Source organism: Acomys minous, assembly GCF_964271855.1.
Source record: "Acomys minous genome assembly, chromosome: 7".
NCBI classification, from domain to species: Eukaryota; Metazoa; Chordata; class Mammalia; order Rodentia; family Muridae; genus Acomys; species Acomys minous.
This window is the reverse complement of record NC_140488.1, coordinates 68,089,452-68,233,630: the sequence shown is the minus strand read 5'-3', so window position 1 is coordinate 68,233,630 and position 144,179 is coordinate 68,089,452. Positions and strand designations below refer to the sequence as shown.

At 36.6% G+C, this 144,179-nt stretch overlaps 1 protein-coding gene across 1 annotated transcript; it reads right to left on the bottom strand.

Moving 5' to 3' along the window:
- Nucleotides 1-36,363: 36,363 nt before the first annotated feature.
- On the bottom strand, nucleotides 36,364-136,920 carry BRWD3 (bromodomain and WD repeat domain containing 3). Its single transcript, XM_084790969.1, has 41 exons — nucleotides 136,655-136,920; nucleotides 136,464-136,522; nucleotides 136,232-136,261; nucleotides 135,768-135,827; nucleotides 126,159-126,309; nucleotides 125,434-125,532; nucleotides 106,622-106,782; nucleotides 105,186-105,407; nucleotides 100,621-100,721; nucleotides 100,096-100,166; nucleotides 98,816-98,916; nucleotides 96,532-96,572; nucleotides 92,991-93,095; nucleotides 91,490-91,643; nucleotides 88,480-88,614; nucleotides 87,001-87,129; nucleotides 83,936-84,161; nucleotides 82,121-82,288; nucleotides 71,452-71,635; nucleotides 70,078-70,171; nucleotides 66,827-66,976; nucleotides 65,892-65,968; nucleotides 64,999-65,167; nucleotides 63,439-63,552; nucleotides 62,050-62,157; nucleotides 58,402-58,526; nucleotides 57,396-57,478; nucleotides 56,529-56,640; nucleotides 56,106-56,167; nucleotides 55,843-55,998; nucleotides 55,107-55,227; nucleotides 54,003-54,128; nucleotides 53,835-53,913; nucleotides 52,115-52,171; nucleotides 51,156-51,296; nucleotides 50,116-50,187; nucleotides 48,758-48,910; nucleotides 45,928-46,091; nucleotides 45,460-45,557; nucleotides 44,405-44,563; nucleotides 36,364-40,306 (listed from the first exon to the last, which is right to left on the bottom strand). The coding sequence occupies exons 1-41, from the start codon at nucleotides 136,683-136,685 to the stop codon at nucleotides 39,549-39,551; spliced, it is 5,406 nt and encodes a 1,801-aa protein (XP_084647095.1). The 5' UTR covers nucleotides 136,686-136,920; the 3' UTR covers nucleotides 36,364-39,548.
- Nucleotides 136,921-144,179: the final 7,259 nt, after the last annotated feature.

Here is a 144,179-nt window from a genome sequence, read left to right as displayed (position 1 = left end):
ATTTAAAGTAATTTGTGAGTATTATGAAATATTAAGCTAGTCATTTGGGAACAGAGCATAGTCCTATAGAGGATGAAGTGGGAAAAATATGTCACTACTGCAAATTCATCATAAGCATACTAGATTCCTTTCTAAATATACTTGGTCTCTAACTCAAGTCTAAAAAAATGTGAATCCCATTCCTAGTTTTTAAGGTCAAGTGGGTAAAATCTAAGACCACCTAATAAGAGAAAATACGTGATAAGTTGACTTAAAGTCATGTTAGCCAAATTAAGACATTTGTTTTCATCTCTACTCAGTAAAAAACTTACCTCTTCTTATTTTTAGGGTTATAGTGTTCACCTATTTTAATCTACAGTGTAAATAAGGCCAGATACATGGTTTACCACAGAAAGACATAAAAACCAGAATAAGTTTGCAGCCCTCCCCTTGCGAATCTTGCAAATAGGATCATAGTATGCTAAAAAGAATGAATCCAGTCAGCTGTCATGTCAAGGACAGCTTGCTCTTTTCATTCCTCACCCTAAGTGCTTTCCCTCCAGCAAACAAAGGGAGTGTTCCTTTTTAGTCTCTCTGTTAGCCTGCAAGCAAGTCATTATTAAGGTCCCTTGAATGTCTGAGTATGTGTTCTCAAAAGTCCTCTCTGAAAATGACTCACAGCCTTTGTATTAAAAAAAAGATGTTGAAAACTCACAACAATCTGCCTGCTTGTGTTTCTCAGTTATTTCTCTACAATGCTATGGAATATAATTTATGGGTTTGCTTCTGAAAAAGTACATCTGTAGAGCTCAGCTGTTCATAGCCATGTGAAATCAAACATAGCAAGAGAGAAAAAAATGATGAAATGGGAGGTGGGTTCCCTGGATGGTCAGTTTTAACTGTCAACTTGACACAATTTAAGTCACCTGGAAGAAGAGTCTCAATGGGGCATTGTCTAGATTGGTTGGCCAGTGGGGAATTGTCTTGATTGTGTTTGTCAGTGTGAGAAGATCCAATTCCCTATGGATTTGGAGCCTGGACTCTATAAGAATAGAAAAGCAAGCTGAGTGCTAAGCATGCCCAAGTATGTGGTACTGAAGTCCCCACCACCTTGAGTTCCCTGGTATGATGGACTAAAACCAAGAAGCGTGAGTTAAATAAAGCCTCTCTCCCCTAAGATGTTTGTTTGTAATATTTTTTGACATAGCAACTAGAAATGAAACTAAGACTGCTGACAAGTCCCCACCAGCAAAACAAACAAACAAACAAACTAGTAATCAACCAGGCATGGTGGTGTGCACCTTAAATCTCAGCACTCCAGATCTGGTCTACGTACTAAGCTCACTGACAGCAAGAGCTACATAGAAAGACATTGTCTTAAAAAAAATTCTCTCTCCTCTTTAAACCTACATGTCAAAATTCTGAAGAAACTAAAGTGATAGTTTATAGGAAAAGGACTCAGTCAGCTTCTAACTGGCCAGGTAGTTGTCATAGTGCCATAAGGTGCTACAGAGGGTCCTGTGGGAGAAAAGGCACCAGTTGTCTTACTCAGCTATGAACCCTATAAACTATGATGTCTGCCAGACATACCACCCTCTGACTGAATGTAAGGCACACTCCATGGAAATGAATCCATACTGGGTACTGGAAACCTGCTGAAGAACCTATATCTGGATTGGGGTCATTGGCCCTAGCAGATAACTTAAGTAGTCTATTGTTCAATTAAACTGACATAGCAGTTTACAAATTCTAAATATGTGTGTTTATACCCGTACATAATTGGAAATCTCAGTCTTAATTAGAAAAGGAACTACAGTAAGCATAGAGAGTTATGGCTTTATAAGGTTCTAAGAATAAGATATAGCTTAGTGTTCAACCCTAAAACAAAAATACATTCATGGCATCCCCACCAAAGTTTGAGTAATATTGTAGACAACAAAGCAAAAAGAAAGAGCCAGAAGATAAAAGACAGAACTCAGGGTTTCAAAATGCTATCTTAGGGCAAAACATATTCAAGGCAATCAAGAATTTTCAACAACTGTGGATGAGTGCATTGGGTCTATAGAATATGTGCCTATCAACAATCAGTCCAGGATGGAGAGGGCCTAACAGGGTCCTATACTGCATTAATGAACTATTTCCCACAGATAGATTCAAGAAAATGCAAGAATTATTGCTTTCAGCTGAATGTCCACTGGCAGCCTCACCAGGCTCCATAGATAGTTGCAATCCAATAGACAGATGGTCCCAGTTAAACTCAGTGGGTCACCTGATAAAACCAAAAGTCTTTAATTATAGAAAGAGACTGGGAGGAGAAAGGATGTCTGGTTGAGGTGGGAGGAAGTGAAGAGATAGTAGAGGAAGAATAACCAGAATGCATTGTATACAACTGTCAAAGAATTAAGTTAAAAGAAGTTCGTTTTTCAAGCATTCCAACATTTCAGATTAACCCTTATGTATGGAAACATATATTCGTTCCTTACCTAAAGATAAAATTTTAATAACAGAGGACATTCAGCAGAAAGGTTAGTTGAGTTTCAAGTTAAATTAAACTTGTATAAAGAGTTCAGGTATACACTACAATAGTGTGACATTTTGAGGCCTTAGAGAAAAGGTAGTAAAGAGAAAAGAAGTGTAAAATAAGGAAACTCCATTTAAAAAAAACCACAGCGCTGAAAGGAGGTGGTTAGGATAGAGAACTCTTTGCTGACTCCAAATACTTGGTGGGGGAAAGTGGGCTAATAACAACTCAGAACATACTCTTAAAATGACTTGAAGCAAATTAACTTTTCTGTTATCAATTGCATTATTTTTATAATGTAAATAAACCCTTCTATACCAATGGTGCTTCAGAGAACAAGGTAGACAAATATACATGTTTTTAACACAGTGCCTAACATATTAGTATTCAATACATGCTAGCTATGATTATTTTGACTATTGTTTAAAGAATATTACCTACACCTTGTAAACAACACCAAAAATGCTGTCATCTTTCCAAATAATATTACAGTATTCTTAACTAGTTATTAATGCAACTTAGCATTCTTTTTTTTTTTTTTTTTTTTTTTTTTTTTTTTTTTTTTGGTTTTTCGAGACAGGGTCTCTCTGTGTAGCCTTGGCCGTCCTGCACTCACTTTGTAGACCAGGCTGGCCTCGAACTCACAGCGATCCGCCTACCTCTGCCTCCCGTGTGCTGAGATTAAAGGCGTGCGCCACCACGCCCGGCTCAACTTATTCTTATACCAACATTCTATTTTCTATGTATTATGTGAAATTTACTTTATATATGAGTTTCATTTGTCCTCAGCTGAAGCTTTTTTGTCATCCTGTTAATTTGTTAAGAAGCTAAATAAACCTTTGATAGATATTACATATTTTTAAGTGAACCATGGTTTTACTTTTTGAAAAACAGGCTTGTATCGTTTTCCATCCATCTCGATGCCACCACTCTCCAATTCATAACCTTTGCTGTCTCATTGCTGATTCCAAAACTCTGTTAATGACCACTCGATTCTAACATAATGTTCTAGACATGACGGCTGGCTCTAATCTCAGACAACACTACTTAGTGATTCTCTCACATACCATATCTTTTCACCCTTTTGTGCTTCTGCTGCTTCTGCTATCTGGAGTGTTTAGTCTTCAGTTTATCTCCAGTTTATCACTTTAGACAAAGCTTAAAACATACAGTCTTAATTCTATTGAACAAGAGTATCTCTTTCCTTTACAGTCTCTTTCTCTTGCAGAGTCATTGCTTATGCATTTGAAGAGACATTGACGTCAGTCGGCCTTATGTTAAGATAGTTTACGTGACTCTTTTCCCTTCACTTTATCTAAAGCTCCTTCTCAGGGATGGTATGTTGGCTAATTTTAAAGGCATGTAATGCTTAGTACATTGGCTTTCTCAGAGAAGATAATGAAGGCTTGATGAATTCAAACGAAAGGCGTACTGATAGTGTGATGTTTAATATTTACCATCTGCTTGTCAAGATTTGAATTCACAAAGATACAAACTTTAGAACATGTCTGTGAGAGATTATCTAGATTAGTAAACTGCTGGCTCCACCAGACTACGTGCTTTGGTCTTCAACTCTACAAAAGAAAATAAAAAAGAAAGCTGGATATCATTATTCATGGCTCTCCATTTCCTGAGTATGGATGCTATGTGACCAGAAGCATCATAATCCTGTGGCTATACTTTCCTTTCTTAAATTATTTTGTTAGGTATTTTGTCATATCAATGAGACAAGTGACTGTTTAAAACCAAAAGTGTTTATATTTATTTTAATCCCAAATAAACAATGGTGCTTTCATAGAAGGATGACCCTTAGCCTAGATCAGATTAGTAGTCAGCTAAGAAATTACCTAAACTTTATGTTGGGATCTAAGTTTATTTTGAGTCTAGGTATGGCATAAATCTCTAAAGATGGTGTTTAACTTATTTGAAATTTTCCTTAGAATATTAGTGTTAAAACAAAAAAAAGTGAGATTTTTTAAAGTATTCTTGAACAATAGCTGTAAAATGTGCACTGTAAGAAGAACAAGCAGCCTATTAGTAACAGTTAAAATACAGCAGCAAAAGTCCAGCAAGATGGCTCAGCGGGTAAAGAAACTAGATTCACAAGCATGGTGATGAATTCAAACTCCAAGAACCATGGAACGGGGAAAAAGAGTATCAACTGCATAAAGTTGTCCTCTGACTTCTCATGGAAGTGCCATTTTAGGCCTTCCCTGACATGCACATGCACACATACAAATTCACACACAGACAATAATAATAATAAAATATAATAATAATAATAATAATAATAATAATAATAATAAAAGGAAAAAGAAAATATCACATCCAAAGCAAAATATGAGTTGTGAAAAAATGAATGTCAATATCTAAATCATTGATTTTGCTTTATGGCTAATATGAACTACTTCTTTATTCTGTAATTCAAAAATACATAAGGCAGGCATAGGCAAATTCTGTATAGTCCCTAGACATACCTGTGCACTTCAACAGATTCAACAAACCAATATGACAAATGGACAGTTCAGTAATATACAGCATACACTGTCTATATGCACATTCAAGTTAAATGAACAGGTTTATAATTTGCAAGAAATCACAATACATGAAATGCCATGGGGAAAAAGCTATGGTGTTTGCCAGTTTCCATGTGGCCATTTTGATCACAAACTCAACAAGATGCAAAGCATTCCTGTGACTGGAGATTTCAATTGGAGGCATAAGATGTTTAGTTGGAAGTACTGCCTTCCATGTTATCTGGTGGGTGAGTGTAGAGGTGGATGAGTGGGCATGGGTAATTGCATACACTACACACTCTTAGAAAGGTCAGAGGACAACCTACCGCAGACAGCTGGATCTTTCCTTCCACAGTATGGGTCCCGGGGATTGAATTCAAGTCATCAGGCTTGGCAACAGATACTTTACATGTTGAGCTATATCTCTGATCCAAAAAAGGTTATTCTTAACCATATACTAAAATACACTAAAGCTTGTTTCATTAAATTTGACCCGAGTTTTTACATTGGTATGGAAGAGAGACAACTATAGAACATAGATCTTTTAACCTTTGCTTGAATTTTTCATAAGGTGTCTCAAATTATAAATAAAAATATTTATTTATTGTGGTTAAACGCACTGAAAAATGAAATTATTGCTCAATTTTGAGCATAAATTTGGGATTAAGTTCATTATCAACATAATATAACTATCATCATTCAAACAACCACTTTGTAAAACTTTTTTAATCATTTGAGATTACATCCCAATTGTTATCCCCTTGCTTGTATCTTCCTGTCCTTCCCCCTTCTGCCCTATTTCCTTCCCCTAGACCTCTGACAGAAGGGTCCTCCTCCCTCACCATATGATCAGAGTCTATCAGGTCTCATCCAGACAGCCTGCATCCCCTTCCTTTGTGTGCTACATGGCCTTCCCACAAAGAGGAATGGGAATTTTGTAAAACTTAAGCCACCGTCTTTCATTCCCTCCTCTGTTGCCCCTAGTAACTTTTATTGAACTTTTGTCTTTATGAATTTCTGTGTACTTCATAGAAATGGGGTCATACAGCACATATCCTTTGCATCTAGTTTATTTCATGTATCGTAACTTTTTCATTAATTCTTTCTTCATTGTATCAAATTATACATTAGAACTTACTACTTTAACCAATTTTAAGCCTATAATTCAAAGATATTGAGTATATTCACAGTGTTGTACAACCATAAATATTATCCATTTTTCATACTTTTCTTATCATTCTCAAACGGAAACTTTGTACCCATTTAGCAGTAAATCCTCATTTTATCCCCTGAAGCCTCAGGTAACCTCTACTGAACTTTCTTTCTTCAATAATTTACATATTATACAAATGCCACATAAGCAGAATGATACATAATATTTATCCTCTTGTGTTTATTTCACTTAATATTGTTTTTTTATGTTGGGAAAATCATTGCTTTATTTGTGTCTGTCTAGATATATAAGCATCCCCCCATTACTAATTGTAGCATGTATTCTACACTACAGCTACCATTTACCATTTTATCCCTGTTGTTGCATATACGGAATCTAAATACATTTAGTGCATGTGTGCATGTTAGTCTGTGTGTTCTGAAGATTGGAGGCAGTTGTCAGATTTTGCCATGACAGGGTGGTCTTTTATGGCTAGTTGTTTAGTACACAAAAGGGTTCGGGGATTTCTCAACCGTCTCTGGTTTTTGACAGTACAGGGCTCATATAGAGTTCAAAACTGTTATATGCCCTTGTCTCCTCCTGTTCCCCCATCCCCCCTCTTTCACCCTATTCCCCTCCCCTAGGTCTGTAACAGAAGGGGACCTCCTCCCCCACCATATGTTCACATACTATTAGGTCTAATCCTGGTAGCCTGCTTATTCTTTCTCTGAGTGCCACCAGGCCTCCCCACCAAGAGGAGATGGTCAAATATGGGGCACCAGAGTTCATATCAGAGTCAGTCCCTGCTCTCCACACAAATTAATAATGAAAAAAAGACACTGGGCCACTCTAACTTATTGAGGAAATAATAAATTGGTGCTAAAAGTGTAACATCTAACCATTTCGATTGTATAGGAAAACAATTTCAAGGTCTGGGGAGATGGGTTGTTGGGTAAAAGTGTTTCTATAGAAGAAAGGGAGATTAATCCAAATCTGTGGATCAGGATCTCCACAAAAATCCAGGCACAGCTGTGTGGGCCGATAACCCTAGCACTGGGGTCAGAGACATGCTTATCCCAGAAGCTCACTGGCCAGGGAACCCAGCGAATGGCAAGTCTCATTTAGTGAGAGAGCCTATCTTAAGGCAATAAGGCAGGGATTGATAGAGAAGGATACAGCTAGCATCTATCCATGGTCTCTGCATTGTGTGTACTCCTCAGAGACACAACATTTTAAAACTACAAACCAGGTACTTGAAGTGTGTGTGTGCCTGCACATGCATGGAAACAATTCAATTATATTCTTTTCTATCTATTTTATGGTTAAAAATCAGATAGTCTAATGTAATGTTTATTGTAGATTTTTTTGAAAGTGAATTTTGCTCTGCTGTCCATTATAAATTAAAATTTCTATTTAAAAAAAAAACTGTTACGTGATACACCATGCTTTTTAGGGGTTGGATAAGGAGGCTAAATTCTCCAAATCATTATTAAAGAGACTCCATGATAAACTACATAGAAAAAGAGATGAAACTAATTCTAAGTTTTTAGTGTATTATTTATCTTTCTTTTTCCAGTAACTTCCCAAATTGCATGTTAACCTGGAGTCAGTGTAAATGTAGTAACAAATGAAACTTGACAATTATTTATTCACCCTTGCCTCCTCCTCTTCGTGGGAGTCCACTGGTAATTTGATCATATAAACATCACCATTGCATTTCTTTTAAATGCAGTTAAACTTAAATATGTTCCAAACATGCACTACTTCATACAACCTGAAATAATATGATTTGATCCAAAGAAAAGCGAAACTATTTTACACTGTGATAAATTGTCAGTCACACCTTTTAGCTCTGTTCACATGTTCCTGCTCTCTTCTTATTATCAATTGTGTTAATTCAATCCCTTATATTGTCCAAATATCTGTAGGGTAATTACATTTGTTAAAACAAAATACTAAAAACTTAAACATTTTCCTCTGTCTGGAAGAGTTCCCAGACTTTATGACAGGAGAATGTGGACACAAAAGAAATCAAACAGATGTAATAATCACTCTGGCTTTAAATCTTTTACTTTTTAAGGAAAAAAAAACCACTTATTTTAGTTGCAGTTTTGAAACATCACAAAAGCAGATCCTGAATGAATGGAAAGCATCCACTCGTGTGATGGCATGTCTAGAAGAAAGTTTTTGTGGTTTTTAGTAAAGACAAAATGTTAGAAGGATGGAGAAGGGAGCTTTCAAAAAGTACCATTCTCTAAACAAAGCCATATGTAGTCTTCAAAGCATATCAAACTCTAAGCTCATTCTATTTCTATCTTGAAAAGACTATAACAATATACATACTCTTATGTCTTAACTTTTCTTCTCAGATGTGACATTACCTTCTATCAACTTGAGATATCCTATGTGAAACTGCTTCAGATCTAATTCAGATGGAGAGCCAAATCTAGACTTGGAAGCTCAGAAAGTCTTAACATGCTCAGATTGATGCTCTGTCCAACCAGCTGTATAGTGGTGCATGCTTATAGTGCCAGCTACTGCAGAGACTGAGTCAGGAGTTCAAGGTCAGGAGTTAGGGGACAGCCAGGGCAATGTAGAACAATCTAAATTTCAAAAATCCGTATCCTTATCTATGATTGGCTACCTGCTGACTCTGAGGTAGATTTAGAAGCAAACATCTTAGACATAGCAGGCATTTTATTGTTTAGATGGTTATTTTGAGAAAATGTATTGAATGACAGAGGCTGAATTGTTGAAGAAAGTGGTATATGTTAGCCCACGAACATCATTGTGATATTCATTATGAATAATCATTTTGAATAACTGGTTTTCTTACACCATAAAAATATAAATCAGTATAAATAATGCAATATTGGACTGGCTGACACAGAGAAAGACATTTATTGTTATTTTAAACAGACTCATGACATTGCTCAATGATGGAATAAGAGAGAATTCATATCTAGTGTGAATCCTGTTGGAGTTCAGAAAACAATATACCAAAGTGAAAGGCATAAAAGAAGCATAAGTAAAAATTCTTACTGACATCCTGTTCTATTCCTATGACATCTATTCAACTGTACTTCCCCATAAGCATTAGGATTTTCTTCTCTAAGTCAGGTTATATAAACTAGATCCCTTTTCCCTAAAAGAAAGTCTTAAACCCTCATAACTGTGATTCTAATGTTCTCTTATGCTGCTTTTGTCATACAGATGGCCATACAGATGTTCTCTGACCAATTTTGGTGGGGTTTTTTTTTGTTTTGTTTTGTTTATTTATTTATTTATTTATATTTTTTTCCTTTTTAAATTAATTTATTCTTGTTACATCTCAATGGTTATCCCATCCCCTGTATCCTCCCATTCTTCCCTCCCTCCCAATTTCCCCTTATTCCCCTCCCCTATGACTGTGACTGAGGGGGACCTCCTCCCCCTGTATATGATCATAGGGTATCAAGTCTCTTCTTGATAACCTGCTATCCTTCCTCTGAGTGCCACCAGGTCTCCCCCCACAGGGGACATGTCTCTGACCAATTTTGAATAATGGTATTTAGACCCCTATTTCAGAAGGTCCTGCCACATACTTTGGAAGAAGAAATATTACATGCAGAGGCTGTTAAAAAATCTAGACAGGCCTTGCTGTCTCAACCTGTTTCTAGAAAAGCTTACTTTTGTCTGATCATACCTACAGGGCTACTCAAAATGGATCAAACTCGAGCATAAAAATGGATAGGTCACATTAGGATTTTCATAGCCTTTTCAGTCTGAAGGATCACATTTGCATAAAACTGAGGCCAAGTAAATTTGTTACGTTTTTCTCTGTATTGTCTTTTGTTATAGGAACGTCAAACATCACTATTTTAGATGGTCATAAAAGGGCTCTTGCACACATTCCTTTTTTGTGCTTCTAAATTTTTGATTAGGCAGGTATACTGCTAACCCAAGAAGGAAGAATAAGTAGAATATTCTTGTCATCAGCATTTCTCTCTGGTTTTGCTCCCCATGTCCCAAGTTCAGAAAAAGAGCTGGGAAGATGGATCAGTTGGTAAAAGAGTGTGCAAATATGAGAGCCCAAGTTTGGATCCTCAATACATACATAAATACTGGATGAACTAGCATGCTTCCGTAATTTGTGCACTGAGGGAGAAGGAGGCAAAGACCGAGGACCCTGGAGCATTCTCACCAACTACTCTAGTCAAGCAGTGCACTCAGAGAAGACTTTGTCTCATAAATAATGTGAGGAGAAGATATCTGACATGTTTCCACGTAGAGTAGAGGGGGGCATTCAGACAAGGGACATAAAATGTAATGTACAAGACAGGCAGAATTTATTACAGAGTAAAATGTGTCTCTAATAATGAGTGGAAGTGGATCAAGGCCAAAGAGACCATTATGTTGATTTATATTTTAAACAAGTTTTCTGCTATTTCTGAAATTTCCAAAACAGATGGCCTTCATGGGAAGCATTTTCTTGCCCAGGTGGTTGTCAGGCCCATTTGGATCAATTGTTCCATAAGGGGTCAGTTTATGTTCTTGCTCATTATCAGAAAGTCTTCTGCTATCTTAAGGTTCAGGAATCCTGGAATCAGGTTTAATGTCAACTAATGACCTTCTGGGAAGTTCAGGATGTCACATCTCCTCCCAGGATGGAAACTATGACTCAGGAGCCATTCCTTTAACTAGCAATTAGAGTCCTACATTTCCAATACTTGTTTTTAGCTGATGTTGATTATGAGGGAGGGGTCCAGACCTGATGTCCTCTAATTCTGCTAATATCTAACTAGCTGCATAACAGCTTGACTCCAGCTCACTCTCATTTCTATTCCATCTTGATCAAAGAGATCCAAGAACACAAAGAGAAGCTCAAGCAGGAGAGGTATTCATGTTAGAAAGAGCAACAGAGCAAGCGAACAAAGATCAGTGCTGGTTACTGATTAATGAGGAAAGCAGGCAACAGGATTTTTCAGAAGATAGCAGAAGATATCTAAGGAAACAAATGCCAGCGGAAACCAACCAATTGGAAAACATGTTCAAAAGGAATTCTGAGAACTTCCGAAATGTGAGGAAAGTCTGCAAACCCTCTAAGCACCCTAACACAATCACCAAACAACGTGACATCCAGGGCCACATAAAAGAGCTTAAGAGGATCTAAGGAAATGAAAAGTTTCAGCCTGGATCGTACAGTCATTGTTCTCTTAATTTCACAAGCTTGGATTCCCATCAGATCTGTAGCAAGGAAGAACTGGAAACACATTTTAAAATCCCACTCACTATCTTTATAGTCCTTACCTCTTAATTAGAACACGTCAACCTTAGTTAGAAAATAATGCATGTAACTGTCACGCAAGAGAACTTTAAGGTGTCCATGGAATTATTTGATCATTTACTTAAAGTCCCAAGTTTAAGAAATCCTTCAGGAATTTTTATATAAGGCATCTGGGATAGATGTCCCTTGCCTTTTTGTATCAGGTTAAACCAGATGGTATTCAAACAGGACCAAAGCAATTAACTCTGACATATCTTTCAAGTTAGGCTAATTTCTTGCCATCAGTTGTACTCCAGGTTATCCCGATTCTTTTCTTTGTACAGTAAGCATGCAACTTATAAATTTTCATATTGTATGTTTTTTTAAATCTCCCTTTCTACTCAAAACCTGCTTTTGGAAAGCAGTAGTACTTTAATAATGTAGTACATACACTTACTGCAAGTGAAGAATGCTCTCTTTCTAGGCATATGCTTCCCGCACAAATGGATATGCACAGATGCCACTGTTGCCCCGGAACCCACACTTATTTTCATCTCACTAGTCAATCCATTCCACCTCTGGCAATCCCTTATGCATCTGTGTGCATAGGTCCCATTTTAGCCACCTAGCACAGCGCTTGTCACAAAACTGAAGCTTAGTGTCTCTCCATTTTCTTTTTTTTAACATTTCCTAATTTTTGAACTTAAAATATTTCCCACTTCCATCAGCTGCCAGAGGCTGGGGAAGACCAGGCAGCATGCGGGGGAGGGGGAGGGAGGTGGAGAGGGGGCAGGGGACTGGATTTTTCAGCATTTTCAGTCAGTCTTGGGTTCAGTTGGCTTTCTGCTTAGCATCTGCGCATAACAATGGAGAGTACATAGAATCAGAAATCTAAGGATAAAGATACAGGAAATAATGCTCTAGACTTTAGAGGAATGGAAAGGAGATGAGCACTAATTAGCAAGAAAGGGCTTTGAATAAGAGTGTTAACCAGGAGAACACATTTTCAAAATTAACTAACCAGGCTCATAGGGGCTCACAGAGACTGAAATGGTAATTGTGGAGCTGGCATGGGTCTCACCTAAGTCCTCTGCATTTATGTTGTAGTTATTGTTTTGGTGTTCTTGTGGGACTCCTGGCAGTGGGAGTGGGGGTGTCTCTGACTTTTTTGCCTACTTTTGGGACCCCTTTTCTCTTAACCCAGCCTTGTGTGAGGATTTGTGCCTGGTCTTGCTGTATCTTATTGTGCTGTGTTCCTTTGGTGTCCTGTGGAAGCCTTCTTTTTTTCTAGAGAGAGACTCGGTTGGTGGTGGATATGGGGGGGAAAGGAAGATGGGGGACCACTAGGAGGAGTGGAGGAAGGGGAAACAGCAGTCAGGATGTATTGTATGAGAAGAAAATTTAAAAAATTAAAGTTTTCTCTTTCCCTGTCCTCCCCCTAGTCTAGCATAATCAACTTATTATCAGGGACTATATTCTTAGAAGAGCAATCTGCCCCTTCCTTTGATTGCAATTAATAATTGCCACTAGCCTCTAAACTAGAGGTAGAACTTCATGCCCAAATCTTTTTATTCTTGAATTTGGTCTGGCTTGGGCTCACACAGGTATTGTCTACGCTGTCACAACCTCTGTGACTTCATATGTACAGCTATTCTGCTGTGTCCAAAAGACACAGTCTCCTTGTAGTCATTGGTCACTTCTAGTGCTTTCAGCCCCCTCTTCCTCAGTGACCCCTGAGCCTAGGGAGGATGGATTAGAGTGTATTGTTCCACTTAGGACAGAACGTCCTGCAGAGTCTTGTTCTCTGCATCTTGATCAGTTGTGGGTCTCAGACACTTCTCTGATGAGGGTTGAGGGATGCATTAATCTACAAGTATAATGAGAAATAATCATGAGCTGGTTTAGTACTGTGTCTATTTAGCAGTGTAATTGTAGTAGGTTCTCCCCCGGCCCATCTGACTTTTCTATTCATAGGTTACTGATCCAGTATTGGTGCCAGGTATGGGGCTGATCTTGTGGAGGGGGCCTTAAACCCAATCACACTGTTGTTAGTTACTCTCACAATATTCACTGCTGGTGGAGTGAAGCCTAGTGCAGCTGTTATGGGAATCAGTGTGGAGGCTTTTCAAAACACTGAGAATAGGTTTACCACATGTACTGGTTACCTTTCTATTGCTGTGATAAAGCTCCTTAAACAAGCCTGTCCCGAAGAACTTAATTTCTTCAGCAAGGCCACACCTCATAAGCCTTGTCAAACAGCTTACCAACTTGAGAACAAGTATGCAAATGCCAAAACTGTGGAGGATATGTCACGTCACTCAAATCACAGCACACATAGTCTATCTCTTTTTCACATATTGCTGGGAATTGTGTTAAGAAAGCCTTTTCTTTTTCTCTTTTTATTGTTCCACTCAGAGGTTGTGTAAAATACAGAATCAGTTATTATATCATAAGAGCATTCATATATACAGAAAGTACATGTCAAAGTAAAATTAAGCATCATGTTCAATTCTAAGCTACATGAATGTGTTCACAGAGACATTTACTGAACCTAAACAATGGCATTTCAGGCTTCACTCATTTTCTCTAATTAAATTTCGTTTTCTTCAAGCACCAATGTTCAAAGCAAAGAAATACTCTTTTTGTGTAAGGGGGCTATCCTGTTTCATGTCATCTATCTACTGATTGAAGTTCTATTCTAGTCACTTCTTAAAAGTCCCTTTTTATGGTGGGAACTTTTTCTATTCATTCTACTATAAAACCGTATCCAAAACTTGAGAGCAAGATAAGCATGTATAATACATGTCTTTCTTTCATTGTCTTTAAAAAGGAAGGGCCACTCAAAGATCATTTAGAAGCAGGAACCTTCTTCAGCTTCCTCTTTGGTATTGATCAGAAGCTCCAGACTTAATAAAGCTACACACAGAAGTAAACATATTTGTGTAGTGGCAATGCGGATAGTTTTTGCTGTTGGATGGTTGATACTAAAGATTATTTACACTTGGTGACTATATCAAATCTTATCGATTTCAACCATCCTTTGAAAATCTCTGATCTATAAATAGTTTTTGTTTGTTTGTTTGTTCGTTTTTGGATTTTTCGAGACAGGGTCTGTCTGTGTAACTTTGGCTGTCCTGGAATCGCTTTGTAGACCAGGCTGGCCTTGAACTCACAGTGATCCGCCTGCCTCTGCCTCCCGAGTGCTGGGATTAAAGGCATGTGCCACCACACCTGGCTATAAATAGTTTCTTTAAAAAAAAAAAAAAGGTTTTCAGTATCTTAGGTGAAACTATTTTGGTATCCTTACCAAAGTCTTAAGCATTCAAAAGTGCTTTATCTTATTCCTAGGTATATGTTGAATGAATCTTATCCCTAGGTGACCTATTGATACTTTTTTCCTGACAAATCCTTAGCAATTAATTTCCTTTAGAAGTTGTTGCTTCTTGGCCTATTTTCTTCTGCATATTCAGATTGATAATCAGCTAAACAATAAGGGCATTTGATCTCTACAGTTTCAGTTCTCAAGAACCTGGCTTTCTGTGCTCACATTCTATCTGGAACTTCACTACCAAGAGTACCTAAGAGTTTCATAATTCTGAATTGAGCATTTCAGTTCTTTTCCACATTTGACCATTTATCCACACTTTACTATCCTTAGTTTCCCTTAAAAGCTCTTATTTCAAGCCAGGCAGTGGTGGCGCACGCCTTTAATCCCAGCACTCTGGAGATAGAGGCAGAGGTGAATCTCTGTGAGTTTGAGGCTACCCTGGTCTACAAAGTGAGTTCTAGGACAGCCAGGGCTACACCTGTCTCAAAAAACTAGCAAACAAGTTCTTATTTCACATATCCCTTAAAAGCCAATGTTCCTTGGATCTTCACTTTAAAAAATCTTTCCTTTTACTTCCAAACTTTCCAATTACCAATATTATTCATCCTTGTTCTTGCAGCTCACATCTGTCAATACTGAGTGCCTTCCCGGATTTTGGTCTCTAGGCTCAATTTTCTTAACAAATATATTTTATTACGAACTTATTAACCGAGAGTACGTCACTTATAACCCGACTAACTGAAACAATAGAAAAAGAGGATTAAAGAATACAATAATGAAACCATAAGGATATCAGTTACAAGGAACGATTCTCCTGGCATACTCAGCAGGATTTCTTCTGCTGGAACCTGGAGTAACCAGAACCTGGAACCTCAGCAGGAGCCCGGAGCCCCAAATTCATCCCTTGAGTGGTTCTCTCTAGGAGGTCTCGAAGTGGAGTGATGAACAACCAAAACTATCACAAGTCTACAAATGCCTCTCTTGTTTCTGGCTCACTTATATGTCTCCTCCCAGAATCTGTTCATGGATCTTTTCAGCTGTTCTCTCACAAGACCATTCCCCATCCACACTTGGGATCATAACAAAAACAGATTTATCTCTCCTTCACTGATCTCTTCAATTATCTACTCTCTATGAATGCTCCATAGTTGCCCTATAGTCAGAAAACTCTAACATTTAATTTATCTTAATCTCATGGTTTTAGTTACTTCCTTTCTGTGTCTTTTGTTTATCTTATATTGGGATTGATCTTTGGCCCTTGCACATACTAGGTAAGTTTTATCAAGCTACAGCCTCAGTTCTCTTTTGTGCTGAATCCAAGTAGCACAGGCCAGAAAACAGACTATTATTCAGAATGATTCCTTGTTTAAGACATTCAACAAAGCACTACATTTCACTGTGTATACAATTTCTGATTCTTCTGCTTTTTTCAGCCTCAACAATATTACTCGAATACAGAAAAGTCATGTTCATCTTTTACCTCCAGTATATTGATACCCTCTTATCTACTTTCACTGTCAGTTTTTTTCATTTTTTGATCTTTCTAAAACCTGTATTTATTCTTCCACTATCTATAACTCCTTTACTACATTACTACTACTACTACTATTTATTCAGATCACATCTCAATTGTTATCCCTTCACTTGTATCTTCCCATTCCCACCCTCCCTCCCTCTTTCTCCCTAGTCCTTCTCCCCTCGATCTCTGACAGGAGGGGACTTCTGTCAAATTGGGGGCACCAGAGTTCATGTCAGAGGCAATCCCTGCTCTGCCCACAGCCATGGATTACAAGCTGCCTATTGGCTAGATCTGAACAGGGGTGGGTCTAGATTTACTCCATGCATTGTCCTTGGTTGGTACAGTAGTTTGTGCAGACCCTCCAGGTCCAGATCCGACAACCTTGATGTTCTTTACATCTTAGTTTGGTGAATTGCTTGTTAACACCCTGGATTTACCCTTAGCAAATACTATAAGTATCTTTGCTTCCATAAGTATGCATGCCTTGAGGACTGCTTATGTACTTTTTTTATAACATCTAGACATTGAACAAATGCTAAGAAGCATATGAAACAAAGCTAGCCAGCAACCTGAACTTTTTTTGAAATAATACTATTGCAACCTATACAAGAAAAAGAAAAATGATTGTGCAAGCATATGAAATCCCTCTAGTCAACTACTAATTCTCATTCCAACTCATGCATGTATTGCTGTGGTATACATGAATCTCAGCATACCACTGCTTTACTATCAACTATAGAGAATTAATTTCATCTTTAAATATAAATATGGAGATTTGAATCTTATCAAGATGTTATCAATAGTGGGAAAATAGCAAAATTTCAGCAACTATTCTTCTTATTAATTCTGGAGCTAACTAGATATCTTTTGCCTCTAAGTAAATTTCTAGTGCCAGAAATGAGCTATATCTAATTGAGTTGTTGGCCAGTGGGACCCCATGAAGTACCATAAACAACCCAGACTTTTGCCAAAACTATTGTTTGCTCTCCACAAAGTGATGGCAAGGCCCTATTAATGAAAACAACATCTACACAACTCATGGAACATGGAGAAGTTGAGCTGGGATCTATGTAGAGGTTTCACTTCTACTGAATAGTGTTTATGGTACTGAAAAGTACTTTGCATGCTACTAAAGGAGATAGGTAAACACCAACTCAACCAAATTTTTTGATTTACAATGATTACCTTCAATAGTTGCTTGTGGGAGTAACCAAACGCTATTTGATTGGACTTATGGCCAACTTAATGAGATGGAACCTGTCTTAGTTAAGATTTTATTGCTATGAAGAAACACCAGGACAACTCTTACAAAGGAAACATTTAATTAGGACTAGCTTACAGTTCAGAGAGAGGGCTAGTCCATTATCATCATGGCAAGAAGCATGGCTGCACACAGGCAGAGATAATGCTGGAGGGGTAGGTGAGAGTTCTACATCCATTTCCATAGACATCAGGAACAGAGAGTGACACATTTGGGCCTCGTTTGAGCTTCTGAAACTGCAAAGCCCACCCATAGTGATGCACTTCCTCCAATAAGGCCACACCTACTATAAGAAGGCCACATGTATTAATTCTTTCAAACAGTGCCATTCACTCTGAACCTATGAGGGCCATTTTCATTCAAACCACCACAAAGCTCATGCCTGACACTGCTCAGGTAGTCAAGAACTTGAGACTATGTAGGCCGAGGTGCTAGAGGAAAGCCAAATACTATTTGTTCGGCAAAAGGAACACAGCAATAAAATGAGTTCAATGACATTTAGTATACTCATATATTTCTCAGAAGTTTCTTCCTGCAGCCTATGGGATCCAATTAAAAGAACCACAGCTGGACAACGTGCAAAGAGTGAGAGGATTTGGAACACTCAATCCTAAATGGGATGTCACCATTAAGTACCTCTCCTCAGGCATCAGTGAACTCTGTGGAAAAGGAAGCAGAAAGATTATAAGAGCCAGTGAGAATGGAAGACACCAAGGAAATAGTGTCTTCTTGACATAGGACTTATGCACATATGAACTTATAGAGGTGGTGGCAGCATACACAAGGCATGCACAAGTTCAAGCCTGATTGGGTTGAACTAAGTGGGTTAAATGGACACAAGCCCCCTTCTCTAACTAAGAAGCTATCTGTAATTGATTCCCACTCTCACTGGGTATGCAAACTATTCTTAACAGCAAACCTCATACCCACTAGTAGAGGGCCACCCCAAAACTAACTCAATGGCATTTTTGGAGATGTTTTTGTCTCATTCTGTTCTGCTTGGACTTTTTAATGTTATTGGTCTTTATATATATTACAGCCTTTGAATTTATGTTTTTAATGGATTTTGCTTTTGTGTTTGTACATATATGATTTTTTGTCATTGTTTTTTCTTTCTGTTTTCTAAAGAGAGAATGAAAGTAGATGTGTAGTTGGACAGTTGGGAAGGTTGGAAGGATCTAGGATGAGATGGGGAGGGAAACCATGATCAGAATATGTTGTATGAATTTTCAATAAAAAAAAAGAATTCTAGAGCTGTATTTCAGTTTCTACTTTCATTTGTTTCTTCTAATTATAAGATAGGGAGGGGTCATTAGCACCTCCTAAGTAAGATCTTTTTCAGATCACAAAATTAAACTAATGAATCTTCTAATAATGAAAGAAAGAAAAATGGTGGACAAAAATACCTGGCCCTCTTGCTTCTGGTTTTTAATCTGTTTCTACTGCTGCCATCTAGTGTTTTGTCTGTCTTGTTTACTTTGGGGATTAACTTGCGTGACATTGTTATCTCTGAATGCCATTCAAGGAAGGAACTTGGATATTTTCATTTTCCTGTTCAATGTCTTCCTCTTTCACTATTTTTAGGATATGCAACTCCCAGTTGTAAAAATCTTTGTAGTTTGTTAACTACTTCTAAACATTTGCCACTCCCAAAGATCACGACTGACAGCAATGATTCTGTGTCTAAAATTTTCTAAGTAAAAGAATCACAGAATATGAGCATCAGAAAGATTATTAAAGCACATATAACAAACCACCACAGATGAATGGATAGAGATGGAAACATTCATTCTGATTGGTTTATGAATATGAGCTTTGTATCTTCAGATATATGTATTTAATTTGGAATTGGGAATATCATAGAGTTGAGAAGATTAGTAAGGCACTAGTGAAGTGACTTTCAAGTAAGGGGAAATAGATTGCAATGATATACTGCAATAAAAGAGGAAAAATGGAATTGGGAACAATGGAATAGGAAACAATGGAACAGGAAGGGTTGACTCAGACAGGGATGGGGGTTGGGGTGTGGGAGGATAAGAAGACAGGGTAGAAGAGAGAATGTTAAGAGGGATAACTCACACTAAAGATCTTTCAAAACTCTCTTTTGGAAACCTACTAATGTAGAAGCTTTCTAAAATACACATATAAAATTAATTTCAATTATATTAACCCATAATGGGGCAGCAATGCCTCTAGTAGGTTCCACAGGCTAACAAATAAAAAACCCAGATCTAGAAATAGAGGAAGCAATTATTAATTATTCCATTCTTAGGGACTCATCACAATTGTGAAAGTGTGCACAAGACCTGTGCAAGCTCAAGCCAGACATAATCCCAGCATACATGGGGTCCCTGCCTAGTGGATGAACTATGGAAAATTAATAGCTACTGGGAGGGAGGGAGGGAAGGAGAGAGAGAGAGAGAGAGAGAGAGAGAGAGAGAGAGAGAGAGAGAGAGAGAGAGAGAGAATTTTCTTTTTTCTTTTTTTTTTTTTAAAGATTTATTTATTTATTATGTATACAGTGCTCTGCCTACATGCATGCCAGCACACCAGAAGAGGGCATAAGATCCCATTATAGATGGTTGTGAGCCACCATGTGGTTGCTGGGAATTGAACTCAGAACCTTTGGAAGAACAAACAGTGCTCTTAACCTCTGAGCCATGAGAATTTTCTTTAAGAATGTGGTCCCTGGTAAGTTGGCCAGGCTTCAGTAGGAGGCTACACATCCAAGGTTATATTGGCACCACAAATTGGACATGCTTTTTTAGAAAGAGGACACAAAATGTTGGGTGCTAGAACCACACAGGAGCTTTAGCTTATTTTTAGCAGAACCCTCATGACTACCTCTGGAATGGCATGACAAAAGCCCTTTCCATATACATGCACCTTCTTCCATTTCCCTGTGTTCCTGTTCTTGGTGCAAAGCTCTCTCTGAGCCTTGCAAAAAGGCACTAGATTCTGGAGCTTCTTAATCTCATGGGGGAGCAAGGAAGAAAATGACAGGAGTGCTGGCTGGAGGGCTGTTGGTGGTGCTCAGTGGAAGGGTTGCCTGAACACATAAGGTCCTGGGTTCCATCCCCAGAGCTACAACAACAGCCATTGAGAAAATAATAAAGAAGACACTCAGCCTCAGCATCATCCTTTTCCAGATGCCAGGCAAGCTACTTCCAGTAACAGTTAGAAGAAAAGAGCAATCAGCCTGTCTAGGTGGGTGGGTAAACCTGGCAGTTCTTCTGAATCTTAATGCCAGGTAATAATACCTATTCTTTCTGCCTGGCATCGCTCTACTTTTTCCTGCCTTTAGGTCAGCTTTTGTTTCTCCCTCATCACATCTTGAGAACCCCATACTTTTGTTTTCACTTTCCAGTTGCTGAAACAAAAAAAATATATAGGTTAAGGAAAAAGAACATTCCATGTTCTCTAGACTATGGGCACAAGAGGCAAATTATTCATCTGGGGTGCTTGTTGTGCTTGCTAATGGGTTATAAATTTGAGAGTAAAAGGTCAAAGGGCATGCTTTCTCCAGGTTTCTTTAAGTGGTGGATCTTGCAGTTGCAAGATAAGATCAGGAGTTCATTACGGTCACAAAGTATTAAAGGATTAAATTGGTAAGAGTAAATACTCCAAACAGATTCTCTCTTCTTTAACGTCCCTATCAGGAACTAGAGGATACAGGTACCCATATCTATGTTGGTAAACAAGCACCTAAGTCTCCAGAGGAAGCTCTGGAGAGAGAGACAAAGATGATCTAGATGACGTTCCAATATATCTTCTCTTGTCTTACAAATTGGTAGTTCTCAGCAAAGGCTCCCTTAAACTGTCCTTACCAAGTGGGATTTCTCTGATACAAGAAAGGAAGGCCTGACATACAACAAGACTTGAACAAAATCAAGCCACACAAAATTCTAATATGAAGGGAGTGGTAGTCAGGGAGTCCCAATTCCAGCTAGGGAGCTATTTGGAATAGATGACTACTAGGAAGAGGGAGCACCAGTTTTCCACAGAGAGTGCAGCCCATGAGATGCTATTCATACGTCAATAAGTCATAGTCATATATCTATGCACAGTAACATGGGCAGTCATAAGTAGACTGTGTGTTTGGAAAAATACAAAAACACATGAAATTTGGAGGGCATGATTAAAATGAGAAGAGAGGAAGTGGTGGAGGGAAGAGATTTGGGGGATGACTTGGTTGAAATATATTATATATATGTATATATGTGAGATTCTCAATTAATAATTTTTAAAAGAGCAATGTTGGACACAGTAGTATATATGGAGGATAATACCTGCATCTAGTCCTCTATAATCTACAATCCCCTTTACCTAACCAATCCCATTTCTTCACCCTGGCTACTGTGTTCTTGAGACTATACTGCATTTTATCAGCCCCAATGCTGGGGCTAGCTTGCCTTGCTCAGCGATGAATAGTTCCAAAAGATACTAGAACTATATTCTAGGCTGCTGTGCTTAGATCTGGAGCCGGATCCCTGGTTCCACCAGGACCCCATGCAGTACTGTGGCTGTTGTCTTTCCATCTACCACACCTGGCCTCTGAAATGACCCTATACAGGGCAGAGACTCTCTATTCCCAGGATAAGGTCCTTCAAGTGAAATGTGCACATTGAATACTCTGGGGGAATATTGCTCACCCATATACAGGCTTTTTAAAACATTTCATTTGCACTGCCTTATCATTTATATATTTTGTGAACTGTTGGTCAGACTTCTAAGTTTTACACAATATTATTAGTACAGCATTTGGATATTGATTTTTTTCTGCTAGGAACCAAGATATTGGAATGATTCTTGCTACATTTATCTTTGAGTGATGCTGATATTTATTGCTTCTTGATAATGTTATACTTTATGAACCAAATTTACATGCTGATCTAAGCCAGTTAGATCCACAAAATCATCTCCTAAATCATAAAGATGCCAACCAACCGTGGGGTTCAGCAAAGTGAGGAAAGCCCAACACTAGTCCTGAGGCTCATACCAAATTAGCTTCTTATCTGTTTTGTGACCAGAACTTTATGTGACCCAGTAACCTGAGCTTCAAAGCCGGCTTATGATCCCATCACACAAATACATCAGCAATTACAACATGTTCTTCAGTCCAATAGCCATTTGGAGACATCTCCATATTTGCATGACAGCCTCCATTTATCACATTACCATACCTTGAGGAATAGGACCACCCTGAGATTTCCTTGAATGACATTGCACTTTAAGATGGCTTGGCCTTGTTTGCATATGTTATCATTCATTACCAACACCCCTCCAGAAGATTATACCAGCAATAACAAGTGGTGAGGAAACAGGAATCTCCAGTCAACTGAGCAGCATGCAATTTATGCAAGGAGGGGTAGTTGTATGGCCCCTGCCATGGGTGATGAGACTGGAAACTAATTCTGACTTGTGAGAGAGTAGTGTCTCTAGGGACAATCCTGATATGGCTATCTTTCCCTAGGTGGTAGGAGATGTTATGCCTCCCTGCTGTAGTGACAGTTGATGTTCCCTGTGATGAATGATAAAACATACAACCACTCCTCCTCTATTCATCGTTGGCATTCTTGGTCCCTGTTCATGTGCTAAACTTAGTGTGACTTTTCTCAGAGATATGTGAACAAATGTGTATGCATCCTAGATAGCATGCCAACAGGCTAAAGAAGCATCTTAACTCAAGTGTAGCTTAGTGCCCAGTGTTTCATTGAAGTTACTAACCAAAGCATGAATGACTCAAATGTACATACATCACTGAAAAGCTCACCCCAGCATAAATGATGGCTAATGAAAGCTGCATCCCCAGAGATCCTTGCACAACTGGCAGGCAGCTCAGCTGATTGGAGAGTCTTGTCTCCTCATCAATTGTTACTGTTGACATAATCTTCTGGACGGGTGTTGCTAATCAAGGGTCAGCAGTACCCTGAGCCTTATTTCTTTACTTCCTGCTACTAATAAACCTTCTTTCTCTCTCCAGGAAGGAAGGTTTCAATTAAGAGGAAAGGGCTATACAACAAAGAACACACAGTTACATAGAGATGCTTTTTCTTCTTTCCACATTGATATCTTTTTCTTTTTTCAAAACTAATTTTTCATGTTAAAAATCTCTAGAACAAGGCTTAATAGAAATAGTGAGGTTGTAAATCTACTTTAGGGATTCCCTGCTTGTAAAACACTTAACATTTCAAAACTAAGTATGATGCTAGTTATGAGGTTTTCATGTGCCAGCTATCAGCTTAAGGTATTTTCCTTCTAACAGACATTTGCTGCAAGCTTTTATTGTACATGGCATTGCATTTTGTCATATGCTTTTCTTGAATCTAATGGCAGGAACATGTCATTTTCATTTCATTTTGTTAATATTTTATATTGATTTTGAGACTTACACCAACCTACTTTTGATGACACTTGAGGACATCTGTCAGGCAGTTAGATCTCCCTAAGCAGCAGCTCTGTTTCTCGTCTTTGACAAGCAGTTCTAATCTGGCCTGAAGTGTCATTGGTCCTGTGTGCAGTTCTGCCCTGGCCAACAGCCAGAAGTGCAGCTGTTAGATGTACTTGCTTTTCCTTCCTTAGCATAGCAACCTAATGAGCCTGGAAGCTATTTGTGAGCAAACACTTCACTGGTCCTCAGAGGTGTGCATCAGAACCCTTACTACTGTCACTTGGATGGAGAGGTTAGTGGATACTTCATGGAGCTCGGTAGTTGGACCAGCTGGACTAGCCAGCTCACCTCTCCTTATTCCAGCTTAGTCATTTGAAATACCAAGTTATTTTCTGAATAAAAAGCCTTCTGATCCCCAGACAAAGCCCCTCAGATGCAGCCCTCTCTTGGGAAGCCTCTCATACAGTAGCCTGCCTGAAATTCTCTCTGCAATTAATCCTTCCTTTAAAAGCCTTTGCACTACAGCAAAACTCCCTTTAAAACTCCTGTCAAATAATTCATTTCTCAAGTTCACAAAACAAAAGATTCAGAGTCCCTCACTCACTGGCAGTTTTGATGACCATGGACATCTGGTGCTTTAGTCCGAGTTTCAGACACCCGAGATGAGAAAGTCTCTATTGTTCTCAAAGACAACCACTTAGCCCACATAGCTCTGAGGACAAGGCTTACTTGTGTATACCTTTTTATGCTATTAGATTTGGTTTGGGTTTGTCAGGCACTCTAGGTGATTTTTTTGTATCTATATATAAAAAGGATTTTTTTTGTAATTTTCTTAGGATAGTTCATCAGACTCAGTTATCAGTGTAGTTATCAGTATAATAAGGCTTCACAGAGTTAGTTGGATTTTTCAAATTTCTGCAATAGTTTACCAAAGACTAGCATTGATTTTCCTCTAAATATTCAATAAAATTTACCAGTAAGGACATATTGTAATGAGATTTTGGGGGGGGGGGAATAAAGTGCTTTCAATCTTTTTTACTTGCATCATTCTATCCAGTTTTTCTATTTTTAGTTTCAGCAGTTGATGACTTCCTATGAACATGTCCTTCATGAGTGTCATTTACTCTAACTGCATGCTGGTCACTTTAGACTGAATTTTGTCCTCCCCTAAATTCAACCTCAATGTCTAGCTTCTATTTTCCTATCTGTACCAGAAGCTGTAGCCCTTAGGATGTACAACTTAAGTGATATCGAAAGGGTAGGTGATTGGTATTGGTGTCCTTACAAGCGACATTGTCTCAGTCTTTGTGTCTCTCTCCAACTAGATACACACACACACACACACACACACACACACACACACATACACACACACACACGCCGTGAGCCCTCTCACGACAAGATTTAGAAGAAAGCAATGTAGTCAGCATTATAATCTTTGACATCTACTGTGTGGACAGTGAGAAAACGTACTTCAATTGTTCAAGCTACTCAGTCTGTTCATAGTATTCCCGAACATTCCTTTTTATTTCTGTGAGGGAGGTTATGGTATTTTATTTTACATTCTTGATTTTTTAGTGATTTCAGTTTTTTCTCTTATTTTTCTCACAGATGTAGTGAACATTCACTTAATTTTGCTGATGTTTGCAAAGACTTTTTAAAATTCAATGTATTCTTGGCGGTTTTCTAGACTTCATTTTAGCTGGTTTGCTTACTGTTCCTTTCCCTTGACTTGCTTTAAGTTTTATCTTCTAATTTTTAGAAATTTAGTTTTAGAGATCTTTAATAATAGTTTTCTTCTTAAAGAGTACTTTTGCTTATCTCACTGTATCCTTTTCTCCTTTGGTTGCTGTTTGCATTCTCTTGTCATTTTTTTGTATCTTCAAATTAAAATTTATCACATGTACATAGCGTATAATTGATTTAAGTATCTTTTAAGATTTAGTTTATGTATATGAACAAATATAGATTTATTTTATGTATATTGTTTTCATGGTATATATTATACCACATGAATGTCTGATGCCCTTGGTAATCAGAAGTGGGGATCAGATCTCAGAACTGTGATCCCATCATGTGGGTCCTGGGAACCAAGCGTGGGTCCCCTGAAAGAGCAGCAAGTGCTCTTAACTGCCCATATTTTGTTTTTTCTAAGAATTTTTTAAAATTTGTTTATTATTATTGATTATATAATTCTATAATTCATTATATTATATATTAAGAATATATTTATTATTGATGTTATGACTTATATGGATTAATTTCCATCTGCCATATTTGTTTTCATTTGCATAACTTCATTTGCATATCTATTTTGTTGGAAGGTGGCTGGCCTTTTAGATAATTAGCAACTCTAGACAGGGACACCCCTTCCTATCCCCAAGGCTAGACATTTGATACAGCTATTTGCCTGGTTATATCTTTTGTAACTTGATGGATTATTTTATTAAAATTTTTTCTCTCCCAGTTGTTAAGAGCCTCAGTTTCTTCCTGAACATAGTTCAGCCTGTGGTATGCCCACAGTCACATGGCAAATCAGTCTTTGGGTAGAGGTCTGTTTTACCTCTGGCTATACCTTAAAATCCATTCATTACAGGAATAAATTACACTTAAAATGAATCCAATAAAAAAGGTTGTCTTCTCTGCCCTCCCTCTCCATGCCTACAAATCTATTCACCTTTCTCCACAATCTCTTTGTTTTGTTACACCATATATAGACCAACCCTTTATCACAGGACCTAAATACAGTCATAGGCCTGAGGTTTCACTGCCCTTAAGATCACTTTTAGACTCCATGGAAATACTTACTGTCTCTAGGATGAGATTAGAGTCTTTTACTGAGAGTTCCTCTGGTTTCTCCTCAACCCAGGCAAAATCTGTGAGTCAAGGCTCTGGAATGTCAAACTTCTGGCTTAAAGTCGCCCCCACCCCCACTTTCTGGGAGCTGAGCATTTAACAAGGGTAGAGCAGTAACAGAGGCTTTTCGCATGGTATGTAAATATTTCATGAGCTGGGGCAAAGGTTATCAGGGACTGGCATCTGAGGCTGCAGCAGGAAGAAGGAAGACAGAATTTCAGTTTATGCACTGAGCATTGCACAAGGCCCAGAGTTCTTGATATATCCTCCAACCAGGAAGAAAGTACATGTGAGGGGGCACGTAAATACCAGATTTTTCACCCATCTTAATGAATTGTCACAGGTTTTCTTGAATAGTTTTGTCTCCTTGCTGTTTGCCCTTTGGACCTTTCCCGGCAACTTTTAGTGATTTCAAAAATATTTTCCACAAGTTTTACTGAGAAGAAAGTAATTAGACAATTACTGTACATTGCTGAATTTGATAAGCTTTCTGAAGTCTCTCAAATACTTTAGAGGAGATTTGCCTTGAAATAAGTTATTTTAACCCAGATATGGGGCTTACTAGGCTTCTGAGACTGAAGAGCCTCCAATAGCAGTTCCCTTTAGATTAAGAAGATCCAAAAAGAACAAGTATCAAAGTTCAAAGATAGAACAAGAAGCTCCATAGAAGTTAAGGCTCAATTCCAACTTTTCACAGATGACAATGGAACCAAGGATAACAAGAGACTTGATGAAAGAGACTCAAAATTTCTGACTAAACAAGCCCACTGCCTTTGGTAAGATCCAAGTGGCCATCTTACTATATATTACCAGTCAAAACTGGCAACTTTGTTTTCCCATGCTAGTTTGTCATCTGTAAATGGAGCTAATGGTAATGACTTCCTAATAATGCTTGGCACTTCAGGGAGCTTGTAAGTAACACAACGATTCTGACCTTAAAATCCTACAGATCACCACTAATCGATTCACATTCATTCCACAGCAAATCACTCCGTTCATATCCATTCCATGGCAAAAATGTAAAACCATACCTCAGCTTCTCTGCTACCTCTAGAAACTTGGATGTGAAGCTGCTGTTTGGAACAAATTCTATTCAAACTCTGAACACTTAAGTTTTTCATTCTCTATTAGCCTCTCTTTTCTGAGATGAATCTTAGAGAGACCTTCAAGGTGTCTTCTTATTTCCTCCCTTCCCCCTTACCTCTCCTAAGGCCAGGGTCATTAAAAATTAGAATTTCCCCTGCTGGGGATGAGGAGAGTTCTCCCGTTGGAACCCAGAAAGGAACTTGTTACCTAGCCAAATCTACTTATTCTTATATGCTAGCTTCACCTTAGCTCTATCACTAAGGGCAAGGCAGAAGGAAATGAGGATGTCTTTTTGCCCAGTTCTGGCAAAACTGATAAAAATAACTACCTGTTCCCTGTTGCAGTTATTTTACCAGTATGGCCCAAGAATGTTTATTATTAGGCCTATAATTATTATTATGACAGTATTTTCTAACTCGCTAGTAATCAAGAAAGACACAGAAACCTGTTATATTTTAAAATAGCCTTAGTTAACCTGGGGCAGGGCAGATATTCATTCCCTAAACTACTTCCCATGCCATCTGCTTCTATTAATTTCTATCAAACTACCTCCCATCCATAATCCCAAATACTTGCTAATTATCATCATCAGGGCCAAGTCTCCATCCACACTAGCCACGTGCTTCTCCTCTACCTAACCCATGATGGCGCAACCTTCTTCTTTTCTCCTCTCCTCCAGTCTCTCTCCTCCCAAGATTCTTCCTGTCTTCCCAAGCCCTGGAACCTTAGCCACGCCTATCCCATTTGTCCTGCCCAGGTGTGATGGCCTTTATTGGTCAAACAGGTTAGGCTCTTAGGCAAGGTACAGGTGGGTCAGAGAGACTGCAAGTACTAATTAGCATCAAAATACATCAGACCAACCTCCAACAGTCCCCACCAATTTTCATCTCTTAATCATTGACAGAAATGTGAGCAACCACCTTCAAAGTTAATAATGTGGCCACTTTCATCTAAAGACCTGTGAAACATACAGGGCAGGGCACAGAATGGTGTCTAAGTAAAGCACCAATCACAGAAGATTTCTAAGTTATATTCTATTAATGCAAGCAAAGATAAGCAGTAGAAGGGAAACAGTGGCACCATGAAATAAGATATAACCAAATGCAACTGAAACCGTCCCGGAGGTCTTAAAATATCTATTGCAAAGCTGGGCTGGTGTCCCATGTCTTTAATCTCAGCAGTGGGGAGGAAGAAGCAAGAGGATGTCTTGTCAGTTTGAGGAAAGCCTGGTTTACACAGCAAGTTTGTGGCCAGAACTGTTATGAAATTTGGGGGTTCAATTTACTTTTGTTTTTTTAATGTTGAATGCTCTGTCTACATGTACACTTACCTACCAGAATAGAGCATCGGATCTCTTTATAGATTGTCTTGAGCCACTGAGCGGTATTAAACTCAAGACCTCTGGAAGAACAGCCAGGGCCTTAACCCTGAGCCATCTCAAAACCCTAGGTTCAATTTACTTTATCTAAAAGCCTAATCAAACTCTTACCAATCACCACCACTGGCCAGTGTTAAATAGGAAAAAGCCATTGTAAGGATTCCAAAGAATCTTATATAAAAAGAGAAAAGGTAATCTTTTCTTAATGACAATCATTTGTCTTGGACAGTTTGGATTTGGGGGGCAAATTTTTACATATGAGGTTATAAGAACTGGGGGGAAATTAAATACTGAGAAAAAAATCTGAGATAGCACAAGAGGGAAAAATCGTTAAGTCCAGGGAATCTTTGCATTTTCTAGAAACTTTTATCTGAAAAGCATGCAACAGAGTCCTTGTCAGAGACAGCCCAGGCTCCTCTTACTAGGGGACCCACATGAGGACTAAGCTGCCCATCGGGTACGTATGTGTAGTAGGCGTAGGTCCAGTCCATACACAGTCCTTGGTTGGTGCTTCAGTTTCTGCAAGCCCCTTCAGCCCAGGTTAGTTGGCTCTGTTTGGTCTTCTTGTGGAGCTCCTGTTCCCTCCAGGTCCTTCTATTCCCCTGCCCCCACTTCCATAAGGCTGCCCATGCACCACCCAATGTTTTGCTATGAGTCTCAGCATGTCCCAATCCATTGCTGTGTGGAACCTCTTTCTGTTGGCTTCTTTTTGATCATTGCTGAGAAAGAGGATTTGCTCAGTCCTGATGTGACTTGATGTGCTGGGGTGGGTTGGTGTACGTGGGGCTTCCCTTTTCTGAGTGGTAGGGGGAAAGGGGAGGGAGGGAAGAGCCCAGAGAAGAGAGGGAGCTACGACTGGGATGTAAAGTGAATAAGTAAATGAATTAATTTTTAAACTCACATAACCTATTAGATGAAAAAAAAGGTTCAGATTTGCATTGGCAAAAGTACATACAGTATGGAGGGAAACAAGAACTGGTACTTAGTGTATATAGTGTAAAGCACACTTGTATACACAATCTTAATAATTTAAGTAATTTCTCTACAAAACCTACACTTTCTTGAGTATTTATTTGTGCACACATTTGTATTCATACAGACTTTAAAACTTTACTGATTTTCAAAAATTAAACTTAGTATCCTTAAAATAAATGGACTAGTAAAAATGGAAATGTTTTTCATGATCGTTACTTATTTAGAGGTAAATTTCTCATAATAGAGAAGTTTAAAAAATACTTTGGTGTGAAAGTCAGACCTCACTTTCCACTCAATTGTGGAGAATGTCCCTTCCATTGGGTAGATCACACAAACTCTGGTGCCCCATATTTGACCACATCTCCTGGATGGGGAGGCCTGGTGGCACTCAGATGAAGGATAGCAGGCTACCAAGAAGAGACTTGATACCCTATGAGCATATACAGGGGGAGGTAATCCCCCTCAGTCACAGTCATAGGGGAGGGGAATAAGGGGAAAATGGGAGGGAGAGAAAAATGGGAGGATACAAGGGATGGGATAACAATTGAGATGTAATATGAATAAATTAATAAAATATATTAAAAATACTTTGGCCTCTGATGTAGTCAGTGAGACAGGACTGCAATAATAAAAAAATATTAATAGCCCCATTGTTAAAGTTTAAGACAGGAAAGCTATCTACAGTAAACTGTAGTCCCACTAATGTACATGAAGTTAATCTTGGGTACAGAGAAGTGCTGTTACAAGCACTTAGGTTACAAAGTGTTAGGATCTAATTTCCAAGTTAATTCTTTATGGTATCAAACTCTAAGGCAATGGTTCTCAACCTGTGCCTAGCGACCCCTTTGTGGGTCTCATAGCAAATATCCTGCATATCACATATTTATGATTTGTAAACAGTAGCAAAGTTAGTTATAAAGTGGCAACAAAAATAATTACATGGTTGGGGAGTCACCACAACATGAGGAACTTTATTAAAGGGTCCCAGTATTAGGAAGGCTAAGAACCAACTAAGCAGGGCCCAGAGGGGCTTGCTGAGACAGAAGCACCAAGGACCATGCACGGACTGAACCTAGGCCCCTGCTCAGATGTAGCCAATGGGCAACTTGGTCCTCATGTGGGTCCTTTGATTTCATGCTCTCTCTTCCAACACTAGTCCATTACTAAACTATGAGTGTGCACTAATACTTATTACAACCTGGCTTTTAGAGCCCAATGTCTTTTTCACATTTCCTCTACTGTTCTTCCTCTCCCTGAGCACACAACTTCTCTGAATTTAGTATCCATATTTACCACAGCTCCAAATAAGTCAGCTTTACCTACCCAGATTTTCTCATTTTATAGAGAAAAGAACATTCAACCTGAACCCATGTGGCTTATTACTCCTTTTCTGCTAACCCTGCCATCCCATTTTATAGCACGATGAAATGACACTACCTAGGTATACTCCCTCTAGTTAACAAGGAGTGGAGAAAAGACAACTATACAGTAGTATGTCATAATGGAAGAATCACTCCAGGCATAGCTCTCAACAGCTTAATAACAGTGTGGACACAACAGCATCCGAAGTATGGGTAACAATCTCATGACTCACTTTATACATGGTGTCAGATCCTAAAATCACCTCACCATGTCCGCACAGGAGAAAGAGGCTTGAAGACACAGCTCAGTGAACATCTTATTAAAACTATGAACCATATGCTCTCTTTGGCAGCTCATACACTAAAATTTGGGGGGGGGGGAATGAGACAGAAGCAGAGAAGTTCTCTTTAGGTTACACTTACACGCATAAGCTAGGAGCCTATTTCATAGTTAGGAAGCCAACGGAACTTAAAAACAAACAAAAAATCTAGATATAGGTTTCCTAGATGAATCGCGTTTATTTGCTTGCTTGCTTGATTTCTTTCTTCTTCCTTCTTCTTCTTCTTCTTCTTCTTCTTCTTCTTCTTCTTCTTTTTGGTTTTTCATCCTGGAACTCTGGAGATCCCCCTCTACCCAAGCCTAGTGAGTGTTGCCTGCATGCACCACCACTGCCTGACAGGATGAATCAAAGGTTTTTGATCTACTTAATGGCTACATACCCCTAGGCAAATTACTTGATTTTACTGAAATTCATTTTTCTCACTTGAAAAAAAAGTGGGAGTCGACAGATAGTCCTTCTGGTGATTAAGACTATATTTGAGGAATAAATTTTGTAAACTCTAAATCTCTTGAAAAAAATACAGTGTTAAAAACACAAAAAGTACAGATGAACAACCCTAGGGAGGAACACATGCCTGCTAGCAAATATTATATAGGAAGAAAACCATCATACAACTCTAGAGAAAGAATGTCATTAGTCCCTGACAATTCTGAGTAGAAGAATTGGAATATGTGATAAAAGATTTAGTAACTAAAACTGTCAAGGGCAAGAATTCTTAAGAGGTCAGACTAGATCAAATAACAGTTATGCTTTCTGTATACAAGGCTAGCTCTAGTTTATAAATTAAAACTTAACATATGGAAACAATCCAGAAGTATCAGCATGTAATTATTGCCATTTTAAATGAACAACACCCAAGGGTAACAAAATATCCTGTTAAGATGTCTATTACAAAATTTGGGAGGCATATTTCTCTCAAAATGACATTTTGTAAAATGACAAACTAGAAACACCTTATAAATAACCTTTCTTGAAGTACTTAACGGAGTACACAAAATTCCTAGTACAAATTATATGCTATTATACAAATTCTAGTTAGAATTTCAAAAAGACAAAAATGAACCACAAAACGCCGCTACGAATGAATAAAATACATTATCAATTAATATTAGTAGCCTGTGTTAAGTGATTTGAAATGTTTTTATTTCTTAAAATGTTTGCAAGAAACTTTATAACGTGGGAAACTCTAGGGCACTGAAGAGGCATGTTATTAAGCAGAATTGTACAAATTAATGAAAGCATGTTAGCATCACAGAGTTTTGAAAGTCCTCAGTATATGTTGAAAGATTAGTATGCTAACAATTTTTCTAAAATTAGCTACTAGATATTTATATTCTGGTGAGAAGTAACTTTACTAAGTCAGTTACTACAGATGGCAAAGGAAATGTTAAGAAAAAGTTACAAAACAAGAAAAGAAAAATGTTATTCCAAATTTCAGGGGAAATAACACCATATAAAATTTATTTTACTCAATGTTATATTTGGTCTACCAGCATTATGCATCATAAAAATGCCTTAAGTACTTATATAAAAAAATTGAGACAGTGAACGAAGTAAATGAGCTTAAATATAGCACCAAAAATCCCATTTAACAATTAACCCACAAGCTCAATGTATTAGTTTCAGATGCTTTTGTGCATTTTTGGAAAGTAGCTTTAAGAAGAGGGCAAAGGGCACCTTTTTTCTTGATTTTCTCAATGAGACAAACAATCTTCTGAATAATTTAATAAAGTTGTTATGAAAATTTAAGAAATCTAGGGGTAAAATAAAAAGCAAAAAAACCAAAACAAAACAAAACAAAACAAAAACAAAAAAACAAAGCCTGCTAACAAAGAACTTTTAATGTAACATATTTACATCATAAAAGGGGGTATTTTAAAGCAATCAAACAGCTAAACAAAAATAATAAATCTCCCCAGACATCAATCTGGGAATTGTGAAAATTAGGCTGCCAGTAAATGGATCCAACGCCAGAAATGAGGTGACCTATTCGAAGAGTCTTGATTTAATTCTAAAAGCACAAAACAGACAACCTCCATACAAAAGATGCAGACCAGTCTTTAGCCAGCTTATTTATCTTGAACTCAGTGGAATTCTTGACACTGGGAGAAAACTTGTGGGTATAGATTTAAGGCCAAGTATGAGTGTTCTTGGTAAAAACATTCAGATCCTGTCTCACTTCATCTCTCTCCCTCCTACATTTACATCAAACGATAGCACCATTTACTTTAAATTCAAAGTCGACGGGCAATTTAAGGCCAAATAAGAAATACCAGGTATTCATAGCTCAGCTGTTAAAAAATTTAACAATAAATAAATTAGAAATCTATCCATCTCAAAAGGCTCTGTAGAACAAAGAGCCAATGAGTGCTTGGAGAAAGGGGGACTGCCACTTAAGGCACCAAGCAGCCCACATTTTAAAGTGTTGACATCATATTGATTACCTAAATGTGATCCAAACAATATTAGAAAGAATAGAAAACGTCTTTTTCCATAGGAAGTAACTCAGTTTCCGAGATTAAAAAAAATGATAGTAATAAAATCTCTTATGACAAAGAAGACCCAGGGATTACACAATACAATCTATAAAGCTGGATAGTAGAAAGGTTAATCATATTTCTATAATTCTTTCATCTTGTTAATTTACTCTAGTATGGATTAAGGCATAAAGCAGCAAGAGTGCAACTGATTCCAAACAACTTGGAATTTTATTGTAAACATCCCATAAAGAATGGCAACAAATTGTCCAGTATTTTTTTTGTCTTTGAAGGTAATTGCTTATAATGACCAACAACTGCCAAACAAAACATCTTTTGTAAACCAAGCCAACTTTGTTTACTTTTTCCCCCACTGAATTTTAGTTTAATGGACATTCTGTCCATATACAACATCACATCAACTATTAACTGAATGTTTTTCCATCTTAAAATTTATGGACACTAAGAACAAATGTAAAGTACAGTTTTGTTAATACTGTGTAAAGGATTACAAAAGACAGGGATGATAAGTTACAGAACAAAGAAATAAATTACTGATTGCCATCACCACAGTATTGTTTAAAGAATTAACATTTGTAGTACTGTCTAATGTATATTTGGTGACATATGCAAAAACACGTTTTCCAACTGGGTTTCTATATATTTCAATATGGGATTTAAAAAGTAAACTACAAATGGCGATCTCAATATGTATCAATAACTTTTTTTTTAGAAAATTACCATGCTTTTATATGTCTAAGTCCCATATTCTAGATTTAATTAAGATAGGTATAAGAATAAGAAATGGGCATACATATAAATAAACACAACTTAATTCTAAACTGCAGGACCTTTCTATTTTATTTCTCTCAAAAACGAATCAGAAATTTGCAGTCTGGTTGAAGTATGCTATGTGAAGTGCAGCCTTCACTGCAAAAGAGAAGTGGAGATAAAACAGCAAGCATGAGAGGAAAGACAAAAAAGAAAAGACAGACTCAAGGATCAGAGGACTATATGAATGAATAAATATCAAGAAACCTGAGTGCTATCCATGTTCCACAAAATACAGCACCATGAAAACATTTAATTTTATATTGGATTTTAACCCAAACTTTGTAAATGTGGTAAATTAACACTTGGTGAAGAAACTTTGCTAAGAGATGTAAAGTAAAAACACCATGCAAAGATTTCACTGTGAATTTTAAAAACAAGATTCAAAAATGATCTTAGGATATTCTCAGTAACATTTGTAAAGCCTTGCATGCCACAAAGATGTTGGGGAATGTGGTTAGCATTTAAAATAAAGAACTTTAAATATCAAAAGTCCTACTCCTTCCCCCAGAACTATTAATTTCAGATTTTCAAATGTTATTGTAATTGCTTAAAAGCTTAGGCATCAAAGTGTAATGAAAATCACGTTTTAAGACTCCTTTTTTAAGGGCATGAAAATTCAGCCTTAAAGATAAGTACCAATTGGTAAATGTGCATAAAATGATTCCATATATATTAAGGTGTGTATCATTACCACAAACTTACAAATTTTGAAAAATGTTCAAAAAAGTCGTATTAAAAAGTCAGAAGTGGTATTCACCTCATTCTCTTTTAATCACCATATTGTCTGATGACAATCTACATGATTAAAACAAAAACAAAACATAAATCACTCTACTTTTAAAAATCTGAAAGCTAATTTAGGTGTATGAGAACTCACTTGTGTAGGAGACAGGAATTTTACTCAGTTGCTTTGCATCTGGGTGAAACAAAGCACTATATGAAAGAATTCTAGAAGAAGCCTGATTTCTGGGGAGGGAAGAAAAATAAACAAATAAGAGGCCAAATTAAATTAAAAGACTAGAGAGACACAGTTATATGACAAAACCAGAATTGGCTATCTAGAAGACATAATGATATGGATGATTAAGCATTAATAAATGCACAGGCTGAGCTCTAAAGAGGCAAATAATTGGTAGACAGTGTCCGCCATATAAAATATTCTCTTTTTTAATGTCTGGGATAAGGTATGTCAAACTGAAAAAAGCTACATACATACAAGTACACAAAACTCATACAAAAACAAATTTAGTTATTAGGCTAGTAGGTTTGTAAATGTTTTGGAGAGCATCCTATTGCTAGATGAAACACATACAGCAAGCCAGAGAAGAAACACATGATTCAATTTTATAAACATATACACATGCTAAGATCATAAAGCTTGGAATCAGAACATTAGCATTCATGAGAAATACTATAGCTTACTGACTATTCAGATATAGCATAGGATTAAATTTATCCATGTGTATGCTCTCATGGGCCTAAATAGAACAATGGTCTTCATTTGCAGAATTCTTAACTTATTTCCTACTTTCTTTGCTATGGCTGAACCCAGATCTTATTTAGGTTTAAAAATCTCTACAAAACTGAAATGCTAAAGTATTCAATATGATACAAGTTATGACACATTTTCAGGGAGTGGTGTTAAAAAAAACTAAAATATAAATTGGGGAAAGGGGGAAGTCCAGATTTAAAAAAGTAAAAATATTATTTCCCAGACTTTTATTTTCATACTTATGAAAATAATTTGCATGCAAACAGAAAATTATCTGTTTGTTTTATAATAAATGATAACTATGTTCACCTAACATACTCTGGTGACTAACTCTTTAAATTCTAATAACTGAAATCAATGTCACAGCAAAATGCTGTTCACTAGTATTTCACAGTATTTCACTACATATAAAATATGTTTAAAAATGTCTTTAGCCTTATTCTAATTATGTAAGCCTAGAAAATCTTGACATTTGGGGAATAAATGTGGCATTTTTATTTTTCAAAATAAATTATAAATAAATCTCCAGACAGCTAACACCACACAAATGGCAATTCTTCTACCTTTCGAGAGGTCAGCTCTTCATAGAAGAATGTCAACCAAAATTTCACACTAAAATGGTACACATGATACATAGTTGGGTATATCCAGGAATTTAAGCAACTATATTATGTTGATTGTGGTAGGACAAAATGTTATTGACTCCAGGAAAACACAGGCACAATTTAGTTAAAATGCCCAAGAGATGAATAACTGAAATAGTATATTTTAGTGAAAATCAAATATAGACTCTCAAATGGGAACATGTTGAATCTATAACTATGGTTAAAATGGCAGCTGAGTTATAACCAGAAATCGTTTTGGTATAGTGAAGAAAATCATCATCAACAACAACAACAACAAAAGTATCAGCTTGGTCTGCTCTCCAGCAACAGACATTAGTGCCATTAACAGTTCATTATACTTTCTTAAAGCCTGAACATCATTTCTACTGCAAGTGAAAATTGCTTGAGGGTATTAGTTCACGAATAAATCCCCAACCCCACCAAAAAGCAAAGTTATGTGTGTACTCCTTCCTCTGCACGTAACAGATTTTCAGATGCATGAAATGATTGAAAGCATGAGACAAACACGTCAGCTTAAGAAATACCCTGGACCACCAGGCATATATTAAGAAAATGCTTTATCGCACACGTCTGATCTAAGTGCAACAAGACTGCTGTTACAAAAACAGAGATCAATTGTTATTCCCCCTCCACTTCAAGGATGTATGTAACAAAGTAGTAAATCTGCTATCTCAAATGTGAGGAATAAAATTGATCTTGGAACTGAAGCTCACTTATGGAACCACGTGCACTCTATTGCTGTAAACAAGACCATAAATGATTTTAAAGAGTTTTTCAACTATAAAATAATGATTCAAAATATCTGTTTGCAGTGCAATGAGGCCCTTTTCTGGAAGTCTAGAACAGAAGAACCCTTTGGAATGAGACTAGAAGAACCCATTAAAGTTGATTCCAAGTATTAGCTAGCCAAAATATTCCCACTCAAGTTAGGTGCGTTGATACCTTTTAAGATTCAAATGAAAACCAGTAACTCACAGCTGTTAAATAGTTAAGTGGTAGCAGATATATATATATATATAAGCAGTAGACCACATCTACTTACACAAATATGTTCTACAAAGGCCTAGAGCATATAATACTTAGGAAATCTTGTAAATTACAACTATTAATTTGAGAGCCAATGATTATTGAAAAGTCTCAGCTTATAACTTAGGAATATTCATCCCTACCAAGCTTGTTCTAGTTCTCCTTAGTAATGAGTAACAGCATCTATCTTCCTTAGCATTTCCAGTAGTTGTAGTTAATAGAGGTAGCTGAGCTACTGTTCAAAGAAGTTATTCTTTGTGGATGAGGATTTGTTTTTCAAATGTTTAAGTTACTTTTAAGCTACACAAGTTCTATTAATGCAATAAAATATAACAGAAAAAGAAAAATGGATGCAAGAAACTTTTGCATTTGGCACCTTGTCTAGATTGATACCTCAAGTATTCTCTTTTAATAAAGTTAATGCACACATCAGGACACACCACAAAGATTTGCTACATATTTACAAGGCACCAACCCTTTCTCACCTTAAACGTGAATTAAGCAAATCAATGAAAAGCATATCAAGATACCCCCCACCCCACCCCAAAACTGCAGTATAAATATATACTTCAGTTCAGTACAGTTCATGAAAGTTTGGCCTGGGAAGAGTAAAATAATCCAGATCGTTCTTACAATATAGAAACTGTAAACATTTAATAGCTGCCTTTAGGATTGGTGTATTGTGCAAAAGTTATTATTACTGGGTATAGGAATCAAAATGGCAAAAACAAACTATATAAAACTCTGTAAGAAGGTGCTATACTTCTGTGATACAAAAGCAAAGAGGGATATCTTATTGAGATAAAAATGTCATGCTACGCTTAAGAAGCTGAACGCTCCTTTCATGTAGTAAATCTGTAGTGTGTCTGTGGTGTGTGTGTGTGTGTGTGTTTGTGTGTTTGTGTGTGTGTGCATGTGTACGCGTGCATGTGTTTGTGCACACATGTATATGTGTGGGCGCAATTTGTTTTAATTTAAGGCCTAATGAGTAAGGCTTGTTTGAACAAATGAAGTGTGGAGATTAAAAGTCTTGAAACAAATGTATACTGGCATAATGGAAAAGCACCAATGTGAAAGGAAGCAGAAGTCCCCACACAACTTGCTTTGTAGATTTTCTGGTAAATTCCCTGCAGTAGAAGGCCATTGATTTTATTTTTAAAAATTACTCTAAATTCTTTAACTGTTAATAATTCCATCCCATGAGATGGCTAACCCTGGCTTTTTCTGTCATTTTACGTACTCTGCCTGATCTGGATGTTCCAAGATTCAGAGGATCCTCAGTGGACACAAAATTGTCATTATCTGAATCATCATTATATAAAACAGTCCTCCTGCCTTGGTTTCTTGTTTTAATTCGAGGAAGTCTACTGAAACGTCCTGAAAACATCGTATCAAATTCATCATCTGCAACACGTGCTCGTTTGGATCTGGTGGCTCCTCTAGAGGCACCTCTTCCTCCTCTCCCTCGTCCTCTCCCTCTCCCCCCAGCTCCACCTCTTCCTCGACCTCCTCCTCGTCCCCTGCCACCTCTTCCTCTGCCTCCTCTACTCCATCTACCCCATCTTCCCCATCTGCCTCTTCCTCCTGTGCCTCTCATCTTCCAGTTTCTTTTTCCATTGGTGTGTTGTTTTCTGAGTTTTCGTTTAGGTCTGGTTTGTATGAATTTGCTATAGTCATGATCTCCATCTACATAATCTTGATCTGTTCTGGAAGTAGATTCAGAGTCAGAGTCAGAGCCACAGGTACTTTCTGAACTTAAACTGGATCCTAACTCTCCACTCTCTGAGGAGGATAAATGTGCTTTTTCTTTTGTTTCTTTCATCTCTTTTTCTTCTCCTCCCATGCTTTCGTCTTCTTCTGATGCACTGAGCAGTTTTCTTTTGGTCCCTGTTCGGGGTTCTCTGCCATCACCATTTGCAAGAGGCCCATCAAGGGAGTGATCTAAAATGAAATGGATGATTTTTAAAAATTAGGTCTTGACATTGTAAGATAGTCATTGAGATTCAAAATCAAAATAATCTATTAAAAATATCTAGTGCTCCAAATTGGTTGGACAGAATCATTGAAGGTACTGGAATAGATACTTAGATCTATTTTAAATGAAAGATAATAAAGTTGTGATTCTTTTCCTACTGCTTCTTCTGGAGTAAAAAAAGATACTGAAGGATTATAGCTTATCTGGGCAGAAATTTTTGCATTAAACTTAAGAAGAATTATAGGGAGATATAAATTACAATTTTCATTCATTCACTTAAGAAATACTTAGCAATGAACTAGCATGGCACAGATATTAGGGAGAATTTTGAGCGTGGTGATGAAGCAGACAAAGTCCTTGCTATCAAAATCCATACTACTGAGGACAAAGTCAATAAATAATGAATGCAAATTTAAGTAGAGCTGAATGCTAAAGAATGAAAATAAGAGCAAAAATAGTTGACTATGTTTGGGGGTGCTATTTAGCTCAAGGAGATGTTTCTTAGGATGTAACATTTAAATAAGGAATTAATGAAGTGATTTCTGGGGAAAAATTTTGAGCTGTAGAAATAGAACTAAGGGAATGCAATTTAGCCAGGATAAAATGATAGATGACTAGAGAAAGACAACATCTGTTTAACATTTTTAAAATGTTCCTGCTGTTAATACAGAGAACAGACTGTTGAAGGTGGTTAAATAGAAGTGAAAATCAACTTTAAAAAAACCCTTTGCAGTCAGTAGTCTAGGTAAAACATCATGAGGTGTCAACAAGTGATATCTAATCTATTAGAACATTCCCTCCTAGAAAGCTAACCAGAATAAATCTTTTATTTCAAAGGTGGAACCAATGGGACCTGCTGAGGGGGGCTGATGTCAAATACTAACAACAAAACAGTCTATCTCCTCGGTTTTATAGCCTAAGAAACTGGGTAATAGGTAAAAATATTTGCTAAGTTGGGAAACACTAAAGATTGAAAAAGTTTGGGCAGTGTGCTGAGAAAAGTAAAGTTTTCTAGTTTTAGGTGTCAGTAGAAATCTAAAAAAGAAAAAAAAGAGATGAAAAAATAATCAGGGGTCAAGAGTATAGCTCAAGGGTAAGATATGGTTAGCATGCGTGAGACCCTGGGTTCAGCTCCCGATATACATTTGCATATGTACATACATAAGCATACCCGAAAGAAAACATCATGTAGGTATACAAGCTGAACCTCATAAGATTATGGAGCTAGAGATAGAATTCTGTAAACTTGCAGTCCAGAGAGAGCAAATAAAGAGAAAGAAAATGGATGAGGAAAGCAAGCTATGTTATCTTAACATTCCAAGATTAGGGAAGCACCAATAGTAATAGGGAAGAAATAGCCAACAAGACAGGAAGAAAACAGTAGAGTAAAACAGAAGTCTGGGGTTTTGTGGTGATTAGGATTACAACATTAATTTAGTAAGTTATTTGGACTGAATGACGTGCCTTCAAAATTCTTATGTTGAGGCCCTATCTCCCAAAGTGACTTCATTTGGAGACTGGAGCCTTGTAAAAAGTAATGAAAGTTAATTGAGGTCTTAAGTATTAGAAGAAACTTGGAAGTTTCTAAGTTTCTATCTCTCCATCCTACACACACACACACACACACACACACACACACACACACACACACACGTATACATAATATATCTCTGATACACTATGTAATATAGATACATAGTGTATCACTCCAAGGTGTAGGGGCAGAGACAGACAGACAGACAGACAGACAGACAGACAGACACACACACACACACACACACACACACACACAGAGAGAGAGAGAGAGAGAGAGAGAGAGAGAGAGAGAGAGAGAGAGAGAGACAGACAGACACACAAACAGAGAGAGAGAGAGAGAGAGAGACAGAGAGAGACAGAGAGAGACAGAGAGAGACAGAGAGAGACAGAGAAATAGAGAGACAGACAGAGACAGAGACACAGACAAATGGCCATGAGGGACACAACTTAAATGTGGTATTCTATAACCCTGAGGAAAATAAAGTTCTAGGCAGATAGTAATCTCTGTGTACTTGATTCCTTGGACTTAGAACCTCCAAAACTCTGGGTAAATAAAAGTCTTGTTTAATGAGCTCACTCTGTTATCTCATTATGGCTGTCAGAGTGACTAATACACTTAGCTACAGACTAAGTCGCTATCACAAAAAAGCAGGTGATATGATATTTCAGCAGGATTGAAGAGTTAGAGAGGGACTAGAGAGATGGTGAAGAGGACTTCCTGTTCTTGTAGAGTTCAGCTCCCAACACCCACATGGGCAGCTCAAAACTGCCTGTATCTCCAGCTCCAGGGAATTCAACGCTGTCTTTTGGACTTTGTAGGCACTGCATTTACATGCACAATCCTACAGACAGACCCAAAGATCTATAAACACTCACAAATGAAAATTTAAAACGATTTCTAGAACTAACAAGACTTTACAACTCTGTGGATATGAGAGGTAAATGGAGAGTAAGAATTACTGAGTGGTAATTTACACAGTGGTATGTGCTTCCAACTTCAGTATTCCGGAGGCTAAGTCAGGAAGATAAAGAACCTGAGGTGAACTTAGAGGACACAATGAAATCACACATTTAAAGAGACTTAAGTTGAATGAAAACAATGAGTTTGAGACACAAAGATAAATTTGTTTTTAGGGAGCAACTGGAAATGAGACTGGTGAAATGAAGAGATGCACGGGCTGATGCATTAGGAAGAATGGTTTAGATGAGGAATGGTAGCACATGCCTTTAATCCCAGCATTCAGGAGGCAGAGACTGTCAGATCTCTGGCTGGTGGATAACCTGGTCTACATAGTAAGTTCTAGGCCAACTAAGAACTACATAGTGAGGCTCTGCCTTATAAAAAACATGACGGCTAGTTTACTCAACAGACTTCATTTGCAGGAGCCGAAAAAAATCAAGTGGGCTAAAAATAATAGAAAACTCTGAAAATAAAACTCAGAACAAGCAAATTGAAGAAAAAGCAGTGTATAGGAGTATCAGTAGAATCTATAAGCCAGTAAAGAGCTAGTACAGAAGGAAGTAAACACTGTCCATTGACACTGAGGTCAAGAAGTTAGGTACTAAAAAAAGGAACACTAGTTGGGCAGTCCATATTACTCATGATTTGGAGAGAAGAGCTTTTTGGAAAGCCAGAAAGTAGGCTATAAATGATGAAGGGATCCTGTAAAAAAGAGGCAGAAAAAATATAGGCTACTCTGTCCATAAGATTTTCCCATGAAGGGAAGTGAGGAAGTCTGTGATATAAGTATGAACAATGCAACAGAATCAAAAAACAAACTTACAAAATGGGAAATAAAAGAGCACACTTTAAAGTAATGTTTCAATTGCTTATCAGTCTCCTAGCTCAGATAAATTAACTATAACATGTTTTAACATATAACCAATAATATATTTATAATGTCTATTAAGTCATTTGGTGATTATAAAACAATTCATAAGAAAATTAACATCTAGTAAAATATATATATAAAGTTAAAATAGCATTCCAGTAATATATTTCTAAAAGCAAATTAAGTATTTTTATGAACTTTAAATAGTTGAACACAGAATTTTCCTTGAGCATGCTCAGGGTGTGTACAGGACCCTTTATAAGAGCTTCTGAATAATAACAGTATACTTCAATGTTTATAAAACTAAATCCTTGGCATACAGGATGGTGATATATGATCATGAGTTAGGTTAATCATCTTTGTAAGCACCAAATTTATTTTCTTCTATATAAAATTACTAGAACATCCCACAAAAATAAGACCTTTAAATATATACCTTTTTCTTTTTTATTGACATGTTAAATTTATGAAAAATATTAAATATGCCTGATATTTCGGTTCTTATGCACTTGGGAGAATTCTTCATTTAGTTTTTCTCCTATTCATTTCATTTTACATTGTTTTACAGCAGTTACTAGACATCTGTTCCTAATTGTGGTTATAAAACTCCTTTTGACTTAACCCTAACATAACAGTTTATGACTGTTCTTATCATCATAAGAAAGTAAGTTACTTCTCCCAGGCTCAATTTCCTACCTTGTTTAGCTGGTAAGACTCTACTGCGAAATGATTTGGCTTTCCCTGGGTCATGGCTATTTCCACTTCTGCTATATCCACTGAAACTTGATGGAGAAAATGGCCCATCCCCTTCATCATCAAGTAGATACACTGAAACACCTTCAGCAGCATCTGAAACTTACATTTTAAAATATTGCTATGTTAACATAATTTCATCTTTTTAAAGAAAAGTTAATACAGCCTGCTTTTTAAACTCTACCTTCATTATTTTACTTTATTATAAAATCAACAGTTGCTTTAGAACTGGTAGGACACCTACAATCCCAGCCTTTTGGAAACGCAGGAAGGAGGACAGTTAGTTTGAGATTTGCCTTGGCTACTTAGCCAGACGCTAAGACCCAACCTTTAAAGTAAAAATGAATATTTGACAATGAGATAACAAGTAGTTCATCATTTCTAAACTTCCAAACACAAACTGGCAAAAAGCCCCCCAAGGAACGAGTTCCATTACATATTTAATGTTAAAGTCTTAATGCTAACAAACATACTGTACAAATTCTTTGACATATTATAGATAGTGAAAATAGTACAGTTACAGATATCTCAAAGGGACATTTCAATTCATCTAGTCAGGGGTTAGAGAGATGGCTCAACATTTAAGACCATTGGCTGTTCTTCCAGAGGATTCATGTTGGATTCCCAGCACCCATATGGTAGCTCACAACCATTTGTAATTCCAGTTCCAGAGCATCAGACATCCTCTTCTTGCCTCGCTGGGTACCAGTCATGCATGTGGGCAAACACTCATAAACATAAAATAATGTTTTAAAAAATGATTTTGAACACCACCTAGTCAAAAAACAAACAAACAAACAAACAAACAAACAAACAAACTAAACCACTTTACCTAATGTCGTACTGGAGGGCCATAGAGCTAGCAAGTAGAATAATGACTAAAATGCAATTTTTCTAAATCCAAACCTTTTGTTCTTTGCACTCTAAATAGTGGTACCACTTCTATATTCTTTAACCAGAACCAAAGTATAGAACACAAAACCCAAAGACATATTTACCGGGAGAAGAAAAAGGAGAACTAGTCCTGGCATAAGACACTGAGGTATTCTGGTCATTTTTAGGCTGTAACTTCATTTGCTTCTGTTTCCCTTTTGGACTGTAAATAAAAAACGTAATTATGAACATTTTTCTGTTAGGAATTCAATGTGATAAATAATATGACACAAAATTCTTAAGGTGACCAAAAAGGAAACCACCTAAAATCCAGGTGAAATGCCTAAAATTGGCAGTTTGACAAAATTAAGCTTTAATCACTATAAAAATAAGAAAATAAAAATGTAAAGGCATAGTAAAATCCACATAAACAACAGCTTTGGGTTATAAACTTTTTTATATATAAATCTTTACATCGGAACAAGAGTTCTTGACTCTCTTGTGACTTCCTGAATTTATTCATGAACTTTCACAAATGAGGTAACAACCACAAAGCACTTGAAAGCATCCAACGCTGGATGGGCAGGAGGTACCTGGGAGCTCTGCTGCTAGACAAGGAGCTACTGCTGCTTCTCAGACGCTTTCTGTATCGTGGCCTCTTCCTCTTCTGACTTTGGATTGCTGACTTATATTCAGAGATGATATTCTTAATGTGATTTTCAAATAAGGCAGACAATCGCAGCGTCATACTATAGATCTGAAAAAGTGGAAAGCACAGCCTTGTTTTAGCTAGCAATTACTTTAATTATAAGAAAAGTATGAACATATCTGGACCAATATGAACATCACCTTTCCAGATGCAAAGCACATCCTATCTACTTGAAAAATTCTTAAGGAATTAGGATGTTATTTTTAGTTTAAAAAAAAAAAAGCAACAAATTTTAAACATCATATTTGGTGCTATGAAAGATATGGAAAAAATCCTCATATATTCTAATGGGGAATTTTCACTTAAGTAATATTCTATAAGACAGATTATAAAATGTGCCATAAAAAATTTAAAGCTGTACCTATCCTTTGGCTAATAATTTTACCTCTGGGAGTCTCTTGTAAGAAATCATCAGGGGATTATTCACACATGAAAACATGCTTAATGATATTACAGACATTAGCTATAGTCATTTTTTGTGTTGAGTGGGTAATTATTTTTTTAATTCTAATTTTCTAGCAACAGGATACTAGTAAAAAAAAACAAAACATGCAATGCATGCCTGTAATCCCAGCATTCAGGAGTTAGAAGCAGGTGGATCTCTGTGAGTTCCAGGCCAGCCTGGTCTACAAAGTGAGTCTAGAACCACCAGGGCTGTTACATAGAAAAATTCTGTCTCAACCCCCCCCAAAGGACCAACAATAAAAATAAACCAAGCAAACAAAATCCCAACAAACTATGAAATGATCAGATAAAAAGAATATTATCAAAGCTTTTATTTTAAACAGTTATAATATGGATCACAGATTCTATCAACTCCCATCAGAGAAACTTTCTCTTTTCAGTAAATAGCACTTAATGCTGAGAATCCTCCAACTGATCAACGTGAGAAGAAGAAGAAGAAGAAGAAGAAGAAGAAGAAGAAGAAGAAGAAGAAGAAGAAGAAGAAGAAGAAGAAGAAGAAAAGAAGAAGAAGAAGAAGAAGAAGAAGAAGAAGAAGAAGAAGAAGAAGAAGAAGAAGAAGAAGAAGGAGAAGAAGTGCTCAACCCCAATCAGACTTTAGTATCTCGGCCCAAGGCTCGGGGATCTTCAAGGGGAGAGTGAGATCTGATTCTCACGTGAACTCTGGTGCCCCTTTTCTGACCATGTCCCCTGGATGGGGAGGCCTAGTGGCACTCAGAAGAAGGATAGCAAGTTACCAAGAAGAGACTCAATAATCTTAGAGCATACATAGGGGGAAGAAGTCTCCCTCAATCACAGACATAGGGGAGGGGAGAAGGGGGGAAGTGGGAGGGAGGGAGGAATGGGAGGAAACAGGGGAAGGGCTAACAATCAAGATGTAATATGAATAAATTAATTAAAAAATAAATAAATAAATAAATAAATAAATAAATAAATAAATAAAAAAAAGAGTCAGAGGTGGTGGATGAGCTCAGGGAAACTGTTCTGTAGATACAGCAGGACAGACACACATAGGAACCCACAGAGAATGTGAAAGCATGCACAAGTTCCAGACAGACAAAATCCCAGCATAGGAAGTTAATATGTAATCCTACCAGTAGATGAGGAACTAGAGCATTTACTGGCTGGTAGGAACAAGAAAGTCAGCTTTTGTTTGTTTTGTTTTTAATGATGTGACCCCTGGTAGGCTGACTACATACCAAAACAGGTCCCAATTGCAAGACTATCTGGGCAACACAAACTAGCTTGGTGAGGAATGAATTTTTAAAAATAAGCAATCTCAAAGTTAGGTGGGAAGGAATGGGAGGCTTGACAGGGTAATAAGTAAATATGTGCAAAATATACTGTATGAAATTCTCAAGTAATTAATAAAAATATTTTACATATATACATATAACAAAGTCTTAAAATATAAAACTTAATGTTGTAAAAGTATATGAAGGTCCAAGTATTAGTATAGATAGTCCTAGAATAAAGCACATTAAATATTAACTATAAATAAAAATGTGATAAGTTTGTAATTAAAAATATTTTTCAAGTTTTCCACAGAGACTTATTACTCTAAAAATTATGATGAAAGGGGAAAAAAGAAATAAAAATTATGATGAAAGCAGGAAGAACAAAAATTATACCTAAAATAATTAGTGAAAATTTACTGTATATAAAGAAGTTGAAATAGGTAAATATACACCTATCATGTGACTAGTTTGACAGTTAAATGGATATTAATGACTCCAAAAGATAAATATTATGGTAGCTATTTCTTGCTCTCAGGATATTTTCAGTTTTTATAATACATACAGAAATATTTATGTGAGTATGAATGAAGTTGTAACTTCCCAGTAGGGTTCACTATTTGTGATAGTAGCTGGAATACCCATATCAAGTACTAACTAAAACATTTCATATAAATTAATATTGTCAACTACCTTTATATTGATCAAGTCATTTACTGGAGATTTGAGTATTTAAATCATTAACTTTCTTTCATTGTCTTTTCTACGGCAGATGTAGTTATCATTAAAGAATAAAGAGGAGTTAGATGAGAAAGAAAAAGCTGCTTAACTTCGGAATGATTATTCTAAAAATATATTTACAAATGCCTTAAAAACTCCAGAATTCAGAAAAGATACTGAGAATAAAATTTCAGTGACTGTGTCAAATAGTAGAATATACTTGTTTACAAATATTGAAAACTGTGGAAGGAAAACTGCCTGATATACATTACTGCCCATTTAATATTAGTTTCATACCCTTGACTTTTTATTAGAAGTATAAGCTTTGGAGTTGCTGAATATTTGGCGAACATCTTTATAAAATTCCAGAGGACTATCATAATTTCCTGATTCCAAAGTTTCTTTCACAGTGCTGAAGTCCATAGGTGTGTCTATAACATCTTGATAATCCTACAAATGATAATGTGTTACATTTAAATACTCAAACTGCAAAACAAAAGAATTACATTACCCACTGATGCCAAGTTACACAAGCACTACCTTTATGTCTACCAACTTATTCTCACTCCCAAACCAATTCTTTTGTATGTTTCTGAAACTAATACGAGCTTCAAGAGTTAGAAGAGAAAAGTCAAAAGTCACTGGCTTGAACTAATGCTACCTCGCCAAGTAATCTAATGACAGTTGGTGAGATTACTCAGGAATAATTCAATAGTTCCACTCCACAAATTCCAGCATATTTCCAAGATTCTGAGTTATGACAGACATGTCGTGTACGTTGTCATTAGCTGACGTCAAAGTTAACTGGTCATCATGTTTGTGCTCCCTACACCTCTTTTCTCAGTCTCTGTATGCAGTCAAAGCTGGATTTAAATTTATGATTCTCCCATCTCTGCCTCCCAAGTTCTAGGGTGATACTTCTGCACCATCATATTTGGCTTATTTTTGGATTTTTACTTCATCTAAAGCCTTTAGTCTCAATGATTCAGAATTTAGAAGGAGAAAGAAAAAATCCATTTTAACTTAAATCTTTCAAGTCTAGGGCTGTCATATAGGATAATAGCTGAAGCAGACTTATATATAGGCCTATACTGAATACATGATCCAGTCATTCATGCTACTTAGAATCATTAAGAAGTACAACCATCATATTCTCCTCTAAGAAGAAAGCAACGTACCAAAAGTAGCAAAGAAAAGTTATTATAGAGAAAATCTCTTTTGAAGCATGAAAAACCTTTGAATACATTTCTATAAGCTATAAAAACACCAAAAGTGTATTCTAACAGACTATGCCCTATAAAGCACTAATATTTTCATACAGGATAAAGTCAGAACATGTTTCATAATACAAAAACTCAAGGTGCTCAACTAAATATTTAGAGAAGCTCCAGAGGGAATTATCATCTGTGATAGAAACATAATATAGTACATTGCATGTTCTCTGCTTTGTTGCATGGCTTTATATCTGTGTCTCCAAGTAACAACTATGATGTCATGAAGAACTGGGAAAACATGCTGATTCAAAAAATAAACATACAAAAGAATAAAAATGACCAAAAAAATTAAACAAAGGTATAAAAAAATTGAGTTGAGTTGAAAGGCATTATGAAAAATTTAATGTGTGAAACCGCAGAAAACAATCTAAGTCTGCCTACCTCAGAAAGAGATGGGTCTTCTCTATCTGGAGGGACTGATTCTGAGGATTCTCCTTCTTGCTGTTGTTGAGCCTATTAGGGTAAAGAGCATAGACTGTTCCATATCATCACTACACAGAACAAGGCTTGTCATGAAACAGTGAGTCAAAACTCAGATATCCACAGATGAAAATGTTATTTGTCTTGAGAGAATTCTGTATTCAATATATTTCTGCTATGAAAAACATAAGCTCATTGGGTCCTGCCCAAACTTCCTAACAAACAACTCAAGCTTAGTTGAATGCAGTATTGTTACTCATTTTTCTTTATTACCAAGTATCTACAGCATATGGACTTGTCATATATGTATGTGAAAACGAAACCTAGACACAGGGCAGAGTGTTGCATGCCTTTAATCCAAGTATTTGGGAAGCTATGGCAGGGGGAACATGAGCACAAAGTCAGCTTAGGTACACAGTAAGTGCCACACCAGCCTGGAGTATACAGTGAGACTCTGACATAGAAGTAAAAAGAAATTTTGTATTCTAAATTGTTATAATAGTATCTTTGTTGAAAAGTAATATTGGTACATGGATTATTCTCAGTAGCCATATTGATAATAAATTTACTATGCATTAAGTAGGTGTTACACACCAAGAATCTATCGTGTATGGAAGTAGCATTAGAAGTTAGTAGGATATACTAAACCAATAAATTAAATTAAAGCATGAAGGAATAGAAAGGAGATTTTTTTGTTTTGTTTTGTTTTAGACCGGGTCTCACTGTACAGTCCTGGATCTCTGTGAAGACTAGGCCATCCTCAAACTCCCAGTTCTCCGCCTGCCTCTGCCTGGAATTAAATAAAGGCACACACTACCACAATCAGCTGGTTCAAGTTTCTTTTAGAAACTGTAAAATTTTTGCACTAAGTCTAGAACAAATATTTTTAAAAGTTATGACTAAAAGGAAAGAATTGGGAAAAGTGTTCATAAATAGCTACTGGCTTTGATATTAATGGGAAATTGTCCTGTTGGCAATTATTTACACAGTGGTATGCTTACTGGGTAAGAGTGAGGATCCGTTGACTGGCGAAATGGCTCCGAGTCTTCACGTTCATAAATGAGGCTCAGTAGCTCTTTGCATTGCTTTTTCCAAGCATCAGGATTACACTTTAAAGACTGTCTTCTGCCTCGGCATTTGACCTACAGATTTAACAGAATTACATCTTTCCTTCATTTTCTTGATTTTCTCATAAAAGCCTACTTTTATCTAAGTCAAGATTTAAGCAGCTGAACTAATATATCTGTGTTTCTAATGACAAATCAATTGTATAAAATACAACAACCACTACTTATGTTTCTTAGTTGAAGTCGTCACTCTGGCAAAATAAATAAATAAATAAACCAAAGCTAATGCCAACAGTTCTACATCTAAAATTTCATTTTAAGAAAATCTAAACTGCAAATAAAGTACAGACAAGCAAATGTTTTCCCATTCCCCTCACACACAAGCAGAACTTGATTTAAAATGCTGTTGGCCTGTGGCCAGTATTTGGGAGCCTGAACTGTTTCTTGAACTGTAAAGACTGTTTATTTAAAACAGTATAAACAACATAATCTGTGCAGAGTGCCTGCTTTCCTTGTGGGAATCTGGGATGAAGGGATGTGTTAGTCAGAAGGTGCCGATGTAGCCAGTCACTGATAAAATTCATGGTAACTGAGTCACTAATCACACATGTGTTTCTGGTTTGACTGCTGGAGGAAGAAGTGTGCTGTATGGCCCCTTATAGGAGAGGGAGAACACAGAGGAACTTGTATGGTTTTATCCAGATTCTCACTGTCCTTTTTCCTATGATTGGGCTGTATAACCCAACTGCACTGCTGTAATAAATGTAAATCATATTGAAGCTCTGTATTTCTTTCCAAGAGTCCTAGCGACTCTCAAAAATTGAGGTAAGACTTTGGGATCAGACTTATGAACCCTGGAAATGTTTTGTTCTCAGCAAGTCACATTTACTCACTCTTCTTCCAGATGAAGTTCCAGGACCATCTGAATCTAAATCAACCATTTCCGTATCCTAATTAAAAAGAGAAAATGAGATGCTAAGTTATATTTGAAGTCTTATGAAGTAGATGCACATTCCTGAGTAAATGGCAAAGATAATCACAGTTAACTTTTCCTTCACTGGAGCAGGCAGCAGAACAAATGTGGAGGGAGATTCATTCTAAACTTTGGCAAAATGCTGTGTACAGGTTAGAAAAAAACACTTGGAGAAGAACTGAAAATGCTTTCTCTTCAAACTAGAATACAAATTGAGGGAAAAGGTAAAACTTTGTATTTAAATAAGTATTAGTATTTTTTAGTTATTCTATGTGATTTCTATGTGATTCATTCACTTGATAAACTATAATTATAAAATACTTCCAATGAGACATTGCTATTTCATGAGTTTGTTCTCTAGGGGAAATATAAATGTGTACTAATTCAGTTAAGTAGGTCTCTAAGAGCCAGGTTTGATAACAGAGTCGAGACTCAGGCATCACTGATAAAGGGCAAAACAACTATACAACGCATAGGAGAAATCAAGCTGTTAAAGATTTTCCTCATCTTTTAATTCTAAGCAAAACAGTGCAAGTTTGTGGAGAAATTACATCAAATTATCAATTAAAATACATTTATGGTAAAGGTTAGAAAATGTGTAAAGAAAAATGAATAATTTTTCTTGGATTTTTAATAGGTTAATAGCAAACTGCTGTATCACATTTTACTTATTATTTCAAGAAATAACATTTAAGTATATTAAATATAGATTATTTTATATTCAGATTAATTTTCACCAAGAACGCTATCATTTGAGATTTACAATTTTAAAGATTAATGATACAAACAAAACAAGCATGAAAAATATCTTATGGTCCTCCAATAGGATCTAGCAATATTTAAATTTTGTATCTCTGGGATGAACTGCTTGCTACTAAACACTCTGAATCATCTAGTGGTTCATGATAATCTTGCTGAGAATATTAATTTGAATTAACTCAGAAAACATTTACTGTGTTTAAAACTTCCAAAAAGGAATGAGGTACCAACTCCTTGCATCTACTAAACATTTAAACATTGCAACCCATTTACAAAATCCTTTACATACAATATTGAAATAAAAATCATTACTAAAATTACCATCTACTAAACATTCTTTTAAAATATTGTATGTAAGCTGGGCATGGTGGTACAGGCTTTTAATGTCAGCACTCAGGAGGCAGAGGGAGGTGGATCTCTGTGAATTCCAGGACAGCCATGGCTATTACACAAGAGAAATCCTGTCTCAAAAAACAAAAACATAAACAAAAAAACCACAGACAAACAAACAAAAAACCCCAAACCATTGAATGTTTGAATGCAAAGAAAAAGACAAAAAACAAATACACATAAAACTAACTAAACAAAATAAATACTGAGTACATACTTTTCTTTTTTAAGGGCTAAAAATCAGTGTTGATTTTTAATCATATAAAATGTAGCAAGATCAAAGGATGACTGGCTGCTTGTCTCTAACTACACCTTGTAGATGGCACCACTAAAATTTTGGACTGGACCATCTAAATACATCTAAAGAGCTTTAATATAAAAGATTCAGATGTGCAACCATCTTCTAAAACTTTTCACTATTCCTAACCAATTAAAGCATTTACAATACCAAAGAGGAAAGACAATCACAATCATCAAGCTGTGATCCTTACCTCCTCTGCATCACTGCTGTTCAGTTCTTCTGCTTTAACTTTATTGTAAGTATCCAAAATATCAGTAGAGCTTTGATCCCTAAGAAAAAACGTATGTAAGGCAAATATATATTCCAATATTTAAGAAATAGAACGTTAGTCTCTGTAGAAGATGACATTACTTCTTACCCAATAAACCGAAGTAAGACATCAGTCACCATCTTGGCTGCTTTAACTATAGGACTATCTGGCTCATTGAAAGTCCTAGCATTATGCTCAATATAGCGTACCTCCCACATTAATGCTGATATTCTCCTGTGAAATTAAAATTTCCTGTTAGTCTTGGCTGATATAATTGAATTATAGTCTAAGAATATACATTATCAGATTATTAGGCACTTTTTCATGGCATGTCAAAGGTATTTCAATAATATGTAGGTGACATATATTATATGTGACTTAGGCATGCTTAAAATAACAGCATGGCTCACTGGATGACCTGACGACCTGAGCTTGATGTTCAGGATCCCATAGTAGAAGGAGAGAGCCAACAACTGCAAGTTGTCCTCTGACATCTGTATGTATGTAGTGCCACCGATGTGACCCTCTCCCTCACATATACACACAAATAAAGAAAACACAGAACAACAAAAAGTGCACCAAAAAATCAAAATCATATTTAGTTTAGGGAAAAAGACAAAAATAAAAAAGTAAGAAAATAAAGCTATAGTGCAGAAAATAATATCTTTTCATCTGGTTATACTTGACATAAATGAAATAATACATATTTCTTAAAATATACCCATTTCTCAAGTACCGGAGGCAGATGAAGTAGCTCATGGAATACTGCAGTTAGTGTAAAGTGTGCGTGGCTTAACAGAGTACCAAGAACTGACCTCCAAAGCCCACTCATAATAATTTATGATAAAAAATTATGATAAAATAAAACAATTTGGTCAATTTATAGATCTCGCAATTAAGTTTAATTATCCACTGCAAACTCCCCAAGGAGGATTTTAAATATGCTGCACAGTCACTGTAGCATCTCGATCAAGAAGCATTAATATGCTACCTAATCTGCCTTTAGTAAACTAAATTTACTGTAGGTTTGTGTTTCACTACTTGTGCTGCTTGTTTTTTTCTCAGATAGATTTTTAGTCTGTAAGTGTGATAATAAAAGGGACTTTGGAGAATGGTTTTGGATGGCTATATCATACGTCAAAAAGTAGATCTTAAAAGGCACAAGAACCATAAAACTATGATTTCTGTAATAAATTACAAACCAAACCAAACCTGTAAAAGCGATTTTCAAGTCTTTGTCTGATGGTATTGAGGTCAGTTGGATAAGCAACTACAGTACAATACAAGGGGTAGGCACTGAGATCCACTGGAACAGCAAAAGGGCTGGCAAAATCTACAAGAGTCATCAAAAAATTTTAAAAAGCTAGTTATTAAGCAGACCAACATTTCCTGTTAGTAAAAATTCACATAGAAACAAGAAGAAATGGCAATATACCCAATTTTTAAGACAATAATATTTCAATTATGTAAATAGTATCTTTGAATTATGCATGATATATAGGTCCAAATTCGATAAAATGAAATAAAATTCAATGAGAAATGTGCCAAATTTCAGCTTTCTATATCTTCCCTGAATACATGCCAAACTTTTCTGATGATATATTTTAGAAAAATATAGCTATATATGTGGGTAAGTATATTACTCACTCACTGTCTTTACTAAGGAACCCCTCCAAAATCAGGCTCAAGAAATAGTTGGAGAGCCAAAATGTCTCAAGAAAGAAAAAGGCACTTAAATGCCTGCCTTCACTATTACCACCCCTTTGCCCAGAGTGATGGAAAAGCTTATTAGTTATTACTTTAGCCAAACATATAAAATGGGGACATTAAACTAAAATCATTGTGGCTTTTGAATTAAATGTAAAGTATACTGTCATAAACTATGTTTTTGTGCAGAATTTTAAATTCTTCTGGCTCTTCTCCTAGTAATTTTTCACATTCCTCTTACCCAGGGAAAGAAGGTGGTGGATGCCCTGAATAACTCGTTCACACTCCTCATCTCTGGAATGAGCCCCCCACTCTCCTTCCTGGGGTTTGTATAGTAAAGCAGTCAGTTCTTCCTGGGACACAGGAACGCCAGCACCAACTTCATCTGGAAAAGCAGCTAGGTACAAAATTTGGGGAAAAAAATCCAAAATAATTAGTTTCCAATATCACACTTGCCATTTTGCTTTTCTAAAAATGATAATTCATCTTTAAAGGTATATTTACTTCCTTCTGGAATTGGCTCCATATCCCAGGGGCTCATCTTTTCTCTTTCATTATTGTCCCAGCTATCAACAAAAGAAGAAGATGCAAATCAGATCCCCAAGCGCTTTCCTTCATACAGTAACATAATTTGCATGATTTCTTGAGGGTGAAATTCAGAAAAGAAGCAACACAGTATTCCTGAAAGTACAGCTCTGCTTATATAAGGACAGTAAGAAGCCACCAATAGAGAAAACATGCTATACTAATATAAAGCTAAGAAGGCAGAAGCCCACTCTCCTTAGTAGTTTTCTTTCTTTGCTGATGCTGTAATCAAGAATATATCTAAAATTAACCCGCAGGAAAGGATACAATGATCTATTTAAAAAGCAAACTTTAGGTGACAGAATGGAACATTTATCAGAGGTATGCATGAGCTGAACTTACTGAACACTGTAACACTGGAAAGAACTATCAGGATATTCTGGCTGAAAAGGCTGCTGACTTTCCACAGTTCCAAACCACCAGGCGTCATCTATTATACTGCGGAATCTATCGCCTATAATGAAATAAGAAAATTAAAACAGAACAAGCTCTGTTCCCATTCAAATTATTATATGTTTTTGAATACAGAGAGAGTATGCTAACATTATCATACACAATGATGGTAAACTTTATAAATTTGGCATAAGAGATTACAAGTAGCATGTTATAATAAAACAATTAAAATATAATATTATAATGTAATACAAGTTTCTGATATGGTCTCTTTTAAATATCCTATTACACTACTATATTCACCCTTCTCTTTGTAATTATGAGCTGGTATAATGAGATGAAATGAGGCAATGTAGGCATTGTCATACTATTAGGTTGCTACATAGTAGGTGCCTGAATTTAAACACTAAAGTACTCAGAGCATTCAGAAGACGCTGGTGAGAATAAAAAGCAGATTCAGCATATTTACTGGAAAAATTGACATCCCAGGTGAGAAGGAATGTGACGGTATAAGAATTCACCATATTATTCAGAATGATGAACAATCTAAAATTATGAGTTATTATTTTTGATATTACCAGTTTTGTACCTTCATTCTACAACTGAACATAGGTAATTGAAATGAGATCCAGGGGTGAAGCACTTGTAAATAACTCACGGTGTACATAAAGTTACTTAACATGATGTTTACATTTTTGTTTGCCTTACAGATTTGACTTCTTTACTCAGGTAAATCTTGAACTAGTTTCCTTTTATTAATCAGGGTTACCATTGTACTTAAAGGCTAGTAATTATGAGTGGCAGTTTTATACTTACCAATCTGCCAGTTCCTTTCTTTGGCTTCATTATAAAACTGATGTAACACAAGGAAATCAATGACATCTGGCATGTCATGATACCTACACCAAAAATAAAGCACAGTAGCATCTAATACTGTAATATAATAAATAGTGCTGATCACATGCTCCATCTTTGTAAACCCCATGGTCTCCAGAATGCTTTTACTTAAATAACACAAAGATATCATTATAGTCATTTACATATTATTTGTGTTATTATTTTTAAAATGCCATCCACTATGTTTCAATAATACTATATAAGTAAGCATCATGGAGAGGGTGGGTGGCACATGTCTTTAATCCCAGCACTTGGGAGGCAGAGGCAGGTGGATCGTTGTGAGTTCGAGGCCAGCCTAGTTTATAAAGTAACTCCCCAGGGCTAATATACAGAGAGAGAGAGAGAGAGAGAGAGAGAGAGAGAGAGAGAGAGAGAGAGAGAGAGAGAGAGAGAGAGAGAATGAGAATATACTATATAAAGGTCAGGTGAAGTGATGCATTGATGCATGCCTTTAATCCCAGCACTCAGGAAGGCAGAAGCAGGTGGATTGATGTGAGTTTGAAGCCAGCCTGGTCTACTAAGCGAGTCCAGGTCAGCTAGTAATACACAGAGAAACCCTGTCTCAGGGGTGGGGGGTGGAGTGGGGAAAAACAAGAACAAAAAAGAATACTATATAAGCTTTGGTTCCTTACAATTCTAAGAAAATATCAGCATTTAAGCATGTCCATTTTATGTGAGCAGATTAAATAACTTGCTTTGCTCATCGATCAGTTTACCCATACATGCATTTACCCATTTATAGCATATATGATACAAAGCAACAAACCAAGAACTAAACTCCTATCTTTATAATTTTAAATCATTTAGAAGTGCTACAGTATTTCTTCTCCCAGTTTTTGAGGTCTGAATGGATTATTAAATACATTGGTAACAATGGATATTAAAATTCATATAAATAAACACAGAATCAGAAATAGCTACTTACTTAATGGAAAAAGACTCTCCAGTCATTTTGCCTGAAATTGGGTCCAAAAACGCAAGTTTCAAGCAGCATAGCGTAGGTGGTCCAACCTCATATTTGATTCCTACAATCTTAACAAATTCTTGCTCCTATTCATGGAAACACCAATACATTATTTTTCTACAAATGACTTCCTTTTATTAATACATTTCATTATTACATGAATAACTTAAGAATTATCATAATACTAAATTGTTTGGAGTGTCCAATATAGCAGAAGTAGCAATAACAAACTTTTATTTTTTTTTTCATTTAAAGATATTTTACTTCTTTGTTCCCTTTGGTTTTCTTGAACACAGGGTTTCTCTGTGTAGCCTTGGCTGTCCTGTAATTCACTGTAGACTAGGGTAGCCTTGAACTGACTCAGATCTACCTGCCTCTGTCTCCCAAGTGCTGGGATCGTGTGTCCCAACAGCCTGTTTTTTTTTTTAACTTAAATTTATTATACTACTTTCCACTTCATGTTTCTCCCTTCAGCTTCTCCCATGTCCTCCCACTCCGAAACTACTGGCCTCCTTTTCTTTATTAATGTTAAATACACACACACACACACACACACACACACACACACACACACACACACACACAAATATAACTTGCTAATAAAAAAAAGCCATCTGAATAGTCATCAAAGGATAGAGCTCCACTAAGCTGAAAGTAGTCTCTTCAAACTTAAAATTTAACAGTAAGGCCAGTGAGATGACTTGTGGGTAAAAGTGCAAGCCTGGCAACTTAAGTTTACTCCCAGAAGCAACAGTGTGTGTACAAAGAAGCAACTTTCAAAAGTTGTCCTCTAGCTTTCACATGTGTGCCATAGTATGTGAATATCTGTGCACATGCATATGCACGCGCGCGCGCGCACACACACACACACACACACACACACACACACACGCATATGAAGCCCCATACAAATAATCACAAAAAGAATAGTAACCAGGTCGCTAATTAAGACAGGGCTCCAAACAATGCTGACCAGCAAAATATTCAAGGATGCTTTCCAGAACTTATGATCTTAAGTAACACCCTTAATTCTACAGGTCTTAGGTACACATCAGCCAAAGATTCTTTTTTTAATTAATTTATTCAGATTACAACTCAATTGTTATCCCATCGCTTGTATCCTCCCGTTCCTCCCTCCCTCCCGCTTTCACCCTTTTCCCCTCCTCTAGGTCTATGACCAAGGGGACCTCCTCCCCCACTATATGGTCATAGGCTATCAAGTCTCATCTTGGTAGCCTGCTTATTCTTTCTCTGAGTGACACCAGGCCTCCCCACCAAGGGGAGCCAAATATTCTTAAAATGCAAGCTTCCAACATTTCACAGCAAACTCTATGTTCCTTGGGCACTTAGAATCTTTCTGCTTTCCTCTTTCTCAATGATTCCTGAGCCTTCGTGCAAGAACTGTGTTGTAGATGTATCAGTTTGGACTATGCTCTCCAACTTGGCATTTCAGACACTAATAGGCATGCTAACTTGGAAAGGGTGAAGCTCATCAGGCCTCAGAACTACAGGAAACTCCTTAATGCCAAGAGTCAGAGAAATAGTCTTTTCCAGGGAAGAAGACACCAACTGTGTACACACAAGATATCTCTAATTCCAAACAGTTAGCCATGCAAACATACCCATACAAGTAACATACAAATTGAGCAGATTCTATTTATAAACATATGTGTGTGTGTAGGGTGTGTGTCTGTGTGTATCACAGCAATTACAGAAAAACAGAACTCGTGAATTTGAAAGGGAGCAAGGGGGCACATAGAAGATTTAACAGGAAGAAAGAGAAGGGTAAAATGATGTAATTACAAAAATAAAAATTATTTTAAGCCAGGTGTGGTGGCACATGCCCTTAATCTCAGCATTCGGGAGGCAGAGGCAGGTGGATTGCTGTGAGTTCAAGGCCAGCCTGGTATACAAAAGGACAGCCAAGGCTAACACAGAGAGATCCTGTCTCAAAAAGAAAAAAAGAAAGAAAGAAAGAAAGAAAGAGAGAGAGAGAAAAAGAAAGAAAAAGAAAAATATTATTTAAAAAAATAAGACTTCTCAGCAGATTGTGAAACTGTCTAGTTAAAAAAAAATCACCTGTTCTATTAGCAAAAATAATATATAACCATACAGACTTATGTACATGTTTGAGATAACAGATTGTTAAAACATATAGCATTACAGATTACCGGTCACATTTAAGAAACAAGAAATAAAATTTTTTAAAAAACTAATCTTCCTGGATACAGTGGCTTGATGAAGGTTCTACATAAGCATATAGAAGAGGTAGGACTGAAATCCAGGTATTATTCCAAGCCCATGGTCTTCTATAGTCCATGTACTACGATCCTAGAATTGCCTAGAACCACGGAATTAGGATTAGAAACAAGACAGAAATCTTCTCCCTTAGTTGTAGAAGAGTACTCAATTCTTATCTGATTCTGAATAGATAAGCAGGCAGTAGAGATGATCATAGAAAGATGACTTGATATTTTAATACATTAAAACATTAATATTTTATTTGCAAATGTCTAAAGCATCTACTTAAATATCCAGATTTCTCTTCTTTATCCTTCAAGATAAGCAAACAGCAACTCTTCATTTTACATACATACATACATACATACATACATACATACATACATACAATCATAGTAAAACTGCCCTGTGTTTTACTCTAAGAAACAATACCTCAAATAGAAAATATACATACTAAGGCTGCCTATAGATATTTCATGTATGATAAAGAATAAGTTCATATTAACTGACATAAAATTCAACATAAATTAGCTGTATCTATTTTACTTGATGCCATGAAGTAATGTGGATATTGTACCAAAGCAGACGATCCCACACAATATAGCCTCTAAGCTTTCTGATATTTAACCCATCTCAAAACTACCAGAACCTTGGGGATGTCTGTAGTCCACATAGTTTACCCTGGAATGCACACAATTGTTTATAGGGAAAATATTCAAGCTAGGAAATGTCTGCTTCTTTGTAGTTGAGGAATGGTAAAAACAAGAGAACCCAAAGCTTACAGAAAATCAGGGCAAATAAAAGAACACACAGCCTCAAAATTGTTAAACACTTATTTTACGTGTATGACAGTTTTGCTTTCATATACACAGGTGTACCATTTGAGTGCCTGGTGCCTGTGGAGGCCAAAAGAGGACATTAGATCCCATGGCAGTGAACTTCTGATGGTTGTGAGCCATGAGGTGAGTGCTGAGAACTGAATCCAGGTGTTCAGCAAGTGCTCTTAACCACTGAGCCATCTCTCTGGCCCCATAAAATGTTTTGTTTTTAATAATGCTACATTTTCTTTTATTTGATACTGAGGACACTACAGCCTAGGCTGGTTTGGAATTCACTATGTAGTCCAGGCAGGCTTCGCTTCCCAACAATTCTGCTTTTGCTCCCAAGAACTAAGATTAGAGGTATGAATCACTATACCCTATCATACAGATTTTAAGAAATATATATTAACTAGTCTCAAAAACACCATGCCTCAATTAATTTTAGATCCACAACACCACCGAAATATCCATGAAACAGAAAAAAAGCTTAAAGCAACTTAATCTCCAAACTCTTTCAGTTGCATTCATGCCCTTTGGGCATACTCACCCTGAGATCCATTTTGTTCCATGGCTGTTTTTGTAAATTAACACTATATATTTTTGATTTCCTTACAGCTCGCACATAAGCTTCATGTCCTTGTCTAAAATAAATAAGCTGAAACACAAAACAATGCGCCACACCATCATATTCTATTATAACTCTATACATATAATAATTCCAATTAAAAAATTCCTGATCAAATGATGTTCATTCACCATTCATGTCTATCTAACCTTGTGCTAGATTTCACATTGCTTAAATAATATGTGCAGGCTTTTTCTCCTAAGAAGCTACAAAAGCCAGCTGCAGAAAGAGGTCAAAGAGAGAGGAAAACAAGTTTCAAGGAAGGGGGAGGAGAGGGCAAAAGACACCTGTGACATTAAAGTAGAAAGGAGAGTACTGAAAGTGGAAGGGGACAGGAGAAGAAAGAACTGGGGCAGGAAGATGAGAGAGATGAGAAGGGGGTGTGGGCCAACCAAAACAAAACATTCATGAAAAACAGGTTTTTCTGTTTTTAATTCTAGAACATAATATCATATACAAATGGGATAGACTACATTCATAGGTATTCCAAGTTAGACATCTTTGCTTTACCATATTTTCTAACAGGCTGTAGTTTTCTACAATATTAGTTCTTCAATGAGGACTCAGAGTACCACTCAACTTTACAAAGTCACAACAAAGATAAAATCATCTGTTTCAAGATTCTTAAAAATCAAGCATAAGTAAATTTAACTCCTTGTTTACCTAGCACCCACTATCCTGACTACATTATACCTAACCCCTTAAAAAGGATGCAAAAAGTAATTATATTGAGTCATGTTCTTCAAGAAAGGCATACTTGGACAAATAAACCAAGATAGCACATATATAATTATAACAGAATTACAATATGAATTTCCTGGAGCTGGCAAGATGGCTCAGTCACTAAAGGTATTTGCAGCTATGTGAGCTAAGTTTAATTGCTAGAACCCATGTAATTGGTTGAAAGAGAAATAATTCCACAGAGCTGTCCTCAGAGCTCTGTATGTGCTTTGTAGCATACATATTCCTTCTATTATGCACAGACACTCAATAATAAAGGTGAAAAATAAAATTAATAAAAGATCCCAAGATTGAATGATGTCAATTTTTTAAAGCAAATTTTCTGTTTAATTTATTTTATGTGTCTGCATGAATGTCTGTACATCATGTGCATGCCTAGTAGCCACAGAGGACAGAAGAAGGTATCAGGTCACGTGGAACTAGAATGACAGACAGTTGTGAGCCACCATGTGGGTGCTAGGAAACAAGCCTAGGTCCTCTGGAAGAACAGTCAGTGCTCTTAACTGCTGAGCCATCTTTCAAGCCCAGTGTTAGTATTCCTTAAAGCAGTTTTTATTGGGCAACAAATACCTCATCTCCCATCTGTGGGACAAATGGAGAACGCCGTGGTATGGTATCTAAGATCCACTGAGGGGCAAACCATTCTTCGTTGGGTTCTCCTGCCATAGAAACAAGTCCCCCTTTCTAAAATAAAACAAACACACAAAAAAACCGATTATAGTATTTATAATAGTTCTTAAGAGCAAACTCATAAATAGTAGTATAAAGAAGGCAGGAAGAAATTACTAAAAATACCAGGTTAAATGCCCTCTGGAAATACATAATTTTTCAATATAGTCCCATATGAATTATAAATTTATTTTGTATCAATAAAAAAATCAAGTAGTTTGATTTTAGATTGCAGATAACTGACATTGCACACATTCTAAAAATAGCACATTTTTTCCTCTTTATGTTTTTAGAATACCATGTCAACTCAAATAATAATAATATAATAGTGACCATCAAGAATATAACATGGCGGGGGCTGGAGAGATGGCTCAGAGGTTAGGAGCACTGACTGCTCTTCCAAAGGTCCTGAGTTCAATTCCCAGTGACCACATGGTGGCTCACAACCATCTATAATGAGATCTGGTGCTCTTTCTGGTGTGCAGGTGTACATGCAGGCAGAACATTGTATAAATAATAAATCTTTTTTAAAAAAGAATATAACATGGCATAGACCCAGGGGAGGGGAATAGGGTGAAAGTGGGAGGGAGGGAAGAACAGGTGGATACAAGTGATGGGAAAACAATTGAGATGTAATCTGAATAAATTAATTAAATAATAAAAAAACTAAAAGAAGAATATAACATGGACCAGAGGCTGTAGCTGTGTATTCTAGATACTCAGGAAGTTGAGACAGAAGAATTGCAAGTTCAAGGCTAGCCTGAGCACCTTGAGATTCTGCCAGAAAATTTAAAAAGTAGATAAAAGATCTTGAATTTATAGCTCAGTGGTAGTGTATGAAGCACTAGGCTCAACCCCTAGTATGAATACAATTATGTTGGTGCATTACTAACCTTTAAATTTTGTATAAGAATTTGGAGAACTCATTTGGTAATAGCATCAGCCATTTTCCATTTAGATACATAGAATTCAATAGGAAATATAGAAATAGCATATTCTTGTTACAACATTAACATGTAAACTTAACTATCAAATTTAAAAAACTATGTAGATTAAAGCATTATAGCCCCTAAATAAAATTATAGTGGGGGAAAGAATAATGGGGTAAACTAACATTCAAATTCATTAAACTCTTCCAACCTATGAGTAAAATTTATATATGAATACAAATTTATAATTGGGCAATGACAAGAATAATCATTTTATATTAGCATAGCTTGTTCTCATAGAACTTTGCTGCATTTTAATAAGCAGTTGTCAATGATCTAGTGTAGTAACATATTATAAAGATGACATTGAACTGCTATCTTTGTTACAAGAAATTTAAAAATTCTTTAAAGTCAATTTAATCTTTCTTTAATTGGCTTCTAAGACAAATGCAATTTTTAGAGAAAAACCTAATGTCACTATTAAATATTCAAACATTAAATGGCAAAAATAAACAGCTTATATAATACAAACCTTCTTTCTAGTCTGTTTAGGTTTCTTCTGCCTATCTTCTAATGACTTCAAATTTTCATCTTCAGAGCTACTGTATATTTTCTGTGTTGCCTGCCTTGTTTGCCTTTTGGGAGGCTGCAAATTTATCCCAGCATCTGCTGTCCAATCAGAATATTCACTTGATGAATCACTGTAAACAAATAAAAATATAAATACCTAAATATAGAAAAGGAGTAGCTTTACCTCATAATAGAAATGTATTCATTTTTATCAAAGAGTATTATAAAGGACAAGGATTGAAAAAGAAGGGGGAAAAAAAGAAAGAAAAAGAAGGAAAACAATACAGAATTTTGATCCCTATTTGATTTTAATAAAATGCCTCATGAATAAAACTTAATACTCAATTTACTATAACAGAATTTTAAATCCCTGTTGGAAGCATAGAAGTACCTAAAATTAAACATGAATCTTATTGCTGAAATGATGAAAGAGATACAGTTTTTAAAACTGAAATAAGAGCTAGGCCTGGTAGCACACATCTTTAATCCCAGAGGCAGGCAGGATCTCTGTGAGTATGAGGCCAGCCTGCTCTGCATAGTGAACTACAGGACAGACAGAGCTACATAGTGACATCCTGTCTCAAAAACACAAAATTTGAAATAATTATGTAACATTTCAAAGATGCAGAATCATAAATTTAAAAAGCCTATTTTACAGACAGAGGGAACAAAAATTATAGTGATATCCACAGAATGTGCTAGGCATGAAGAAACAAATGGTATGTAGGCTTCAAACGCAGAACTCCTTCTATTATGTGATATTATTTTACCTATGGTTTTATCAAATTCCTGCAAAATCATGATTTCGTATTAAATGTTGAATAACTTGGGGTTGATCAAAATTGTTAAAACTACCTCGAAGAACTTTCGCTTTGCCACTCAACAACAGGGTCTTCTACAGAAGCGTCGCTTGTACCAATAGTTTCATCTTCCTGTAGTAAAGAGACAGTGATTCAAATATATGCTTAATATTATTTAGAGCAATAGAGCAATATTCTAGTTAAAATGTACAAAATTATTTTTCTACACATATCTCAAATTTATAAATAAGCATACTACATATTTTATAAGGTCTAATACTATACTACTTATTGATATAGAACATTTTTATTTCTTTAGAAAAATTGTTTAAAAGTCAAAATACTTATAACCTTCCTAAATGCTAAAAATAGCTTTAAAAATATTGCATGTGAGTATTCTTATAAGGTCAAAACATTCATGCAGGAAAAGGGAAATATTACTTTAAGAACCATAAATAGCAGAAGAAATAAAGTACTATTATAATGTCAATGTGCAATAAAGCTCTCATTATACACCTAACAAACAGAGTTGTTAAGAGAACAATAGGATTGCGGAAATAGGGACAAGAAGAAAAGAACTGCTACACTCTTTGTTCATTGTTACAATGAGTGTGGTTCTGAGATAAATCAACACTCAATGATCTGTGGAATAGGTAGAGTCCCTAATAAAAGAAAATGGATATACAAGCCAATTACAGAGTGAATCGTTTCTAGGACTGTTTACCTTATTTCTATTATTAATGTTACATTTCTTTCCATTTCTAGAAGATTTCCTTGACTATCTTATCACTGTCACAAAGACAAACTTTTGCTGGCATACGCTATGCCCTTGCCAAGATGATATCTTAGAAATCAGGAAAGACAACGAAAAGGGCTAATTGGGATATCCAAATCTGTTTAAGTGCCTTTTTCATAAGTAAACCAGAACGGATGACACAAAATAAAAAACAGCCAAAAAAATTGCATGGAATAAATCATAGGAGATCTAACCTCTGAGGAGCTGTCCGAATCTTCTTGCACCCCTGAAGTTTGAGATGATGCCTGTGAATTATGCTCTATGTTCGACCTTGTTAGGTAAGTATGCTGACGCTTGCGCTGCGTCCTCCGCAAAGACCGCCCACAGCTGGGCTGAAAATCATTCTGCCACAGAGAGGGGAACAATATTTAAAAAGAAGAAATAGTACAACACTGAACATATATAAAAACAAATCTATTAGGCAGTGGGCAGGGTAAAGGATAAAGATAAATTACTAAAAGTAAAGCAATATATAATTATAACTATATAATTCACTTTTTACTAATACTGATTATTTTCTTGTTTTGAAAATTTTCTGATCAAATATAAGATTTTCATGAAACCTAGGTTGCAAGCATTTGCCCATGTAGAGAGCATTATATATTCATTTATATAATATGGCACATTATTCACAATTATCGTATGAGGAATAAATCTCTGTATTATATTTAATTCTTAAAAACACTTTATTTCTTTAAAAGAAACATAAGAATGTCTGTTAAAGTATTAACATGCCTAATTAGATTGACCATTTATACTTCTTTCATGCCAGATTAGCATTCTTAAGATTCCTAAGGTTTATAAAAGATCTTTAGAATCAATTTAGCACAGCTTTACATGGTTCTTCACAGTTCTAATACCAGCACTTGGGAAAATTAAGCAAGAGGACTACAATAAATTCAAGACCAACCTGAGCTACAGAGTGAGAGCCTGGCCAAAAAAAGAAAAAGAAAGAAAGAAAGAAAGAAAGAAAGAAAGAAAGAAAGAAAGAAAGAAAGAGCGAGCAAAAGAAAATAAAAAGAAAAACTGTATTGGTTTACTTTTTATTTTGTGTGAATGGGTCTTTTGCCTCGATGCATGTCTATACATCACATGCATGTCTGGTGTCCATGGAGACCAGAAGAGCTCATTGATCTCTCTAGAATTGGAGTTACATATGATTATGAGCCATGTGGCGTGAGTACAGGGAATCAAACCTGGGTACTCAGTAAAAGCAGTCAGTGCTCTTAACTACTGAGCACTCTCCAGCCCCAGAAAAAACAATTTAAGACATCTTCCTTGCAGAAACATGGCGGGAGAGAATCAATTGATAGACATAAACTAAACTTTAGATTACCTCTAAAAACAGAAAGGGAAAGACTCAGAGTAATCCACATATAAAAACCAATCATCAAACCAGGTGTTGTGGCCCATACTTATAATCCTAGAACTTGTGAATGGAGGTAGGAGGTAGAAGGAAGATGTGGAGTTCAGTAGTCCAAGGTCATCGTCATCTACAAAACTGTGTTAAAGACAAGCCTGGGCCATGAATCATGGTCTCAAGAACAGTAACAGCAGCAAAAAGTAATATTCCAGCCAGTTTGCAGATCCCTGCATAATATACTACCATCTTTAACTCTGAGAAGAAACCCCAGTCTGATAAAGCATTAGGTCTCTGCTAGCACATGCCTGTATTTCCATCAATCAAGAAGCAAGGGGCAGGAGGAAAATAAGGTCAAGATTAGCCTGGTCTACATAGTAAGTGCTAGGGCAGCTGGGGTTATATAGAAAGACCCTGTCTCAAAAGTAAAACTTCAAACTAATACATATATATTATATTATATTATATTATATTATATTATATTATATTATATTATATTATACTATACTATATTATACTATATTGTATTATATTTAGGTAGTAACAGGCAATTCAGATGATATTGTTACTAGAGTTGGCAGAATACCAATTCTATATACATGTATAAAAGATACTTATTTAGGCCCTAGCTTGCTGGCACATGCCTTTGATCCCAGCACTGAGAAGGCAGAAACAAAGACAGTTGAATCTATGTGAGTTCAAGGCCAGCCCAGTCTATGTAGCAAGATCCAGGCTATCCAGGGTTAAATAATGAAACCATTAATAAAAGACATCCAGTTTTAGCTAATAAAATTTAATGTAATATCTACCTGTCTATATTATCTAATATCAATATGTTGAAAACAGTTTTGTTCATAATACCATGCAGCAAAGCTAAAGCCTTAATATATCATTAGGAACGAGTAAATTTAAAAGTCTTATAAACCAGTCTTGAAGGGCCAGTTTCTTTTTTCTCAGGCCTCAAACTCTCATTATCTTCTTACCTCAGGCCCCAAAATTTTGGGATTACAGATATGCACCACTATGTCTGGCTTCTTTCACCTTCAAAATATACAATGATGTCTAAATCCTAACCTAAATACCTAAATGTTTATATAGCTAGCCTACACCAGATAAATTTAACCAGATACCTAGCATTCCTAGATAACTCTGCAGATTGGCAAATCAGAGGAAAAAAAAAAGCAGGGATTTAGATTCACATTAGAGAGTAAATAAGCTAACAAAACCACAACATAAAAATTCAAAGTAGATACTCAAATCATGTATAAATATTGAGATGTTTATGACAATTAATCCTAAACTTGGTCATTGATATTGAAAAATAGTTAAAATTCAGGGTACATTGCTTAGCTTTTCTTTAAACTGTGAAAATCGTTGCAAATTTTCCAATTAACCACCATCTATAAAGGTGTTGTCACTTGGGAAGAAAAGGTTTACATTCTAATGTCTTTTAACTGGTGAGTGAGAAGTATTAATAAGCTTATTAGGCTGAACGCAGTACAGGCACCCTACCCATTGCTTAGCAGAGTCTATTGGGAAATGAATCTAGTACTGCCCACTGTATAGATTAGATTTTGCTGACATGATTAAGGAGGTTAGAAATTGGTCTGCAGTAGAGATCAACAAACTTTATCTACAGAGGGTCAGAATGTAACCATGTCTGGCTTTCTAGGTCAGATAATTTCTATCCTAACCACTCAATTCTGTCTTTTATAAAAATAAATAAATAAATAAATAAATAAATAAATAAATAAAAACAGCTAATGGCAAGCTATGTGCTTCAATAAAACTTAACTGAAATAAACAGGATGTCATCTATGAGTTTATCAAATCTCTTGTCTAATGTCTAGTATGTTTTACATTGTGATTAATGATCAATAAAACATTAGTTATATTTAACTATATGAAATGATATTCTAATATACATTCCATAAAAGACGATCTTTCATATCTTTTATTTATTTTATTTGTATTAGTAACCACATGATTAAGTTCCAATAGTAGACACCAACTTAAATATCCTATTGATGCATAATGGCTGCCTTTCAAATAACTTGTATTTGCAAACATTAGATTCCAACTTACTCTTTGGATAGGATAAGATGGCTTTTTCTTCTTTTCAACTGTATAAAGACTAATTTCTAGGTCACCTTTTGCATTTCGACATTCTTCTTGCACCCTAATAAAATATTGCAGGTCAAAATAATAAAAACAATGCAATAGTTTAAACATCAAACCTCAAAACTAAACACTTTCAGAATATAAAATTTATCATGCTTCAGTGGCAATATTTTTGTAATCACTACTACTACTACCCATTCTTATTAGATTTTCATCATTCCCAAGATAAATTCTGCAACTATTAAGCACTTCCTTCTCATTTTACCATTCCTCTAGGCTCTGAAAACCTCTAATCTCTGTTATTATGTCTATGAATTCATCTGCTCTATATATTTTATGTTAAGTGGCATTATAAACTTTTTTGGCATTATAAACTTTTGTTCTTTTACATATCTTATTTCACCAGGCATGATAGTTTCAAATTTTATTCATGTTACAGCACTTTCCAGAATGGCTTTGTTATGGCCTAATAAATACCACTGTATGATTAGACCCTATTCATGTATCTATTTGTTTACCGATTGATATGTGATTTGTTTCTACTATTTGCTCACATAGAGTAACTTTGCAATGAAAATTAGTGTTTGAATATCTTAAACCCTGATTTCTAGTCTACTTTTAGGAATTCTTTGAATTTTCTATATTCCAGCAGTTGCCATTCAAAAAAAATTTTCGGTGTCTTTTTTCTTGATTCCTACTCACAACAGAAAGCAGAAGGGAAAAATGGAAACTAAATATATTTTGCTACTTTTGGTTATCTGTTAAAAATACTTGGTAAAGAGGTATGGTTAAAATGAATTTACATGTCTTCTCTAACAGATTTATATATACATATTTTCCATTTACAGTTAATTATATAATTGTTATAATAAAAGGTAGTTCTATAAGTAAAAATAGTGATTCTAGATTTGAAATTATGCCAATGAAGTCCTTTCACCAATGAGGACTATTTAAATGACATTTTTAAGCACTTCTACATTGCATACCCATACTGCTCCAATACTTAATTAGCTGGTGACCTTATTCTTAGAGTCACTGTTGAATACAGAGTCTATAACTACTAGTATTCACATGAGCTCTTTCTTAATATTTGTATTCTTACCCTATAACCCCATATACTTCCAATAATGCATCACATTCTCAGTATTCTCCAGAGCATTGATCGTAAGGTGAGCACATTTTCAATGATGAAGTAATTAGAATTAGCTAATATGGAAAAGCTAATTAATATGTGATGCAACTTGATTAGAATATCTCAGTTACTAGGCTAATTTAAAATAATTCTCCTGTAAATATACAGCTTTGGATGTTCTTATGAAGGTTACCACATCAACTCACCTACTAACCCCACTGCTGAGTTCATTTACCACCACTCTTCTGCTCCAGGCCATAAGATCTCTTTCAGTGGCCATCTGGCTCCTAGGAGCATTGGTGTGCATTTGTCGAACGCCTTCAATCTGACCACTACGCCGAAGGCTAATATTTGGGGAAGAAGGTATGTCCATGTTTGGACTACTTAGAGCTGAAGCAAAAGCAAGGAAAAATACAAGTTTTAAGCAGAGATACTAATATTGTAGATTACAGCTCTAAATAAAAGTTTACAATATAGGATGTTTGGGGGCTGATGTGTATGTAACACAGTGTTAGACTACTTGCTGGTCTAGGAAGCACAAGGCCACAGATTTGATCCCTACCCCAGAAATAAGAGAGGAGAGTTGGGAAAAAGAGGACTGCTGACAATATGAAACTGTTATCCCTGTTCTACATTTTTCTGTGCCATCTTCATGCTTTCATACTGTTACAAATAAAACAAATTCTCAAGAAATGCTAAAATCTTGTATAATTCTTTTAATGTTTTCAAAGTACACTGCACAGCAGGCATCTGATAAATACACAATACAAAACCATGTCTAAATATGATCTGAAAGATTCACACATATGTATTAATAACAGTTCAACATGCATCTTTTTAAAACCTAAATTCTATCTTTGCTTACTTCATTAGGATGTTTCTGAGTAAACTAGGTATGAAGATGCACACCTGTAATTGTAATTCTTGGGAGGCTGAGGTAGATTGTGAGTTATAGGCTAGTGGGGGCTATGGAGCAAGATACTTCCTAGAAATAATGTTTGAGAGTACAATTTACAAAACTTGCAACAAAAAAAAAAGTAAAGTGCAAGTGGGGTCTGGGGAGATGGCTTGGTCAGAAAAGGGCCTGCCATGCAGGCATGAAGACCTGAGTTTGGGTCCCTAGCACCCAGTTTTGGTGTCATGTGCCTATAATCCCAGCAGCCAAGAGAGACCACGGAGATGGCTGCTAGCAGTTCAGATAAATTGGTGGGTAATAGGTTCAGTGAGAGACAATCACAAAAAATAAGGAGAGCAACTGAAGACACTCACCATTGATAAGTGTGCCTTCCTCATGCATGCATGCATGCGCGTATACGCGCGCGCACACACACACACACACACACAGAAAACAAACACATCAAAACAAACAAATCAGGTCTCCCTGTGTAACCCAGGCTGTTCAGAAATTTACTATGCATCTCAGGCTGACCTTGAACCTACTGTGATCCTTAGGCACTAGCTACCCCCAGGATAGAATTTAAACCATGAGTCACCACATCCAGCTAACAAAACATTTTTAATATCACATTTAACTTTAAAGATTAATAAGCAATATAAAAAATGCAGTGATAAAACTTTGTTTTATTCCTATAGTAAGCTTCCTGTTAATTTTTTTCATGTTTGCAAATAAAACACAAATAGAAACTGCAATCTTCAGCTACAAAAATAATCCAAACAGATGAGCATTGCAAACAGAAGTCAGTGGGGTTCCATTGGCTAATGGCATTTCCAATGTACAGCAACTTAGTGTTAGAGGGAGAGCTCTATGTTCATTTCACTAATGAAGCTCTAAATTAGGGATCTAAGAAACTCTGCCTCACAAGAGTGCCACTCAGCAAAACTTAAGTGAGTGGGGTGTTCCAAGGGACCCAAATCAAGAACTGTTTTATTATAATTCTGTGAAATACTCAAAAAATAAGTAAAATATTTTGTGTGTTGCCTCAAATTTAAATAATTTGCTTCTGTGTAACTCAACAGGTGATTTTACCAAAATTTTATATTAATTATGTAAATATAAAAAGAAACAACCAGGCACAGTGGTATGGGCCTATAACTGCAGGTCCTTGGCAGGAGGTGTGGTGGGGGGGGGAAGGCATGATGACTGCAACTTCAAGGGTATCATGGGCAAGGCTTGATCACAAATAAAAATAATGGGTTTAGTATGTGGAGACACTGAATTCAAACCCAAGCACTGCGGAAAAAAATTCTCATGTTTGCTTTTCAAAGTTAAAAACTCATATTTCTTGACAAATTAGAATTTACAAAATTCAATGTATGTGTATGTGTGTGTTTATATATATAAACACTCACATACATATACATACACAAATATATATATATATATTTTTTTCCTCAGGTACAGTGCATAGGTACATTTCACAGTAAGTTAAGAAAGATGTACAATGAATAAATAATACCATTTGTTTTTGTGGGCAGCAAGGTGGCTAAGCAGGTAAAGGTGCTTGTTCTCAAGCCTGGTGACCTGAGTTCTATCCCATGGACATACCCATACACACACTTGCACGCAAAGTCAAATGGGAATTTTTTTTAAAGAATAATTATTATTAAATAAAGTACTTGATTATATAGTAATTTCTACTGTACTGAGATCAAGCTGTTGTGTAAGTCCATTCAGGAGTTGTATTTATATTCCCTAAGGACTCCAGGCTTTTGTCTACTTTCATTCATTCAAGAAAAATGGATGGGGACAAACATCCCGGAGGTACAAAACGCACTCCCCAAACTCTAGAACGGAATCCACATGCAAACTACAGCTGCATAGAAAGCACCGACTCGCTGTTTGGGGAGGGATTTTCCGGAGACTCTAGCCAGGAGTCTCAACGAAGAGGGGAAATCTGCCCTAGGATTCCTCCTTCCACACCACCCCAAACTGCAGAGATCACCCGCCTGGGGCGAGTGGAAACGCAGGCGGAGGGTCCCAACAGGTGGAGGGACTGCAGCTCGCTGGCTATCCAGGGCCCAACCTAACACCAATCATAGTGGATTGAGCCTGCAAACAGCGGCAGTGAGAAGTCAGCTTGAAACTGCTTCCACAGACATATCAGGAGACGTGGGTCTTGCCTAGAGCGATAGCTGAGCGTCAGAGCCCGGCGGGAAGACCTGGTTCCAACCCGCGGGTTTCCTCCAGAGCTCCGCACCGCGATTGTGCCTACCCAGCCAGTAACAAGGCACTGGCCCTGCACTCCCTGAACTAGAGAGCCGATCCGGGGCCCTTGGCCCGACCAAGGCAGGCACTCTCACATTATCGGGAGTCGAGACTTGGGTGGGTCGTGTTTGCAGTGTCTAATTGCTGACCCAGAGCATTAGTGGAGCATCAGAGCCCGGCGGGAAGACCTGGTTCCGACCCGCGGGTTTCCTCCAGACCTCTGCACCGCGATTGTGCCTACCCAGCCAGTAACAAGGCACTGGCCCTGCACTCCCTGAACTAGAGAGCCGATCCGGGGCCCTTGGCCCGACCAAGGCAGGCACTCTAACATTATCGGGAGTCGAGACTTGGGTGGGTCGTGTTTGCAGTGTCTAATTGCTGACCCAGAGCATTAGTGGAGCATCAGAGCTCGGCGGGAAGACCTGGTTCCAACCCGCGGGTTTCCTCCAGACCTCTGCACCACGATTGTGCCTACCCAGCCAGTAACAAGGCACTGGCACTGCACTCCCTGAACTAGAGAGCCGATCCGGGGCCCTTGGCCTGACCAAGGCAGGCACTCTCATATTATCGGGAGTCGAGACTTGGGTGGGTCGTGTTTGCAGTGTCTAATTGCTGACCCAGAGCATTAGTGGAGCATCAGAGCCCGGCGGGAAGACCTGGTTCCAACCCGCGGGTTTCCTCCAGAGCTCCGCACCGCGATTGTGCCTACCCAGCCAGTAACAAGGCACTGGCCCTGCACTCCCTGAACTAGAGAGCCGATCCGGGGCCCTTGGCCCGACCAAGGCAGGCACTCTCACATTATCGGGAGTCGAGACTTGGGTGGGTCGTGTTTGCAGTGTCTAATTGCTGACCCAGAGCATTAGTGGAGCATCAGAGCCCGGCGGGAAGACCTGGTTCCAACCCGCGGGTTTCCTCCAGACCTCTGCACCGCGATTGTGCCTACCCAGCCAGTAACAAGGCACTGGCCCTGCACTCCCTGAACTAGAGAGCTGATCCGGGGCCCTTGGCCCGACCAAGGCAGGCACTCTCACATTATCGGGAGTCGAGACTTGGGTGGGTCGTGTTTGCAGTGTCTAATTGCTGACCCAGAGCATTAGTGGAGCATCAGAGCTCGGCGGGAAGATCTGGTTCCAACCCGCAGGCTTTCTCCAGAGCTCTGCACAGCTTTCCTGCTATTGGGCCTACCCACCCAGTCACAAGGCACTGGTCCTGCACTCCCTGGAATAGAGAGCTTATCAGGGGCTCTTGGCCCAAACAAGGCAGGCAATCTCACAATATCAAGAGAAAAAACGTGGGTCTTGCTTGCAGTATCTAATTGCGGACCAGGAGCGACCTTGGTCCCTCCAGGCATAGAGTTCTGGGAGAAGGTGAACACCTCTACAGGGTATAGAGACAGACCTAAAAGACAGCTACACCTCCAGAAGATCTGATTTACCTGGGATCTTGACTACAAAGCCACAGGAAGGACAGGCAGCAGAGATCAACCTACACAACCAGAACGTCTGTGTGTGGACCTTAATCTAGGTCCCAAAACTGCTGATCTGAATCACAGCAGTAAAATCCAAAGAGAAATCTACTTTGGATGACTCAGCCGGGAGCCCACGGTGCAGAGGAAAATCACCAGAAGGGAAACCAGATCAACTACCTGTTCCACGGAAATACTCCTTGATCCCCACAGGCAAGAGCACCTGACCTATAATCAGTCATCAATTAACCACTCTCAACCAGCGAAGGTCACTACAAAATATCTTCCAACATCAGAGACATCAAAATGACAAGAGGACAACGAAAGAATGCTAACAAAAACCAAAACAGTTTGGCATCTCCAGATCCCAGCATTCCCAATGAAAACAACCTGGAGAACCTAACAGCAATGGATAGTCAAGAAAAGGACCTCAAAGCCCTAGTAAAGACAATGATAAAGGAAGAATCAATTAAAATCTGTAAACAATTGCAGGAGGAGGCAAACAAGAGGGCTGAAGAGTTAAAAGAATCATATAAAGAGGCATTTGAAGAATTTCAGAAAAATATAAATAACCAGATGAAGGAAATCATTAAAACAGTCCAAGACATGAAGATAAAAATGGAAGCTATGATACAGGAACACACAGAAGAAAAACGTGATCAAGAGGCATCAAAGAAGAAAACAAAGATCTCAGAGGTGGCATTATCTAACAGATTGCAAGAGATGGAAGAACGAATATCGGGACTTGAAGATACAATCGCAGAACTGGAATCAACCATCCAGGAAAATGCTAAATCTGAAAAGCTCCTGACACAAAGCATTCATGAAATAAAAGATAACATGAAAAGACGAAACTTGAGAATAATAGGGATAGAGGAAAGAGAAGGCAACCGACTCCACAGTCCAGAAAATATCTTTAATCGAATAATAGAAGAAAATTTCCCCAATTTGAAGAAGGAGATGCATACGAGCATACAAGAGGCCTACAGAACACCAAACAGAATAGACTTGAAAAGAAAATCTTCCCGTCACATAATAATAACAACGCAAAATATACAGAACAAGGAAAAAATATTAAAAGCGGCAAGAGAAAAAGGCCGAGTAACGTATGAAGGCAAACCTATCAGAATTACTCCTGACTTCTCAGCAGAGACCATGAAAGCCAGAAGGGCCTGGACAGGGGTTCTGCAAACCCTAAGAGAACACAGATACCAGGCAAGACTACTATATCCAGCAAAATTATCAATAACCATTGATGGTGAAAACAAGATATTCCATGACAAAAACAAATTCAAACAGTACCTAGCCACAAATCCGACTTTACAGAAGTTACTAGAAGGAAAACTCTACCCCAACTGGTCTACAACCAAAACTACATAGGAAATGGGTAACTATACCATTGCAAAATCACAACCTCACAAAATCTTGACTCTTACAAATACCAAAAATGAAGGGACTTACCAATCACTGGTCATTAATATCTCTCAATGTCAATGGTCTCAATTCTCCAATAAAAAGACACAGACTAATGGAGTGGTTGCATAAACACGACCCAACATTCTTCTGCATTCAAGAAACACATCTCAACCACAAGGACAGACATTGCCTCAGAGTAAAGGGTTGGGGGAAAATATTCCAAGCAAATGGTCACAAGAAACAAGCTGGGGTAGCCATTCTAATATCTAATAAAATAGACTTTCAACCAAAATTAATCAAAAGGGATGAGGATGGACACTTCGTACTCGTCAAAGGTAAAGTCAACCAAGAAGACATCACGATTTTGAACATCTATGCTCCAAATACAAGGGCTCCCACATTTGTAAAAGAGTTATTAACAAAGCTTGCCCCACTTATTGATACCCACACATTAATAGTGGGCGACTTCAATACCCCACTTTCACTCAAGGATAGGTCTTTGATTCAAAAACTAAGCCAGGAAATAACCTCATTAACCAATGTCATGAATCAAATGGATCTAACAGATATCTACAGAACTTTCCACCCAAACGCAAAGGAGTATACCTTTTTCTCAGCACCCCATGGAACATTCTCTAAAATTGATCACATAGTTGGTCACGAAGCAAACCTCAACAGATACAAGAAGATTGAAATAATACCTTGTATCTTATCAGATCACCATGGTCTAAGGCTGGACTTCAACAACAACAGAAATAACAAAAAGCATACTAACACGTGGAAACTAAACAACTTTCTACTTAATGACACATGGGTCATGGAAGAAATAAGGGAAGAAATTAAAGACTTCCTGAAACTCAATGAAAATGATGGAACAACATATTCAAATTTGTGGGACACACTGAAAGCAGTGCTAAGAGGAAAATTCATAGCACTAAGTGCCTTTAAAAAGAAAATGGAATCATCCCACATAAACAACTTAACAACACATCTGGAAGCTCTCGAAAAAAAAGAAGCAGAAACACCCAAGAGGAGTAGACGCCTAGAAATAATCAAACTCAGGGCTGAAATCAATAAATTAGAAACAAAGAGAACAATCCAAAGAATCAACAAAACCAAGAGCTGGTTCTTTGAGAAAATTAACAAGATAGACAAACCGTTAGCCAACCTAACGAAAAGACAGAGAAACACTATCCAAATTAACAAAATCAGAAATGAAAAGGGAGACATAACAACAGATACTGAAGAAATACAAAGAATCGTAAGAACCTACTTTAAAGGCATTTATGCCACAAAATTCGAAAATTTAAGGGAAATGGACAAATTTCTCGACCGATTCCATTTGCCAAAATTGAACCAAGACCAGATAAACAAATTAAATAGCCCTATTTCGCCTATAGAAATAGAAGCAACCATTGATAGTCTTCCAACCAAAAAAAGCCCAGGGCCAGATGGCTTCAGCGCAGAATTCTACCAGTCCTTCAAAGAGGAGTTAATACCGATACTAGTCAAGCTATTCCGAAAGATAGAAATGGACGGAACATTACCAAATTCCTTCTATGAGGCCACAATTACATTGATACCTAAACCTCACAAAGACCCAACAAAAAAAGAGAATTTCAGACCAATTTCTCTTATGAACATTGATGCAAAAATACTCAACAAAATACTCGCAAAGCGATTACAACAGCATATCAAAGACATTATCCACCATGACCAGGTAGGATTCATTCCAGGCATGCAGGGATGGTTTAACATACGGAAATCCATCAATGTAATCCATCATATAAACAAACTGAAAGAGAAAAACCACATGATCATCTCTCTTGATGCAGAAAAAGCATTTGACAAAATCCAACACCCATTTATGTTTAAAGTTCTGGAGAGATCGGGAATACAAGGCACTTATCTAAACATAATAAAGGCTATTTACAGCAAACCAACAGCCAACATTAAATTAAATGGAGAGATACTCAAGGAAATCCCTCTAAAATCGGGAACCAGACAAGGCTGCCCTCTGTCCCCATATCTCTTCAATATAGTTCTTGAAGTTCTAGCCAGAGCAATAAGACATCAAAAGGAGATCATGGGGATCCAAATGGGAAAGGAAGAAGTCAAATTATCCCTATTTGCAGATGATATGATAGTGTACATAAGCGATCCCCAAAATTCCACCAGAGAACTCCTGCAGCTGATAAACACCTTCAGCAAATTGGCAGGATACAAAATAAACTCGAAAAAGTCAGTAGCCTTTCTGTATACAAATGACAAACAGGCAGAGGAAGAAATTAGGAAAACTACTCCCTTCACGATAGCCACAAACAATATAAAATATCTAGGAATAACTTTAACCAAGCAAGTGAAGGACTTATTTGAAAAAAACTTCAAACCTTTGAAGAAAGAGATTGAAAATGACATCAGAAGATGGAGGGATTTACCTTGTTCATGGATCGGGAGAATTAACATAGTAAAAATGGCCATCTTACCAAAAGCAATTTACAAATTCAATGCAATCCCTATCAAAATACCTACAAAATATTTTGAAGATATTGAAAGATTAATTCTCAAATTCATATGGAGAAATAAAAAACCCAGAATAGCAAAAACAATCCTATACAATAAAAGATCCTCCGGAGGAATCTCCATACCTGATCTCAAGCTGTACTACAGAGCAACAGTAATTAAAACAGCATGGTACTGGCAAAGTAATAGGCTGGTGGATCAATGGAATCGAATTGAAGACCCGGAGATGAACCCACACACATTTGCTCACTTGATTTTTGACAAAGAAGCCAAATCTATTCAATGGAAAAATGATAGCATCTTCAACAAATGGTGCTGGTCTAACTGGATGTCTACATGTAGAAAAATGCAATTAGACCCTTATTTGTCACCATGCACAAAACTCAAGTCCAAGTGGATTAAAGACCTCAACTTAAAACCAGAGACATTAACTCAGTTAGAGGAAAAAGTGGGGAAGAGCCTGGGACACATAGGCGCAGGAAACAACTTCCTGAACAGTACACCCACAGCCCAGGCCTTAATGTCAACAATTAATAAATGGGACCTTATGAGGCTGAGAAGCTTCTGTAAGGCAGCAGACACTGTCAAGAGAACAAAGCGACAGCCTACTGACTGGGAAAAGATCTTCACCAACCCTTCATCTGACAAAGGTTTAATATCCAAAATATATAAAGAACTCAAGAAATTAAACACTACAAAACCAAACAACCCAATTGCAAAATGGGGCTTAGAACTAAACAGAGAATTCTCAACAGAGGAATATCAAATGGCTGAGAAACACTTAAAGAAATGCTCATCCTCGTTAGGCATCAGAGAAATGCAAATCAAAACGACACTGAGATTCCATCTTACACCCATCAGAATGGCTAAGATCAAAAACTCAAATGACACCACATGTTGGCGAGGATGTGGAGAGAGAGGAACACTCCTTCACTGCTGGTGGGAATGCAAACTAGTACAACCACTTTGGAAAGCTATCTGGCGTTTTCTCAGAAAAATGGGAATAGGGCTTCCTCAAGACCCAGCTATCCCACTCCTTGGAATATACCCAGAAAATGCTCGAACACACAACAGGGACATATGCTCAACCATGTTCATAGCTGCTTTATACACAATAGCCAGAACATGGAAACAGCCTAAGTGTCCCTCAGTAGAAGAATGGACTAAGAAACTATGGTACATTTACACTATGGAGTATTACTCAGCTATTAAAAACGAGGAATTCCCGAAATTTGTGGACAAATGGATTGACCTAGAAATTATCATAATGAGTGAGTTCACCCAGAAGCAAAAAGAGACAAACGGTATATACTCACTTATATCAAAACACTAGTCCAAGGGATACGTCCCATGAAAAACCTTACTTACCAAGAAAGTGGGTCAGAGGAGAGGACATCCTATTGAGACTTTAGGCGAGAGTAGCATGGAAGAATGGGGAAATAACAGGACCCACAGGGTCCTGGAAACCTACAAGAAGAACTTTATGACAGGCAGATCTGGGTCCTGGGGTCCTCCTCAAACTAAAGCACCAGCCAAGGAGAAATAGGCAGTAAACTTCGAACCCCTACCAAGACCTAGCCGACGAACACGATATTCTCCACTGTTGAGGGGAGAGTGAGATCTGATTCTCACGTGAACTCTGGTGCCCCTTTTCTGACCATGTCCCCTGGATGGGGAGGCCTGGTGGCACTCAGAAGAAGGATAGCAAGTTACCAAGAAGAGACTCAATAATCTTAGAGCATACATAGGGGGAAGAAGTCTCCCTCAATCACAGACATAGGGGAGGGGAGAAGGGGGGAAGTGGGAGGGAGGGAGGAATGGGAGGAAACAGGGGAAGGGCTAACAATCAAGATGTAATATGAATAAATTAATTTAAAAAAAAAAAAAAAAAAAAAAAAAAAAAAAGAAAAATGGATGATCTGCTACTTTCCTTTTAACAAAGAAGAGCCCATTATTGGAATGGGATTTTCTAAAGCTAAGGTGGCTTAAGTTTAAAAACTTCATAGACTGGGTCCCCCAACAAAAGGGAAAGACTTATTCCAAGGCTTCATTTCTAGAAATAATAGTAAAGATTTCAAATAAACTGAGTCAGGAGGAATATTGTATTTAAAGACACTACCTACATTTTTAAACCATAAATAATAACAATGAGGTCATGCTACTTTGGAATAGATGATATTGTAAGTATAAATTAATAAAAATGTTTACATTTATAAATATGAAATAATTTTACATGTATTAACTTGGTATGAGTAAAATAAGCAAAATATGTTTTTATACTTTCCACAAATGTACAAGTACTTACCACCATTAACAGAATATGATCTATTAATTGGAAAATGTGGAGCATCTCCTTCATTAATTAGTCTGAGATCTTGTTCTCTCTGTAACTCCCTGATTATCCCATCAAGAATGCTTTCTTCTTGGTCATTGGTTTGTTGTCCAATTACCTGTTCTACCACCTCACCATCACCTTAATGAGACCAAAGATATAGTCAGATAAGTAGATTACTTTTTAATATACTTTAATATGGTAAAAAATAAGCCTAATCTTTTAAGTAAGCTTAATCTTAAATTTATAAGATATTTAAAAGTTAACTTATAAATTATGAGAAGTAATTAGAAATAATTTAACATGAAAATAAAGTATAAATGAAACAACATTTTATGAGAATATATTTAATGATTCAGCATTTGTATTTGATTTAACCAATACTCCCTAAAATAGACATTATTATCAACACATTTTAAAGAATAGCTATAATGTAAAAGTGAAATAGCCCATTTTTAAAACAAATTTCTAGGTGTTAATATTCTAATGCCAAGCTCAGTAGAGATTTGAGTACTGGGGTTTATACTGTAACTGAGCTTGGTTCATTATAAAGTCCTGCATGGCCTTGAGCACACAGCATTCCTGCCCCAGCCTTCTGAGTGCTGAAATTACGGGTGGAAGCCACCATGCCTGGCTTGAGTGCTATCTAAACAAACTTAGTCACAGTTACCTAAAATGTTTCTTATCTTTCTTTCATGAAAATTTCATTCTGAAAAAAGTTAAAAGTATGGTCTATTTTTTACGTTATTTATAATACCAGTGTTTTAATAAGAAAATTATTCTTATGATAAACTCAAATTCAATGCTTACTTCTGATTGAAAACTTTTAACTTTTATCTTTCTTAAATATATCATGTCCCGTTTCTCATCTTGTTTTGTCATTAGATCAAACACTATTTGGTAAAGTAATGAAGTAATTAGCTCATTTAAGAAACTAAGTATGGTAAGTCAAACTTTATTTATATAGTTTCAGTTTGATATTCAATTTATTATTCACATTTTTCTTTTTGGTTAAGAAATATTAAATCATCAGAGAAACTAGTGCTACTTCATTTCACTATAAATTTTTACTTCAATTTATTCTATAAAGGTCAGTTCAAGCCTTAATTTTCTAGCAAAGAAAGAAAATTCAGAAGCCAGGTGTGATGGCACATGCCTGTAATCTCAACAGTAAGAAGTCTAAGTAAGACAGGGAAATGTGAATTCCCAGCTACCCCAGGGTACATAGTGAGATCCTGTCTCAAAAAGAATTTTAAAGGAGGAAAGGAAATTCTATTTGCAAATCTGTAACTTACTCCTCTATAATTAAATCAAAATTGCTAAGTACCAAATGGATAGAAAGATATTCTATGGAAGAGGAAGTAGAAAAGACAGTATACATAGCCCAGACATCTATCTAAAGAGACCAGTTTCCTTTTCTTGGGCTTATTGACTAGGGACTTTCAAAATGAACTATCAATATAATTTAACTAATTATAAAAAGCTTACTATAACAAAGTTAGTAAGTTTAATCATTACCAGAAGTCATCATGCAGAAAAAGGTCATACATAAGGTAATGGTTTCCCACTGGGGTAGATCAACAAATTGTCTTTTGGGTGTGTTACTATTTGTCCTATGTCTCTTACTTGTGCACAGCAGAGCTAAGCAATGAAAAACTATAAGCTGAAATATGCAAGTAAAAATTATTAGATCTAGAATATAATATAGTGCATGTTATAACCTATCCCAGGGTTCAGCGAGGAGTACACATCCGTAATGTTGTCAGTTTGCTTTAGGAGATTGCATACCATTAGCCACATATCCTAGCTGTGGAATAAGCTGCTCATCTTTACAGTTTTCCCGTCCTGGTACCAGCCGTTGAAATTTTGTAGGATGAGGATTTCCATCGACATCCACCAAGAATGGGGGAGGCATGAGGTGAGGAGCTTGTTGAGTTTGCTCATCCAATACATAGTTATTGGCATCTCTGATAAGTGGTCGATAATCAGTGTGGAAGAACATCTGATCTGGAATCTTTGTGACAGATCTTTTGTTAGTGCTTAATATACCAAAAAATGTCTAGCCTGGCCCCTTATTTTCATTTTATAGCACATATATATTTTGAATCAGACAATTTTTATATTCTCTCACAGTTTTGTGCTGCTATATCTTCCCTCTAGGCAGAAATAAATGGCCTAGCTAGTAGTTTCCTTTTCTATAAAATCCAATGGTTTGCATTATTTTGGAGATTTCATATTGTATTTTCCTAATTAGGATAAATAAGGCAGCAATCTATCAGAAGTTGCACATTTTTATTTGAGTTACAACAAATACACAAACCTATATAATGAGTTCTTATTTTTATTCAAGTAATAGTAAGTGAAGCATAATACATATCATGAGAAATATAAATATCAACAAAATCAACAATATTAAAAACTACTACAAGTATTGAGCTGACCTCAGTGATGGTGAGGTCTGTTCCCACTGTAAGATCTTACAATCAGACTTATAGCTAATAAAATGCAAAGAGCCAGTTGAGTGTCGTACGGCATGCCTATAATCCTAGCACTTGGGAGACAGATAGAGGGCTACAATAACTTTGATGCCCCAGCTATTTAGCACAAAACTAAAAAATGTGGATGGAGGCCTACAAACACAACCTAACAAAATTACACAAAAAGATAAGCATTTTAAGCAGATTTATAACAAGCAACAAGACTGAAACAATTAGGGAAAAAAAACCACTCCCAACTTAAAAAAGGAAACTTTCTGAATTCTATTAGATCATTAAAGGATTAACAGCAATGCTTCTCTCAGACAATTTACACAAAACAGAAAAATGAGAGAATACTACCAAAGTCTATGTACAAAGCCATTTTTACCCTGGTACCAAATCAACAACAACAAATGGATAAAGACAAAACAAAAATAAAATTATACACTAATATATCCAATAAATATAGAGGCAAAAATAAGTTATTTGGAAATCAAATTCAAGAACACATCTAAAACATCACTCAACAATATCAAATTGTCTTCAAATCAGAAGATATGACATAACATCATACATACATACATATATACATACATACATACACACACACACACAGACAGACAGACTCAAGGGCAAAAACCATATGATCTGCTCAGCTACGGACTTTTAGTTTTTGGTGTGTGTGTGTGTGTGTGTGTGTGTGTGTGTGTGTGTGTGTGTGTGTGTGAGAGAGAGAGAGAGAGAGAGAAAGAGAGAGAGAGAGAGAGAGAGAGAGAGAGAGAGAGAGAGAGAGAGAGAGAATATCATACGATCATCTCATTCAGAAAGGCTTTTGACAAGTCTTAGCATAATAAAAGCCACGAAAAACTAAAAACAGAAACATATGATGGGAGCTAGAAAAATGGTACAGCAGTTAAACAGTGCACAGTGCCATTCCAGAGGACCCAAGTCCCTTTCCCAGAACACAGAACAGACAGTTGAAAGATAAGTTCAGCTCCAGGGTCTCGAGACCCAGGACCCTCTTCTACCCAATAGGCACTACATACATGTGAACATACACCTCCTCCCACCACATACAAAATACACACATAAAAATAAAATCTTTTTTAAAAAGAAATATGGGGTAGAGAGATGGTTCGGCAGTTTAAGAGCACTGATTGCTCTTCCAGAGGACTTGGGTTCAATTCCTAGGACCCACATGCTGCCTTATAACCATTTGTATCTCCAGTTCCAGGGAATCTGACACTTTTTTCTGGTCTCCATTGGCACTAGACATGTGTGTGACATACAGACATACATGCAGACAAAATACTCATACACATAAAATATATTTTAAAAATCCAAAAAGCATATCATATCTCAACATAGTAAAGGATAAATAAAAAAAGAATCTACAGCCAGCACCAAACCAGATAGGTCTCCAAGTACTGTCACTAAGACCCAGAACAAGCAGGCTTATTTTCTGAGACAGATATAAAAGTGATACAAACAGGAAATAAAGAAATTGGAGAGCTTTTATTTTCAGATAATAGGGCTGTATACATAAGAGACTCAAAGACTTCACCACATCGGGTTGACAGAGATGGCTCAGCAGTTAAGAGGACCTGTTGCTCTTGAAGATTGGGTTCAATTCCCAGCTCCTGCAAATTGGCTCACAACCATTTGTAACTCAAGTTCCAAGGGACTCTCTTCCGACTTCCAAGGGCATCAGACATGCATATGGTACACATACATACATGTACAGAAAACATCCATACCCACAAAATAAATAAATCTAATTAAAAATATTTCTGTAGAAAAACTCTACACTGATAAATATTTTAAGCAAAGTGGAAGGATATAAGATTAATGTAAAGCAATCATCCTTTTTTTATACCAATGACTAACACACTGAAGAGGAAATCAAGAAAACATCCCCACTCATAACAGCCTCAGAAAATAACTAAAATACCTTTTCATAAACCTAAGTAAGTGAAAAGTTCCTGTAGTGGAAACTTTAAAGCAATGAATGAAAAGGAAAATATTTTATCTCTCATATGTGATATATATATACACACATATATATACACAAAAGGTAATATATATCCATATATTAGGTATATATATATATATATATATATATATATGCACATATATTCATATAAAACTCATATACAAAGATTATATATATATAAAATGAATGAAGAAGTGAAATTAACTGGAGGACTAACTGGTGGAGAAACAAGGGAAGATATATATTCAATATACAATATATATTTGTATGAAAATCTCCTTAAATAATATAATACCATGTTTCATGAATATATTCAATAAAAAATTAATTCTGAAAGGCACAATCGCAAATCATTATCTGGAACAAAAATTACATATACTAACCTTTTCATAGTATTTACTGCATCCAAAACCAAATAGCAACAAATGCCCATGAGAATCTGTACAGGCAAAATGGTTTCCATCTGGTGAAAATTTACAATCAAACACTGCCCCATGACCTTGGCCTTCAATCTGAAATTCAGAGGAGACTTTTAAGTCATTATATGAGTTCTTCTCAAATATTAAGCAATATTATCTATCTATGTTACTATCTCCTGCCTAGTCCCTTGAATTCTGTAATGAATCAACATTTCAATGTACTCTCTGGCTCTTATAGCCAGAGCTTTAGAGTAAACAGTAAATCTTTGAAATGTAATTAAGGAGAATAAAATTGTGGTGGATGCAATGAACAACTGCTCCTAACATAAAAACTCATGAAATAATAAATGGATGAATTAGAGTTAAAAGGATCATATGCAAACAAATTGACAAACGTGCTATTCAGCAAAGATGTTAGTTTTAAATCTTAAGCTATAAAATAATTAAGCCTTTAAATGACTATCTTAAAATTAAACAATATAAATATTCAACTAACAAAGGACATAGTATTTTTAATGATCTGAATCTATATAAAGTGTGTAGAAATGAGCTCAAAGGCCCATCCAGAGTTTAGCATTGTTTAGCCAGAACAATTCTCAAGGAAAAGACCCTAAACCGACAGGATATGAGTATGTTCATTATGAACAAATGGTGTTTTACTGGCAGAAATGGCAACCAGTCTGTTTAAGCTACTCTCAAACATGGAGAGTTTGAGGAACACTTGGGCTATATAAAACACATCTCCTCCTCCAACAACAACAACAAAAGAACATGTATATATACTAATGTTTTACAAATCTGATTTGTATGAGATTTAGATCATGAGCAGCTATATCAATACACAAGATCCTGCCTGAAAAACAAATAAGCCACAGCCAGGTATGGCAGTGCACGTGTGTAATCCAAGCACTCAGGAGGCAATGCAGAAGGATCAGGAGAGTTTGAGGCACACTTGGGCTATATGAGACACTGTCTCCTCCAACAACAACAACAACAACAACAAGAGAATATATATATATATACACACACACTAACCTATACTTTCCAATAAGTTTGACTATGAAACTCATATAGTTGAAGGGTATACCAGAGACAGATACTTGTATTATAGTCATTTTTGTAATTGTAAATTGAAAATATAACTTCAATTATAGTTAATTAGTAATAGTTAGAACATTGACCTTTTGGTATTTCAGCTTACATTTTTGATGCAATTGTAAGGAATTTGAACAAGTTTTGGTGCAGATTTCAGAATTTGAAAAATGCTAACACTATGCTGAATAGCCATGCTGAAAGGTCTAACTCTAAGCCCTTCAGCCATTCTCTGAATTATTTCACTGATTTAAACATAAGATGACAAGCTCTTTCTTTGTCTTAGGCTACTTGATTATCCAAAAAGCAGAGTAAGATTTAATATGAACTTTATATACACAGTATTCTTACCATATTAAAGTAATTTCGAATTTTGGTCCCTCGGTCAAGGTCCCAAATAAAAATATTCCCATCATGACCTGCTGAAAGTATGATCCTTTGATCAAATGGATGTGCTTCTAGAACAAATACTTCATCATCATGGCCCTGTGATGAAAACCAATATTAGAAATGAAAAAGCAGCACCAGATGTCTGGTTTATTTGTTCAAAATATCTTGAGCACTAGAAGTCTGGTTGAGATGAATTAATGCATACTGACTGAATAGAATTCATTTACGGTAACTTCATTAAAAATTATTCTACTGAGAGGTCCCTACATGCACAACTGCTGATTTTATAAACCTGATGTCACAGACAAAAGATACAGAAAGATGATTAGGGCTCAGTAACCACTGAAATGTAATTTGGCGATCTAAGACTTCACTGATTCTAAAAGGCACAGAAAATACAACAAGCAGGGTGTGATGGCATATGTACTTCTGGCAGTCAAGACATGGATATAGGACACTCAAAGGCCACCCTTCACTATCCAGTGAGTCTGAAGCCAGTAGGGAGTACACAAGATAGGGTCTCAAAGTAGACTAGAAGCTGGGGGACAGAGAAAAGAAATAAGAAAGTTCAACAGAATCTTTCACTAACATCCACTCTTGGAAAGAGCTTGATTGGTTTCTGTGCATCATTCTCTATCAAGAGGTTGAAACAGGAATATGACTGGTCCAAACTACATAGTAAAATGTTACCTCAAAAAAAAACTGAACAAAACAAAACAAAACCAAAAACCAAAAAAACAAATGCAGATTGGCTCAAACTATCCAATGCTAAGATGAAGAGGTGAAGTTCCATTGCAGAAAGTAGCATCAATAACTTGAAGACAACCAAATTCTTCCTTGTGACTACCTAAAAGTGTTCTTTCTACTCTGTAACTAAGACCTTTGGTCAAGAACCATCTTAAAAGTCACTATTTGTCAATGTCTTAAAAGAATATGCAATAAAGCATAATTCAAATGGTACTGGCATATCTATTTCAGAGTTCTTTAGGAAGAAGTCTCTCCCACATCAGATCTAATCACTATTAGAAGGATTTACTGGTTCATCTTGGACTTTTCATAACCGGCCCTTATTTGATTAAAGGGTTTTCTTTTAATATGCTTCAAGGAGAAAATACTGCTGAATTTTCATTGATTTATAATACCTAATACAGAAGCTTTTACACAGTAGATGCTTAGGAGACATTGTATGAACAGAAGAGCATTATGCCCCATTAAGACCCTAACATAAACGGTTACAATGGAAATGAAATGTAAGAGTACTATATGAAATGAGGGTTTGGAATTTAAACAACTGGTAAAGTGCTTGCCTAGCATCACATGCTCTGCCAAGAACCATGTGATGGCACATGTTTATAATCCAGTGCTTGGGAGATGGAGCCAGGGAGAATAGGAAATTCAAGGCCATCATTGGCTAACTAGAATATATAAGGCTAGCCTGGGCTACATGAAACTCATCTCAATTTTTTCTTTCTTAATTTCCTCTTCTTTTTTGTTCCTCCTCCTCCTCCTCCTCCTCCTTTTTTTTTTTTTGAGATATAGTTTCTCTATGTATCCCTAGCTGTCCTGGAACTCTCTCTGTAGACCAGGCTGGCCTCAAACAGAGATTCACCTGCCTCTGCCTCCTAAGTGCTGGGATTAAAGGTATATGACACCACAGCCTGGCTTCATCTCAACTTAAAAATGAATGAATTAATGAATTAATGAATGAAATAAAGTTGACTGCTACAAAGGCTAATTTTGTCAGTGAAATTCAGTGAAAACAGATGACCTGCATCAGCCCATGAAGTGCCACTAAACAAGATTTTAAAGTAATTATGAAGATGGAATTTGAAATAGAGCTATTAAATTAACAGCTACAACTTTTAAAGCTGTAAATGTAGATATGGATGTGCCATGTCTAATGGAGTAGATACTAGCCATCTGTGGCTATTAAGCGTTTGAAATATGTGTAGTACAAATTGAGATGTTTTATATGAAGAATCTTCATGAAAAATGAATGTAAAAAATGTCAAAAAAAGAAAAAAGAAAAATGAATGTAAAATGTTTCATTAGTAAATCCTGTATTAGTTCCATGTTGAAATCATAGTATTTTGGATATATTAAGTATAAAATTAGTTTCTTTTTAATATTGGCTACTAGAAAAATTGGCATTAGATTATGTATATGACTTGTATTTGTTGTTTGGAGTATTGATCCAAACCAAAACTTCCAATTAAAGAGTCAAAGAAAGAATTCAAGTTATTTTTGGTTTCTTTTTATTGACTAGTCTTGAGACATGATTTTCATATGTAGTCCAGGTTAGCCTAGTATTTATTCAAGATGTAGCTCCAGCTAGACTCCAACCTGTGGCACTCCTCCACCTCAGCATCCTACATGCTGTGATTACAGACAGAGGTCAATTACCACAATTAGTTGGATAGGGATGAAAGGAAGGTAAAGTAGAAAGAAAGTGAGCTGCTTTTTTTAGTCTGATCCATGCCACTTAATACTACACTAAAACTATATGACAATCACTTGGATTTGCTTATGAATTGATTACTAAAACCAAGAGAGGAAACAGAGGTTCAGCCTATAACATTATGAACTGACAAACAACCCTGCCCACATGAATTCTATTGATCCTACAGATATAGCAGCCTTGACCATGAGAAATATACTTAAAAAAAAATAACTATCTTTTCACCCACTTCTTCCTGTTTCCTCTATTTCTTACACAAACTGATCACTGAAGATAGAAAATGTAAGTCTAATAAGTCATAGAAAAAAACAAAACTTCCATGTCTTTCTCCTAGAATAAGGTACTTTGACCTTTTCATTCTTTTTTAGACAAGGTCTCCCTATATTGCTTAGACTGCTCTCAAACTCCTAGGTTCAAAGAATCTTCATACCTCAGCCTCATAAGTGTTGGACCTACAGCACACAGCTCTACTAGGCTTAAATAGTTTTTTTCCTATTAGAGTATAATACTTACAGATAAAGTATGAAGAAGCTGCCCTGTGACAGAATTCCAAACCTTCAGAAGGAAATTGTTCACTGCAGTAATAACAGTGGTGTCATAACGATCCCAAGCCACCATAGTCACCTTCAGTTTAGTGACTTTGTCTTCTGCAGATGTCAAATTATTCCTGAAGTAATAATTTGAAATATTAATATCTTGTATTTGCTTAACAAAGGTAAACACAAAACATCAAATATGTCCAAATTTTCTAGGAAAATGAAAATGATTAGATAAAGAAATCTAAGTATTCATTAAAAAACTCTACCCTATCGTAGAATACTACCCATCGTAAATTGATGCGAATGAAGGCTAAAACCTATAGAAGACAAAGAGTTGTGTTGGTAAGCTTTTGCCAATTGGACAGGTACAAGCTGGGGGAAGAGGGAACCTCAGTTGGAAAAATGCCTTCATTCGATTACTCTTTAGATAAGACTGTAGCACATTTTTTTTTCTTGGTCTAACCATTGATGTGGGAAGGTCCAGCCCATTTCTGGGCAGTGGTCCTGGATAAGAAAGTAGGCTGAGCAAGCTATGGGGAGCAAGCCTAAAAGAGGAGTGTACTCCATGGCTTCTACTTATGTTCCTGCCTCCAGGTTCTTGCCTTGAGATTTTTAGTGTTAGAGTATGACCTGGGAGTTGTAAGATACAATAAGCCCTTTCCTCTCCAATTTGCTTTTGGCTATTAAGGTTAAACACAGCAATAGGAACCAAGCTAATTCAATAGTTACTTGGAAGCACAAGAAATAACTATCTTAGAAAATAAAATTTACAGGACGATTATGTTGGCTGCCCAACAATACAAAAAATATATAGTGGTCATGTTATCCCCTTAAGTATTACTTTTAAAAATCTAATAGACTTTGTAAATAATTATCAGGAAATTTATTGACTTAAATGACTATGACATTAACAATATCTGTCTATGACTATAAAGTCAGTTTAGTTTAATAAGATAGTCAATTTAAAGGTCAAACATGAAAAAACTGAATTATCTCAAAGAGACTGATATATCGTCTCATCAGTATTAAGCTGCTAAAAGCAGATACTGATTAAATGCATGTAAAATGCTGAGTACAAATGCCAACGTTATGAAATATAAGGAAGCCCTTAGGAATTAGAGTAAAAAGTAAATGTAGTACAGTATTTAATAAGCATAACCCTTAAAATACAAGTATAGATAGATGTAGAAAATGACCTATGAAAACTAAGCCAGACAATAACTCCATGTGAGTCAATAAAACACAGACATAAGAGCATCATGATAGATCACAATATCATAGAAATCAGCAATGTTCTATAATCAACAACAAAGGGACAGTTGCTAAGAGGCTGAACAAAGGCACAAATTTCATATCTAGTAATTAATTTCAAACTATTTACCAACACAAAAATTATATTCACTAATAAATATAGTTCACTGCAAAGGATGATATGGCATGGGAGATCCCCTGAAATCTTTACTATCCATTCTTACCCACTCATTTTAGTAGCCATATCCAGCACTATATTCTTCCACTCTTGTTGTTGATACTGCCATATTCTTGCTGTTCCATCTCTACTTCCACTAACAAATCTTAAGCTGGAAAAAAAGTTAAAATAGCCTTGTTACTTTTTTCCAGAATTCATCACATTTTCTTGATTATAAAATGAATTATCTTCATATACTACTGGGATACGTAAAATCGTATACTAAGTTTAGAAACCACTCTAGCTGGAATAAGAGTGATGATACATTTGAGGATTCATAACTAAAGGGAATGAGTATTCTATAAGGTTAAAGGACATGTTTGTTCTATATGGTGAAGTTTGCACAACCCTATAAATATACTGAAATTTTTATTATGAGCTACCTTTATAAAACATTTGTTCACTCCTAAGTTTGATACTGCATTTTTTCTAATCTTTCAGATATGTATTTAAACCAGGTATGTTTGCAAGCTTATGATTCTAGCAACCAAGATGAGGCAGGAGGATCACAGGCTCAAACCCAGCATAAGCTATATACTAAGAGACAGTATGAAAAAAAATCAAAACCTATTAAAACATATATAATGACTAATTTTCTCCTTAGGAAACAGAATTCTACCATATACAATGTTGTTCATAACTGTATTTTGTAGATCTACATCTATATTTATAAGTATAAAAATATATCAATTTCAACAAGTATTCAACTATATGGATATAGCAAAATTTACTTAATGAAGCTCATAATGATCAATCATTACATTTTTTTCCATTCAGATTTAAATATAATGCTATGAGGAGCACCTCTATCTGTCTTTGTACAATCTTATATATTGTACTGAGTAAGATTAGATATATTTTAATAGTTTTTTATATATATTACCAAATTGCCTATATTTTGAAACAAATAGAACCATATGAAAAGCTGTAAGAAAGGGTCCACTTATATACAATAATCAATGTGCTGAGTGTTAAAATTTTTAATTATCTTAATTTTTTAAAAGAACATTTTGTTACAGATATTTTAATTTATATTATCTTATTAGTAAAATTGGATGTTTGCTTAGGAATGGTTTATTTTTACACTAATAAAAGAAATAACTACAAAGAATTTCAATAAGTTTGAGCCTTTTTTAGAGTAGCAAATTGTCAGTATTTTGATTTTTCACATATATGTATCAATTTATATTTTACATGACTTTTACATTTTAGATTCATACAAGACTTTTTATATAGTGACTGTATTTTTGAAAACTTACTAACAATGTTTTTGAAATACACATTTACAAATAGACAAGAAATTAAGATTTCAGGTCCTTTCAGTAGGAAGGGATGGTAATATGGGTGCTGGCTTAGTGGTAAAGAATACATGTTACTCTTAAAGAAGACTAGAGTTCAGCTCCCAGCATGTCAGGAAGTCCATAAAGGCCTATAACACACACTAACACACACACACACACACACACACTAGAGAGAGGGGGGGGAGACAGGGGACAGAGACACAAAGAGAAATAGAGACAGAGAGACAGAGGCAGAGGAGAGAGAGAGAGAGACATATAATTTAAAGTAAAAATAAGTGCTAGAGAGATGGCTCCATGGTTAAATTAAGAGAATGTACTGCTCTTACAGATGTACCCAAGTTTAACTCCCAGCACTGACAGCAGGAGGCTGACAACCTCTTGTTAACTCCAGTTCCAGAGAGTTGGACCTTTCTGGGCAGCATCCATAGGAACCCACACTTCTATTGACACATATCTATGTGCATACACATTTAAATGCACACAATTAAAAATAAAGCTTAAAATATAAATAACTTGTAGAGGTGGATCAGCAGTAAAGAGTACTTGCTGCTTTTCCAGAGGACCTGGGACTGGCTCTCAGCACCCATGTCAGGTGGCCTACATATACTAATAAGTCCAGTTCTGGGGGAATCCAAGTCCCTGTTCTCGTTTGTGCAGGCATCTACATCCAAGTGGCTAAAATACACACACACACACACACACACACACACACACACACACACACACACACACACACACAGAAAAATTTAACAGTCCTTTAAGAATGGTAATATGATTAAGTTATTCTTAAATTTTAATGTTTTTATCATTCTTAAGAGAAATAAACTATAGATCACCAATATTTGCTTTTATACTTCACAAAGATGTTCAAAGTTCATTGCTCACTGTTCAAAAGTATTTAGAAATAAAACAGTCACCCACAGAGTTGTCATATGGGCATATAGATACAAAGGTATACTAACTTGATCTATTTTTTGTCAATTTTAGACTAGCACAGGCCATTACATTTTGGGGTCAGATATTTTAGAGGGTTCACAGCTATCTGTATATAATGTCTAACTTTAAATAAATAAGGAATGCATCTTATGGGTACTAGAGACTGGTGACACAAATAGTCTGAGGATGTCAAAATAAACATGAACTCTGGAGCCCTCAGGAAAAGCTTCAGGTAGGGCATGAACCTTAAAAGCCGCAGGAGACATAGGTAAGACAGAATCAGGAGGCAGGGAAAGGGAGGCATAGAGACAGAGAAGGAAAAGAGAGGAGAGGAGAGGGAGATAGGATATGCAGGAAGGAAGAGAGAAGGAGTAGAAGGCAGGGAATGATGATGTTCAATGGGAATAACAAGAGGGAAACTATAAGCAAAGTCCTGAATGAGACAATATGAAATAGGAACAATGCATAAAGCAACTAGGGGAAAATGTATAGATTCATATAAGAAAATAATATAGCTGTCTAAGTCAGGTTGTACAGAGTTTGGAAATGCCAGGTTGACATTTAAAAGTTATTCCAAAGTAATAGAAGAGAAATGCTTACTTGTCAGAGAAATACTAATCAAGCAATACAATTGTCAATTAAGTTTGGTGGTAAAAGATAATGGAAAAGGCAAAGTAAACAACAAAGAACTCAGGAAGATAGAGGAGATAGACTATGGTCACTCCTGAGTTAAAATTTTCAAAGAGAGATAAAGATATCAAGGAAGATACACACAGACTTTGGACCTAAGTGTCTGAACAAAATAGCTCTTTCCCACCTCATGCATGTGACTTTAAGGTAAGACAACTCTGAGCTACTTAGTCTCAAGTTTTCTCCCAGTGAGAGCAAAGAGCAAACAGCATCGGTATAGCTTCCTGCTGCCAAAGACTATACAAAACAATCTCCCTTTCCACAAATGTATCTTTTAGGCTTTGTCTTTAAAACTAGCCAAACAATGCAAGGAACCAAGATAATCTTTAAAATCAAAAACCTTTGGCAGTTAGTGAAATTAGGGCACAATGAGGAATATCCAGAACTACAGGAGGTGGGTCAGGGTACAAACGCATTTCCAGATCTGACTCCAGTGACTGTAAATTGAGCTTAAGGATTTTAACTTTGAAGAAGGTAATGTGAAAACAGATGCGTATCCTAGAAAAAGATTTCTAAATGGGTTTCTTGAGATGTCAATATGTGGATAGCAACTGGATTGCTTTTAAAGGAATACTAAAAAGTCAAATATTTCTTTATACAAGTATTTTAGTCCATAATTACCTGTCTCCATTGTTACAGAACTGAACAGCAACAACTTTGTCCTAAAACATAAAACAACAGACTTTTGATTAAAATGATTAAAAGAATTTATGTGAAAAATAAAGTGTCCTTTCCCTAAATTGACATGCAAAGCTTTACAGAGTAGATTCTATTTTAACATGATTCTCATTTTAAAAACTTATTTTGTTTAAAAAGATAAATCACTGAAGGCTCAAACAACATACAAAATAAGTCTGCAACATTGTAAAACAAACTAGACAGAAGCAAATCTGCTTATAAATCATATCAAGTGATGAAGACTTCTGAATAGGTACTACTAAATTACATCCTTCCTAAGACAACAAACAGAAGAAGCCACCTTAAAACAATGGAGTTGAGTGAAATTTCCCCATTGTTTTATTTGTATAACTTCAGGAAACTACTTATTTCCTTCTGTCATCCACATGTTCTTTTAAATGTTATAATGGATTCATCTAACATTCGGTATGTTCTATGCTTTTTATACCACATGAAGAAATACAACTTTAACAATTAACATAAGTGGTAGACCACTCGTTCCAACAGGGGATTTTTACTTGATACTACTTTTCTGCTTACCTGGGACCCTGCAAATAAAACTGCAAATATAATTTTCTTCACTATTCCCCCCCTAATTCTTTCCTACTTATGTGCTTTCTCTTCTCTCAGTGCTCTGTGAACTAAACTATGTTTGTATACACAGTGTAGAGGGGTTTCCTTGGCACGCTAAGATCAAACGGATTTCTTACATTTAGTGCTCTCAGAATGAGATCTTTGAATGTTTCTCACTTTTTCTCTTGCACAAATTAAATAAACTTCCAATATTTAGTATCTAGAATATGAAGCAACAAGGCGAGAGCAAGCTAGATTTGGTTATGTATAAAAGCAGACAGTTCTCAAAGGAAGAAATGCAATTGGTTAATAAATATTTGAAAAGGTACTCAACATTCTGAGCCACCAGGGAAATGCAAATTAAAATTACATTAAGATTCTATCTCACCTCTGAATAGTCAGAATGGCTATGAGAGAGAAAACAAACAAAAATTGGTGGCCAGAATATAAAGAAAGAGCAAGCCCTACACTGCTGACGAAATGTAAAGTGTTAGAGGCACTATGAAAACTAGTATAGAGGTTTCTTGAAAGTTCAAAAGTAGTATTACCGGGCTGGAGAGATGGCTCAGCAGTTAAGAGCACTGACTACTCTTCCAGAGGTCATGAGTTCAATTCCCAGCAACCACATGGTGGCTCACAACCATCTATAATGTGATCTGGTGCATACTGTATACATAATAAATAAATCTTTTTTAAAAAGTAGTATTACCATATGACCCATGGATATGACTCTATTGCATTATTCACACAAATGACTCTAAATCAACCTACCACAGAGATTACTTGCACATTTGTGCTTATTGTTGCATTACTTACAATAACTAGCAAGTGCAACTATCCTACATGTCCAAAACAGATGGATGACTAAAAAAAATTTGTGGTACGTACATATAATAGAATCTTCTCTATGCTTAAAGCAAAACGAAAAATGATATTTGCAGGAAATTGGATATAATGGAGATCATTGTGTTTAGCTAAGTAAACCAGGCAGAGAATGCCAAATATATTTTCTCTCAGATATGTAATCTAGATTGTCATATATTTATGCTTGTGTATATATACATATATTTATGCACATGTATTTGTATGATATGAAAGTAAAAAGAAGCCTATGAGAGAGGAGAAAGAGATTTAAGAGTATGAGAGGAATAAGAGCAGGTAATGGAATCTATGTAAAATGAAATCAAAAGAGGGTTAAGGCGAAAGAAGGAAGAGAGGTGTTCAATAAGAACAAAGTATAAAATCTATGTGTGAAAATGACATATTGAATCTGATTACTTAGTACAATAAAACATCAATAAAAATAAATGAAGATTGCTATTGCCAAGGAAGATTAGATTCTATCGAACCTTTGATGATACTGTGAAAAATATACAAAGGTCAAAAAGCTCAATTCATAAAAGCATTTTCTTATGACTACACTTCAAATGCCTTGTAAGTACACAAAGCCATTTACGTATAGTCAAATAGGGCTTGTCTTATGTACTAAAGCTTTAGTAATTCCAGTATTTCATTTACTTTTGTTACTAAAGAGATATCTTGACTTAAATGTTTTAATATAATCTATATTAAAGAATGGTAAAGACCAGAAAGGACAAGAGAAGGAGATTAAAGTAATAAGACAATAAATACCAGTGCCTTCTTTTGCTCTTACCGTATGTGATTCTAATTCAGCAATTTTCTCTGGGACTTCAGAACCCAAATAGTATATTCTAATAACATGGTCAGTGCTACCTGTTGTAATGAACATACCACCTGGAAGAGTAAAACAAAACAAAACACATAGTACCAAGGCACCCTTTTAGATGTATTTAATCCTTTACTTTGTATTAGTAACAGGCCTTCAAGAAACACAATGTTGTCTTACAAATACCAATGTCATAATAATACTTTAAGGAAAAAGAAATAAAATTCAAGAAACTCAAGAGAATTTTGCCAATTAATACAACTATAATACTAGCTGCTGGGGAGTCTAAGGCAGAAAGATCATAAATTTAAAGCTGACCAGGGCTTCAGAGTGACTTCAAGGACAGCCTGTACAATTTTGTGAGATCTTGCATCAAAATAAGAAAATAAGGGCCAACGAGACAGCTCAGTACATAAAGGTGCTTGCTAGCAAGCCCTATGATCTGAGTTCAATCCTCAAAACTCACATGATGGAGGGAGAAAACTGACTCCCGAACATTGTACTTTGACTCACCCAGATGTGCCATAGCATAAACATAAGCACATATACAACAAATAAATAAATGTCAAAAATTAAAGATATACCATTTTAAGAGGTAAAAATTATAATTAAGTAAAAAGTTAAAAAGAAGATTGTGGATATAGTTCTCAGTGGCTGACTGTTTGCCTAGCATGTGCAAGGCACTAGGTCCAATTCTCAAGTGCTATAAGAGACAGGGAGAAGTACTTAAGACAAACATATCCTTTACCTAACAAAATATATCAACTATACATTAAGCATTGGGTTTTTTATAAAAAACTATACATGTTAAAGCTTTTAAGAATTGACTATATTTTATATAAAATCACTATGTCAAAAACACTGATTATTTATACTTACAGTCATTTTACAACATTTTATATATAAAGCCACAACTATGTATATTTTCTATAAAGTTAAGCTAGAAATTTTGTATTAAATGGGGGAGAGTGGGGTACTATATATTTTGGTTAATGAGTTTTTAGGTTAGGGACTGTTTATTCTTTGCCAAATAAAACAAGCATTATATAAAAATTTATTACATTAAATTAAGAAAAAATATTACTAGGTGCTAATTAGTCAAACAGGTTCCTGTAGCATAACACATGGTTTACATTCTTGGTAGGCTTAACTTCAAGCACATAGACTTTTTCTTCATAAAAAACTTAAATCAGTCTTTTATACATGGATAATTTCAAATACCAAAAGCATTCAATTTTAATACATACCAGAACTGAAAGATGAACAAGATATTTGAACTCCAGGTCTGGATCTCTCTGTAAATTTTACTGGGCGATCTCTAAAGAATAAAGTAAGTGCTTTTTAATTTTAACAGGGTCATCTAATGGGCAAAAATCTTAGCACACTGATGAAATTGATATACTTAGAAGTAATATTATTTTTAAAAAGTTAAAGAACAGAGGCCAATAAAGGCCATTAATATTTATTTTCAGTAAAAGTTTTTAAACCTTATAAATATAATTTTGACATGTTTTACAAATTTATTGGCATATTATTATAAAATGTTCAAATACATCTTATTGCACTTATCTATATGAATTTCATAATCTCAACACTGCTTCTATAAAAATATTTACTCTAAATTCTGTAAATACCAAAACAAGTATGTATGTAAATATATGCAGATGGAATATTTACACATACATACTTCAATACTTGAACTATTATACCAAGATAATGAAGATATACAAGCTTGAGTTTTCACAAAATTCCTAAAATTTACTTAAACTTACCTAAACTTCATTGTTTTTACATGCCATTGCCAGAAACAAATTGTTCCATCAGCACCAGTAGAAGTGAGGTATCTAGTTGTGCCTTTAGTTGATGGACAAAACTTAAAAAGAAGAATTCAAATAAAATATCAAGTTTTCCCATTCAAATTATTTTATGTACAAATACAGCACATAAATCATTTAAGAATTTCAGTATTAGCTGGGTGTGGTGGTGCACGCCTTTAATGCCAGCACTCGGGAGGCAGAGGCAGCCGGATCGCTGTGAGTTCAAGGCCAGCCTAGTCTACATAGTGAGTCCAGGACAGCCAAGGCTACACAGAGAAACCCTGTCTCAAAAAACAAAAACAAACAAACAAAAAAAACCAACCAAACAACAACAAAAAAAGAATTTCAGTCCAGTGAGACAAAATGTCTGAGGTCCAAAGTTTAATTCACAGAATCTGGACAGCAGATGGAGAGAACCATCTAAGTTACCCTGACCTTCACACATGTGTTGTAGTATGTAGCACATACATGCCTGTAGCCCACATGCACACAAATAAACACACACACACACACACACACACACACACACACACACACACACACAAGAATTTCAGTGTCAAGAGTTTTATTGCTTAAATTCCATAGATAAGTGAATAATTAACAAAAATATGTAAATACCAAACTCTACAGAATCTAGTAACTGAGAGGCTGGAGAGATGATAGCTTAGCAGTTAAGAATGCTTGCTGTTCTTCCAGAAGACCTAGTTTTGCCTCCCACTACTCCCTCCCACATTGGGCAGTTCAAAACCTCTTGATACTCCAGCTCCAAGGGATCCAATGTCTTTTTTTTTTTTTTTGCCTCCTCAGGCACTGTTATGCATACATACACAGCATCCCCCTCCCTGCACATATATATACATAATAAAACCAAACATAAAATCTTAGAAATGAAAATAACTGAAGCTAAATAAAATATTTCAGTACTAACTACTATTCTAAATAATTTAACACTTGGGAATATTTTAATGGAGGATGAATTTACAAATGTATTACCATGTTAAATCACAACAAATGTAGAAAATATATATTCATAAGAAAGAATTGTGGATTTCTTTAGATAAAGTTTTGCTATCTAACCCTAGCTGGTTTACGATTCACTATGTGGACAGGCTGGCCCTGCACTTGCCCCAAGCCTACCTCTGTCTCCAGAATGCTGGAATTAAAGGTTTATGTCACCATACCTAGTCAGTTTTGTCTTTTTAAAAGTTAAACCATTTTCAATTGTTTTTGAATAAAGTTAAATATACTAAATCTTTATTAGTATTATTAGTATGAACAGGTTAAGAAAAAATACACTTAAGTTGTCAATTGAAAGAATTACAGCTATCCTAAAGGGACCACAGTCTTTATATTAGTATCCTTCTCAGGTTTTGACTTTTGGTATTTTATATCTCCTCTAGGAAAGAATCATAGAGAAAAGAAGATTTTATTGTCTAAAGAAATTCTAAAACCTTTATCATGCCTATTATATTTAAATTGTTTTCACAATCACATATTGGCATGTTGTTATTAATTACATTATTTAATATGATAAGCAATGTTATAGATTGTTGAAACAATGCATATAATTTATTTTCCTAGTTTCTCTATTTAGTCCTGGCTGTTCTAGAATTTGTTATGTAGACAACGCTGGCCTCAAACTCAGAGATACTCTTGCCTCTCCCTCTTAGGATTAAAGGCAAGAAAGAAGGGACATATATTTCTAACAGAGAAACTGATATACATAGAAAATTGATGAAAACTAAACAGGATAAACAGAACCTTAAATTCTATTATTTAGTGGCAACCACTGTTAATCATTTTACCTCAATTCTATTTATAAAAGAAAGAAAATAAATTGAAAAGATAATATACTGTGAATGAAAGATAGTTAGTAAGTTACAGTAAATAACATAGACTGCCAATGGGTAATTATTACTGAGGATAATTGACACACCGATATGGTTAGGTAACATCTCACAAAACTCAGCTACCCCTAGAAGAAGAGCTACCTGCAAGCAATGTCTATTGAGAAGGAGGAAATCAATTGCCTCTGGGGAAAAACATCATGTTAGGTTATCCAATCCTAAGTGGTCAGCCCTAACTAAATACATATATGAACAACACTAAGTGTACTCAGCAGGTTGTTCTTGCAAATACAGTACACACACACACACACACACACACACACACACACACACACACATAGTAAGAAGATACAGACTGTTAGTACGGTGAATAAAATGGTAAAGTATGAGAGGTAGTCTTCTTGAGAGATTAGATTTGCAAAGAGTACTTATAATGTAAAGGGGAAATTCATGTGAAAATCTTGAGAATTCTCCAGAAAAAGAAAATAGTAGGAGGAAAAAAATCAGAAATTTCAGTATATATGGGGAAGGGGGAGCTAAGAAAGGAAGAAGAGGAAAAGTGGGAGAAGGAATGAAAGAAGGCTAAGAATAAAAAGAAAGACAGTAATTTGTTAGCAGCTAAGAGTGAAAATGAAAAGTAAATAATAGTATATGAGGTCAAGGAAAGCCCAGAGACTGAGAATGTATAGAGTCTTGTGGATCACTGTGAAGGCTTGGAGAATAAACTGTAGAATGGAAGCTCATCAGGGTTCTGAGGGCTAGTGGCATGGCTTCACTTCCAGTTCACAATCATCTGGTTACATTGTAGAACATAGACTAGGACAAAGGAGAGTTAAGAGCAGGAAGATCAATGAGAAGTCTGTTTCAATAATGTAGCCACAGATGTTAGTGGTTTAAACAGCATAGTGTAGATGTAATTCATGAGAATGTTCCAAAGTATATCCTGAATATATTTTTTAGAGTAGAACAAATAATATGATTGACTGACAGATAAGATAAATGGAGTAAGAAAAAGATAAACATTAATTACAATCATGAAACCATCAGAGGTTTAGATGACACTATAGTTAGGATGCTGTGTGCCTCTACAAAAGTCCACATATTAAAGGTTTGGTTTACAAGATAAAAGATGATGGAATCTTTCTGAGGAGGGACATCAGGGGAAGTCTAGGGATTCCTGAGGGTATGCCTTCAAGAGAGTCTACCTTCCTCCAGTGTGCTTATGTGACTTCCTGTGAAATGCTTTAGGCTTTTATGCATACGTCTCAGCCATGATTCATGTTTTTTATTCCAGCATACTTCTGCCTTTATTATTTACAGCATGAAGTCATATAGACAAGGAGTTGTAGAGCTTGCATTATGCCATTCCAACTTTATCTCTGACGCTGTGAGCTAAATTAACCCCTTTTACTTCATAAGTAATATCATAATACTTATAATACTTCATAAGTAATAAATATTCAGACATTTTATTTGTGACAAAAAATTGACTTAAAAATATGGGGAAAGGTTTAGTAGGACTAAATTTGATGTGGGAAGTCGAAATATAATTGGAGCATGTTGAGTTTGAGATACCTAGTAGATATTCATGTAATGATGCTATGTACACAGTTGAATAAGCAAATATATAGCTATAAGATGGGCCCAAGATGAGGATGTTTGAGTTATCAGATTAATTAGCCTACAGATGAAATTCAAACACACAAGGTCAAAATATATCTTTAAGGGCAAGAGCAAGATTTTTCAAAATCCAAGGCTATATAGTATATCATGCCTCAAAACAAACCACACAATAATGTCAACTAATCAAATTTTTGATTAAAATTTCATTCAATACAGAATCAGCACACTGTCTGCTAGATCCTTATAAATAGATGATAGGTATTAAAATAGAACATAATAAATGTAAGTAATGACTTTTTTCAAAAGTATTCTCTTTTATCTACATGTAAATGTGTAATAATAATTTTTGGGTTTTTCCTAAAAAAAAAAAAAACAGAATGGTAAAAATAAAACTAGCTTAGTTTGGTTAAGTGCAAAGGCTTTTGCGATAAAGGACTTTCACCACCAAGATCTGGTCAAAATGTTATATTGACAATATATTTTATACCAAAATGAAACAAACAAACAAACAAAAAACACTGAAACTAAAAATATAAAATCTTCTTCCTTATATTAAAACTCCATGCACACACACATATCCAAAATTTGGTATATATCTTGAATTAAATAATAACAGAGTATGCAAATATTCATGTTAGAACCTGTTTATATCTGATTAACAGGCATTAACTAGTATACAAGCAGGCATTTACAATTTTAATTACTTCTTCAGAAATACACATAAGATAAATATGGTGTTTCATGCTGGATTTGAAGAACTTTCTTTATCATGTTTTTTTATATATTTCTAACAGCATATGTTCATATAAAAAGAAGAAAATTTGAGATGTAATATGAATAAATTAATAAAATATATTTTTTAAAAAAGAAAAAATTAAAAATATTTGTCTGCAAAAGAGAAGCAAAACTCTCTAAGTGCATTCTTCTGTTGCCATTCATTGTGCTATTACCCATATACTAAATATTCATTTAAAATATAATATATCCATAATACAAATGAGAAAATTCTCAGCTTTACTAATACATCAGAGATCTTATCATTGTTCTCACCTGTATGGAAGTAATAGAAGCTGAATGTCCCTGAAGGACAGCAACTGGTGCACAAGTTCGAAGACACCATACCCTCACAACTTTATCACAGCTGCCTGCAGCAATGAGAGTATTTTCATAGTTAACAGCCATGTCGGAAATTTCAGCGGAGTGCCCTCGCAGTGTAGCAAGGAGGCGTCCATCATCTGTAGCCCAGATTTTCACCAAACAGTCATCTGAACCCTACAAGGACAAAAAAAGACAGAAGATTTATAATGAAACAGAAATTTGCCATTTAAATCCAGACGGGGGAAAAAACATTACAAAGGAAAGATTTTATTAAGGAAAAATATAATGTGGACTCATTAGCAAATATAAGCATTGCTTCAATGACAGAACTGAGAATTATCCAAACTAACAATGACATTTGTGGCAAAGTATTCAAAACTAATGATCCTAAAAACATTTTAAATATTTTATGCTTATACTTAAGTGATTAGCCATTAAGCATTTCTGCCATTGCTTCCTTCTATATTCCTAACAGCCTTGGCTTAATTGTCTAAATAGTTTTCCTACAAATATTTCAAAATTTAGTCTATACTCTACATTGATTTCTCTGGAAACTTGAGGCCATTAACAATCCCTAGTGAAAATCTTTATGCTACACTTCCCTTTAAGAATTCCAAATGAGCTTTAAATATAGTAAAATGAATTCTATTCTAATATGGTAAAAATAATTACCTATTTATTAAATGACGACATACAGCATTGTTATGTCATCAAAGTTAGTGTGATATAAGTGATCAGTGGAAGAGCTAGTACAATCCAAGGAGGTATCACTTCTGAAGATATAAGGCACTTTCTTTATCATACGATATAAATAGAACATTGAAATACTATTTCTCTCACCTCTATGTTAACAGGAATGAAACAATCACATCAGTATTTTCTAGACATATTAGTATGCTGTAGATTTACTCAAAAGCAAATAATGATTAAGTAAAACTTAAAATTAGGAAATTAAGAAAATAACCAGCATTAAAATCAAAGATATATTATATAATTAATGTACATGTAATCTTCATTCATGTATTCATCAACTATTCAATCCTGAAGGTGGTGTAATTACTAAAACCAAACCTGAAGCAATATACAGGGAAAATGTCTTTTAAGAAAAGCATGTGGAATAGGATAAAACTGAGTATATTTGTTTCACACACACTAAACATCTTGAGTTGAGATGGGCTACTGAATTAAATTTCTCAAAAGATAGTGGCTATCATAGCTCACCCTTCATTTATATAAAATGAGAAATTATTTTTAATTTCAAAAAACCTTTCATACATTAGTAAGTCCAAATAGAGTAAGTTACTTATAAAACATAATACAATGGCTGGCATGGAGTCTTGCTTCAGTTGTAAATGTATAATGTTACATATCATTAATTTTTAACTCACTGTAAAAATTCGCCTCCCACTTCGATCAAATGCTACACAGTAGACAGAAGATAAGTGCCCCAGAATTCTCTTATGCATCTTAATGTGCTGGTAAGCAGATGAGGGGAAAACATGGCTGAAGCGACTACATCCGGTTAATTGCCTGGCTGAGGTGATATTCACTGCAAATAAAACGAAATAAGAAAATGCATCCTAAAATCAAAAAGTGAAATTTATTTTATGCTATTATGACTATTAAAATAAGACAAAATAGGCTATACCTGACATACTAATCCTACACAATGAGAGGCCTACATTCCCTTATGCATTTCCATATTTTGTAAATTCAAGAGTACTAACAATACTGTTCTCTTAGGTCTCAGGAGTCTGATACTCTATTTGGCTCCCTACAGTTTCTCAAGCACATTCTCTTCTTCCCTTTCTATGATGCTACATAGGTGTTAAGGAGAAAAGGAAACCCCCTTTGAGATTTGTCTATCAGTTCTCATCTTTTGGATTCTAACTATAGAGTTTCTTCAACTAGGTTTTTATCATTGAACTTTTGAGGCTTTATATCCTATGAAATCATTTTAGACCCTGGTGGTTCCCACTCTCCCAACTCTCCCTCTCTCTCTCTCTCTCTCTCTCTCTCTCTCTCTCTCTCTCTCTCTCTCACACACACACACACACACACACACACACACACAGAGACACACACACACAAATAAATAAATAAATAAATAAATAAATAAATACTTCAGCATGTCACAAACAAAACAAAAGTACAAACACTGCACAAAACATGAAAATATGAGAGGGAGTTGTTGGAAAGTGAAAACAGTCAAACATACATTATTTCATACAACATACAAGGATGATATCATCAAATAGAAACCTTACAGGCACAGACCACCACTATTAACTTGATCTTTTATACTGTTCTTCTAATCACTTTTTCTTTATTTCTGTTCTTTATTATTTCCTCTCCTCTTTATTCTTATGTTCTTTCAGTTGCCTGAGGTGTACCAGGCTGTGTTTTGGATAGAACATATTGCTATCATCTTCTCTCCAGATGACATTTGCAGTACATGGTAAGTTTGATATGATTTCTCCACTTACAAATAGAATATTTCTTACAGAAAACTGCTTAGAGTAGTAAATGCTTACAATTTCAGATTGGGGGTAATTTTGGATCATTTGTATATAAATTATAAGATATCCTGGGGATGAAACTCAAGTCTAATAAAAAATTAATTTGTTTTGAATACACCCAACACATATATACTTAATATTATATACAATATTTTAATGTGGATGCAATTTTTCTCTTCAAAGAATTTTTAAGTTAAAGTCTATTTTGTCTAACATGGTTACCCCTATTCTGTTTCAGTTTTTATTTGCATGGAATCAATTTTATGATACTATATGTCATTGGAGGTATTGTGAATGATCTGAAAACAGTATATAGTTAATCTTTTTATATGGTCATCTACTTGATAACAAAAATAATCATAAAATTCAAAATAATTCATAGAATCCAGTCAATCACTGTGAAAATTTCAATGACATCTTTCCATAGAAGTCAAAATAATCCTAAATCCAAATGGAAATATAAAATGTCCAAATATTCAAAGGATTTTAGAGCAGAAAGAACAAAGCATAAAGCATCATATTCCCTGACTGCAAAATACATAATAAAGCTACTGTAAACAGAACAGTATGGTTCTACCATAGAAACAATATAATGATCAACAAAAAGAATAGGCTGTCCAATAATAAGGATTTAAAATAAATTGACACTCAATAAATGTTTAAAGAACACACAACAGGGAAAGGATAAATATATCACTAAATGCCATTGGGAAAAGAGGATACCCACATGCAAAAAAAATTTGGTATGAGACATACCAAATACAAACATCAACTTAACATGGGTAAAAGAGTTATATATAAGCCCCAAAACTCTAAAGCTACTAAAACTATTTTGTATAATACTTCAAAAACACATTCAACAAAAAAATTAAGAACAAATGAGATTTTATGAAACTAAAAAACTCTAAAGCATGGGCAGCAATAGAATGAATCCACAGATTAAGAGAAAGTATGTGCAAATCACATATCTGATGAGGCTAGTATCCAAATTACATAAGGATTATAAGGAATTCAAAGAACTCAACAACAGAACTCTGGTAATGAACCTGAAAAGACATCTCTCAAATGAAGACATAAAAAATAGCAGCAAGAAAAAATGTTCTGGGCTGTATGATAAAAGTGCTTGCTGCCAAGCTTAAGGAGCTGAGTTCAATCCCCAGAATTTACACACTAAAAATAAAGCACTGATGCCTGAAAATTGTCCTCTGACTGATATACATAATGAACACATACATACACACACACACACACACAAAGTGTTAAGAATATATGTTAAGAGTAAAAATGTAAATTATATTATCACTTTCCCAAATAGTATAGAGGTGCCTTAAAAAAAAAAGTACCATATAATCCAACTATCTTACCTCTAGAAATTCATTTGAAAGAAATGATAGTTATGATGAAAAAATATATGGACATTATATATGGAAGATGCCTAGGCATCAACAGATGAATAGACAAAAAGTGTACATATATACAATGAAATACCATATATGGGTGGAACTGAAGGACAGTGTGGTAAATGAAGTAAGATGCACACACAAAAAAGATAAAGTATGATCATATTCATGTAAAAATCTAAAGAATTAGATATAATAGAGATTTGAGGGTGGGACATGGAAAATATTTAAGTATATTATATACATATATGAAAATGTTTTTATGAATCCCTGAACTATATGCAATGAATAGATACCAATATAAATAAGAGTAAATAATACTATAGAACCTAGTAACAAAAAAGGAAATAAAACTAGTTTTGGTTCTTTCTTAGTAAGTATATGAAAGTTTCTAATGATTCCCTTTTTTGTTTCTAAGAATACAAACCAATCATTTGTTGCATAGACCTGTCTAAAACATTGTCTAGAGTAACAGTTAAATTTGCCACTTTATAGTTTCTAAAACTTTTCCCTCCCTTTTGCTCACTTGCCCATTGACTCATTTCTAATCTTGTCTAATTTGTCTTCACAAACAGTATCTGCCCCTAGGTGCAGTGGTGCATGCCTTTAATCCCAGTACTCGAGATACAGAGGTAAGCCAACCTGTATTGAGTTAGAGGCCTTCCTGGTCTACAGAGCAAGTTCCAGGACAGCCAGGGCTACAGAGAACCTCTGTGATTATAAAGAAAAAGATTACAAAAATACTCAGGATATTGAAAGAGATTTTAAAATGTAAATATGCCTTAAGCATATTGTTAAATGTCCATAATACACAAAACAATCTGCTTAAATAAAATTCCTAATAACATAATAATAATCTTCATAGGACTAGAAGAAAGTGGCAAAATTGTATGAATCCACAAACTCCAAATAATCAAACACATCATCAACAAAAGGACAAAGTGTGATTTCAAAATATATTCCAAAGCTACAATAATCAAAACATAGCATTGTCATAAAGGCACACAGAATACAACAGAATTGCAATGAACAGATTTTTAACCCAAAAACCACAGTAAATAAAAGTAACAGTAAGACAAATTATTATATTAAACTTAAGTTTCTGCACAACAAAAAACTAACTGACAAAAACAACCTACAGATTGGGAGAAAATATTTTAAAGCTATTCATATGACACAGGAGTGATATAGACAGCCTATACGAACATCTAAAAACTCAACAGAAAACAAACACAATGAAAAAAGCAACAGAACTAAATAGACCGTTCTGAAAAGATTGCAAACAAATGGTTAAAATAGATATACAACAAAACTGACAATATCACAAATTATGACTGAAGTGCAAACCAAGTAATCACCTTAGCCCAGTTAGAATGGCTATTATTGAGCCTAGGAGATGACTCAGCAGGTATGGTGCTTACTGTGCAATCCTAATGACCTGAGTTCAACGCCCAAACCCATATTTTTAAAAAGCCAGATGTGATGTGGTGGTACATATCTGTAATCCCACCATTCATTCAGTGAGTCCTCAGAACCCAAGAAAGATGATACACAATGAATTGACCACAGCTATAATCCCAGCACTCTTACGGCAAGACAGAAAGTGCAAAGAGAAGAATCCAGGAAAGCAAGCGGGCCAGCTAGCCTAAGATACTCTTACTTAACAACTTGAATCCATTGTAGAAAGAGCTCCCTGTGTACATCATAGCATCTGAATATGCACACACACCAAACAGATGTTTAAAAAAATGGGGTGGAAGTGTACTTATCTAGCATGTGAGAGGCTCTGAGTTTAATAACAGCAATAAAAATAAAACTGTATCTGTATCAATACACATAGATGGTTTTCCTGTCATTATTCCCTAACCAATTAAAATAACTATATATCATTTAATTGTAAGAATTATTAGTAATATAAAGGCAATTTTAAGTATATGAAACAAGGTATGTAAGCAATATTCGAATATTATTTATTTTACTTTGGCTTCTATAATTCTGGTGATTAAATCCAGGGCCTTTCACATACTAGTAAAAATCTCTATCACTAATTTATAACCATAATACCTCTATGTCATACAGGGACTTTGAGCATCCATTAGTTTAGGTATCACTGGAGAAGGGTCCCAAAACCAATGCTCTGTGATCCTAAGTGACCAACTGCTGTAGAAGATTAATCATTGACAAGGCTTAGAGTTAGGGTTAGGCAGAAGAAGTGGGCCTGTGCCCAGTGGGGTGGTGCATGCCTTTAATCCCAGCAGTTGGGAAACAGAAGGAGGGGGATCTCAGTGTGTTCTCGGCCAGCTTGGTCAACAAAGCCAGGGCTGCACAAAGAAAATAAGAAAACAAAGATCCCTTGTGGAGATGAAAATTCTTCAACAACAGTAGGGGTAGATATATAAGTGATAAACGGTACAGAACTTTAATTTGCTTACACATATACATAAACATGTACAAGTACAAAGGAAGCCATTTGACATTATCACAGGCAATCTCTCTAGTTTTCCACTAAACTCCCAGTTTACTATCCTGATTTCCTTTCCCTCTGGCTACTCCTTCAGCTTCTGCAATTTCAACTCATCATTATCCTACTTAACACTGAAGGCAGTCTAAAATAACTTCCCTTTTCAGAAAGTCTATCTTCAAAGAGATAAAGGCGATACACAAGAAGGAGAGGAACTGGCAGTGGCAGTGCTCACCTTTAATGCCAGCACTTGGCAGGTAGAGCTGACTTGAGGCCAGCCTGGTCTACAGAACTAGTTCCAGGACAGCCAGGGCTACACAGAGAAATCCTGACTCAAACAAACATGAAAGAAAGGTTTCCTGATTTTACTTTCCACTTTTTAAAAGCTGCCTATTTGATAACATTACAGAATATATAAGTACGGGGAGCCTAATTTGCCATAATTTTAACAATAAAAAGACTATATTATATATCTCAATCTCACCTCCATCTGTCAGAAAATTAACACAATTAGCAGAGACCCTGGCTTCTGCTAAATTGACTTCTACTGGGAAGCGCACCCAAAGAGTACCAAAGACTATTACTCCACAAAGACCACAGCAGAGCTGCTAGACCACTAACTAGTATATTCATTTTTTATTATAGTAAAAGTAGTTTATATTAAAATTTTTCCCACAGGTATGAGACACTGAGTTGTCAATTACAAAATGTTTCTAGCCCAGCTCCCAAAAGATTTTCAACTCAACAGATTAAAAACACCTAAAAATGTCCTCAAAGTAACAAAGTAACAGTAATGAGCAATCTTACAAATCTTTTAAAAAGATTTATAAGACTCCATTTTAAAATAGTCAAAAGCTGGGCTGGAGACTTGGCTCAGCAGTTAAGAGCACTGCCTGGTTTTCCAGAGGATAGGGGTTCATTTCCCAGCACCCATATAGCAGCTCACAACTCTGTGCAGCTGCAGCTCCAGGAAGTCTGACACCCTCCCACAAACATAAATACCCACAAAACACCAATGCATGTGAAATAAAAAATAAATTTTAACAAGGAAAGAACTCAGGGAACTCACCAATGGTGATTTTACAAAAAAGAAAAAAAGAATGGTCAAAAAGTTATTCAGGACTGAAAGAGTCAAACAGTCAGAACTGAAAAGTTAAACAAAATCCCTACAATTAATCAGACTTGGGAGGACAGACACAGATAAAGCCTGCTGCACCGTTTAAAGAAAACATAGCTTTACCTAAGGCTATATACAGCGTTTGTAAAATATCAATAATGAACTCCCCACTCCTTGACTATTACTGTCCTTGCCAGTGGTGGGCCCAGACCTAGTTGCCATTTTCATTTACTCCAAGAGAGAAATATCCAACTCCTAAACTGCTTTTGCTTAATAATAACACCCAATCACTTGATAATTCTCCCATTTCCTAATCTACCTCAGAAACAGACACCAATCTGGAACTGATCTGGCTTCCTTTACATGCTCCTGAAAATTCTTTAATGTAACCCAAATATTATAGACCTGCCCCATCACTTAAAGGCCTTTTGTGGTTCCAGGAGCCTATTCCCTTCCCTCTCTGAAGCAAGCCATCTATCTAATCTAACACTTGGTGCTCTTTACTTAGTACCCTTTAAATAGGAAACTGAGCGGGAGTTACCCTATATAGTCAGCAGTTTTGAATGACAAAGCTCCTCCCCAAAACAAACCTCTAAGAAAGAAGGACACCTCACTGAATCCTGGTACTTATTATTTTAGGAAAAGTTTGCATCTGCTGGGAGAGAATTTATTATCAAACTAGCACCAAAATCACATAAAACAGAAGAGTACGAAGTGGTGATGAGATCCGATTTTTTTCACGTGAGTTAGATAACTCTTAAGCAACTTCATGCGCCCTCGAAATATATGGTAATAGCTCATAACTCCTTGTATAGTTTCCTAATTTTTAAATTTTAGATGCTTTTAAATGATATAAAAATACAACGCTTCCGGGCTGGAGAGATGGCTCAGCGGTTAAGAGCACTGATTGCTCTTCCAGAGATGATGAGTTCAATTCCCAGCAACCACATGGTGGCTCACAACTGTCTATAATGTGATCTGATGCCCTTTTCAGCACTGTACGCATAACAATAAATAAATATTTATTTAAAAAAATACAATGCTTCCAATTTTCCTAAATGACACTGAAAGACAAACCATTTTTTTCTCTTTTATAAAAATGTCACTTGGCTAGTGTTCATTTTATTTTTACTTTAACCAGAAAAGAGAACATATTTGCATCCTTTTAACTGTTAAGCACAACAGTTTCTATTAATACAAAGGACAGTAATAGACTAAGAAACTGCCCTATCAAACCCCCTGGAAAGGCTGGTGAGATGTCAAAGCAAGTAAAGGCTCTTGCCATCAAGCCTGATTCACTCACTGAGTCCAATGCCAAAGATCCATATGGTGGAAGTTAGTCTCCGCTCTCCTCCACAGGTGTCCCAGGGTGTGTATGTGGTGGTGGGGGCGGTATGGGTGGGCGCACACACACTCACGCACACACTGGAATCATCACAATCTCCAACCTACCCTAGGCTACAAAGTGTGTCTCTCTCTCAAAAGGTTAAAAGCAAAACAAAACACACACCAAAAAAACCCTAGAAACGATAAGCTGCTGCTGTAGTTCAGTGACAGAGCAATGTGTAACATGCATAAGGCCCCAAGTCTCATTTAGAGTGTTGGGAAAAAACAAATTAAAAAACCAAAACAAACAACAAGAACAAAGAAAACACAAAAGATTCAGCATCAGCTCTACGTGGCAAAAAGTATGAAGCCTGAATAAATGTTTCTGAGAAAAGCTTTAACAAGGCAAATTAAAATCCATTCAATATGAAAGGTACTAGGAAAAGGAATAAAAATAAATTGGAATGAAATCTGGAAAGTATAGTAAATATATAAAACTACAGAATAATTTCTTTCATGAATTTAATGTTACGGTGGATCAAATTATGTCTGTAAAATCTTAATCAGTCATCCTAAAAGTTTATAGTTTTCAAAGCAGATGCCAATTCCATCCCACAGTTCTCCTCTGTAGCAGAAATTAGATAATACTAGTTAGTATAATAGGCTTACTAGTTAATGGCCATAGAATCTATTATTGCTTAGATAATGCCAAGTTACTGCTATAAATAAATAAACTAATCACCATTTCCACTTTTCCTCAGCCTTTTAGTCAGACTCTCTGCAATTTCTTTAATGTACTTTAACTGTGACTATAAATATCTCATATTGTTTTGTTTCCGTTTTATAAGACAGGGTCTCTATGTAGGCCTGACTGTCTTAGAACTTCATTGTTTTCTGTTTTTTGTGCTTTAGAACTTCATTATCTTTGTGTGTGTGTGTGTGTGTGTGTGTGTGTGTGTGTGTGTGTGTGTGTGTGTGTGTGTGTTTCATTTCGGTTTTCCATGACAGGGTTTCTCTGTGTAACAGACCTAGGTGTCCTCACTCTGTAGACCAGGCTGGCCTCAAACTCAGAGATCCACCTGCCTCTCTGCCTCTTGAGTATTGGGATTAAGGCAAACACCACTACTGTCTGTCTGTCTTGGGAACCTCTAAATCAGTGTTTCCCAACCTTTGGGTCGTGATCCCTTTGGAGGTTGCATAGCAAATAACCTGCATATCTGATATTTACACTATGATTCATAACCGTAGCAAAGAAAATAATTGTATGTTTGAGGGTCACCACAACATGTGGAACTACACTGATGGGTGGCAGCATTAGGAAAGCTGAGAACCACTGCTCTAAATAGACCAAGCAGGTCCTGAACTCAGAGCTCCTCCTGTCTATGCCTCCCCATTGAAGACCTATCCCAGCACAACCAGCATGCATTTGCATTTTCCTTCTTAGCTTCTTAATCCTCCTCTAAACCTTTCAACCTGATTTTGTTATTAAACCCAGAAGTTTTAGAATACTTTTATCCAATTTAGCAAATGTGACACTTGTTTTACAGCTTCCTTTGTTAAACTCTAAAGTTCTATTTCTGTAAGGCACTTAATTAAATGTGTAGTACAAAAATAAAAGGACTAAAATATTTTGTACAAGTGTATAAGAAAAAAATGTTCAAAACAGAATTAAACAAAAACGATTTTATATGATGAAAATGAGCATAAAAACTATTTTTTTTCAAAGATACTAAAATTTGTATGTTGTCTTTAGGGATGTATATATACATGTCACAACAATTAATGGAAAAATAGGCCATGAATTTGAAAGAGAGGAAGGAGGCATATGGAAGGGTTGAGGGAGGAAAGGGGGAAATGGTGTAATAATATAATCTCAAAAAAAAGTTTAAAAAGGTACTAAAATTACTAATCTTAATATGACTGTAATACTGATTCCAGAATGTATGTAAAGGGCTAGAATCTCAGCTGTATAAACAATGAATTTAAAATGGGTGTTTCAGTTTCCACATGGCAGTAATTATAGCACTTCCATCCATGTAATATTTAGTAAGCACTCAATGTAGCACATAAAAAAGACTGAGGGTATACTTCAGTTGTAATTACTTGCAGGTGTGACAAATATCTCTTCCTCTTCTCCAGATACATAAAAGCATCTGGCTATATGCACAACTGTCTAAGTACAAATAGGAGGACAAGTAAATGGAGGGAGCACCCAACAAAAACAAAGTCTGGCAAAAAATGTTCCAAAGACAAGAGATAGGAACTATAGAAAATTAGGGAAGAATGATAAATAGTTTATTTCTGACAGAAACTTAGTCATCAACTCAAGATAAAAACAGTCTAGCTGAAAGTACTTTCTTCAAATCTATATTTATATACTAAAAAGAAGCAGATTTCCCACCTCCAAGTGAGTTGTCATTAACTATGACACATGCAATGGCCAGTAAGTCAAGAAACAATCAATGCTAAATGGAAGCCTGCGTCAACTTGTAAATAATAATTTGACTTTAGAATTAATGCAAGCCTCCTAAGGTGTACACAATGTAAATTAAAGGCATGCTTTGTAAATTACAGCATCTAGCTATAAGTTAATAGGACTGGAGATAAAAGTGAAAAACATTTAAAAATAGAATCTTAATGCATCACGCCTTTGACTCAGCATAGAAATACAAAAGCATGCATATTTTTTCTTTTAGAACAGTGTCAGTATGTAACTAAATGAGTTAAGTCACACTCTTGCCCTACTAAGGAGAACTGTATGACAATTGTTTTGATATGAAAATGGGAGAATTTCTAAACTTTTTGCCATGATGGATAATAATTACTAGCACTTGCAAGTCACATTGAACTTTATTTTATTTATTTTATTTATTGCATATGAGTGCTTTATCTGCAGAAGAGGGTATCAGATTACAGTACAGATGGTTGTGAGCCACCATGTGGTTGCTGGAAATTGAACTCAGGACCTCTGGAAGAACAAGTGGCGCTCTTAACCTCTGAGCCATCTCTCCAGCCCCAGTCATATTGAACTTTTAATATTATTTCTCTAAATACAAACTAGCCCAGCAGATCTGTGTTTGCATGAAAATTTAGTTAAGTCTTAACTATCAGTTTCCATAACAAACATTAATCTTTATAAGGATGAAGAATTAACAACATTTAGTGGTAATAGGTTAAGAACCCAAGCAACACCACAAATATTCCATATGTCCCTGTATTGGGGGTTCTTTTAAATTTCTTCCTGATTTAACCCTGTCACAATGAAAACCCAGTTGGATTACACAAGCATCCAGCTAATGAAATAGCACAACTGGAGTGTAAAAAAAAATATAAACCTTATTGCCATCTCTTTTTCAAGATTTCTTTTTATTTTCATGGATGTTTTTCTATATGTATGTTTGTGCTACATAAGTATGCCTGGTACCTATGAAGGCCAGAGAAGTGTGTTGCATCCCTTGCAACTAGAGTTATAATGGCGGTGAACTGCCATGTCGGTGCAGGGAACCAAACCCAGATCTTCTTCAAGAGCACCAAATACTCTTAAACGTTGAGCCATCTCTCCAGCCCCTATAGTCATATTTTGCTCTTTCACTAGAGAAATTTAGAAATGCACGCTTGATTAATGTAAACACACACACAGTGTTATAATAGTATGAAAAATGTTATCTTGGCATTAACTCTCAAATTCCTTCAACATGCTCCCTCACTTCCTATTTCATTAAATTACTAAGCTTCGTTACTCATTAACTGCATTAGAATAAACAGTGTGGCATGCTTTAGAGTACAGGTGAGATTAGAATTTTTATTTTTTTAAATGTACTTATGTGTATGGGCATTTGTTCTGATGTGCATGATATTAAGGCCTGGTGTCCACAAGCCTGAAGATGTTGTCAGAGCCTCTGGAACTGAAGCTGTCATGTGGTGCTATGAATTGAACCTGGGTCGTTTTAAAAGAACAAGTACTTTTAACCACTGAGACACCTATAGTCCTCCAGCAGCCTGGTATACCTACAATCTCAGCACTTAGGAGATGGGAATAAGAGGATCAAGGATTCAAGGTTTCTCAGCACATTTTTAAGTTCTTTATTTTTGTGTGCAGAAAACACTTCATAGTTTGATCTCTAAAGATCATATACCAATTCTTTGTTTTATTCTTAGAATTTCTTGGAGTATACTTTTATCATCTTCTTTTTTAAAAATTAAGTTTTACAGCATTGTTTTGGCAAATCAAGGCAATTCTGGCCTTGAAGGTAGAGAGATGTCTCAATGGTATGAACTGTACTGCATTTGGCAAAAACACTGCTGTAAAACTTTCATTTCAAAAAAAGAATATGGAGCCGAGTGTGGTGGCGCACGCCTTTAAAATCTGCAGCATCACATAAAGCAAGTAATAGTGGGATATAGATGTAATCCCAGCTCATAGGATGGAATGAGAAGAATCATCCCATCAGGAACAGAAGTCATCATCTGGTACACAGTGAGGTCATGCCTACTCTGGATTACATGAGACCCTGCATCAAAAAGTACACCCTAATGGTTGGGACTATAGTCCAATGATAAAATATGTGCACATAAATTACTGATAAAATTCCAAACATAATTAAAATTGGGACATATCCATTTATGATCTTTTAAAAATCTCTTTAAAGTAGGAAGAGAAGGTAACATCTTCAAATTAATTAAATAAAAACACTTATGAAAGAGAACAGAACTCATTTAAAAGAAACCTGATGAACCCCAGTCATTGGGAGCTAGACGGGGGATCACTGCAATTGAAGGCCAGCCTGGTCCCGATAGAAATTTCTAGGTGCAACTGAACTACATAGCAAGACCCTGCCTGAAAAAAAAATATCTATAGGCTCAGTGTGGTGCTACACACTTTAGTTCCAACACTTGAAAGACAAAGGTGTACAGGAATGTTAATTCAGAACTCCTGTTCTGGCAAGAGATCACATCCAAATATGTAGGTCTGTGTGATCCAGCTGATATACAAACACTTCTGTAATCGAGGAGACAGAGGCACACAGAGTTCTAGGCCAGCCTGGTATAGAGCAAATATCAGGGAAGAAAAAAAGGCTTAGTTCCAGGAATGGTGGTACATGCCTTTAATTTTAAAAGAAGGTAAAATTAGTGTGTAGAAGGAAGCACCCATGTTTAAAAGTGATGCCTAATTGAGTGGCAGAAAAGGTAAAGATTCAGAGAAGATTTGACAAACTTAGGAGGAGACATTTTTTTTGCCAGGACAGTGATAGAGAGATGGGTTGCAGAGAGAGAGAGCTCAGGCAAAGATGGAACGAGCCAGAAAATGAGAAGAAACCAGAAGATTAAAGTAGAATGCTGGGTTACTTTAAAGCCAAGCAGAGCAATTCTGGGCCAAGAGAGAAGCCAGATTAAATAAGTCAGCTGGGAGAAGAGTTTGAGCCTTAATAGCTGAGTTGAACCATCCGGCCCAGAGCTCAGAAAGAAAAAGTAGGGTGAGCTTATTAAGCAGTAAGTCTCAGAGGTTGAAAACATTTAAGCCTAGGTTAGATTGCATGGAGGCTAGAAGCTTCCAGGATTAGGGCTAGGATACCAAACAGAGACAGTAATCCTCCAAGGCAACAACTGAAATAGGCAAATAAAAGATACTTTTTCAAAAAGCCAGATTGATTTTTGTTTAGTTCAAGGTCAAGAATATGATAGGGTAATAAAGACAAGACAAACTTGGTCTAGATAATGACCAGCCAGCCTATATAATGACTAGGCCAGCCAGATCTACACTGTGAGACTTTGGATGGGGGATCGATCCACAGAAAAAGGTGAATTCTGTGTGCTTCTATTCAAACAGCATTCTAAATAAAGCAAAGATATAATCACAGAAGAAAGGATTAGTCATTTTCTGGGGTTGTGAGACAAGTATTGACAAATGCTAGAAACAGTGTAGCCTTCATTATTCTAGAAGTTACACTAATGTACACATTAGTCAAAACTCAGTATACTGGACAGTTTAAAAGGGAGAATTTTATTCTGCATCACTATGCCTTAGCAAGTTGTACTTTAAAAATAGCTAGGCCTTGTACCAAAGTCCTCTGATCCCAGCTACATAGGAGGCTGAAGCAGGAAGAGACAGCAAACTAAAGCCCAGCAAAACTGTCTCAAAATCAAAATATTAAAAAGATAGCTTCAGACATAGTCATTGATAGAGAGCTAACCCAATATATAAGAGGCCCTATCTTCATCCTCATATCAGAAAATAAACAGAATATAGATGATTTATTGATAGATAAACAGATTCTGAAACTTACTATAGCTATACCTTAATCCCAGCACTAAGGAGGCAGAAGGCAGGCAGATCTCTGTGAATCCCAGGTCAGCTAGGGGTAAAGACAGTTTCACTACAGTCAGGGCTAGGTAGGGTACTGACACACACCTTTAATCCCGGCACTTGGGAGGCAGAGGCAGACAGGTCTCTTGAGTTCTAGGCCAGCCTGGTCTATAAAGTGAGTCCAGGCCAGCCAGGGCTGTTAGACAAATCCTGCTGGGGTTGGGGGTAGGAAGCAATACCGCTAATTATCTACTTTTTCAGCTCAGAAAGTGTATTTGAAGTATGATCATATCTGACCATGAATATGATACAGTTATAGAAACAAGACATGAAGAAAAGCAAACTATCTTTGGACAATTATTTAACTTCTCTGGATTCTGTTAGGGTTTCTATGCTGCACACAGGGGAATTATAACCTAGCTTCCCAGATTGTTCCCTAGCAAGGTTTAAAATCGTTCCTTCCTTCCTTCCTTCCTTCCTTCCTTCCTTCCTTCCTTCTTTCTTTTTGGTCAGTCTCACTATATAGCCCTGGCTAATCTGGAACTCAGGAGATCCTTCTGGCCTTGACTTTAAGACACTGGCCTTGACTCTGCCCTGGGAGCACTAAGATTAAGGGCTAGTACCGCCACACCACCGGGCCTGTTTCTTTTCTTTAATCTATCCTCCAAGGTCTAATTACAAAATAAATAACCACCATTAGGTAAAGCAAAATATACGTTACATATACTGACTAGATTTACAGTTTTCAATTTTTCCTTGTGTTGTTTAGACAAAACTGGTTCCCAGAGTCACTAGATTAATGGTCACATTTTTCTCTGGTTCTCAGATTGGGTTTTATGTAAGAATGGTTATCTGTAAGGCATTAATTTCAAACTATGCTGAGATGGGTGTGGTGAGACAAGCCTGGAATCTCAACACTTCAGAAGTAAAGGGAGAAAGATGGAAGGGACATAGTGATCTCAAGGCCAGCCTTGGTTACACAGCCAATTTGAGGCCAGCCTGTCCCAAGAAACCAAAAATTAGCCAGGCATGGTGGCATACGCCTTCAATCCCAGCACTCAAGAGGCAGAGGCAGGTGGGTTGCTGTGAGTTCAAGGCCAGCCTGGTCTACACAGCAAGTCCAGGACAGGCAAAATAACATTGAGAAACCCCTGTCTCGAAAAACCAAAGGAAAAAAGAAAAGAAACCAAAAATTGAACTGAATTAATGAAAGAGCTACAGAGCAATCTTCTGCACAATGAGAAAATTTTCTGAATTTAAAAATGTTTTGAGATATGATCTGTCTCTGTAGACTTGGAACTTGATATATAAACCAGGGTGGCCTTGAACTCCAGGAGATCCTCCTGTCTCTGCCTCCTGAGAGCTGAAAATCTTTGTGTTATTTCATTTTCTCAAAGGGCCTAGACAGGCCTCACACTTGCTAAGAAACCAAAGATGACCTAGAACTCCTGCTCCTGCTCCTCCTCCTCCTGGAACTTTCTGAATCTGGGGGGGGGGTGCAGATGCTTGGATTAGAGGGATTAATTATCATACCTGTTTTTGCAATCATAAATTTAAAAGATCTGACAGTCTTCTTTACTTCCTTAGTCGAATCCGACTTTTTATCATGCTCTGAATTCTAAGTCTCTTAATCTTAGCTCACTTAGATAAATCTCTTAAATTTAATTCTCTTAACCTTGACTAGTATGTTCTATGTGGAAAATGACTGAATTGTGTCTAAGCTCCTCTCCAAACACACGGCAGATCTTGACATTTTAAAAGGAATACTAGCAATTCTATAATTACTAAGCAATTATAAAAACAGCAAAGTACCTAGCAGAAGTTCATGGGACTATACTCAGGAATAACAGGAGATGCATAGCATGGTGTACCACATTTATAATCTCAACACTCAAGCTGGGGAAGGACCACAGTGAGTTTAAGGCTAACCTGGGCCACAAAGGGAGAGTATTTCTCAAAAATTGAAGCAACATAGCAAAGCAAAATCAGTGTCGGATCTGTGGCTTGGAGGAAGAACACTTACCTATTGTATATGAAGCACTACAATCCATCAATATCACAAAAAGAAGGAAAAAATGTGAGCCTATTGTGACACACACCAGTAATTCCAGCACTAGGAAAGCTAAAGAAAGAAGATGGTAAACTGAGGGCTGGCCTGGGCTAGACAGTAAGATCTTGTCTCAAAAAAAAAAGGAAATACAAACCTAGACTTGATGGTACCTGATGATAATCAAGCACCTGAGAAGCAGAGGCAGGTGGATTTTGTGAGTTGAAACCAACCAGGTCTACATAGGGGGTTTCAGACCACCTATCAAAGCTATATAGTAAGAATCTATCATTTAAAAAAAAGACTTTTTAACAAGAGGATACCAGCAAGAGTAAGGGAGGACAAATGGAGTTAGAACAGTAGAGGAGGGGAAAGAATTTGAAAGTATAATAATACCATGCACGTAGGAAAATGACAAAATTTAACTCATTACGTGGCTAAACTTCTTTTTGGATCTTCAAGACAGAATTCTATGTAGCCCTGGCTGTCTGGGAACATGTTATGTAGACCAGGCTGGCCTCAAATTTACAGAGCTTCGTCTGCCTCTGCCTCCTGAGTGCTGAGATTAAAGGTGTGTGACACCACCACTGGCTAAACTTCTAACTTAAAAAGTCAAAGCCTGGCATGGTGTCACACACCTTCGATCCCAGCACTCTGAAGGTAGAGGCAGGCATTTCTCTGTGTGCTACATATATGCCTTTGAATATAAATAAATTCATGAGGAAAAAACTTTCCTCAATTTGATTCAATAAAATATGAATAAAAAATTCTGGTACATATGAACTATCTCTGACAAACTGGAAACTATAATATTAGCAACACAAATCCAATAAGACCTTACGAAGCATCATCTAGGTGATGAAAATGTACTATTAGCAATGCACTCCTAAGTATCCAATTCATCTATGTTTAATCAATGATACTGTCTAACTATTTTCTTATTTTTATTTTTTGATTTTTTTAAACAGGGTTCCTCTGTGTAACCTTGGCTAGCCTGGACTCACTTTGTAGATGAGGCTGGACTAGAATTCACAGTGAATCACTTTGCCTCTGCTTCCCTGAGTGCTGGGAATAAAGGAGTGAGCCACCCTGCCTGGTCTATCTAATTATCTTTTAAAATAATCTCTACCCTCAATTTGTTTAACCTCTGGGGGTTAGTAAGTTCTTTTATTCCTTTTTGAAAAAGTATTCATCAACCAGGCATAGTAGCATATGTCTGTAATTCCAGCATTTGGGAGGTAGAAACAAACGATTATCATGAAGTCATCCTGGACATAAGACCTTGGCTTATATCATAGGAGAGGGGAGTAAAAGGAAAATGGAGGGAGGGAGGAATGGGAGGATACAAGGGATGGGAAAACCATTGAGATGTAATATGAATAAATTAATAAAATAAAATTAAATTTTAAAAAAGACCTTGGCTAAAAAAGCCAACAAGCCAACAAGCTGGGCGAGGTAGTGCATGCCTTTATTCGCAGCACGTGGAAGGAAGAGGCAGGCCGATCTCTAGGAGGCCAGCCAGGGATACACAAAGAGACCTCGCCGCAAACTACTTATTTTTAAAAAGCCAACATGAAAAAGTGTTCTTATCTTCTGATTCAAAGTTCCAATTTTAGGGCACCATGTGTAGTAAGCACTAGGAATGACAGAAAGCAGAATGACATTCTATAACTCTGGTGTTCTAAGTACTTTGTAAAAGCTAGATCTAATCAAAATGGTTTTACACTTAGATTTACTATCTTGGTAGCTACTGGTAACTAGTAATTCTGCAAAAATGGTTTGGCCAGAAATGTCCCAAGAATAACTGGGGACATGTAAAATTTCAGTAAAGTAGATCTAGGTATCGTGACATTTTGTCTTAAAAAATAGATTCAGGTATAGTGGTTCATGGCTGTAGTACCAGGCTCAAGAGACAAGAGAGGAGACTGCCTGGCTACACAGTGACTTCCGATAAACTACAGGAAACAGCAAGGCAGTGTCACAAAACAACAAAAAATAAATAGAAAGATGACTGATATAAAATACATAGCATCATTATAAACTTGGCAAAGAAATATAAACAGAACATCCATTTGTTTCCTTCTGAAAGCTGTCTTTAAACAGTTCCCTATAAAATTTTGTGGAAATGCAATGCAGGGACATGGAAATAGAAAACCATATGGCTTCAACTCCTTGTGCTATATGCTCAAAAATGTTCTGAGGCAGCATTTGTGACGGGGAAACAGAAGTGATCAGTTCAAGATCATCCCCTGCTACAGTGAATTGGAGGCCAGCCTAAACTCTATGAGATCCTGTAAACTTTCTACTAAGAAAGAAATGAAGTAGACAAAATAGGTCATGAGGATTAAATTTGCTTTAAGTACAAAATGACTTTAAAAATATAGCCCCGAGGCCCATGAGGTGGCTTGGTATGCAAATACCTGCTGACCTGAGTTTGATCACTGATAAACAGACGGTAGAGGAAAATCCAAAGTCTGCAAGTTGTATTCTGACCTCCACACTTGAGCAGTTGCATACACACACACACACACACACACACACACACACACACACACACACACACGGTTGCAAGTGCATGAGCGCGCGCGCCCTCTCCCTACAGACTAAATAAATAAAATGTAATTTTAAAAATATATGGTACCATTAAGAAAGTTTGTGAGGCTAAAGAAATAACTCAGTGGTTAAGGGTGCTTGCTTTTCCAGAGGACCCAAGTTCATTTCCCAGCACCTACATTGGGTGGCTCCCAACTGCTTGTAGCTCCTCCTGAGCAGGATCCAATACTCTCTTAGGGCCTGCTAAGGCCCCTGCGGGGATACAGTATACCCATATGCACACACGTGTGTGCACATGCACACATACATGCACACACACATACATACATAAAAGTCAATCTTCACAAAATTAATTCTAAGAATGTAAACAGCGAGTTTATATTTCAAATTCAATCACAGTGCCTACATTTGGCCATCAAACAAGTCCAGGAATGAATCAAGAATATGCTTATAACTTGCATGGTATTACTTACCCACATTTGGAGGTTTCACATAATTTACAGGTAGTTCTGGAGGTCTGCCTCTGTGTAGAGCTGCAAAAGCAGACCCATTCCATAGTGTACTCTTACAGTCTATATAAAAAGACCAAAGGTTAGTCAAAGAAAAACACAACAGTTTTCAAGTACTTGACACAAAAGGACTTGATTTTACATCTTTAGAAATTCACTTGTAGCCTGGTAGTGGTGATGCCCACCTTTAATCCCAGCACTCACGAGGCAGAATCAGGTGGAGCTTTGTGAGTTCGAGGCTAGCCTGATCTACAAAGTGAGTCCAGGACAGTCAAGGCTACACAGAGAAACCCTGTCTCAAAAAACAAACCAAAAAAAAAAAGAAAAAAGAAAAAAGAAAAGAAAAGAAAGAAAGAAAAAGAAATTCACTTGTAAATCAGGCACACACCTTTAGTCCCAGCACTTAGGGAGGCAGAGGCAGGTTGATCTCTGCGTTTGAAGCCAGTATGGTCTACAAAATGAATCTAGGACTCTCAGGGCTGTAACACTCTTTCTTGAAAAAACAAAAAAAATTTAAAAAAAAGAAAAGAAGAAAAAAAACCACTTCTACCCAAAGAAAACTATTAAAATCAGCAAGTTAAAAAACCAAAAGAAATTAGTATTTTTCAAAGTATGTAAATATTCATTGGAAACTACAGTGCTCTCTGAGTCTTCCTCTGTAACATGGTTAAATATCTGAAAAATCTTACCTTTGGCATCTCGTAACAGAGACTGCCGACCAACACCTAGTAATGTCTGTACCCCAGGAACGCTCTGAGGGATCTCCTTGTCTAATAAAGGACCAATCCTCTCACAGATTTTAAGGAGGTAGTCTGGAGGAATGTGTGCATTGGCTGCCACCTAAAAGGCATAAATAGAACACAGTGAAAAAGAGACTTAAGTTTAAAGGCACTGACTTATTCCATCAAAGAGCAACATATTTTAAAATATGAAATCATAAAAATTAAAATTGCCAGGTGATGGTGGCACATGCCTTTAATCTTAGCACTAGAGAGGCAGAGACAGGTGGATCTCTGTGAGTTCAAGGCCAGTCTGGACTACAAAACGAGTTCCATGACAGACAGGGCTACACAGAGAGATTTAAAAAATCAAAACATGGGGGTAGGGAATTAAAATTTACATATTTAATTAATACTTGAACTAATTATCAGAAACAGACTAACAGGGCTGAAAAGATGCTCAGCACATACTATACTTTTAGATGGCCCAAGTTTATGTCTCACATCAGGTAGCTTACAAAGGCCTGTAAAACCAGAAAACCTAATACCTCTGTCCTTCAGGCATGTACTTAGACAGACATACAGACAGACAGACACACACACACACACACACAGAGAGAGAGAGAGAGAGAGAGAGAGAGAGAGAGAGAGAGAGAGAGAGAGAGAGAGGAGAGAAGACAAGAGTTAAAAATAATATATCTCAAAAAAAGAAACAGACATAAACATGGCATATTTAAATGCCGTCATAATATTCAGAAGCCTCTATTCCACAGGACTTTATTAAATAATTATAATTTAATTTTATATGAGATGTGGTATAAAACAGAAAACATGATCATGGTAATAAATAAATAAATAAACAAACAAACAAACAAACAAATAAACCCTAAGTGATAAGTAAGCCTCTGGCTCCATTTACTCAGTCCTGACTATTAATGGTTGGGAAAGAGTATAGCAGAGCCACACAGATCTCTGTTTGAGTCCAGGACAGCTAAAGAGACATAGTGAGATCCTGTCTCAAAGAAAAGTGAAGAATCTGAAGCACTAGAGCTCAGGCAGGTAGCACATGCCTAAAATCTCAGGACTTGGGAGGCTGAAGCAAGTGAATTACCAGAAAAGATGCTCAGCACATACTATATTTTTAGATGGCCCAAGTTTACGTCTCACATCAGGTAGCTTACAAAGGCCTGTAAAACCAGAAATCCTAATACCTCTGTCCTTCAGGCATGTACATAGACAAGTTTAAAACCAGCAGAAGCACATATTACTGAGTTGCAGGCTAGCCTGAGCTACAGGCCAGCCTGAACTACACAGCAAGACTTTTTCTCAAGATGTAGACTCTATACCGAACAAGAGTTACTTATACCAACTAGCTACTCAGCAGTCCCCTTAGTACTAATAGTACACGTGTGTACACTAAAGCAGAATTGTTTTCCCCATACAAAGTCAGTTTCTTGAAAAAGGATAATCCCACCCATGTTCTTATACAAATCCTGAAGCCCCACTTTCTGGGAAAGTAGTCTGTTTTTTTATTTAATGTTATTTCTTTCTCTTTTATTCTTTTCTCTTTCGTTCTGTTTTGGTTTTTCAAGACAAGGGTTCTCTGTAGAGCTTGGCCATTTGGGAAATCACTATGTCAACCAGGCTGTCCTGGAACTCAGAGATCTGTCTTCTCTGCTTCCTGTATGGTGGGATTAAAGGTGGGCACCACTACTGCCCCGATAAAAATTTAATTTCTATATACAAGGAAACAGAGAGAAGAATCGGCCAATAAAAACAGAAACTGTGTCCCGCTTATTAAACTGAGCTAATGCTCAAATCCTTGATGTATTTAATAAATTCCTAATTATTAAAACAGTGAAAGAGGAAGCCGGTGTATTAAATTCCTTGGCTAAAGAGTATCCATATTCTCATTTTGACAAAGGTCCTAAAATCCAATGGTGGCTCAAATACCAATTTCTCTATGTGCTACAACAAAGTATGTATCAGTAGGTAGGTAGGTAAACTAGATATTATACACCCTCATAAAGGGCACATATCAATATTCCAGAACAAGCCAGGGGCTGGAGAAATGGCTATGTTGGAGAGATGCTCAGCAGTTCAAAGTACTGCCAGAGGACCTGGGTTCAATTCCCCACACCCACCCGGCAGCTCACAATCATCTGTAACTCCAGTTCCAAAGGACTTAACACCCTCTTCTGGCCTTCTCATGTACCATGTACTGTACTGACAAGCATGCAGAGAAAACACACATACACATAAAATAAAAAACTCAAAAAGAACAAGCATGCATGGTAGCTTATATGTGTAGGCCCAGCACACAGGAACCAGAAGCATGAGGGTTACCATAAATTCAAGGCCATCTTGAGCTACATGTAGAGCCAGACCCTGTCTCAATATAACAACAGAAGTCAAGACTAGCAATATAATACAAAGGGATATTTTTGTAAATCATGCTTAATATTCATTATGAGAGGATAGAGGTATGATTTGTTTCTTGTCCTATTCCTAGCACTTAGAAAAGTGCCCAGCATGAATTATGGTGAGATAAATACTGAATAAATCAGCCAATGAATAAATGGGCAAAGATATTTGTAAAGTTTAATGAAAATCAATATTATAAGTACTCCTAGAAGATTTCATATTCTCACAGTGATTTTTGTTTGATTAGTATACCAAAATTAAAGAATTAAAATATATCTTTTTAAAATTCTAGGAAGATAAGCAAATCTATTAATATTTAGAAGTTTTTGTCTGCCAATTAATTGTTTCCTTATTTGGTTGAGACAAGGTCTCACTATATAGTTCAGATTGCCTTCAAACTCATGGCAATGCCCTTGCCTCAGCCTCCAGAATGCTGAGACAACAGGTATGTACTATCACACCCAGTATTTCTGGCCAATTGTTTTTGTAAGCTATTGCCAAAATTCATTGTACTCTAGGTAGAGTCAAGGCAATGGTCATTTGCTTAGAAATAACAGTAATCATGTTTCAGGTTTGTATTTAGAAAGTTTAAGCCGGGCGTGGTGGCACACACCTTTAATCCCAGCACTTGGGAGGCAGAGGCAGGTGGATCGCTGTGAGTTCGAGGCCAGCCTGGTCTACAAAGTGAGTCTACTGCAGCCAAGGCTAACATAGAGAGACCCTGTCTCGAAAAAGAAAAGAAAAGAAAAGAAAGTTTAGCTTTAAGATTGGGTCAAAGGTCAAGGAAATACTTTGTATTTTTATTCATATCTTCAGTTTTTTTAAAAGCAAATATAATATAAAGAGCTATAGTTCATTAAAATATGCAAGCAATGTTAGGTGATTCAATCTAAAAAATATTTTTATCTATAAGAACTGATATCTTAAAGTTCGAGTACATAATAATTACCATTCGATCCACTTATTTAATAAGTATGCATCATGCAAATATATACAGTATCAAAGGAAAAAAGCTCATGGCACTGTCTATTTACATACATACAAACTATGCGAATCCCCACTCCCAACAACAAACTGAGCTCCTTATAGAAAGTAAATGTTATATGGGAGAATCTGCATAGAGTAGTTAGTTGATGTCTGTCTTGGCAAATATTTTTTTGGCCCTTGACCAACTCAGCAGTTTTTGTACTTGCAATAAAACCTCAAATAACTAACTACCCTAGAGGTGCAATATACCCTATATCACACAATCTCCTTCCCCAACCCACCCCCCTCAAAAAGATTCCACTGCCAATGGCAGTTGCCGTGGAGACAACAAACTAGTAAATAGAAATAAATCAAAACTCTAAGTTTCAGGGGTTATATGGAGACCTAAAGAAGCAAAACTAGCTGGGTGGCGGGCGGCTCATAACTTTAATCCCAATACTTGGGAGGAAGAGGCAGGTGGATCTCTGAGTTTGAAGCCACCAAATCCCAGGACAGTCAAGGCTACACAGAGAAATCCTCTCACAAAAGACAATCAAAAAGAAGCAAAAATAAAGTTATCTATTTTCCCCCAGAGTAAAGAGCTATGGCTAATGAAAAAGTATTCTGTAACCTTTTAGATTTACTTAAAAGCCAAGATTAAATCATAAAGTCACATCTTAAATGTTTTGGCAACTTTGTAGAAACAAAAATGATGTTCACATAATTATTCAAAAACTGTGAGTGGATACAAAGGGGGGGGGCAGTTGTGCAGAAACAGGAAGAGTAGTAGGTCTTTCTCTAGTCAGAAAGAACACTTTTTTCTTTCTTTTCCTTTTATCTTCATTTTTTTTTCCCAGATAGGGTTTCTGTTTAACAGCCCTGGCTGTCCTGGAGCCTGCTTCTTAGATTAGATCTGCTGGCCTCCTTGGTGCTGGGATTAAAGGTGCGCCACCATGTCTGGAGAGTCAGCAGTCTTCAGCAGGGTGGTCAACTAGGAGTACAGACTCCCTAAAACTCTCCTTTGTGATTAGTAGCCTTTCTTTCTTTTTCTGCTGGTTTAAAGATTGCCTCAGGAAACAGATCCTCTTAGGTTCAAGAATCTCACAGTTTACACCACTTCAAGAAGTGCTAATGAAGGTGGCTGGGTGTGGTGGAGCCATCTGTAATTCCAGCTGGAAGCAGAGGCAGGCAGATCCTGGTGATTTCCGGCCAGGCCAGTGTGGTCTCCAGAGCCAGTTCCAGCACAGTCAGGGCTACAATGAAACACTGCCTAAAAACAACAAAGAAAAAGGAGGGGGAGGGCAAGGAAGATAGCTTAAAAGCCTAGGTAAATATCTAGAAAGTAGAGGATACTAGAAGCTGCTCAGTGGAGAAGGACAATAGGACAATGAAGGGAGTAAACTAAGCATTAGCTAACAGATTAAATAAACTCACTCATTCCCTCTCTCCCTCTCTCCCTTCTCTCTCTCTCTCTCTCTCTCTCTCTCTCTCTCTCTCTCTCTCTCTCTCTCTCTCTCTCTCTCTCTCTCTGTGTGTGTGTGTGTACAAATGTACATGAAACTTTTAATTGCTATTTGTTACCAAAAAGATTCCTAAGCAATCAGCAAACAATTGTAAAACAGAAGCACACAAATTATACTGGTCATAGGAAACACATGACAAAGACAATTTGACCCAGGTTGGGAAGATGGCTCAGAGGGTAATGTGCTTGCAATGCAATCATGAGGACCTCAGCTGGGGTCATCAGCACCCATGTAAATACCTGTGCAAGGCAACATAGACTTGTAATCCTAGCCTTGAGGAGATAGACACAGGAGGAATCTGGGCTTTGCTGACCAGCTAGTGTTGCTGAATTAAAACAGTAGATTCAGTGAGAGATATTGTCTCCAAAAATAAGGGGTACGCAGTGGATATTATCAATATATTTTGCTTACATGCATGAAACGATCAAAAGAAATACAAGATATTCTATTAAAAATCATAAGGAATGCTAAGAGTGGGAGAAATAGTCTTTCCCAGGGAAGAGTACACCAACTGATTATCCAAAAACAAATGGTCAGTCCTAAATTATACATACAATTAACATACAGACTGAGCATGTTATATTTAAGGATATATGTATATCCGGATACATATATTCATGTAACAACAATTAATGAAAAATGACATCATGAAATTGAAAAAAGAACAAGAATGAGCATATGGCAGGGTTTAGAGGGGGAAAAGGGAAGGGGGAATGATGTAGTTATATTATTAATTAAAATTTTTTAATTACTCTGGTGCTTATTAAAAGGCTTATTTTAAGTACAAAGCAACTGAGGAAGATAACCCCTGTCAACCTCTGGCCTCCACATGTACACAAAACACACCTAATTCATATACTCACATGCACAGTCACACGCTTCTCCAGAAAAATTTTAATCACTGAATGCATGTTGCCTACAGCCAAACTTAGGTAAATGCTAAACTTTGCTTCAGTGAGCAACAATGGATAAGTTCCTCTAGTAAGTCAGCAATGGCAACCATAGCTTCCAGAGACTGCCTGCTCTGCCTTACTATCAGTTAATGTTAGAACAGTGCACTGCATTGCCTTTGAGGCACATGGTTTGGGTTTCACATGCTTCATTCTATTCTTCCTAACTATGATTGTGTGTCACAGAGCAGTTTTTAAATCACGAGTGTTTAAATTACTTCCATACTTATACAGTCAACAACTATGCTACCAGGACTCAAAAAATTAGTCTGCTATGTCAGTAGCCCATTTAAGCTATTGTTAGCAATTAGGCAAAAGCTGGGCAAGGTGAAAAAAAAAGAATATAGGTATGTGTGGAATGCTAATATATTGTTTTAAAGCAGTTGTTATGAATCAAATGACAATATGAAAACACTCTTAATAGGGCTAGGCTGTGGCTCAGTCATAATGCTTGCTTTCTATGCATGATGTGCATGGTTCAATCCTCAATACTTCCAAAAAAGGTTTTTTCTTTCTTTTTATTTTTTTTTTCTTTTTCAGTTTTTAAAGACAGGGTTTCTCTGGGTAGCCTTGGCTGTAGACTAGGCCTCGGATTACAGGTGTGTGCCACTGCGGCCACCTGCCTAAAAAAGTTTTAGAAGTCTGAATATATTGTACAAAGATGAAAACTCTTAGAATGATAACAATTCTCTTCATTTTAAAAACAATAATGATCATATAATCTCTTGTGATCATATTAACTTTGACAACTTTATTTTAATATTGCCTAGTATATTTTGTATATTAAACAAGGGTAATATAACCTATACTATTCCAATTAGTACATTCAATACCGTGGATTAAAAATACCAACAAAGAACACAGAAAAAGAACAAGAAAAGGACGTAATATAAAAACGTAATGTGAAAAAGCAAGGGTACATGGATATATATTCAAGCAATAAAAAATGTCCTACATATAAAAGGCTTTGGAATGTAATTTATGAATAAACTACTCAGTTCTCCCCTTTCCTCTCCCTCTCCCCCATCCCTGTGCGTGCGTGCGTGCGTGTGTGTGTGTGTGTGTGTGTGTGTGTGTGTGTGTGTATGTGTGTGCCCGCGCATGTGTGCATATGAAAATGTAGACTGGCACATGCCTGCCTGGAAACCTGGTGAAGAAGTAATGTGAGTTTGAATCTACCAGAGTATCACAAGTTCTACACAGAAAATCACAAATTCAATGCCAGCCCTAGCTAAATTATAAAACTTTGTATAACAATACCAACCCAATAAATAAATAAGTGCCAGTGAGATGGATCAAACCTATAACCAAAGCCAGCATTTCTAAGGTTGAAGCACGAGGTTGCTTTGAACTTGAAGCAAACTTGGACTACATAATGAGCTCTAGGTTAGCCTACCCAATAGTATGTAGCCCTGTCTCAAACATGCTAACAAAACAAATATGTGAAAGAATAAAATCAAGTCCATATAAGTAGATAGGAATATCAACAATGATTTTAAAAGTAACTGTTAAGGGTTAAGTAAGCCTTACTACTAATAAAAAGTCTATTTAAATCAACTCAAGACTATATTATATATTAAAACCATTTTAAATGATTTTAAAACTATAAAAGCTCACACTGTCACTAGATGTTGTTAGCATTATATATAGAAGTGCAGACTTCTAGAGAGTGACCTTCACTATATGGCAAAGCTACGAAACTGAGCTACTTTGACCTTATTCCTAAATCCACTCCAGAGAATAAAGTCCAGGGGACTCTTGAAGAAGGCAATACCAAAAGACCATCTAATTATGCAAAAACATTAGCAAAAAGGTGGAAGAACTAAAGGTAATTCATAGTATCTAAAATACAACTAAGTGTTTTTCTTGCCATTACAATGAAACCCATTCAAATAACACAAGGCACACAAATGTACTGTCGGGAAACTATAAAGCAGAAAATGGACACTGATTATAATTGCATAAAAAGTTGCCTTTAGAGATTAAGAAAAGGACTAGTAAACTGGCTTTTAAATTGTGTGGTGAGATATCAGGTTAGTTTTAAAAATAGAGCTTTCCTTTTGCTATTTCCTCAAAAATGATCTACGTGCACTCACACATACATAAACTGGAAATGGTTTTTAAAATTGCTCATATTCACAGAAGTAAAACTTTTTTCCAACATGTATCAGTACTTACGTACTAAAAACATATATTAATGAATACTTTGGTTTTTGTCTTCTGAAGTACAAGTAGAACTTATATATAATAACAACAACAAAAAATTCTGACTGAAAATTAAAAGTAGTAACAGATATTCAAAAATAATTTGTAATTATAACCATTAACAGTACTAGTGGTAGCATTCATCCCTATTATAATTATACTATTTTTGGATCTGCAAAACATTAGGGAAAAAGTCATAGTTTCTTTAATAATTAACATGGCTCCATTCTTGTAATATAATACACAAAATTATCAAAATGAATACCACAACATTTAAATGTTTTCTTTCAAGCAATTTTAAAATAATTTTCTTTTTGTTTATTTTACTGCCCTTAACTTGTTTCTCCACTTTATGGGACTTTCCTCATTTGGATCTTATTTGGAAGAAAGATAGCTAAATTTCATTTTATTATCACTCCTTTTATTATGATAGAATTCTATATCTGTGACTAGCAGAAGAATCCTTTTAAAACTATAATGGATTACCTTTTTGCCTCAGTGTAGAACAGAAGGTGCACTTACATTAGGAATTATATTTGCAGGAGAAAGGAGAGTCAATCCAAGACCTTTGGTCCTTAACTAAAGTATACTCTTTTTTAAATGCCCATTGTTGTCTTCTAATCCTGAAATCCTGTTCACCTATTCCTAAAAGGTCATACTCCACAGTTTTTATTAAGTAAAAATGTATTTGTACAAATGTACTTTGCTGATGAATTAATGTGCTATTTTCTAAGATTGTAAATAATATACAACAATATTTTTATTCAGTAGTCGATTATCTAAAGACAGCAAATCTTGGGATTCACTCAGTAGTCCTTAGTATTTTTATTTGTATCATTTTCCTCAGTTACAAGTCAGCTTCCCTTCTGAGTTCTTTCTCCTCTCCCCTTTAAAAAAAAAAAGAAAGAAAGAAAAAGGGGGAGAGAGAGAGAGAGAAGGGGAGGGGAGGAGAGGGAGAGAGGAGGAGGAGAGAGAGAAGAGAGAGAGAGAGAGAGAGAGAGAGAGAGAGAGAGAGAGAGAGAGAGAGAGAGAGAGAGAGAGAAAGAAAAAAAAAAAAAACACCCAAGCCTGGCCTCAGTTCCCGTATTTCAAGCCAGGACCAACCAGAAACCAGTTTTCTTCCACTAATCCGGAACTCCGGGCTGTTACCAACGCTGTCATTGGCCAGCGTCAGTCCTTGGTACGTGCCCCAAGATAACCCCCTGGTTTCTGTCCCTTCTCCCCCTACAATGGGCCTTCTCCGATGTTTGTAACACAGTCATAATCCACAACACAGCACCTCTGATAACCAACTCACATTCTTCAAAGTTTTGGGGTGAAAATAAGCAAGGCTGGAAGAGGGCAAGGTACCCTTTCCCACACGCTGGGAGGGGGAAGGGGCAGTCGTTCGAACGCCAAACAGCAGGCTCCCAGAGACGGGAGGGCTGAAGGGTCAGGGGCGGGTTGGGGGCACAAGGTGGGGAGGGAGTGGAGAAAGAGTTGGGCTAAGTTTAAATGAAAAGTTTACTAACCAGATCCTCGAAGCTTCTTCGGTGTTCTTTCCCCTCCCAGTCTAAGCGGCGCGGAATCAGCTGGGGGCCGGAGGAAAAGAAAAGGGGGGGGGGGTGTGAAGGAAAAGCCTCTGCTCCCCATCAGTAGCACCCAGCCTGGAGCTCAGTCCTAGACCCTTTAGCGTTTTCATTTCTCCAATCCCAACAGCTATAGCCACCTTGCCGGGGGCTGGGGGTGGGGGGCAGGCCAAAGGGAAGGAAATCCTGAAACAACACCTCCCGCAGAAATAAAAGGCAACGAGTTAAGACCCCTGCGTTGTCCGCCCCTTCTTAGGAAAGAACCCGGCTCACCCCCAAGTGACAACAGCCTGGAGTGTCCAGCTTGAAGGCTCCCTCCGGGCCCCTGCCCTCGGCCCCTGCCCTACCTTACCCTTTCTCTAGTGTCTCCCCAGCCCTCCCCACCGCTTCCCAGAGGGGGTCCATACCTGATGCTCCTCGAGCTCTTGCACTAGCACCTGAGGAAGAGGGAAACACGGATGTGAGGAGCAGACTGGGGCGCCAACCCGTTCCTCCCTCCCCACTTCCAACACAGCCACTGACTGTAGGACTAATCGAGGCCGGCCTTTCCCTCACCTTCCACTGCACTGCTCACCCGGTGCCTCAATTTCCCCATTGAGACCATTCCCCAACACTCCCAGATATCGTTTTCCCTCTCACCTGAGCGGATTTGTTACAGGGTCCGGACTGCAAGAACCTAGCGATCAGGTAATACAGCTCTAAAGAAGGGGTGGGGGTGGGGGGAGACGTAGAAAAAGAGGCAAGGAAGAGAGATATGAGCTTTTTAAAAAAAATTCTGACAGCCGTCGCGCAAAGCCCCCATCCCTCTAGCCCCCAGCTCAGCTACCCACCGGCTTCAATCTGGGTAGGTGCCGCCGCCATCCTTTTCCCAAGGGGGTTTGGGGGCTTCGCTCCGGAGGGCTGGCGGGGGCGGGTGGGGGCGCTGCCTCTATTGTGGTGAAGCCCCCATGCTTGGGAGTCCCGCCGCTTCCGCCGCACTCCTCGTCCCAGTTTCGGTCTCTCTCGGATTCATCGCATCACGTTTCGACCCATAGATATTCTAGCCCAAGAGCCCAGGAGGCGGAGGAGGAAGGAGAGAGCAAGAGAAGGAGAGGGAGGAGCCGAAGTCGCGGAGGGGTGGGCGGGGGGAAAGGGGGTGGAGCCATGGAAGGGGGAAAGGGGAGGGAGCTGCTTGCAGAGCTCCAGGCTCGCCGCCAGAGGCACTAAGTCGGCAGCCTAGCTTCAGCCGCCTAAGCCTGACGGAGGTTGCCTAGCTACTGGCCTGGCAAGAAGGAAGAGGTGCTAAATGCTGGCAGACGCTCTGGCAACCTTTGTAAAACTCTGTGGTGGAGTTGGCGACCAGGAGCTCCAGAGTTGCTAACCCTTCCTGTAAGGGCGCTCGGACCCTTTCTAGCACGAGGGATCCTTTCTCCTGGCATGATCACGAGAAACTTGCTGGGACTGACTTAACTTAGCTTACCTTACGTCGCCAAAAGGGTTTGGTTTGTTTGTTCTTTCCCTACCGCAAGAAAAAGTCGCTAGCCACTAAAAGGTTTTGTTTCCAAAGGACGAACAGTGTACCAAATGAAAATGCTGTATTTACCTGATGACCCCTTGATTCTGGTAGATATTGCCTGAGAATTTTACACTTTAGCCGCGAAGCCGGTCCCCCCTTCTGAAATGGTCAACAGACCATATCTTCCCTGTTCCTGTGGGATAAGTTTGAACTGTTCTGAAATACTGCCAAAACATTTTAAAGTTCTTAACTATTCATTGAAATTTGGATAGAAATGATAGTTTGTTTTGTCTTTTAGGTGATATTTTCTGACATGTTTTTAGTATATATATCCAAGACTTACCTGGGATTCAGTGGCAATTCTTTTCCTTGGCTTCCCTGGTGCTCACATGGCAGGCAAGAGTCACCACTCCAGTTTACAAAGTCCTTTCCTACAGGTTTGAGACTACAGTTGTTTTAATATATAACCTCAACTCTTAGCACAGCACTGGCTTTCCGGTTAGTAGGTAAATCTTCAGGCATGAAAGTATATAATACTTGACACGGTTTGAGTAAACTGATTCACTTGACTCCCCCAGTTTCTTTTAATAGCTGTACTCTATACTTTGAAATCAGAATTTGTCGAAGCTAAACACGATTGGAAAACAAATACTATTTGAATTGTATACATTATTTGAAGGTTCATCTTCTAAATTTATGGCTATAGTGGGAGTTTGGTTTTCTGTTTCAAGGAACTCAGCCATTATCACAGAAGGCCTAGAATTCAGTTAAGTTTATATAAAGTTAGTATAGCCTCAGTAACTCTTTTTGTTCATTTCTTTTATTCAGAAAGTAATAACACAGATAATTGCAAAACGAAATGCTTATCTTTGGTATGATGAGTATTTGAAAAAATAGAAGAAATGTAAAACAGAAAATCATTGTAAGGTATTTTCTGAAATATTAATTTTTATTTATTTTTGATTTTTTGAGACAGAGTTTCTCTATCTGTAGCCTTGGCTGTCCTGGACTCACTTTGTAGACCAGGCTGGCCTTGAACTCACAGCGATCTGCCTCTGCCTCCCAAGTGCTGGGATTAAAGGTGTGCACCACCACTGTCCACCTGAAATAGTAATTTTTACAGTTCAATACAATATAATTAACAATTAACTTTTACCAAAGCCATTACCACATTTTTACCTACTATAGCTCACTTAATCCTTACAATAACATGGGGGATAGGCTATTTTTTTCTTCATCATACCAAGTGCTTTAAAGCACCTAGAGTGCATTAATTATATTTCTTTTGTGTAAAGTATAAGAATAAATAATATTTGCCATGGTTACTAAGAAAGTTTTGTAGAAGTCGTGTGAGAATATATTTGTATTCTATTTCAAAAGGTATGTGACATCATTATCCCAGTGATCACTAAAGTATACATTTGGATGCAATTAAGAGAGAAAACCCCATACAGTTACAGAAGCTTAAGGTAAGAAATTACTTTATATAAAATTGTTTTAAAATTTTTACTTATTTATTGTGTATATGAGGGGAGAAGGTCATCTGGCCTTAAGGTAAAATAACTAAATTAACAGGAATTTGAAGTGATAAGAGACTAGGAGTAAAAGCAATACAGATTAACCTTGTGTAGACAGATAGACCTATAATCCCAACACTAAATTGGCCGAGGCAGAAGGAACTTTAGTTCAAAACTAGACTTGGCTACACTGCTAATTCCAAGCTGCCCTGAGAGACAGTGAGACCTGTCATAGAGAGATGAGGGGAACTGGAGAGAGTACTTCATTAGTTTCAGGCATAGACTATCTGATGGACACATCAGAAACTTTCAGGAAGTAAATTTCCTGCATTGATTCTAGTGTTCTCTTATTATTTTTTTAAGTTAGAAATTCCTTAATTTTTTATTCCTGGTACCACTACCACGATTTAAAGGGCAATATAACTCATGTGATGAAATTAAAAAGAAAGAATAAGCTACAACTGATAAAAGACCAAAGAAACTGACAAAAGGAAAAATATTTAAATCCTGAATCCCTTTCCACAGAGCCACCAGGAAGGGTGAATTTTGGAAATGATAATCAAGAAACTGATGAACTAGCACACATTTTTCTGAGATGCATACATAAAAAGTTTTTGAAGTGTGTGTCTTCCCACAAAAAGCATTCATTGTTTAGAACTAATGCTCATTAATCAGACACTTATCAGACACTTTGAAGTAATATAACGCAGTCACCAGTCTTAAAGTGTGGCCATTTTCTGTTTCTCTCTGTCTCTCTCTCTCTTCCCCCTCTCTCCTCCCTCTTTCTCTGTATGTGTGTACTTGTGGAGGGCAGAAGACAGGATGTGGGAGCTGGTTTTTCCCTGCATTGTGTGGGTCCCAGGATTGAATCCACATTGTCAGGCTTGGCAGCTAGTGCCTTCACCCACTGAGCCATGTTGCTGTCTTTCTTTAATTTTTTCCCAAAGTTTTGATTAGGAAGGGAAGGAAATTTTCATCTGTTACAGTAAAAATGGATTTATGTAGAAAAGTATGCAATGTTGCCAGACATCGATGAGTTGTTATAATCCTAGCACTTGGGAATTTGATGCAGGGGCATTATGAGTTCAGCACTATCTTTGGCCACACAGTGATTTTAAAACCTTCCCACCTACATAAAAATAACTCAAAAAAAGAAACGAAGGAAGGGAGGGAGGAAAGAAAGAAAGAAAGAAAGAAAGAAAGACAGACAGTTGGCAAGTTGGCTTGGTGGGTAAAGGTACTTGCTACCAAGCCTGACAACCTGAGTTTAATCCCAGAACCTACATGGTGAGAGAGAAAATGGACTCACTCAAGTTGTTCTCTGACCTCCAAACTCTTGGCCTGGCATGCGCTCCCCATCCACACACAAAGACACTACATAAATGTAAAAAAAAATTTTTAATAAAAAAATGTTTGCTTGGTAGATGCATTAGTTTCCAGGGGCTACCATAACAACATCTAATCCAGAGGGTTTAAGGAAGCAGAGAATTGTTCTCTTGCAAATGAAAGCTTGAAATGTAAAATAGGCCTCTGGCAAGGTTTGTGCTCCCTCTGAATGCCCTGGAAAAAGAGTCCTTTTTACCTTTTCTAGCTTCTGACGGATCCTTAGCATTCTTTGGTTTGTTGACAGCATAATTTGAATATCTTCCTCCGTCTTCAGATAACCTTTGTACATTTGTGGCCCCATGTGAAATGTTACCGTATATTGCAAATATGACTCTAGAGACCCACCCAGGGCCTCCCATATTTTGGGCAAGCACTCTACCATTTACTGTGTTTTGTTATGAGCACACAGTCATTGACTTTCAGACCCACTCTACATCTAGAATGACCTCAACTTAAAGCCATAATTATATCTACAAAGTCCCTATTTCTGAGTAAAGTGGTATTCACTGGTACTGTGGTTAGAACATAAACATTTTTGAGGGGATAAATTCACTGAACAGTCCATTACTTTATTAGCATCTTTATTTTTAAATAAATTTTATTTACTATTAGTGTGTGTGTGTGTGTGTGTGTGTGTGTGTATGTGTGTGCGTGCGTGCGTGCCCGTGCACGTGCATGCATGATGTATGTGCATGGGCCTGTGTGCATGTGGCTGTCAGAGGACAGCTTTATGGAGTTGGTTCTCTCCTGCCAGTTTTATGTGGGTTCCAGGGGTTGAACATACTGTCCTTTTAAAAATCACATTTTAGGACCATTAAGAGCATATGTAGTCAAAGCTGACAGCCTGAGTTGGATCTTCAGATCCACAGAGTAGAAGAGAACTGACTCCTGAAACTTGGCCTCTGACTCCAACACATGTGTCATGATATGTACTTGTAGGAGTACACAAGCATAGGCAATAAATAAAATGTAAGCATAATTAAAATCACATTTCATGAGCCAAGGATATGGCTCAGTTAGTAGGCTTCTTGGCTAGAATTCAAAATGATGACTAAAATGTAAAACTAACAAAAAGGGCCAATCACAATTTGAACAAGAAAAGCAAAATAGTAAGTGTTGATCTAAAACAGTGGTTCTCAACCTGTGGGTCGCAACCCCCTTTTGGGGTCAGATGCCAGATATTTACCTTATAGTACATAACAGTAGCAAAATTACAGTTATGAAATAACAACAAAATAATTTATTTTTTTGGGATTCACCACACAAGGAATGTATTAAAGGGTCAAGGTGTTAGAAAGGTTGAGAACCACTGATTCAAAGGCTAACAGAGATCAGAATTCTAAAAAACAGAAACAAAAATAATAATGAAAATTAAGGAGAAAAAAATGGAAGGGGAATCTCAAAAAAAAGATAGGAAGCATCATATTCACTGACAAATATGTAATGAAAATATTAGAAAGAAGAGTGAGAGGAAATTGTTTTCTTTTTAGTTTTTCGAGATAGGGTTTCTCTGTGTAGCATTGGCTGTCCTGGACTTGCTTTTGTAGACCAGGCTGTCCTGGAACTCTCTCAGATCTGCTTGCCTTTGCCTCTGCCTCTGGAATGCTGGGATTAAAGGCGTGGATTGCCACACCATGCTGAGAGGAAATATGGAAGTATTTTGAAGACACAATGTAACATTGTCAGAAGCCTTTGTTTAAAAATAAACATACACACACAGGAAGCTCAGTGAGCTACAAATATAAACATTGAGTAGCGTCCACTAACATATTAAAATATTGAAAATAAAAACAAAGTCTTAAAAACCACTGAGTCATCACTAATAAAAGAAAATTAAGATATGATTTCTGATTTAAAAAGAAATGGTGGGCAGAGGCAATAGGATAGCAGCCATTGTTACCCAAGAATAAACACATCACAAAAGAATCCTATATTCAGTAAAACTAATTTTAAAAACAAAAGTGAAATGCAGATGTTTCCCAATGAATAAAAAAGAAACAATTTGTTATTAGCATATCCACATGACAAAAAAGACTAAAGAAACTCATTTTCCAGCTGAAAACTGACAGAATTTAGACAGAATAGTTCTGTCCCTTATGCATGAGGAGTAAATTCCAGCACCTCTAGTGGATGCCTAAAACCAATTCCTATATAGGCTATGATCTTCCTATCCATAGATACCCAGCTTATTTGCTTTTATATTTTGAGACAAAGTCTTCTTGTGTAGCCAGGCTCAAACTTTCAGTCATTCTCCTTCCACCTTCTGAGTACTAGAATTACAGGCATGTTCCACTGTGAGATGTAAACCTGGCATGGTGGCCCATCACTTGGGAGGCAGAAGTAGGCAGATCTTCATGAGTTTTAAGGCCAGCCTAGTCTACAAAGAGAGTCCAGGACAGCCAAGGCTACATAGAAAAAAAAACCCTGCCTTGCAAAAAGCACACACAAAACAAACAAGCAAACAACAAACAAAAAAAACCAAAAACCAACCAAACAACAGAGAAGGGGGAGAGAGAGAGGGAGAAAAAGAAAGAAATTTAATGTACTGTCATAACACTTAACACACTTAACACACACTATAACGGTGACTTTTTCAGTGCAAAGTATGATAGCAAAAGTAATACAGATTTCTTGAAGAACACAAGACATTTTGTTTCCTTCTCTTTCCCCTACCTCCTTCTGTTTCGGCTCTGGGAATTAAAGTCCAAGCTCCTACAAATACTAGGCAAGTGTTCTTCTATTTTTCTACATCTTTGTTTTTTCATTTGCTTTTCGTTTTGTTGTTTGATACAAGCTCTCACTAAGATGCCCAAGCAGGCCTTGAACTCTCAGGGATTTTTGTTTAGTTCAGAGTCTCTTGAATCCTAGGCTGGCCTTGAACCCACTCTGTACTAGAAGTGACCTTGAGCTTCTAATGTTTCTGCCTCCACTTGCCAAATGCTGAGCATACAGGCAGGCATGTGCCACCACACCTGGGGAGTGTTTGGAATCTCAGCCTTCTGCCTCAGCGTCTGTAGAAGCTGAGTTTAGAATCATGCACCAACAGGCCCAGCTCCACGATTCATTCTTTTTGCATTGCATTTATTTAGTTGTATTTTTTAAAATGTAGAGGTCAGAGGACAACTTTACAGAGTAGATGCTCTCCTTCCACCTTGGGGATTCCAACAATCCACAGGCCAAGCAGTGGTGGTGCAAATGTAATCCCAGCACTTAGGCAGAGGCAAGTGGATCTCTGTAAATTTGAGACCTTCCTGGTCTACATAGAGAGTTCCAGAATAGTGCGGGCTACACAGAGAAACCCTGTCTCAAAAAAAAAATTCAAACTCAGGTCAGGCAGGTAGTGGCTTTACTCACTGAGCCATAGTTAGCTGATTTAAGGGGTTCTGCTTCTTTTCACAATGGAGTATTGCCCCCAAAGAAGAAACAAATGTAACTAGAGAAAGAAAGCATCATGCTAAGCAAAAACAAAAAGAAAGGAAGAGAGAAAGGAAGGAAGGAAAAAAAAAACAGGAACTTCGCAAAGTGACAGGACTTAGAAGGAACATGATTATTATGTGTTGTCTTAACTGTGGGGGTGTTAAATACTGAGAGAGGGAACTTGTAGGCTAGGGGATGTGGGTAATTTTGAAACAATGTGGTGTTTAGGGTAAATGGTAGACATTGGCAGACAAATATCACATTTTCTTTCTTGTGAAGAATCTAAATTACACACATAAACATGTATGTGTGTGTGTGTGTGTGTGTGTGTGTGTGTGTGTGTGTGTACATACAGCATGAAAGTAGGGGATGGGACTCTTTGTGGACAAAAAGATGATTAAGGTAAATATGAGGAGTAAGGTGCATGATTTTCATGCATGAAACTATTATAATGAATGCCACCATGCTGTGCAGTAAGTACTCACAAATGCAAAAACAAATAAATGAAGGTGGGGCCTAGTAGAAGAAGGTCAATGAAGG

Coding starts and splice junctions, on each gene's coding strand:
- BRWD3 (XM_084790969.1), bottom strand. CDS start 136,685: ATGGCGGCGGCACCTACCCAGATTGAAGCCG. Junction 88,615..91,489: donor AGCTTCTTCATACTTTATCT/GTAAGTATTATA, acceptor TTTTCATCACAG/GGCCATGATGATGAAGTATT. Junction 52,172..53,834: donor ACAGCAGTGATGCAGAGGAG/GTAAGGATCACA, acceptor CTTTTTAATTAG/GATACGGAAATGGTTGATTT.